The following is a 116614-nucleotide window of genomic DNA, read 5'->3' on the forward strand; positions in this document are numbered from 1 at the left end:
AATGGACTTCAGGAAGCTATTCGGGAAGCTATTTGGCTTCAGAATTTATTATCGGAAATAGGTTATCAAGTTAAACCTATTACTATTAAAACCGATAATAATGGGGCATTATCTCTTGCTTATAATCCTGAATATCACCAAAGGACTAAGCATACTGCCCTATATTATTATTATACTCGACAGGAAGTAGAAAAAGGGAATATTAAAGTAGAATATCTCCCTTCTACTATAATGCCTGCCGATGGGTTAACAAAACCCTTACCTCGGGTTAAACATAAGGAATTCGTTAAGCTAATAGGCTTAAACAATCCTAATAACCCTATTTAACCTATATTATACCCCTAATATAGGTATTTATTTTCCTTATATTTTTATGAATACTTTAAGGAAAATACTCTAGGGTACCAAAAGATTGTTCTAGGGTACCAAAAAACTATTCTAGGGTACTAGAAATCTACTCTAGGGTACTTGGTTAGCTATTTCAACATAGCTAATAAGGCAAAAGAGGGAGTGTTACGAAGGTAACTTTGTTTACCTTATTATTCGCCTTATTATCAATATTACGTAAGCAAACTATATACCATATTAATCTACGATTTCTGTAGATTATTATAGGTATTGATTATGTAAGCAATACTGCTTATATAAGCTTACGTGAGCAGTGGAAAGTACTGGAAGATAACTGAATAATCTGGAATTTACTCGAGGCGGAATTACGTACTACGATTACGCATTCACTTACGTATATGCTTATTAATTATATCATAATTAATAAGCAATGGAATATTCTAGTAGGAGGTTTTTATGCCTATATGTAGGCGTGTATTTGCCTACCTAGACCTTTCGTTAAGCAAGCAACTTCTCATATAGTAATTCAACTATATTACTCTCTTTATTACAAAAACCTCTTTTATATACGCTTATTTCCCCTATATTCATATATTCTTGCTTCTATATGAATATTCACTTTTCATATTCTATATAAGAATATCCCGCATTACCTCGTTAAAGCTATACGTGCTAGATTATACGAGCTTATTTTAGTTACTAAACTAGAAATAATAACTCGTAATATTATTAAAAATCGCGAGAGGGTATATATATTATATATTATTATTATAAAAAGTATTATAAAGGTAACGGAGACTAAACTACGAGGGGGTTTATTATTAAAACTTTGATTAAAAATAGAGACGTTTAATAAGTAATTAGTAAAAAGACCGTAGTTATATAGCGGGGTAGAATACTTTATTAACTTAGTTCTAAGTATTAAATTACTATATAGTCCTATTTATTTATTAAATAAGAAATAACTTAATAAGCTTTATACGTATATTATTAAAAACTTAGTAAACGGTCGTATTATATTTTTAGTTAGTAAAGCTAGGGTACTAATCCTTTTTATATTAAAAAAAGATAGTATATTATGCTTTTATATAAATTACTATAAGCTAAATAACGTAATTATAAAGAATTAATACTTATTATTACTTATTAATAAGCTCTTAAATAGGCTTTATAAAGTAAAATAGATTTTAAAAATAGATATTAAGGATACTTATTATTATATTTAAATTAAAAAAGAAGACTAATAGAAAATAGCGTTCCGGAGCTAATACGGTTATTTTAAGTATATTATTATACCTTTCGGGCTAATAAACGTATTCGTAACTTTCTAGGTATATATTTACTAAGCGCTCGCCGACTTACTAAATACTTATTATATAATATATATAGACGATTTAATAATTTATTTAATAATAAAAGAGTAATATATAGAGGATATTAAAAAGGTCCTCTAACGTTTATAATTATATAGGCTTTTCATTAAACTATTAAAATACTTATTTTATTAAAAAAGGGTTAAGTTCTTAAGTTATATTATTATATTAAAAAGAATCGAGATTAACTTATTATAAATACGAACAATTACTAATTAAAAAGCGCTAAAGTTTATTAAGGATATGTAAGTATTCTTAGGGTTCTATAACTTTTATTAGAAGTTTATTACTAAATACTTAGGTATTATTATACTAATAATAATATTATTAAAAATAAAAAAGGGGTAAATAAGGGACTTTTAGTAAACTAAAGAAATAAACAAGGCATTTAATTAGTTAAAAGTCGCTTTTATTTTAGTAATTATACTTACGTATTAAAACTTATAATATATTATATAAATAGAAACCGATATTTTAGTTAAAATTATTATAATAATTTTATTATAATAAGCTAATAAAAAATAGCAACTTATTACTTATTAATTATAAAAGCTTATGGATACGGAGTAATAATAGGCTACAGGCTAATAAGAACTACTTATTATAATAAAAGGGCTAGAGTACTAAGCTTATTATTTTTAAGGCTTTTTATAAAAGTTTATAGTTCTAACGAATTATTAAATATTTAAAAGAGTAATTAGCGTACTAATATAAAACTTTTAAAAAAAGCTCGTGAGGTAAGTATATAAACTATTAATATTTAATTTTAACTTAAAATACTAACTAAGGAAAACAAACTTAGTAAACGGTTTATTTAAAAAGCTAGATTATATAAAAAGGGAAGTATTTTATAAAAACGTCCTCTTTATACTAGCTTAAAAACTACGTCTTATTAATAAACTACTACTTAACGTTTAATAAAAAATAATTAGTTTAAAAAAATAAAATAATATTATTAAAATATATATTTAAATAGTTAAGGCCTCTTTTTATAATCCTAGCTAAATATTAACTAGTTCTAAAAATAGGGAATCCTCTTCCCTATATTAATAACGTACTATAAAGCATACTAATAAAATAGTAATAGTTATTATTATAATAACTTAAAATAAAAAAATAAGACAGTTATCAATAAACGCTCGTTAACGGTCCGGTAAGAATAAAAAGGAGTTAAATAAAACTAGGATTATTATATTAAAATAGTATATCCTACGCCCTATTATAAAAAAGTTTATAAAGGGTAAAACGGTATTTATTTCTTATTTTTTATTAAAAACTAAGGAGCTCGTTAAAAGATTATAAGCTAAAAACGAGTTTTATATATTATAATTAATAAGAGTTCGCGCTATAGTTAATAAGCCAAGAGTATATTTATTTAACAAATAGGGTATATTATTTTTTAAAAAAAGACTTATTATTCTTTAAATAAAGTCTTTTTAAATAAAGATTTTTTATTAATATTACGATAATTATAAAATAAGTTATATAAGAGCTACGAAAACTCTTAAGCTAATCTAAAAAAAGTTTTATTAAGAAAATATTTAATAAAATATTTAGGAATACGTTAAAAACTATAAGTATTATTTAGGAGTTATAACCCTAAAATATAAGCTATATAAGTAACTATAATTATTATTACTACTCTTATATTTATTTTAAAAAATATTTATAAACTTTATTACGGGGCTATTACTAAGCGCTTATAATAATAATATAAAATATAATAATATCTTAGTTATTATTTATTATATAATAAAGTTTATAAAGTTCTTACTTATTATTAAAATACTTAATATAATATAAATAGTAAATATTTTATACTAGGAGGTTAAATATAAGTTTAGTATACTAAAAAGTATTATTATAAATAAAAATAAGCTCTTTATAAACGTATTTTAAAAAGAGTTTACTAAGGAACGGGTAGTACGTCGCTAATTATTTACTACGTATTATTTATAAATAGACGGCTAAATAGAGCGAACTTATTAAATATTAAAAAAGTATTTAAAGATTTATATTAAGAGCTTACGAAATAAGTAAGTAGCGTAGTTAAAAAAGGCTAAGTTTATATATAATAATAGCTAATACTTTATTATAAAAATATCCCCGTATATAGTATTATATAGCTATTACCCTAAGTATATTAAATATATACCTAATTATAAAGCTATAGTTTAAGGGGTTTAAAAAAGGGTTTAAAAAATTAAAGAAATTAGGGCTTAGGCTACGCGAGTATAAGTATAAGCTTTTAAAAGCTAAGTAACTTATTATAATAAAAAATATACGCTAAAAAAGTTTAATTATAGAGAAGTCGTCGGCTTATTAATAAAAAATATACGATTTAAAAATAATAAACTAACGCTAAAATATATTAAAATAGTAATAGCTGAAAAAGTAGGGAAATAGGCTTATTAAATATATTTACTAAAATAATATTAAAAAGTATATAATATTTTCCTAGTTTCCTAGCTTAAGCTATAAAGAAATTATTAAACAGTTAGTAATTAAATAGTAAATCTCTTAAAGTTAGAAAACGAGTAAGATGTTTAAAAAGTTAAAAAAATCGTTATAATATAAAGCGAGAAAAGAAACTTATAATATCTTATTAAATAAGCTAAGTAGTTTACTAAGTATAATACGTAAGAGCTTAGTAAGTATTTTAAAAAAAAAAATAGTTAATAAATTCGAACGTTATAAAAAAAGGGTATATATAAAATAGGATAATAAACGTTAAGTTTATAGCGAAAAGTCGCTAAAAATAAGTTAATTAATAATATATTATAAAACCCTTTTTATTTAACTTAGTATAATTTTTAAAAAAGAAATATAATATTATAACCATTAGTAATACGTTACTAAGAAATTACTAAAATCTAGTTACGTAGGGGGAGTAACTTATATAATATTAATAATAATAATAGCGGCTTTAGTATATATTTTTAAAACTTAATAATTAGTAATAGTAATCTACTTAGTAAATAAGAAGCGGGGAGGCTTTATATACGTACTTAATTAATTACTTAGAATAAGGCCGTTAACCTTATTAATATTATAATAAATAAAAAAGAGGCGGTCGAAGTTATATAGAATATTATATATATTAATAATAGCGGTTTATAGAGCGTTCGCTATTTAGTTATTATTAAAAACTATAATAAGAAGTATAATAGGAGCTATAATAAGAAGTATAATAGGAAATATAATAAGAGTTATAATAAAAAGTATAATAAGAGCTATAATAAAAAGCGAAATAAAAAGTAAAATAGGGGGTATAATATTATTATTATTATTAATAAGTTAGGGACGGGGAACGTTATTTAAAATAACGCTTTTGTAATCTTAGTTAAGCTAAGGGATTTTAATAATATTAATATTTATAAAGAACTTATTAATATTAAATTATTTATTATAACCCGCGGCTTTAACTTTAATATAAATAATAGCTTTATTAAGCTATTATAAAGCTTTTATTTAAAGCGAGAGGAGCGTAATACTAGCCTTATTAGAATTTAAAATAATATAACTAAGGGCTAAGGTACCCTTATTTATACTAAAGAGAGCGTTATAAGTAGGGGTTAGCGAGTTATTAATATTAAAATAATAGCGTTTATTATAACGTTAAAAAAAAGAATTTTTTAAATCGCTACTAAGCTCTTTAAATTTAATATCCTCGTACTAAGACTTATTAAACTTAAACTTAAAGTCGTCCTATTTATCGTTATTATTAAAAATATAGTTAGTAATAAGAATACGCTTTTTAATAAGAGTCCGAGTTTTAGGATTATAAAACATAGGGGTAGCGCTATATATAATAATAATATAAATAAGTACTTTATTTATTAAGAACTTAGCGACGCGTTTATAAAAAATAAAAAAAGTAAAAAACTTTTAAATACGTATAATAATAATACTTTTAAAAGTCTTTTTATAATACTAAGCTAGAGTATTAAAGTTATTTTATAAAGTAATTATACGGCTATTATTATAAAAATAAGCTAGCTAAAGGTAACAAAAATAAGAGATAATTTTAGTTTTATTATTAATATTAAAAATACTAGCCTAAGAAAAGAAATCTAAATTAATAAAACAAATTTACTAAATAATTACTAATAACTTATTATAATTAAGATTAATAAGTTTAAATACTCGTAGTTAATAGCGAGCTTTTAAAGAGTAGCCTATTTAAAATAGACCTTTTTTATTTTATTACTTACTAATAAGTTAGTAATATAAGTAGTAACCTTTTTTTATATATTAATAATATAGCTAAAAATATAAAAAACGCGGCCGCACTTATAAAAATTAAAACTACCCTATTCTTTAATATTATAAAACTCTATAAAAGTATTCTAAATAAATTAAATAATACTATATAGCTCCTCGGGAACCTAAAAATATCGTTAACTAATATTTTAATAATAGATTAGTAAGGACTCGACGATTTATAATAGAATACTTCTTTTTATTAATTTAATAAATAATATACTTAGTAACGTAAGCGCTAGTAATATTAACGAGCTTATTAATATTACGATATAAGCTAGTTAAGTAGTATATATAAAAAGTACTATTATAAAGATTATAAAAGCCCTTTTTAAAATTATACTTTATATTAAGTATATCCTAAATACGTAAAATAGTAAATATTTTAATAAATACTTAGTAATAGTATAGTAAGAGAGTTATAATTAGGAAACGATACGGAATTAGAATATTATAAAAAGAAAAGTATAGTTATATAAAAAAGAATTTATAAAACGGTTATTAAATAAAATAAAAAAATAAAAAGTAAATACGCAACTAGTAACGAGGGAAATTTTTTATTATATTTAATAGCTTAGTAATAATAATAACCGCGAAGTTAAGTAAGTTCTTATATATTATAATAATTAAAATACTTTATTACGAATATATATTACTAACTTAGTAACTAATCGGCGCGCTATTACTAAATAATAATAATAAAATATCCGTTAAATAAAAAAATAGGAATAATACTTATTCTTAAATAAAAAAGGATATTATTAACGCCTTACGGAATTTATTATAAATAACGACGTTAATAATTTTATTATTAACATTAAAAAAAGATATTATATAATAACTTTAAGAACTAAAGTTACGTAAAGGGGAAGTAATTATAATAAATTCGGGATATAGTTAATAATAAGACGCTAATAACTTAGTAACTAATATACGGATTGTATTATAAAAAAACTTTTTAAAAAATAGAGCCCTTATAAAGGACTTTATAAGCTTTAGTTTTATAATATACTTATATTTATATTATAGCCTCGCTAATTAAATACTTATAGCCTAATCTTTTATAATTCGTTATTAAAAAAGTTACCCTTATATTATTTCTAATTAGTTATAGTAACTATACTATTAACCTATATTATAAACCGTATAAGACTTTATATAGCTAATTAACTAAAACTAAGTTTAATAATTATTAAATACTATTTAAAATAATAATAATCTAGACACATATCTTCCTTAAGCTACTTTATAAATTTATACCTTAATTATTAAAAGCTCCCTAACTATATTAACTAAAAATACGAAGTTTAGCGAGGCTAATTATTTTTATTTTAAAACGTATTAATATCTTCGTATTTATCTAAAGTAATATATACGTAATAAGCTCTAACTAGAAGTTATTTTACTTAATAAATTATAGAGCGGTATTATATAAGTTAAGTAGAGATTAAAAAACTTTAAAATTAATTTTAAAATATTAAATAGCTTTATAATTACGAGTAATACTAAGGATAAAAAGGAATTATAAATATAATTATAATTTACTCTAAACTATTTACTAACGAGAATACTCGTTTTTATTTTTATAATATACTAAGTTATTTATTATTATAAACTTTATTTTTTTATCGAACTACTATAATCTCGTCTTTTTTATTACTTTTATCCTTTTTAACCTTTTTCTTAACTTTTACCTCTTTCTTAACGATCTCCTTTTCTTACTTAACTAATAATTCTTTTTTAATTTTTATCGTTAGTTTAATATTAATACTTATTAAAAGCCGTGTTTTTAAAATATTTTTATACGTCGTTTTGCCTAAAGTTTTAGTTATAATTAGCTTTATATAACCTTTTCTCTTTTTTACTAACTAAAGTTTAATAATTAATAACTTAATTCTAGTTTAAAAAATAATAAAAAATTAGTAATTATCTGTTTTATATAAGATCGTAGCTTTAAAAAGGAATCTCTCTAAATTTATAGCTTCGTACGCTATTTTATAATATTCTAAAATATTATAAAAATTCTCTATATTAATTAGAAATACTATTTACTCTATTAAAAGAATTTACTAATTTATTATAAAATATAAAATAATAAATTATATTATATTTTAATATAAAATAAACGTTAAAAAACAATTAAATTAAACTTTCTTAATAAACTTCTTAATAACTTAGATATTAATATAAGTTATTATTTAAAACCCGTTAAGTTCGTTCTTAAAAAAGGATGCGTTATATAATATAATAAAAATATTAATTATTAATAATTATTTTAGCTCCTTTTTTATTTATTAAATACTTCGTTCCCGCTCTTTTAAGCTTATAAAAAGAGATTTTATTAATATTAAGGTTTATATATTTATACGTTCTTATTATATAAAAAGGGTAGAGCTTATATAAGTATTATTATTAATTAGTTATTTCGGAATAGCTTTATAAAGAGGTATTATAAAGTCGATTAGTTTATTAACGTTTTATATAGAGATTAGAAGTTATTATAAATCTATATTATAATATTTATAAGCGAGCTATTAGTTTAATAACTTAAATAAAAAGTAATTTTTATTTATAAAAGGGTAAAAAATAGTAATTATTTTTATAATAAAGTTATAAAAAAAAACCAACCTTTTATATCGGGGTACGATATTATATAATTTTATATACTATTATACGGTTTAATATATTACGAAATTAAAATATTTCTTAAGCCGTAAATCTTTATAATCCCTATTTATAAGTTATTATATTAGTTTAGACCCTATTTTAAGTAGTAAAGTAACTATAAAATACGATTTCTACTTTGATATATAAAAAAAGTGTTTTAGTAGAGTGCCTCTTGTAGTCTGCCGTAGTTAGTTGACATCTGCGGCAACTTGGAAAGGAAGTCGCTGCCGTAGATTATACTTTGTCCGGATAGCGACGTTTGGCGAATTGTTACAGGCTGCTATCTCCACCCTAGGCGTAGGCTCTTGTCCTTGTTTGACGTCTCTTCGGAGTATTTTGACCTGATTCAGCCTCGTGGTAAAGTTAACAGGCCGTTTGTGCTCTTTTGACCTAACCCGAGAGAGATAATAATAGATCTCAATATCTTATCTAGAGGGTTGTTGCACATCGTCTATCGGTAGGTAGACATATAGACTGCAAACTCATGATGAGTGAAGCGAGCAAAGACAGGACTATTTCACAACATCTACACGAAGAACTCGGGATTGGATCACTCCGACTGTCAAAGCTCACCGACATGGCAGTCGCTGCTTGTCTATGGCGAAAATTTGAGGGAAAGAACTCATCGAACTACTTCAAGATGCGGTTAGGCGAATTCGGGTGCAGATGGCAATCCATGCCCAAGTTTCGATTCATACAAACACGTGCATAGCCAGCCGCGACATCGGTATATTGTTGTCAAGGATAAGAAGCGGTTGCGATATTTAATTAGAGATTCGTACTAGGGACAGGCTCACTGGTTCGACATGGATGATGGGTAAAGCGTAGGAGGTAGCTTATTGGACACTGAGTACAACAAACAAGAAAAAGTCAATCCTTTAATTAACCCGAGAGTTTCTCTCGCACAGTGCTCACCATGGCGAATTCATCGCCTGATCTGAGGAGCTAGAGGCGAAAACTCTGCGGAACCTTGAATTCAATCATGGCAGGACAATCCGACAGCCCAGGTTGGCATTAGATAATTGGGCAATGCATCGAAGTGTACCGGCGCAATCGATGTCTGTAGCCGAAGCCAGCCGGCCCGCGGACTCCTCGCTACTGGACAATTGCGACCAAATCGCTCCTTTGAGAATGAGTCGAGTCTCTTTACGGGAATAAGTCGTCTGACACCAAGGCAAGACACCACGCCTCATGCATGGATCTTTTCTTCGACGGGCCCGAGTCCGCGCACAATTATTCGTCGCCTGCAGCGCGTATCCTACGTCATCGAGCGAGGGAAAAAGCCTTGCTGCGGGTTCACAAAGCTGCAAAAGGACCAGTAACGCGCCAAGACACACAGAAACGGGTCAAGCGGCAGGCATTCGAGTAACGGCAAAGTGGATCCCTTTCGGTCCCGCAGAGGTGGGGCCGTACGGTATTGAGAGGGTCCACTGCGATCCACTCTACGGTTCCGTTCCAATCAAGCCGTCGGTAGCCTCCACGCCGTAGGACTCGGCGTCCTGCGCGTCGTGCCATTCTCCACTCCTCCTCAAGGTAAGACGAGGCCTTGGCAAATGGGAGCCCGTCTCTCATAGTTCTTCACCCTTGCGCCCGCCGTCGTTTGGCTTGGGGGTGCCACGGTGCCTCGCGGCTTTACTTGGGTCTGCTTTCTCAGAATCCCTACAAAACTCAATGAGAACGCCGAGAGCGCACGCGCGCGCCCAGCACCACCTGCCCTATCCTATCGGCCAGACATTGCGGCTCAAACACCACAAGTCCTTATCAGCGCGCTTGATGATCGACCCCTTCGACGTCGACCCTGAAAGATGAGCTTCTTTCAACGACGGCTCATCGACCATTGCGAGTGACATGTGCTCTCTCTCACCGGGGACACGCCGCTTCCGGTAGGCCCCTTGACGAAAAGCCCCCCCTCCGCTAACTTGCCGCTCACCGACTCAGCCTGTGGGGTCGCCTCATTTCCCCCCGTTGGAAGAACGAAAAGAAAAGTGTCCACATCCCTTGGTTGGGCATTGACTGGCGGCTGCATATAAAGTGGATAATGGTCGAGTCTTTTGAGACACGCTCGTTGGCTGGTTTTCTTAGCATCTTGCACCATCTTATTGTGCGAAACTGCGAAACTGCGAAACTGCGACGGGTAGTGATTGGCTGCTTTTTGCGCGTTTAGATGACATAAAGACAAATTTTCGTTATTTCTTTGCTCCCTCACTGGCTCATCGATGCGCTGCGCGAAAAAACTACTGCGACATGGTGTCACGGGATACTCCCAGGATTCATCCCCAGCCTCGCACCATTCTGCCCTGCTGCCTTGGTTTTGAGGGCCAATTTTCCTGCCATGTCATCCCACTGATGATTGCGGCGAGTGGGATTGCAGGAGAAGGAGTCAGGCTTTCTTCCATTGTGTGTCACTGTCGGCATCTCACCGAAACACACAAGAATAAAGGGAGATTGGCCACCTCACTGATAAACACGGCCCAGGCTCTCAACAACAGCGACAAGATGACCTTTGGATGAGTCTGCCTGATGCTCATTGGCTCCCTCCCGGCAATCTTGGTTCAGTGTCCGACACACCAAGTGGTCCCTCGCCAAACTTGCGCCCACTCACAAAGGCACGGACTGCTCCAGCTGGTTCCCATTATTTTCCCCTCAGCAAGTGAACCCTTGTGGCCCTGTGGCCCCTTCAAACAGTGCTGACAAGTGAGATTGGGATGAGCGAACAAGCCGACAACTCTGAGAATCCTGGATGTATCCGTACTCCATGCCTACTGTGTAGTGTCCAGTATAGTATGGGGGATACGTATCTGATAACCCCGCATAGAATTGCCTGAGATGGCAATGTGTCCCTGCAGATAAAGCTGGAGATTGCGCCTCCCCCATCCTCAATCCTGCGAGGCGAACGCTGTATTCCGATATCTCTGCCACTGTGATATCGATAAGACGCAACTAGGGTGGTAGTTATACGTCTTAGTCAAGGCATACTGATTACAATCCCAGAAAACATATCGATGCGGAAGACGGCGACACGGCGACACGGCGACGATTCCCATGTTGGCACGGGCGAGTACTCCGTCGCCGAACCCATAATCTGTAGCCCCCCCCAAAGTCAAGCCAAGCCTCCCCCGTCCAATGGACAGATGCATTCAGAAGCGGACGCTAAGACAAGGAATGACGACATTGCGGAAATATTCTGCCTTAGCACCAGCGCCGCGCCGAAGGATTGGGATGGGGTCGACACAAAATCCATGGATGGCATGGGCATGGGGCGCAAACACAACAACGCCTGCGTGCGAGATCAGGGACGAACCCAGTCAAACTCCACACAGACTTGCAACGTTCCTGGCCCTCTGTATGGATACTTTCCCTCATTGTCCCTGGATTTTCTGATGCAATCTACCTACAGGCTACGCCGAGAGCCCGCGGGTCGGGTTGGCTCAAAGTTCGTACGGGTCTGGTCTGTGGGTTGTTCAGCTGCAGAATGCAGAAAAAGCTTTTGCATTTGGGTGTGTCTACATACCTGGTAGCCCGGCGCGGCGCATTCTTCTTCTCACTCTCTTCGGTACACTGTGTGGCATGTGGCACGTTGCCTTGGGAAGAGAAGAAGTTCGCCCAGGTCGCAAAAGTTTTTCCCTGGTCGATTGACCAAACGAGACGCTGATCGATCTACCTGTCTGTCTGCTGCCACCCTTAAAACTAAGCTCTCCCCCATCGAGATTCTCCTCGCGTGCCTCCATTCGAAACGTTTCGTTGCTCTCTCTCTTCCTTCCTTCTCTCCTCTCTTCGCACGCCCTCCTCTTTGTGCCCACGGTTTCCACTTGGCTTGAGCCGTTTCTTCATTCCTCCACATGCACTCAGTGGTCTCCTCCCTCCGTCTCTCGTCAACATACCTCCACGGGGAAAGAGTCTAGATAGTAAAGCCGTTGCGCTTGAACTAGCTCACTCTTTTCACCATGTCGGGTTCCGAGCAACTCAAGGGCCCGGTTGAGTCCGTCCCCAACGACAGGGTCTCTCTCGACAGCTATGGCTCCTCCGTGCGACACAACTCCGATGGCCTCCAGCGCCGCCTGAACAACCGTCAGATTCAACTGATTGCCATCGGAGGCACAATTGGTACCGGCCTGTTCGTCACCATCGGCGGCGGCCTCGCCAAGGGCGGTCCCGGAAGTCTGCTCATTGCCTACACCCTCTACGCCTGCGTCGTCGCCCTCGTTAACAACTCCATCGCCGAGATGAGCACCTACATGCCCGTGTCTGGTGGCTTTATTCGTCTGGCCGGTGTCTGGGTTGACGATGCTCTCGGCTTTATGGTTGGCTGGAACTACTTCATCTACGAGGCATTGCTTATCCCGTTCGAAATTACCGCGCTTAATCTCGTGTGCTCTTTCTGGAACGAAAAGATTACGGAGCCGGGTCCGACGGCGGGTTTCTGCATCGCCATCATCATCGCGTACGGGTAAGTCACAAACCAATTCGTGGGAACGATTGACTCTTTTTTCTCCTTTCATTTCAGGGACAAGCGACTAGACCGACCGGACTTTCTAGAGCTCGTCGTGGTGCCCGCCCGTGACCCTTCTCGTTCTCCTCTCTCTCTCTCCTCTCGCCTCGGTGGTGCTCGTTGTGTATGCATGCTAAACGTCAATGTGTGATTCTAGTCTACTGAATGTTGTTGCCGTCGGCATCTTTGGTGAAGCTGAATTCTGGCTCTCAGGCGGCAAGGTCCTGCTCATCTTCATCCTCTTCCTCTTCACCTTCATCACGATGGTCGGAGGAAACCCCGCCCACGATGCCTACGGATTCCGATACTGGAAGGAGCCCGGCGCATTCGCGGAATACATGACACAGGGTAATACCGGTCGCATGGAAGGCTTCATGGGTGCTCTGGCCACTGCCACGTTCACCATTGTCGGCCCGGAATACATTTCCATGATCGCCGCCGAGGCGAAGCACCCGAGCTTGTACATCAAGGGCGCCTTCAAGACCGTCTACCTGCGTTTCGGCCTCTTCTTCGTCGGCGCCGCTTTGACCTGCGGTATCGTGCTCCCCTACAACAATCAGACCCTCATCGACATCTACATCACCGGAACCGGCAGCGGTGGCACCGCCGCTGCCTCCCCGTGGGTCATGGCCATGGAGAACCTCAAGATCCAGGGTCTCCCCCACTTGGTCAATGCTCTGCTCTTCACCACCATCTTCTCCGCCGGTAACACCTACGTCTACTGCGCGACCCGGTCCCTGTACAGTTTAGCGCTCGACGGTCGCGCCCCGGCTCTGCTCCGCAAGACCACCAAGAACGGTGTGCCTGTCTACTGCTTCGCCGTCACCATGGTCTTCCCCTTGCTCTCCTTCCTGCAGTGCGGCAGCGGCTCCGCAAAGGTGCTCAACTGGCTGCTGGCCCTCATCACGGGCGGCGGTGTCATCAACTACCTCGTCATGTCCATCACGTACATCAACTTCTACCACGCGTGCAAGGCCCAGGGTCTCGACCGCAAGACGCTGCCCTACTGCGGATACCTCCAGCCCTACGGCGCCTACGTTGCCCTCTTCTTGCAGACCATTGTCATTCTCGTCTACGGATGGTCCGCCTTCCGCCCCAAGTTCGATGTCGGAGGCTTCTTCTCCAACTACACGATGCAGCTTGTCGCGCCTCTCCTGTTCATCTTCTGGAAGGTCCTTAAGCGCACTCACTGGCTCAAGCCCCATGAGGTGGACTTGACGTGGGACCGCCCCATTATCGAGGCCTATGAGCAGCATGCTTTGGTGCACGAGCCTCCTACCACCTTCTGGAGGGAGATGCTCCAGATGATTGGAATTGGTCGCAGTAAGGTGATCAAGGGCGAGAAGGCTTGAACGAGTAATTCTAATGATGATGGTGGATGGCGCGTGATACCCCAGTGTGCTAAAATATACGGTCGTCTACATGTATGCAGCGTAATATAAAAGTTACCATCAGTTCTTGTCCATGTTGTGAACATGTCAATCACCATAAAATTGCGTCGTTGTTTCCAGGCGCTCTCTCGCGATTGCTCAGGGCTGTCAAAGCAGTCTCAACTCCCAGCCACGTTCCGCAACTTCTGCTCATTGCACAGATGGATAGTAAAGAGTGACAGAATGGATATCGGATTGATGTCTACGCGTAAGCACGCGCATGGCCTTGTACCTCACTGCCTTGCAGCAAGTGATCGACGCGGCGGATATCCTAAGTAAGTGAGACCGTCAGCGCTAGCACTGAAAGGCACTGAAACACGGCTCATTTTTCTAGGTACTTGAACACTGCCTCAGCTGCTGCGGTCATCCGAAGAGAAATGCCTTCACACAATAACTCCAAGGTAGGAGGGGAAAATGTAGTTGAAATTGGGGTGGGAAGGCTAATTCACACGTTGTTGTAGTTTGCTGCACTTCTGGTTATTCTTCAATCTAATTACAACCCAACGCTTTCATGCATTTTCAAGCGCGATGAGCTGGTACAAGGCCTTCATGGCATCCTTAGAAGGAGGTGTGGGGCTTCCCGTCCCATCATCGAATATGGCTGGTTTTCAACTCCGATCTCATCCATGCATTCGATTAATCAGCTCAACACAGAGCCACGGACAGCGATCAGAGAGGTAGTCACTTTGGATGAGGATGCCACGCTTCATGCTTCACTCTCAGGTGAACTAAGTATGGCTTTGAGTGAGCTGGAACGTCCTTACATAGGTATTCCAGTATTTGAGCAATTGCACTTCTTGTGTTCAAGATATCAACTGTTCTCAAAAGTCTTCATTCAGGCCGAGGGGGTGTAAAACAGATTCTCACACGCTTGGCGCGCACATATTTCCGCACTTTGGAGGTGCCTTCTGTTCTTACGCATCATGATTATTGCCATTGGGATAGTCGAGAGCCTCGTAATGATATCTGATATTGGGCCCCGGTTTGTCTGTTTCCAGTCTGGGCCACCTGCACTTTTGCATGATTCGCGGATTATCATGTGCTGCCACAACTGCGGTTGCACTGTGGCTTGCAGGAGCTGAGCTTCCTATGCAGCCACCCCAGAAGTCGCTGACCAGTTGGGATTGGGCCATTTCCCAAAAGGCAGTATGTCAGGCAGAGACTTTGACAGGCCGGTAGGCTACAGCAGGCAGTGGCGAACCATTTGGTTAATATTGCGATTTTTAAGGAGACATTTTGCCCATCATCTTTAGGCTACCGTTAGTTTCAAATTGTTCCTCGTACTTGAACGCTTGGATCATTCACCAGACGATGACAGTTCCGCTTACGCAAGCCTAATCACATAGCTAAGCTGAGTTTATCACCCATGGCTGGAGCAAATGAACAGTCTCATAAGGGATCATGCACTGAATGCTTGAAACTACCGAAAAAGTTGTTCGAACCAGGCTCGACAATCTCGCATTCATTCTACAGCGGTGACGGGGCCGCTGCGAGAATCCAGCTTTCGGCTCAACAAGGGTGCCATTTCTGTACCTTGATATTCGATGCCCTTGAGGCAGGGCAGAAAGGCGACTCTGAAGTCACAATTGACAAGAACGGAATTTCACTCAGGACCCTATGGACTACCTCATGGCCCGGGTATTGGCAACCTAAGGTAGCGGATTACTCAGTACTCAGACCTGACGAGGAGCACATTACTACTCCCGCCCGTAACAGTTCTCCGGATCAAAGGCCTGGTCCTCTTTTGAAGCTGACCTGGGGTAATTGTGTCACTCATCTCCGCTTCAATATCCACTCTGATGCTAGTTCCAAGAAACCGGGGAAGCACGTAACGAATTGGGACTTGTATAGCCAAACGAAGGACTTTGAGCCAGCCGAGAAGCACTTTTCCCCCTTGGCGGCACAAGCGGACTCCCCCAAGGTGTTTCAGCTTCTGAACTTCTGGCTGGATGAATGCCAGAAAAGGCACCGCGATAAATGCGCGTACGTGGGAGAACTTGTTTTGGAGCACGAATTTGCTTCGCCTACAAGACTGCTGCGCGTCGGCGAGGAAGGCGAGAACATTGTCCTGGTGCTCTCGGCCGGTCTGAAGCGAGATGAAGGCGGCTTCGGGCCCTCTTACACCGCGTTGAGCCACTGCTGGGGAGATCCCAAAAGCGTGCCACAAACGACAAAGGCGAATCTGGAGCAGATGATGCGTGTTGGTCTTCGCTACGATGAGTTATCTCCCACGTTCCAGCATGCCGTCAAGATCGCTAGAGAGCTTAATATTGGGTGGCTCTGGATCGATTCTTTGTGTATAGTTCAAGACGACAAGGCCGACAAGGACCGCGAGCTGCCACTGATGGAAATTATCTACTCCATGGCTATCTGCACTCTCGTCGCATCGGACTCGAAAGATGGGAGTGGCGGTTGCTTCCTCCCTCGAGGATCCAACCCAAATATGCACGTACGACCCTGTACAAAGACTTTTAACGAAGTGAAGACCAAGGTCTCAGTCACCTTCCAGCCCTACATGGCAGACTGGGCCCAGTCGGTGACCAATGGGCCCCTGTTCTCCCGTGGCTGGTGCTTCCAGGAGAGGCAGCTGTCGAAAAGAATTATCTACTTCACCAAGAGTCAAGTACTCTGGGAATGCCGAGCGTCCATCGCATCCGAGGCATACCCTGAGATCAGCAGCTGGTTTACTCGATCAGAACCCCGATTCATGGCTCCGCCCTTCCGCGTAACTTGGGCTTGAATAACCGACAGAATAATGCTATACAATAGCCTCGAGCGGGTTCAGCCGTGGTTAGATGACTGGCTGCGCGTCGTTGAGGCTTATTCTGGCAAATCTCTCAGCAAACCGGAAGATCGACTTCCCGCGATTGCCGGTGTAGCAGCGCACTTTCAGCAAAACATACGCCGGCCCGACCGTTCTCTCAGCAGCTACGTAGCTGGAATGTGGTTTTGTGATCTTGCGAGAGGGCTTTCATGGAAGCCGTCCTTCGACCTTGGTACACATAGACCAGCGAAAGACAAAGGCTGGCCCCCGCCCCTCAGGAATTCCACGACATTCAATGCTATACCGGAAACACAACCCGAGCCCCTATCCGTGTGGCTTCCGTCCTGGTCATGGATATCAGTTGATGGTCGTGTGCGGTACCCTTACGCCAAAAATTCCTCCGAAAAGCCGACTGTGATCGGAATGGGCGGTATGGAATATCTCAATCCGAATTCTAAGAATTTCGACAACGTGTCGGTTCCTGACACCCCTGTCGAACCATTCTTCGGCCGCATCTCTCTTAAGACTGACTTCGAGTTTGGGGAGCTCGAAGGGGGGATTATTGGCCTCACAAACTACACTGTTGAGACTACGATATCCGAAAAACATCTCATCAAAGATTCGATTACTGTGACTGGAATTCCCAAGTGCTATTCAATGTTCAAGCAAAGCACCAATCCGTTCAAAATCAACAGGCGGTCAGAGCCATCGGCCGGCGGCGTCATCATCATGGATACGAGCCCAACTCAGCTTCCAAAGACAAAATTATATTGCCTGAGACTCGGCAACTCCAAGAGTCTGTTCAACAACGAAAACTTGGTCGAGATTGGTCTAGTTTTATTGGAGACGTCTTACAGGTCCATGGCTGGACTTAGCTCACGATGGCATTCGAGGTCTGGTCCGGTGGTACAAAGAGTTGGCTTTTTCGAGATTGGCATGTGGGACAAGCAATGGGTCGAGAAAGCTCGACAAAGAACCTTCTATATCATATAGGTTCAATGTGGTTTTTCTTGTGTCGTCAATTACGGTGATGTGTACTGTTTCTTACTATCAGAAGGTCACACGCTCGATAAAAATCTCGAAAGTGCTTTCAGTCATGAACGAATTTTAATAGCTTCATATATCGCACATCCAGCTTAGTGCCCAACCATAGCCTGCTGGGTTGGGTTGTATCTGTTTCCATGCGGCTTCGCCGCATCGATAATCTTCCGCATCTCCACCCTCTCCTCGTCGGAGAAAACAACGTCTCTTGATACCCAGTTCTCTTCTAATCTCTTGGCCTTTGTTGTGCCAGGAATAGGAATCATTCCCTGAGCGGCAACCCAGGCAAGGGCAATCTGAGGCAGCGTGACTCCCTTGCGCACAGCAAGCTTCTTGATCTCATCAACAATAGCCTTGTTCTTGTAGAAGTTCTCGCCCTGGAACTTAGGACCTTTGCATCGAGTTGTCAGCGTTTGTTAGACAGAGTTTCTGGTTTCCAGTTGTAACTCACTTCCACGACGGAAATCGTTGGGTGCAAAGTCGTCTGGACTCTTGTACTGGAAGTCATCAACGAGCCATCCGTGACCCAGGGGGCTGTAAGCCACATATGCAACTCCGAGCTCCTTTGCAGCTTCAATCAAGCCGTCAGTCTCGTGGATGGTCTCGAAAGCTGAGTACTCGGCTTGAAGCGCATCGATCTTGGCAACTACGGATTGTTAGTGGGGGGTCTGAATACTTCTAAGAGTGGGACTTACTTGAGTTGGCCTTGAGAAGGGTGGCCGCTGAGCACTCAGAAAGACCGATGTACTTCGTCTTGCCCGCCTTGCGGATCTCATCGAGCGCTGTAATGGACTCCTCGAGGGGCGTGTCTAAGTAAGGTACCTGTCAGTGAACGTTTCCTCTCATCTTCCTCCATGGCTTGGAAGCTTACTGGGATCAATGCGATGAAGGTAGTAGAGGTCAGGAGTGAAACCAAGTCTCTCGATAGTGCCCTCGATGTACTGCTTGATGTGAGAAGCAGAGTTGGTGATACCGCCGGAGCCAAAAACGTCAAATCCACACTTGGAAGCGACTGGAAGAGGAAAGTCAGTTGTAGTCAATGAAGTGAGAATACTTCGAAAGCACTGACTGAACACCTTGTCCCGCACGTTGTGCTTTCTGATGAAGTCGCCGAGAAGCTTCTCGTTAACACCAGCCTGGTAAACAACCTAGTCGCAAAGAAGTTAGTGCCTCGTGGAAAGCATATGTGTATATGGAGATCATGCGTAATGGTGTTGAGGGGCCTGCGTGAGAGCCATTGACTTACTGCTGTATCCCAGAATGTGCATCCGAGCTCAATTGCCTTAAGTAGAACGGGTTCAGCTTCTTCCAAGCTCAGATTGCTTCCCAGGCCGAAACTCAGGCCCATGGCGCCGAAGCCTGGCGAGTTGACTTGGATGTCCTGGAATTGGAAAGTCTTAGCCATTTTGATCGATTTTGGTTGTGGTCGTGTTAGTAGCTTTGCTTTTGACGTGATTTCATAAAGATGAATGATCTGCTACTTCAATAACAGAACAAGATCTTGGCTTCGAGGTCATTTAAGATGCGTTAGTGAGTCCATTCACAGTGACGTAACTGCAGCGAAAACGACATGGCTACGGAGTTACGGCGATAACATGCGACTGGCTGACAACTAGAACGTGGATCCAATGATCTTCGTCCCACAATATGGCGCCACGAAACTTTGCCAAACACTCCAAAACTGTGCCCGAGCCAATGAACAACTTTTACTTACACGGAAATAATTGATTCTTCTCCGAAGTCCTGGATTTAAGGATGGTAGGTAAGCTGAGGTAAACTCTCCAAAGTCTTTGTATAAGTCGCATTCGGTCTGAAAGCTTGGTCAGTGCATGAGTCGCATAACAATATTGCTGACATCCCGTCGCTTCGGAGACGCTAAGTCAGAGAAGACCGCTTTCGCCGGAATATTACCTGCTGAAGCATCGGCAAAGCGGCATCCTAACAACAGAGCAAATATTTTTACTCAAGAACAGCCTGGACTGCCCCATGGTCGATGAATGTCTTTCAGTAGTCCGGCATATTATCTGTCTCGAGGTTCCAACGTAGTTGGACCACGGCTTTATACTAATCTGAAGAGCGATTATATATGCCATCTATTCCTGTCTGCAGCAGCTTTACTAAAAACCGGATTCTAGATATATCCGTCCACTACTATTGCCGAACCCCTCGGCCGAATTATGCCTACAAGGGTGTCGGATTAGAAGTCCAATTCGACCGCGGCGTACGGCCAACTGCGCAGGGGCTAATTAGGGGCCCTATTTACAATTATCGTAGCTAGCCTAACCTACGGTTAGAACCTCCTTTTTATACTTACGTAAATATTTATATAATTTAATTAATCTCTTCGTTAACTATAGTTCGAACTAACTACCCTATAATAGGGATACTAATACTAATTAGTAATTAAATTCTATTATCGTAAATCGGTAAGGTATCTTATTACGTAAAAGAAATAACTTTTTAATACCGCACGGGATAAGAGATTTATATTAATTAACCTTATAAAAGTAAATAAAAAAAGAGGCGATTCTTAAATACTATATAAAATTAAATAATTATAGCCCTTTATTACTTACGAGAGGTTAACGTTTACTATATTAAATTACGTTAATTAATAGAACTACTTAAGTAACTAGCCTTTTACTATCGCCCCGAGTAGCTTTTTTATTAAATAACTTTTTTATAGCTAGTTTATAATTAAAAATTAACTAGTTAAATTAATAAAAAGAAATACTTATATAACGACTACTTACTTAATTAATTAGTATAACGAACGAGCTTAATAATATAATATAAAAGAGCATTGCGCAATTAAAAAAAGGGATCTCTAAATATAAACATTCTTACTTAGTAATAAAAATAACCTTATAAAAGTTATTAAACTAAAAAATTTATAATATATAAAAAAGTCTATTATTATAAGGATCTTATAAGTATAACCTTAAGCCCGCGATTTAAATAACCTCTTTATAGTTCCCTTAATTACCCCCCGGGTATTATTTAAGAATAAAATATAAGGGACGGTTTAACGAGGGAGGAGGGGATTTAGAGGTCTTAATAATATTAAGTTAAAACTATTACGGATCTTAGAAATTAACTTAAAAAAAAAGCGGCTACTTTAAAATAGTCTTACGACCTCTTATTAAAGTTATTATTAACTTAAAAAAAGGTTAAAAAGACGAGGATCTAAGGGGAAAAAAAAAAGAATTTTCTAAAGAGCCGCTAAAGGGCTTCTTTTTATACTAGCTCTTAGTATAAAATTATTAATTTTAAAAAATTAACTAAGTAATAAAAGGGATTATTAATAAGTAATAATTACTGAACTATAATTAAGTTACGAAAAAGACTACTTAAAAAATATAAAATAGGGTACTAAGAGGTTATAAAAAATAAGATTTTTAAAATATTTAACTTTACTACGTACGAGTAATAAGTAAGCATTTTTAATAAGTCCTTAAAATTTACGATTTTATAAAAAAGAGGGCTTAATTTCGTTAACTATACTTAACGGCCTATACGGTTTTTAATAGCTTATATAGCTTTTTTACGAGCTACTTAGCGTTTATTTTTAACTATTCTTACGGAATATTGCCTTAGAAGAGGTAGGTTAGGGAAGGAAGCTATTTAAAGATTATAAAGAGTACGAGGCTTAAGAGGCTAGAAGTATACGGGATAGTAGAAATCGGTAACTAATAAAGATCTTACGACTAATTACTATATCTTCTTATAGTAATATAAATATTTACCGCTATTATTATTAAAAAGAACTACTAAAACCTACCCTTTTATATTAAATAAAAAAAAGATTTTAATAAGTATAATAGCTAGTAATTTAAAAAAGTAATAGTAATTACTAAAAATAATAAAAATAAGAGTAGTAGCGAGATAGTAAAAAGAAGTGGGAATCTCTTAGACCCTAATAAATTCGTTAGGTAGCGAAAGTACGGATTTATTACGACTAGCGCGCAAATTAAATATATCCCTATTAAAATTAAATACGCTAATAACTACTAATACGGGTATAAACTAGAGTACGACCCTTAGCGAGTTAAAGTAAAAAAAAAAAGAACGAAACCTAATCTTAAATAGAATCCTAATCCCTTATAAATAAGTAAATATTAACCCGGACTATTAAGGGACGTAAATATATAGAATCGTAAATTAGCCTAATAATAAATAAATTAACGTAGTATTAATTTATTTAACTAAGGTCTATAAAAAAAGGGGCTATAGGGGCAACCCTTATTCTATAAGATTATAAACGACCTTAGCTACTAACTAAATAAATAGTTCGTAAGTATAAGCCTAGGAATCGTAAAAGTAGTTAATAAATTCCTTTACGGGCGAGGGGTATTACTAACGCAATTATAATTGTAAGAACTATACGAAATATTAGTAATAATAATTATAAAGGAGGAATTCGTATTATAAAACTAAGTATAAGTTAATAAAGTATATAATCGCTTTAATAAATTTAGAAAAAGGGTAAACGACTTAGATTTCCTCCTTATAATTACTAATAAAAATCTATCGTTATAAAAGGATATACCGGGGCAAAATATAATACTAAAAGTACGATAATTAATAATTTTACTTATTTCGATCTATAACTTATTACTACTACTAACGCAAAATTCGGTACTAATTAGTTAATAAAAAAAGAAATAAATAACCCAAAGTTATTAATAATACGTAATAACGCAGGAATCGTATATAAATACTAAAAATCTAGTAATAAATACGAAGTAATTTATAAACCTTAAAAAAATCTTCTTAAAAAAGAAATTATATTCTAGGGGGAAGTATAAAGTCTTATAAAAAACCCTAATAATATTTTATAATTATTATAAAAAAGTTAGAATTAGGGAATACTAGTACTATTCGGTAATTAATATCGTACTTATAAGCAAAGCCTCTAATTATTACTACGAAGTAGTACGTAATCTTAATTAAAACGACTTTTTTAATATAATTAACGTAATCCGAAGCTACTTTAAGACTTATAATAAGAACCTAGAGCTCTTATCTAAGTTACGAGCGATTTCTTTCGCATTTATAACTAGGATAATAAAAAGTAAATTACGAATAAAGATCCTTAAAGAGCTTATTAATTAAATTAATAAGCTAGTAAAAACCTAGCTAAATAAAGGGATAAATAAGTAGAAAGTTAAATATCTCTATACCGCAGTCTAGTATATACTAAAAACAAAAATAACCCTATACTAGGTACCTAAAGACTACGAAACGCTCTACTCAAAGCCAAGATTTAGCTTTAATATTAAAATAAAAATACCGCGCTAAACCTACCTCTAGGTATATAATAGCCCTTATTAATAATATTAAGTCGATCGAATATATAATAAAAAAAGAAAAGAAGTTAAATACGGTAATTGCTAATAAAGAGGCCTAGATTCGTTAAATAAGTAAAGATTTAACTTACGGGCAGGGTAATAAAAAAGGCAATACTATATTTATAAAAAGGATAAATATTAGTTAAGTAACTACTCCGAGGAAAAGCGTACTAAATCGTACGAATAATATAAAAAATTAAAGGTAATAAACAGTAAAACTAGCCCTCGTTAATTTAACTAATTCCTCGTTATATATAAAAAAAGATCCGGGGGTACGGAACCTAATAATAGTAACTAAAGTAGTAGCTTAAAGTATATACCCCCTATAAAAAATTTAGAAAATAAAGAAGATCTTACCCCCTATACTAATAAATTAGATTATAATAAAATCGATAATATTAATTACTCTTTTTTCGCCCCGTTAGCCTCTAGAGGATATACGAGGCTAAACGAATAAAGGGTAGTAGAAGCTCTTAATAAATAGGCTTTTATTTATAAATAGTAAGGGAAGGTCCTTTAAATAATAGATATAAAAGCGGCTAAAAGAGTAAATCTAATAGGGCTAAAGCCTATTCTTTTAATAATTAAAAAGAAAATACTATCTCTCTCGATATTTAAAAAAAAGGAATATAGTACTAAGTATATCTAGGGGTAGCTAGAGGGGTCCTTTTTATACTACCTAAATCCCTTAAATACTAAGCTTATATAAGTATTCTATATAAATAAAAAGTACGGCCTAGACGATTTTTATAAAATTATCTTAAATACTAGGGTATCATAATAGTTAATTAGAAAAAAAGGGCAATTTTAAGTACTATAAAAGATCGCGCTAATAATACTTAATATATTAATAGCGGGTATTACGAAGATTAGTTTCGGCCTAAGTAAAAAAATCGTCGCCCTAAGTATAATAAAAATAAAAACGCACTTCGGAACGATAACTTTCTATATTTTACTTATTAATACCCTATTTCTCTTATATTTAAAAGATATAAATCGACTAAGTATTATATTTAATAACACGAGGAACAAAATCTCTAGTAATAAGCACTTCAAAATAGTCGAACGATAATAAGGGTATACGTTTATAAAGCTTATTAATAATACGAAGTTAATTAATTACTTAACGGAAAGTGAGCTTAGAAAACTATACCGGAGATTTAGGTACCCGTTAGTTATAAGGCTATATAACCTCTTAAAACAATCGAGTAATAATAATATTAAAACAGGGGTACTAAAGTAGTTAATAAAAATATATTATTAATACTAAATAAATACGCAGAGCCTACGTAAATTTAAATTTAAATTATATAATAAGCTTAACTTTAACTAAGAAATCGTCGTTAATATCTTCTACTTAAATAGTTAGCTAGTACTATATATAATTAACGTAGCTATATCTTTTTAGGTAGGGCGATTCCTCTAGGATTTATAAATAAAAATAATATAGGTAGCTTTATGAAAAAGCTAAATCGATATATACTAGGGACCACTAAATAGTATTAGAACCGACGCTAGTATTAGCTTTAAGTTAATAGAATTTAAGGATAATATAACGGCCTACGGTATATAACTAAAAGTTATACTCGTTAAAGCGCACTATAGTATTAGAAAAGTAAAAAGGGCATACTAGTAATTAAAAAGGGCGTTTAGAATTATTAAAAAAGAAAATCCGGATTCTATTAATAACAAATACCTCTAAATAGTACTTAAATATTATAACGATACTATAGGGCCTAATAGACTTATACTAACGCTATTAATATTTAGAGTATATTTAAGAACGACCTTAACCTCGCTACCGTTACTAAGCATAAGCTAATAAGCCTAAGTAGTTAAAAAAGTAATATAAGCACTACGCAAAATAAGTATAAAAAAGTAAGTTAACGAGGTAATTACTACGTATAATAGGCCTAATATAGGGGATAATCTAAATATATTACTAAATTCGGATATATAAGTATAGCGTAAAATTACCTAATAGTAGGCTAGGCTATATAAATTAATTTCCGTTAACGAGCGCTCTTATATAGTTATAAGAGATCGTAACTAGTTACTCAAAGTATTAATTACGGCAATTAAACCGTACTATATAGATCCTAACGAAGTAATTTCTAACCTATAAAAAAAAGAAGAGCTAGGAGAAACTATATAACCCGTAGTAGAGGTATAAAAAATTATCCTTAATAAAATCGTTATAGTAGTACTAATAAACGACGAGGAAAAGGAAATTACTAAAAGGGCACTAATACTACTAGTAAGATGTTATAAAAAACTATAATAGTAAGCCCTAACGCGGCAATTTATTATTAGTAACGAAGTAATTAATACCTTTTATATAATAAAAGAGAAAGCTAATTTCGAGCTAGTAGTTAAACTACGTAAAAAAAGCATAATCATAACTACTAAAAAGCCGTATAAAAGATTAGATCTTATCGAAATAAACACTTTTTATAATCGAGAGGTCTATTAATTTATCCTATATAACTTAAAAAAATATATAAACCTCTATATATCTAAATTATAAATAGTTTATAAAATTAAAAAAAAAAAAATACCCTAGCTATACGAGAAATCTAGATACGTAATTTAGGGGTATAGTAACGTTAAAAAAGTAACGCTATTTATATAATCGCCTACTATATAGCGCTATAGCTAACGATTAATAATAGTATTAATAGTATTACTACGGAAAAAAGGATACGAGATTTAGAGCTATAATATTACCTAGGCCTATACCTAATCGGCTACAGGGCTTATAAAGAAAATCCTAGCCTATTTACTAAAAGAAATAGCTAGTAAGTACCTAAAAAGCACGATTATTAAAGTACTTAAGCTACTATATAGGCTCGCAAAATCGGGCACCTATTAATAAGCTACTTACCACGATTTTTATATTAATTAATTATTAATAATTACCTCTACGTACGACCCGTACTTACTAATCGCGGAGTATAAAAATAACTAATTTAAAATCGTTAGAATATAAACCGACGATATATTAGGCCTATTTAATATTAACTTTATAAAAAAAGAGAATAAAGAGCTTTAAAAAGCGGGCTTTATAATAAAACTAAAAAAGGTCCTTATAATAAATACCCCCCTAATATTTAATAGCGGGATTTTTATAATTAAAAAGGAAACCGTCGTTTTTTAATAAAAGGGGTAGGGTAAGAAAATTAACCTCGTCGATCTAAATATAACTAATATTAAAAAATAATATAAAACTAAGCTCGTGCGAGGGGTATATATTATAAGTATTTATTAGCCCGAGGTAACTTTTAATTATACTAAGGTAGTATAAGCTATAGATCTAACTAAATGAGATATTAAAGTACTTAATAAGCAGCTTAAGTAATAATAAACGAATTTTAATCGAGGTCTTATTTACTACCTAATCGACCTTACGATTAATAAGCTCTACGTTTTTATTAATAAGTTATTTATAAATAATAACGACCTCACTTCGTAATTAGGGTATATTATTATCCTAGCTAACGAGAGTATAAATAAGAGCGAATTTATTATATATAGTAATATAATCTACTACTTATTAACTAAAAATAAGTAAATAATAAAAAATATACTAACGTTAAAAGTCTATAGCATAATTAACAGTATTAACCTCTCTTACGTAATTTTAATAATACTAAAAAAAATTACCGATCGAATTAGCTTTTTACTTATTTTAACGGTTATTTATATTAATTCTTATTCGCTATACGAATACTTCGTTAAATTAAAAACGACGAAAGAAAAGAGGCTTATAATTAATATTATAGCCCTTAGGTAATCGTACGAAAAACGTAAAATACTTAAAATCCGTTAGATTAATAATAAAAATAATTTCGTAAACGTTTTTATAAAAGTAGTATTAAATAAGGGATTAAAGTAATTTATAAGTAATAGAAAAGTTATTATATAAATAAAAGGATAGGTTATATAAAAAGAGTAGAAAAAAGGGGGAAAAAGAGACGACTTAGTAAACGGGCCCGAGGTCGAATTATACCTCTAACTATAGTAATTAAATTAATAAAAAAAAGAGAAAGTTAGTATTAAATTAAAAGTCTAATTCGATTACGGTATATAGCTAATTACGTAGGGGCTAATTAGGAGCCCTATTTACGATTATTATAGCTAGCCTAACCTACGGTTAGAACCTCCTTTTTATACCTACGTAGATATTTATATAGTTTAATTAATCTCTTCGTTAACTACGGTTCGAACTAACTACCTTATAATAGGGATACTAACAAAGGGGAAGGAGCTTGTATTTACGATTTAACGTGATCGATGAACAAGTAGCTAATTGATGTCACTATTCCGCAGTGGGCCTTGGCCATCCACTTTACAAATTAACTACCTCCTTTTCGCGCTGACAGCTTCGGTATTAGTAATACTATCTCCAACTTCATGAAGCTCAGGAATCTTTGAAATATGGTATCTCCGCCACACTGGACATTCTAATCTTTCTTCTAATAATCTCGCTCGTTTCGCTGCCCTACTCTCACCCTATCCTTAATCGACCAACATAATGGCATTGCGACTGGTCGGTTTCCAGTTGTTGGGCCTGGCAGCTCTCATGCTCTCACCAGCCTCATCGGCCCCTACTACTGGTTGCGATTGGCGGAACGCAAGTGAGGTCACGTCATTGCAGTCCGTCCCCGGAGCACGATCACTCGAGAACATTGCGGTTCGGGAGAATGGAAACCTCTTAGTCACCTCCACGGCCTCTCCGACCCTTTTCGACCTGTCACCTGAAGCCAGACATGCGCCGATTCCTGTTGTCACCATCGACGGCGTTAACAGTCTCCTCGGGATCACCGAACTCGGCGAAAAGGATGTTTTCTACGTCCTCGGTTCGAATCTGACCTCAACCGAAAACTCGAACGGCTTGTGGAAAGTCGACCTCCGTAAATTCCGCACCTCGCGCAACGGGACTGTGCTCCAGCCAGCTGTGCTTTCTCTCATCACGCTTGTCCCATCCGCTCTTCAACTCAACGGCATGGCACGTTTGGCCAAGAATGATACTCAGAACCTGCTCATATCCGACTCTGGCCGTGGAACCGTCCTTCGACTCAACGTAAACACCAAGCTCGTTGAGACTGTTCTTGCTGAGCCTGAGATGGCTCCAGTATCTTCGAATTCCAGCATTGGCGTCGCCGTCAACGGGATTCGCATTCGGGGCAACAAACTTTATTTCGTGAGCTTGGACCAAGGCCTATTCGGCAGAGTCCCCATCTCTCTCACAACCGGAACAGCCACTGGCCCCGCGGAGACTCTGGCTACCAACATCACCTTTGGTGACGACTTCGCTTTGTCGAAAGACGGTAAGACTGCCTATGTTGCCACCAACGGTCCTCTGGAGGTTCTCGGAATCGATTTGGTACACGGAGGAAAGACCGTCGTTGCATCCTCGCCCCTTCTCGGAGCTGCATCTTCGGTAGCTCTGGACTTGCACTACCCTCGCAAGGTTTTGTACGTGACGGGCGCTGTGTCATCTGGCAATAGCACTGTTGGGCATGTGTCTCGCGTTACTTTGAGGTGCTAGGCCGAGGAATTAGGAGAATCACAGAGCACTTCCCTCTCGTCTCTTATAACGGGCGCGATGCTATCGTGAATAATTTGTATGCTAGGAGGCCTCTCTAATAGAATCATAGGTTCATGGCACAACCTAATGAAGATGGAATTGAAGTAACAAAACAAATGGGGTATTATTGATCAAAACTCGCTATCTAAATGCTCTTCTTCCGCTCTTCCCACCAACTATGCAACGGCGGAGCTCCCGAACATATGATGTTTATCGGCGTCTTCAACAGAAACCGATCGATGGCTTCTGGTGGACCAACGTCGAGATTGTCGAGTCGAAAGAGAGTCTGACCGTTTTCGCGTAGCATGGAGGAAAAGTTTGGTACTATTTCTGGGACTGCCAACAACTTGTAGCCCCTCTCTAGGAGGCCAGTTCCTGTCATGGCGTCGATCACAGCTTTTGCTGGTTCAACTTTTGAAACGATCAGTCCTCAGTCATAGATAATAGCTGGCTGGAGTATGGTTGGAATGCATGACTTACCCATGCCGTATTTCTGCATCTCTCGTTCAGTCTCGATGATCCGGTATTTGGTGAATAGGGAGTCCGTCGTCTCCAGCTTTCGTGCTTGGATATGCATGTTGAGAAGGTTCACCTCGAACGGTCCACCATGCGTGACCCACGCAGTCCAAAAGTCTTGTTTTTGAACCTTTTCAACATACTGAACCAGATCCTTGATCATGTTCTTCTCGAAAATCCATTCCACACTCTCCAGGTTCCAAAAGGCGGGTCCGAATGAGTCCATCGATCGATCTAGAACGTTTGCTGCGGCGCCGATGAGTCTCCGCATGAAATCGTCATTGGTCATTCTCGACCTCCAAATCGTAGGGTCCTTGACGTAAGCATCAAAAGTTTGGCGCATGCTGAACGGCTGCACGGCGATAGCCTCGGAGTCCAGCCAGAGCGCGTAGTCGTAATCGAGCTCCAGTGCTGCCGACATCTTCTTGATTGTCTGGTATTGGTATTTTCCACGTTCTTTTAGAAGCGCCGACGTATCATTGCCTGTGATTTTCCCCGTCGTCATGGAGTGAAAGACGGGGGGTAGAATGTCGAACATGTTGATGATGTTGATTTTCGGTTTCGGCCCGTTGATGTTCATCGCTGGCGTCGGGAAAATGCTGTAGGTTGGCCCACAGGGCTTCAACTTTTTCATCGCATCTTGGAACATTACGACCTCATTTGAATCTGACACGATGACGTGGAAATCGATTTTTGACTGATCTGTACAAAGGCACATATAAGACTGCAGGAACTCCATCGCAAGAGGCATGTGTCCACTCTACGCTCGATTAGCAATTATTATCTCTTCGCCTCCAATGACCGGAACTCACAAATGTTGGGAGAATGACGGCGTACTTCATCTCCTGTAGCCTATATGATTCTGATGTTTCGTTCTTTTTCGATCCAAGATAATACATCTCATCCTCTTCTTCGTCAATTGCGCCATCTTGGTTATACGGATTTGTATGACTTGTTTGCGTTCCAGTCCTTTCTCCAGATAAGTCATAAGAGTGATTATCGAAATGTGGCCACAGAGTATGGCTGAAGAACACCACCAACACCACAATACCACTCAGACAGCTCAAGTACAACCACCGAGCCTCTCTGGCCGACGGAGGAAAAGGTTTCGTCAGTATCATGGTGTGCCGTCGTCCATTATCCTCCCACAAAAGGATGCATCCCAAGGAAGTTATTCCACCAAAGTCAACTGTTCGCCGGTTGTTGGGACGGCGCTCACTTCCCCTTTATACCATAGCCACCAACATGCCTGTTCTACGCCGACCGGGCCAGTAGGTTTCTGCAGCATGGTCCGCCTATCAACTTACAAATGCTTGTCCGATTTCTAGTTCAGGATAGATAGACTATGTCGGAGGGGCTATGCCTTATCGTCAGTTCATCATAGATGCCGATAGACATTGACTGTTTCGAAAATGTGAGTTGCTGGGGTTCAACTCATGATATTAACTTTACCGCTGAAACGCTCGCCCTCCGTAGAAGCCGTTTGGATGGGTCTATGCTAGCCGTGATTGCGTCTCCCCCACAGGCGAAATATCCGTCCCTATTGCCACTTGTCATGAGCTGGACCATCGGAACTATGTACAACTGAAAATGACAGTCCGTGGTGATGGAACTCAGGGTCCCCCCATGTTGTGTCGCATCCCTTTGCCTTACCGGGTTGATTTTAGTCGATTCTTGCGGGGCTGCTAAGCTTCAGAACGCCCCATCCGCGCGGCTACCCCGTCGCTCAAGCATCCACTTGCCCTCCCGCCGGAAAGCTTGTCTGATACTTGGTCGCCGCAAACAAGCAGAGGCATGCTAGTGACGCTCGGTTTCCCAGACTGGCGGGCTAGTGTGGATGGAACGGAGGATTGATGAAACCCATCATCGGTGAGGTGTCTTCTATCATCTTGTAAGTCATCTGAACAGTTCCATGTTGGCAGCGAGATCACTACGACGCAGCTTTGGTTGTGTGGTCGTATCAGTGGAGATGAGAATTGTTTGGTGACATGATGCAGAAAGGTTTACGCGGAAAATTTGATGACGTGAGAAACGAGAGCGAAGGTTTGCTCATCTTCAATCTGTTACTTATGAAATGCCGACAGCGGCCATTCAATTTCCCTGGATTTGAGTTTCTGCTCGCCGTTCGGTTTGCGCCGGTGACCCTTGACGCCCTGTACCTAGTGGTCCACTCACATTCGACTGACAAGTGGGCATAACAAAGTCTGAAGAAATTAACTCCAGAGTTTGTGTGACACTAAGAATAATACAGCAACTGGAAGAGAGCAGCGTCGTAATCCACTGTAAACTGCGTACAGCTCGTATCGTCAATTGGAGACAGCACACTTAACTACATGATCCGATAGGATTTCATAACTCTTCCCCACCTCCGTCACCGACTCGCTCGGAGTTTCCCTTTACTTGGAGATAGCGCTCCTTTACTGACACGCTCTCGTACGCATCATGGCCCCCAGCCTTCTGATACCAGTAAGCAACCACGGCGTATAGACATTTGTTGCCCGAGCCCCAGTCATTGGGCTTATACTTCTCAATGTAGGCCTCGAAGCTTTTGTGAAAAGGCACGTCATCGCACACGTGAAAGCGACAGACTGATGTATGCCCGTTAGCATCAAGCTCAATGTAAGGTTGGCAGGCATAAGCGCTGTCAAAAGTCGGAAATGGCGGTTCGGCCGCCCACGCGTAGCCCACATAATCTTCTGAACCGGTGCCAAAGGTTGACGGGAACTTTTCGCCGTCGACGAAGAACTTCTCGTCTCCCTCGCCCCACCACCAGTCGATAGACTTGTCGCCGCCGACGCCGTACCACCAGTCCTTTGATGAGACCTTGGGATCTTTCCAGCGGTTCCACACGTGCATCTGCACGCCGCAGAATCTTCCAGGGCCGTTATCTAACATTAATAAAGGCCAGTCGATTTCGCGGCCTTCTGTTTTCGGCTTCTCGAGAAAGGCATCTCGGTGCCACTTGGCGTGGAACCGAAGCATGTGCTTCGCAGACTTTTCCAGTGGGCGGTGGCAGATGGTGAAGAATAGCTTCTGCTCCTTCTTGCCATCATTGACCAGCTTGATCTCAGCGCGATCGGAGAATGGCATGAACCAGTGACTGTAGAAACCACCCCCGTCTGTTGAGCCCTGAGGCAAGGAGCGGTAGGTCTGGATGCCCGGAACGCTACCAAAGAAGTCACCCAGTGGTGCCCAGACACTTGAAGACTTGTCATGATCCCAAGTGATCTGGATAGCGAGCTCCCGGAGAATCTGAGCGACGTGATGAGAGTCCTGGACAAGGTCCAACGGCACCACGCGCATGCCAGTGATTGCTCGGTTGCCCGTCAACTCCCGAACAGTATGGCTCTTACCCGGTTTGATGGTGACAGTTAATGTTTCCATCGTGTCGCCCTTTGACCGAGGCAGTGCGGACCAACCACGTTGACTCAGTTGGCGGTCAGCTGCGGCCAACGCCAGACAAGCCTCCCGATCAAAGTTGCCGTCAAAGTGCGGAAGGGTAGTGTGTTTGGGGAATGAGGTGTAAGTGAAATGATAATACGCTCCCCAGCCAGGTCCGAGGCGGATCTTGGCATACTTGTTGTACGGAATGGGAATGAAGCAGTTACGTCCTCTTGACAGAGTGGGCGTTATCGAGGGGAAGTTGTGTGGCATCCCTTGAAACCGATCGAAAAGATCCCGGAAGGGCATGTCCACAACAGGCTTGTCATCGTGCTCGTCGTCAATGAAGATCTGGATACGGCCGACATCCGGCATCGCGGACCAGGTCCGCCAGATGACTCCTGGACCCTGCTGCTCAAAGGCGACTACCCACTCGCCTTCTTCGCGAATGATGCCTCTCCCATCGTCGTTGGCGTCCCAGTCAATGTACTTGTCTTCCTTTGGGTCATAGCGTGAGGCCCGGTCATAGCTCGACATACACCCGCCGCGCTCTCCGGGCAATGGGGATTCAGCAAGACGTTCAAGGTCGTAGAGCCGTCGCACGAGGTCGGGATATGTCAAATGCATTGTTGGAAGCGAATTTTTTTTTTTGGAGGAGACGATCAAGTCCTGGGATTCGGGGATTTGAAATTTCATTTCCCCGATTCGAGACGCCGCTGCGATTCCTCGACGTCTTATAAATGTTGGGGTAAAACTGCAAGGCCAGCTCTGCATGACTAGCTTAGAGTTTGTAGCAGGTCAGGATCGGCCCCTTCGTTCTGATTAGACTCGTTCTTTGGTGTTTATCATGAAACATGTCGGTGTTTTCCAGCGGCCTCGCTTCTCGTTTCCAAGCGTCATTCGATCGTGTACCACATGTAGTAATCGGCAAGGCAGTTCCTCACGTGTATTTTGCATTCTACGTCCGATGTCTGACGATCAAGTCCAGGCTGGTTGTTCTCAAGGATTTGCATGGAAGCGCTGCTTCTGTTAGACGTTTAAATGCGAGGTTGGCAGCTTTCGTGATAGGGAGAGAAATCGCGGTACTCGTTGCGTCCTTGCTTCTGAAGTGACGCAATGATTGCAAATTTCTCTATTATATTGTTTCTAAATCTTAAGCCTTATTTCTTGCGGTGCCTAATTTCGGGGCTGCTGTCTTATTCGAAAGTCCTCTGCTTCCACTACAACGTCGCCCGTCCATGATGTGCACGAGACATCGTTCGCCCAGACCTTCTGATTGATAACATAGCAGTCGAGAGCCCTTTAGCCTTATGAAATCAATAACTCAATACCAAGTTCCTGCTGAAGGCGCCTTTTGGCACACTCGAGAAGCTGGAGACCATCATAACCTGAGCACTCGCGGCGGTAGGAAAGAGCGAGCATGCTATGCCAATAAGCCGAACCTTCCGCCATTCTTTCTGACAACACTCCCCCATCATATTCATGGTGTACCGAAGCTCTTCCATACTCTTTTGCCAATTCCAATAGTACAGGGCACGTGCATTTGGGGCTCCACCGGTTACACGCGAGGTTTTTCGCGAGGTGAACTCAATGGTCTCGACAGTCGCCGCAAGATTCGGAAAACCGTCGTAACTCGGAAGTTCTTTGTATTTGAGTGGTCCAAAAAGATCATGAATCAGATTCACCTTGAGATATTGCACCCGCCGAAACTGGCGTAGAGGATAATAATAACAATGTGCAGGCCCTTCGACGAGCCAGCCACATGTCTCAACAGTTTCGGCAAGAGGGTTTACATCGCAGACTTGTCGATGACGAGCACTTTGAGCGAAGGCATACGTTCAAAATTTCGTTGTCGGGTAACTCGCAATGGTAAAAGTGCGCCTCGACAAGTGAGGGGTGATAAGGGAAACTGTCTCCCTCGAGTCTGAGACAATTTCTCAGTGCCAAGTGCTTCAATGGAGGCAGATGACGACAGCATTGGGATCCAAACCGGTATAGTGTATGATTCATAGCAGGAGGTATCGAGGCTCTTCAAGCCTTGTAGCTTCAACGAGATTGACTTGGCAAAGTCGCTGCAGGTGACATCTTCATATGCAAATAGGCCCTTTCTCAACATGCGATCCCATTCAAGTCCATCATTGGGGCTGTTAAACATTTTTAGGTGTTGCATTTCGTTTTGGTACCTATGCCAGGGTGATGCACTCCAGAGTATCCCCAAAGCCAAGGAAGCCTCGCCCAGAAATAGGGTTCTTGTAGAGAACCTCGTAACTAGCTCCTAATAGCCGCCGATTCCCAGCTTTCGCTTGACTGACGAGGCCCGCTCCATTGTCCGGTATATATGGCATTTCTTCGTGTTCGATAGGGCAGCGGTTCCCGAACTGGTGCGAAATTCTCCAGTATCGATCTAGTAGTTGGGTCGAAGTCTCGTATATGCACTCGGTCTTGTAACTAGGGAAAAGGTCGTCCTCGACAAGCTTCTCTGCAACGATGAGCAGCAGCTCATATGGCAGAAAATTCAACGTGAACGGAACCATCCCATCTAACAAGGTATTCTGACTCTGCGGATGTGAATGAAAAGGTTGCATTTCGGTGATGTGTCTTGAGATCCGTGTGTTGGTTCTATTGCAAATGGTTGGCTTTTTATGTCGACCTTCAATAGGATATGGGTGCCTCTATTTCAAGCTGCAGGAGGATATGTACGTCCTTATATCGGAAAAGATGAGTACAATAAAGAATCATGCTCTGACTTAACCCTCAAGAGTGCTGAGCTCTTTCCGACACATACATAGTTGTGCAGGTTGCCTACGGCGGCCCTACACCCTGAGGAGGAACTCTGTTGATGTCTACATAACAAGGTTCAGTACTTCGACTACTTATTACTGATACCCTTTGATCGCAGTTGATCCCTATTGCAGATGACTGGGGCATCGCCTTTGCCGAGACTAGATGGCAACCTTGAAGGCTTAGAATGCGTCCCCTTGAGATGCCATCTCCACCGTTGTTCTCAATCGCAAGCAAGCCCACTAATAACCCATGTCTTATGTGCATAGATTTGGTGAATTATGCTCTTCGGATGTTATCATTGATACAGGTATCTATTGTCGAACTAAATACGGTGTCCATGGCAGCCAGTACATATCCTCATCGGGGCGTTCCCTCGAATCCTTCAACCAGACAAACCCTGCAACAAGACGACGTCAAGTTCCTCTTTGAAAATCCCGACATAATCCAGTGCAAGCTTGCGCAAGAAGCCTCTCTCTTCGTCCGTTCTATACGCGTCATCATTATCATCAATGACCCGAATGTCAAGAACTCTGACCTGCCTATACACATCCCGACATTGTCTGAACAGGAACTTGAGCAGCATCTCCATCTCTTCCGAAATCGTCTCCTCCGAGCTTAGGGAAGACGAAGAAGACTCCGGCGAAGCAGATTCATCAAGTCCGTTCCATCTCCCATCCTTCGTCAGCAGCCGAGGCACATGTCTAAGGTCAAAGATGCCATCGAGAAGCTCAATCGTCTCAACAGTCTTTCCAGCCGCGCAGCCGTCCGTTTCGCCGCACATGAGCTCGAGCAGACTCGTCACCTTGAGGTGCTTTACCACCCTGAGCCCCCGCGCCTGTAGAGGGTACGCCAATATTGAGAGATCCCTCGTCGGCCAGGGCGACGAGGCTCCCATATCGTACCAAGTAAACGTCTCCAACGTGTCTGCAAACGGCGCAAAGGCGTGAGCGTCGTTCGGGAGCCCCGTTTTCCATCTCGCTCCGATGGTAAGGGTACGCAGCGCCGGGAAGCATAGAAAGAAGTCCTCTTGTGTACAGAAGCTGCCTGTGGAAAATTCGCAGCCGTAAAGACACAGATCCGTGACCCGCGGCAAGGCGGGTATACCGGCCTCTATGAAGTCGTAGACCACACAGCTCAGGCATCTCAACACTAGACGCTCGAGACCCGGAAGCTTGGGGATGGCACTGAACCAGTGTGCTAAGGGCCGTGGATATCGCCGCCTAAGCCTCCTACGTCGCCGGAGAGCTCTAGAGTCCTCAGTCGAGTCAGTCCGGAGGGATCGGAGAGTACTGGTGGCACACTTAGCCTCATATCGTAGTCGTGATCATAGCCTATACGCAGTTGCATAACCCTTTTCTGGAGCTCGGCTCCTGATGACGTCAGTGTGGTTTGTAGCTTGCGTGAGTTTATAAACCCCTTGCCATCCGTGACGATGATACGTCTGTAGAGAAGCTCGGCACAGATATCGTAAAATCGGCCGTTGACCCGAGCCAGGCTGAGTGTATCCTCTCTACTCCGTGGGCCCTCGGTATTGAGATGCTCTTCGAGGGCTACGGATCTCCGGTAATGTCCCATGTCGCGCGAGGACGCTTGTCTATATTCTAGCACTTTGACATCGTCGCCTGGAAAGGGGGGGAGTTCGTCAACAAGGTGGCCGAAGATAAGAAATAGAGTCTCGGTGGGAAGCCGGTTGATAGACATCGTTGTCAATGACGACTAGTTGCTATTAACCTCTTGTTTCGTGTCTAGCGCCATTCTCGTGAGTGTCGAATCTGCTTCAGCTTGCCGTTGGATAGATTAGCATGTAAACCGATATATATAGAGGCTTGGAGTAAGATATCAGTTGGAATCACTCGCGCGGGAACCGCCCTGACGTACTATCAGCTAAGCGTTTTTCCGATAGCAGCTCGTTGGCTTTAGGGGGGAAGAAGATGCTTTCGAGCTGCCATCCGGGTGAAGACAAGACAGGTAGGTACCCTCAGAGCAAGAGATGCAGAGATTGAACCCTCGCTGGTCGTCGAAAAGCTTATCCTGACCATCGTTCGGAGATACACTTGGGCACAAACAGTGAAAAAAGTCTTGAATAGCGTCTACAGCCCTTCAGGCGAATCAACGCATGGAATTAAGTTATCCAATGAGCCAGACCCTCAATAAACCCCCGGAATAATAGTCCACTTCTTCCCAACCTTTTCCTCCCCAAACTGCCCAACATACCACCGCCTCCCGCTCCTCGCCCTCGGAAACATGACAAAGATCTCATTCAAAAAGAACGCCCTTCCGGGTACGCTCCACCCGCTCGCCATCCAGAACCCAAACCACTCCACCCACTCGCAAAAGTAATGCGGGTACAGCATATACCGAAACAGCATCGTGTCAGGCAGCCGATAATGCTTATCCACGCCCTTTGCCATATCTGTATTACCATCCAGCTTCTGTTGCTTCGCAATCTTGGCCTGGCGCCGCTGCTCCGTCCTGCGGATCTCGCGCAGCTCCTCGTCGTGGAAGTAGTTCAGCGTCAAGCCGACGTGGAAGACGGCAATGCCCGCGGCAAACTGCGCGATGCCGCCGCGGCCGAGGGCAGAGTCCCATGCTGAGGCTGTGGTAGGGCCGTAGGCGGCGAGGTAGCTTCCCAGGCATGTCGCATTCATGAGCTGGAAGAGGACGGCCGAAGAGGCGACGACGACGTGGATCGGGGACATTGAGGGTTGGAGGATCGGAAATAGGACGGCACGGTAGGCGTAGTGGATGGTCTGCGGTGGCGCCCACTTGTCAGTCGACGTAGATCTAGTGATAGGCAATCAGGAAGAGGGGCGGGAGATCGTACAAATAACCCAGCGAGCACCTTATTCTGCCACGGCAGATCGTCAACCCCGACCTGTCGCGGCAGGGTGTTCATGATGTACAACAACGTCGTGACGCCCGGAATCTCCATCAGGAACCACGCCAGGCGGCCGGGGATGTTGAGGCGGCTCGTGACCGAGGTCTTGCCCATGCCGTACCAATTGATGACATACTGCAGAGAGCCGAACTATATAAACATCGAAAAGTCAGCAAAGGTTAGCCACGATTGTTTTGACCAAATGGCTCAAGGGAGTTGTTGTTGCATACCACAGGCCAGGAAAGCTGCCACACAGTAGTGATAGTCTGCCAGTTCTCCCGCGTCGGCGGGAGCCACCCCTCAATCAGGGGCATTTTCGGTTCCTTCTCGACTGGTAAAGAACGATCCAGTTGCAGAGAAATAGAGGAAATAGAGTAGCAGAGAGTAGAATGAGTCAAGGGAATACAGAAGAACAAGGTATTGTGGCGTGGTGCGCTTTCCCTCCTTCCCAAGCTTTCCACCGTTGATTGTAGGTATGTGGAAAGTGCGACACAAAATCAATGACATCAAGCAGCTTGGGTGGAATTGGCGGCGGGAGCTCCGGGTCTTGGGCCTGCGACGCGTTGAAGCCACGGCTTGCCAGACCGCTTTCCCCATTTGCCTTAGCAATTGGTAGGGTTGCAAGAGCTGCTCTGCAAATCGGGGAGGTTCCTGAGCATCCTGTACAGCTACCCCTTGCAGCCTCCACCACAGCTTCAGGAACATGTCAAAAACTACGGAGTAGAAGTCCCTTAATTATTTGTTGACTTATTTCACAAGAATATTTAGAGATCCCAACATAAGCTGTAGGGCCATGATTCTTCTTCCATTCATCAGCTATCGATCCTATAAAGCCACTATTTCCAACGCCGCCCGCTGAGAGGAAATGTTTGTACAGCAAAAAGCTTTGTCAACTCTGCTTGTCAGAGTCGAAGTCTGTCCATGCTCTGCGCAAGAATTCAAATGACACGAAAACGCCGCAATCATAAAAAGCACCGGAGCTTCTTCTGCTCACATTACGATGCAATCCCTTTCCCTCCCACCTTGCGAACTTCCTACAACGCCGCCGGGTCCCAGCACGCGCCCGCGACCGCCGCCCATACCTGGCCGCGAGGGCGACAGCGGGAATGACGGTCCAGCACCCCCATTGCCTTGTCTATTGACAGGACTGCTCGCATGATGGTGAGGGTGCCCAGGAGGTGGTTCATACTTGGCAGCCGCCTGCGCCTGCTCATACGTCGGCGGGGCATCATCCATGCCTTCGTCAGCCGGCCGATTCACGCCTTGTCGACGAGCAGGAACCGTCGGCGGAACCAGTGGTCGCACCAGCTGCGGCGGTTGCCCAGGCTGCCGACCCGACGTGGGCGGTACTGCAGCACTGCTCACATTAGTGCTAGAGTTCCGACGGCTACCGCGAGAAGCAGTCGAGTTGCCATTGCTGTTGCTGCGTGCACCGGTGCCGGTTCGGGCAGCCTGCCTGTCGGCTGCACGTCTAGTCGTGGGCCCTTGTTGCAATCTGGCCTGCTGCTCGATATACTGCTCGCTAAGCTGACTCTCGCGCCGGCGAGCCGACTGCTCTGCCCGATGGCGTTGTTCTTCCTCTTCCTGTAACTGAAGCGCGAGGGCAAGATCTCGATCCTCCTGCTCATGATTGGGCGACAGGGGCATCTCGTCACCTTGCGCCGGAGCCTCGAGATGCTTGTTGCGGCCGCGGCCGGGCACAGTAGTCCAGCCCCCTTCATTGGCACTACTAGTGTCGATTCTCGGTCGGTTATGGGCATTGTTCCTCGAAGTAGGTTGTCCCCTGGAGTTCCCTTGCGGTTGCTCCCCGCCCACGATCCTGAAATCGCCAGAATAGTATTCCGTGCGTTCGCCATTCACGTCGGCTAGGGATTCCCAAACAATTTCGTCGTGTGTGGCGTAGCCTGCGTCGGTGACGAGGACCAGGAGTTGCTGTGTAGCAGGGTGCCTGTACAGCGTTGAAAAGTGATCGTTTCTAAACAGAATGGCAAAAGAGCCGGGCTTCATGGCCTTTGTGATGACCTCGAGTCCAGATGGCGTTAACTGTGTGGCTGAAGTCTCCAGAAACGCCTTGATCGACTGTATGTCTGAGTATACCAGCTCCTCCTCTTCCGTCAGTTCCCCCAACCTTTCCTGCAGCTCCTCGTCTCGGAACAGGAGCGTCTGCACGTCTTCAAAAGAGGCGGCCTGGCGCTCAAAAGCAGGGTAAGCCGGATCATTCTTAGTGGGCAGCCACCCGTGGATAAGCGGAATAGCAAAAGCAGCATAGAGCGCCATCTCTCTAGTGTCTTCGAAGGTTCCAGGAATCAAGTCGTCGCGTTCGGTCGGGTGCAAATGAGTCAAGGAAGTGCGCTTAAAGGCCTTGATGATTTCAGGCGTGGGAACGAAACGTGGATTCACGTTCATTCCTGTGTGAAGACCCTTCAAAAAGGCATACAACTGAGATACATCAGGCAAAGCTTCTTGTGTTCGCCTCATCAGCTCATCGACGACCGCGTCCAGTAAGTACCCGAGACTGATTTGCTCTCGAGAGCGCAGGACTTCTATCAAGGCCGTTTCTGATAGAGACGATGGAGTTGTAAGTGTAAGCGCGTTGACCAAGGCAAGAAGAGGGCAAGGGCCATTAGCATTCTGTACGAGGATGGGCGAAACTCGCGGGTTCTGATCCGCGCTGTGATCGTGCCAACGGACGTTCTTGATCTGGTATGTTTCGGCCTTGCCGTCTACAGGGCGTGGGGGTTGGCGCGGAGGTTGCTCTTCGTCGTCGTTCCGCGGAGGCAATGCTGGCGCTACCTTGTCGTCGGAGACCTGATCGGGCCTGTCGTGCGTTTGATTCGGCATTTGCGATCTGCCCGGCGGAGGGCCAGCGGGCGGCTCGACGTCGATGAGATTCCAATCATCCATAGGCCCGTCTTCGACTGTAGGAGGAGGGATAACGGAAGCGGGGGCGGGGGCCTTTCCCTTGCCCTTGTTCTGTCCGCCTTCGTCGTCCCAGGCATTCTGGTCTGCAACTGCATCGTTGGGAATGGAGGCTACAGGTAATTCCAGTGGTTTCTTGCTCTGATTCTCCGGCAAGTCGTCCCATGCCGGTGAGGTAGGTTCTGAGGGGAGCGATAGCAGTGCTGGAGAGGTCGAAATAGCGGGCAATTTTGGCTCCTGCGTTGCAGCCCATGCATCGCGCTCAGACTCTCCGCTATTTTGAGTACGCAAAGACTGCTGGGCGCTGGCGGCGGCAGCTCTCTGAGCATGCTGGTCGAGGGCAGGTTGCCATGGATTATTACTGATCTCGCCGGTGCTCATCTGCGAGAGCGGCTGCGCCGGAGGCATCGTCGGGGTCCCGTTGGTGGGCGGTGATGTTGGATTTGAGTCGTCGCGGACTTCCTTGCGCTTGAACGGGTTTGTGTCGGACCGTGAAGGTGGCGCTCCTGGCCGTAATACCAATGGGATCTCGTTGGACTCGCTTCTTGTCTCGCTGGCGATTTGAGGTTGGTGGCCGTCAACGTCATTCCATACTCCGTTGGTCATCTCGGGGGCCTGTGCCGTGACCCCGCCGGGCTTCAGAGATTCGGGAACGTCTTGGGGTATTGATTGTTGGTTCAGAGCTGCAGCGCCCCTTTGCTGAGGAGCATCGTCCCAAACACTGTCTACGTCGGAAGGAGAATCGGTTGCGCTCCAAAGCTCTTTCCGCATGTCTTCAACCCGCGGGACAGCAGCGTTGGTGTCGAGGGAGGTCTCGTTGGGGACGGGCTTGCGGGTAACCATGTCGACGAGGGTCCCGAGGTCTCGGACTTGGGTGGTTGTAACGGAATGAATTCGTGAGAGCGGCTGTCGTTCGTCGCAAGCAAATAGAAGCAACGCGAAATCAGAATATCTTCGATTTAGGCGAAATTCTGCGGCTGGGAGAGCTGCAGATGTGGTCGAGGGTGTTCGGCGAGCGGCTAGGCGTGAACGAGGGCGTAGGTGAAGGTGAGATTGAAGGTCCAGTGGGTGTCGTCATTCGTAGTGGGCTGTGAATAGAAACCTCTCAATTATTGCACTGGAAGCGATCAGCGGCCAACAAGAGACAATCGACCAACGGCAATACCGGAACCGTTTGGCAGAATGGGTAATCAAACGGCAGGCTCTTGAAGCCCGGTGTATCCCGAACGCTGTGAAATACAGGCTGCCGAAAAGGATGAAGCCAAATGTCTGGAGGTTGCAGGAAAGAGAGTCTGAGGAACCTTGGAACGGAACTTGCTGGGAAGCCAAAAGAGCACCTCAATGGGAGCCAAGACCAGCCTGCAGCAGCTGCGGCGGCAACGAGCAAGCAGTGGCCCTGACAAGGTACCTGTGCTAGTGCAGACACTGGACGAATACACCAGGAGCATCACTGCACTGTATTCGTACACCTCAGCAGCCGTCGTAACGGAGAAAGCCCACGCAACCCGTCGGGACGCAAGCACACGGCGCAACGCTCGCGGATTGCGGGCGGGCACGCACATGGAAGTGGCGGTGCGCCTTACACTTTCAGGTTTCGCTCCTTCCAAAATCCCCCACCACCACCTCCTCCCAAGTTTGAGGTACCTTAACTGGAGAGGTACAGGTACTCCGTAAGGTAGGTACTTCTACTCGTATTTGGGAACGTACTGCTGACTTGACGTCTTTTTTCGTCCCGGATCCCCCATCTCTTCTAGAGACTCTTCCCGCCAACCTCTTCCCCAGCACTGCACCTCGACGTTTAGAACTAGGACCCGACAATTTCATCTCGCACATCACTTGACTGGATGGAAGGGATGCCAAAGGAACTGCGCAAGAGTTGGGACAAACGCTTCTCAGCACCTACCACTGCTGCCTCGAATCCCTGATACTGGGTTTTCAGCAAGGCATGGACCTCAACAACACCATCCGCCTTGCTTCACCACCAACTCCGTACCATCGCCTCTCCGCTGCGGCACGACCAAGTGGGCCCCTGGACGCAGACCCGGCGCGGCACAAGCACCTCGACTTACGCGGACAGGGTACCGCAGCTGCCACCAGAAGCTCTCCCGCAGTCTGTAGAGCGCTGAAGGCATGGTGAGAAGACATACACCTGCGGCAAAGAGCCAGCGGCAATTCCACCATGCTCGTTGACTGGCCCTGGCAAGACTTCGCCCCGTGGGAATATCCTTAGATACCTCCTCGAGTCGCTTACCGACTACACAAAGCGGAATCGCCAGGCAACAGCATACATGCAGGAATCATATGAGACCTACCTACTACAACATAGCAAAGCATTGCAGCTCGCATAGGGCCAAAATGTCACGGGCCAATGGCCACCATCATTGGAAGATAAGACAAGGGCGATGATATTCTGCCAGCACCTGCCGATATCCCGCCACCAAGTGTAGCTGCGGCCGCTCCTGCCTCCGACCACGGAGCCTAGCTACCTATACCCACCTACTTACCTACCTACTTACCTACCTACTTACCTACCTACCTATTTATTTATTTATAACTACTACTTCGTCGACCTTACCGTCGCTACTACTACCGCTACTACTAATTAAAACTATTCCTAACGTTAATATACTATAAGAAGAGAATAATTACGAAGTTAACGATCCTTTTATTTATTAATATACCGTTAATTATAATAATTATAGTTATATAGAGTACGACTATTTACTTTATAATTAGCGCTTCTCTAACCTACTTAAGGCTAGAATAGTACTTAACGAGGCTATTTATAAAGCTAGCTTTGCGGTCCGAATTATTTAATATAAACCCTTTACTAAGGTACTAACTACCGTTACTTATTACTATACTTATAGCCCGCGTTATAATTAAAAATAGTAACGCCTCGTAGAGTTAACCTACTTAAATAAGCGTCGCAAATCCTTAACCTCGTTTATAAACTACTATTAGTAAATCGTTACTAGCCTTTTAAGCGGCAACTAGCTCTTCTGTCCCGTTATTAGTACCTTCCGTAACTACTATAACTACTTATTTAATAATACTAACGCTTTTACGTATTACCGCTACGCGCTACTATATAATAAAAAGGACTAAATTGTTAATTAATAGAATAAGGGCATTCGACCTATTTAAATCCTTTCGAGCCTCCGATCGGAAAGTAGTAATTATAATAGTATCGTCAACCGCGATATACTTAATATACTAGCTACTTACTACTATAATAAATTAGGTAGCAGATCCCTTATTAAGTAATTATTTAACTAATTACGCAATTCTATAAAATACTAATACCGCTTTTAACGTAATAACGCGGGCTATATTATAAGCTTATTTATCGTACTTACTACCGCGATTTCCCTATTTTAATAACATCCGGATATTCTATTAATAAATTCTATATATAAAACTAATCGATTTAATATACCGCTATTTAATATCTATAGAGCTACGAACGATAGTTATACTTTTTAAGTCGCGAGCTGTTTTTTATTTAGTAAAAAGGAAGCTAACTATTATTAAGCTATTAACTAGCTATTAGTATTACTCCGGGCCTACGAAATTCCCTTTTTATAAGTTACGTATATAGATCGCGAGATTGCTCTACTTAACGCCCTTAATAATAATACCTAATTTAAAGTAATACTATATATACTCTACCGCTAGTACGTTAACCTTAATATACTAATTAAGACCCGGTACTACTTCGGCCCAGCTACGAGGGACGAGACTAGTATTATTATACATAACCCTTACTTTTAGTAATTCCTTACGGATTAGAGTAATCTCCTCTATAGCGAATTAATAGCTATATACCGCGACTAATTATTTAAATTTAAAACTACTAAGTACCCTGCGGTAGTAATTAATTATGTTATTAATACTTAGCTCAAGCCGTAGTATAAAAAAATCGTACTTACTTAGGTTAACTAAATTAAGTACTTCGGTTATATAACTACGTTAATTATCGAATCCTTATACGCGAGTATTAAAGTACGAATTTATTATTATACGGGCGACCTTAAAGCCGTATTTAATGAATTAGTTATTTTTTAAGTAAGTTAAGCGGCTATAATTAGCGCTTACTAAACCCGTCGCTAGGCTAAGGTATTAAGCACTACTACGGGATTATTTTAAAAAAAAGTCCATACGTATATATATTATAATACCCTTAGGCACCTCTTATAAGAACTCCGTACGCTAAGTAAATAACTAAATTTAGGTTTATATAAAAAGCCGTTAAGAGAGTACGTACCCTACTTAATTCGAACTACTTATAAGCTACTTTACCGCTACGTCCTTTAGTAATATACTAAGGACGGTACTTTAATATTACTAAAAGAGATCTACTTATACTAGTTCTAGTAACGCTTAGAGCCTATTATTAATAATAGTACTTTTACCCCCCTACTCGATCCCCTATAAGTCCGAGGTAAGGGTCGCCTATAGGGCTTTATAGCGGGTATTATAGTAATTATAGCGGGTACTAAGGCGTTTAAATTAAAAAAGCTAGCGGTCGATCTAAGTACCTCCTCTAGATAAGAGCCCTTTGCGTTTAAATATAAAAAAGCTACTAAATGCGCAAAAGTAGTACTTATACTAATACTATTACTATTAACGGCATCTTTAGTACTAAGTAAGGCTACCTTTACTTAACGAGGCCTCGAGATTATATATAATTTTAATACGTACGAGCCTAGTATAAAGATATAGCAGGGGTATTAACGAGCTATTACTAACGAAGTAATTAACGTAGTTAACGGTAATATAATTAATCTTATAGGGGCTCCTCGGCCGCTAATACTTATAAAGTCGCGATCTTAATTAACTAGTAATCTTACGTAATTAGACGTATTATAGGATCTAGCTAACGAGGATTATACTTACGATATTAATCTTATAATAAAAAGCGAGATAGATAGACTTATTAATAAGTATAAGGCTAAAGTAAAGGACGAGGCTAAAATAAAAGAAGTCGCTAAATTACGGGCTATAGGCTATACGAAGTAATTAATAATTAATTAGGTAGTTAATTAGGTAGTTAATTAGGCAGTTAATTAGGCAGTCAATTAGGTAGTTAATTAAATAGTTAATTAAGTAGTTAATTAGGCTAATTCGTTAATTACCGTACTTTTTACTAAAATAATTTAATTAATTATAAGTTAATTAACGGCCTCTAATTAGCTTAACTTATTCGAATGCTAACTACGCAGAGCCTAGCTTATATATATACCCGAGACCGGCGGTCGTATAGCGGCCGTAGCCACACTTAGTAGCAGAATAGCGGCAGCTGGTGGCAGAATATCATCGCCCTAAGACAAACCACAACTCGTACACATGGGGATTCTTTAGCGGACATGGCAAATTTCGGTACACGCATGGTGACGACGACAATGGCCATGAACCATTCGCAGCTGTCTTCGATAATTTCACGTTAATAAGTACAAAACTATCGGGTAAGATGGCACAGCCTGTCGCCGAAAGCTTGCGCGTCCACTCGATCAGCACGCGCGCAGTACACCGCCAGCCACCCGCCTGCTGTCTGATGCTCAGTGAACGGCATTGCGATACCGAGATACGACTGGGCAGCAAATGAAAGAGCCGTCCTCGTCGATCCATGCCTACATCTACAGCTTGACGCAGACGGCCGAGACCAGATTGAATCAATCATCATGGAACATCCAGAGACAACAGGTGGAAAATAGAAAAAAGCAAGAAACGGTACCCTTGAAAAGAAGTGCCCGCGCCGTTACCCAGTGGGGTAGACTTGTGGCGTCTACAGCTTCAGCCACACACTAGACGGTACGTACTCCCGACTCCCATGGGTGCTCCCCGCGCAATGACGCAGCCCGCCGTCCGGTGCTCCGTGCCCGTGACTCTAACGGACAGGGACAGACCCCGCCTCTCCGTCCAACACCAACGCCTCCGCCGTCTAGCTGCGTGAAGTGCCCACGATGCCTTAACAGCCAGCTGTTAGTTGGTGACGCCTCACCAGTTAGTGTCAAAGCTATGTTCGCTCGGAGGCTTGTATACGCGCATACAGCCCACCCACAGTTCACACAACCCTCAGCCCTTTTTGCAACTCGTCAAGGCCCGAGCCTCCGTTTCAAGACGGGGTCAAAGACGGGGGACACGCCGGCTGCTACCACAAGGCCTTATGGCCCATGGGAGTCGCCGACGCTGTACGTCCAGCTTTGGGAACCTCCTTACCGAGGTTTCCTACCATTGACGAGGCAGGCCACGGCAGGCGTACATGAGAGGAGACCCCCCCCCTTCGAAGCATGAATCTCGTTCGGAGCATTATGGGTGGCTTTACTAACATTAAGGCCATCGTTTAAGCCTGTGAACCTTGTTCCGGGAATCAATGTCGCTCGATTTTATCTCGATTTCCGATCTCACCTCCACCCTAAGTCCACTCTTTCCCTCGGCACTGCATCTCTCTCGAACATGCCCCATAGAGCCCGTTCGTGGCCGCATGGGACGGTTTGACGCTAGATGAGGAGAGTTTTAACGCATCTGCCTCCTTTTGCTTACTCGGACACGCCAAATTGCAAAGTTCTTACATTGACACCTTTCCATCCTTCCATTATGCTTGGCATCAATTCATCTCTTACTCTTACTCATATACATCAAGATGAGCCTCACGGTATCAACTAGAAATGCTCTCTCTTGAGTAGTGTCCCGACTTGGGGTTGCAAAGAGTTTTTAGTCAACAGAGGCCTCGATATAACAGTGTGAACTTTAAACAAACCTTTTCCCACTTTGAGTCCTGTACAAAGTAATGGTCTTCCTCTCATTTCAACCCTTGATAACCGGGCATATCCCGACAATTGCCCTCCTCTCCAGCGCCTGGAGCCCAGCATGCTCCCCATGGCTGTCAGGACTAGAGACTTGCGAGGCCCAGGAGTCACGAGACCAACTTTGCCCTGCTCCGAGTCCGGGGTCGAAAGATTGTGACCAATTAGCTAGCCCTACCTACTTTTTCGGGTATTTTCCTCTCGGGAAGCAAGGCACAAGTCTGAGGTGTCGCTCTCGGAGCAGTCGATGACCCGGCGGCCGGAAGGATAGGGACAGGTTGGAAGACGGCGGGCGGCATCAATCACGACGGCAGTCGATCCATTCCCAAAGTATTCACGTGGCATCCACAGACCTTTGGCGTTCTAGGGGTAAATATCTATAGTAAGATCTTGGATTTGAGATGTGAGATAATTCGGCACACTTGTCGCTCACGTTTCTTCGCCGATGGCGTCGTTATATGAGTAAAGCTAAGCAACCACATAGATCATTCTGTCAATGTAGGCATTATCAGAGGTGGCGCCTTCTATATCTCGTGAAGATACGCTCTGCCCTTCTTGTGGGTACATCGCAGATGCCCATAGGTAACGTCCCGGCGGTCCGGTTCCGGGAGATATTTACCTTTGAGGCGTGCAGAACTTACTACCGACGCCGCTTTGTGCCGAGATCTCTTCTCCGGGATCAACGGCAGCACGGTCAGCTGTCAAAGTATCACTAAAAAGAGATCGCTAACGGGAGCTCTGGTGGCGGATTTGTAGAAGGGGTTTTAAGAGAATCAAACCATCCAACTCAATTCATGCCGCTTGCTATACTGAAACCTCGTGAGAAAAGCTTTGTCGCGATAGTCCTGACATGCGATGATCCAAGAGACCAACTAACGCTTACACAGCTACACAGCACGATATTTGATTATATCATCGAGAGAGTGTTATCAAAGAAAAACGGAGGGGGGGGGGGGGGCGGGAAACAAGCTCGATAATTGTCCTTGATCTCTGACGAAGGCCGAGATATGAGATATTTCGGGCGCAGTAGTGACTCTCGGGAATTGATCAATCAATCACCTCAACTCGCTCGGGACATCTTGCTCTCCCAAGAGGGTCTAGCAGCAAAAGAAATCGCGTTTCCCTTCGCTTCCGTCGTCGCCGTGAAAGATGCATGAAACGGCTGTAGCTTCTTCTTACTATGCGGTCCCCAAGTGACACTGCTATAGCACTGGCGCACGACTAAGTTCTGGGGAAAGCATCCAAATTTCATTAGCCCGCTATCTTTCCTCGAGACTCTGGATCTGCGCCCTGGATTTGATGAGACAGGCATAGAGAGAAGACGCGCACGTCTGGGCTCCGACTCGCAGCTCAAATTGTACATTATGTCGCCCACTGTAATGTCGGAATGAAACAACTCTGGATTGCCCTTCCGAAGAGGCGTCTCTTCATCTCACAGTATATTTCTGGCAGTATTTTGCTAAACATTAGGTAGGTTAGGTATCTGAGAACTCGACACAAGTTACTCATTCATAGTACCCAGTACATCATCAACATAACCACCCCAAAAAGATGCAAGTCCCACAGCAAAACAAGCCGGTGGCTTCAAACCAACCGAATTTCTCACTTCAAGCAAAATTTGACATGGCCTCTCAGCCAGAATCACCAGAACACGAAATCAGTGCAAAACAAAACAGAACAGATGCAAAAGAACAGCTCTCAACCGAACGTATGGACTCTAACCACTGAAGAACTCCCCGAGGTGGGCTCGAACCACCAACCTCCAGATTAACAGTCTGACGCGCTAGCCAATTGTGCTATCGGGGATAGTTGAGGAGGGAAGCTTGCTGGAGCTCCTGGTTGAGGGTCCGACGATGTTGTGGGGGTTAAGAGACAAGTCGAGCACATCGTGTGAATCTGTGGGCAGCAAAGGGCCGACGCCGACCGACTTAGGCGAAGTTTGGGGTTGTGGATCACTGCGAGAAAGGGACCTCCACTTCAGCAAGGTGCGGGACAGGTCAGACATGGGTTGAAGAAAAGAGAGGCAGTAATCATGATAGTCCGGGTAATATGTCGATTCTTGATCTGCGATGGGAGGGTGAGAGGGTGAGAGACAAAAAGGCATCTCAGGGCGTGAAGAGGGGAAGGAATATATGAAAAGAACACTGCATCTGCATCGCAAAGGACGACAGATGAACGAAGAAGGGGACCAAAGGCAGAAAGAAAATGCCCGACGCGGAGTTTCCCAACAATGCTATGAATCTCAAAGAGTTCTCCCCAGAAAACGCCAAACGGAGAAAAAGTGAAGCGGGCGCGTCTCTCAGCTTCTCCGAGCTCCCTTTCCATTTCATACAAAGCCTTTGCCTCCTCCCCCACCTCCCTCATCCGCTCTATTCCTCTTAAAGATGTAATCACCAGACAGACAGATCCCCCTAAACGCATTAATTACCTGCCCACACGGAACGTCTCCAGCCTCTTGCACGAAGGCATCTCGAACTCGTCCGCCCTGCGCATCTTATCCGGGTCCTGGAAGAACCACCCGCTCGCCGCATCGTACATCCTCTGCCTCGCCATCATCTCATTCTCGCACTCGAACCGCAGCGTCCTGACCAGGTTGTTCTCCGCCGTCTGGTCCAGCTGGCTGAGCTTCCCCTTGGAAAACGACTCAACCTCCTTGGGGTTAACAAAATACTTGACGTTAAGCTTGGGCGTCGTCCGCCCCAGCGTGTAGGCGCCCTTGGGGTTGTCGTAGACGATGCTCGGCGTCGCGGGGCCGCCACCGCTAAAGAGGCTGGAGATGAGCGGGAAGACAAAGAGAAGCAGGATCGGGAGCAGGCCCATGAGCGTCGAGAGCCCGCCTCCTTCTTGCTCCGTCGCCTCGCGCGGTCTCCTCCGCGGCCGCGCTCCGCCGAACTGGTGTACCCTGAAACCCGGACCGCCGCCAAAGTTGAACACGAACTGAGGTCCCGTATCGAAACCTGCGCGCCATCATTAGCTTCATCGCCCAGTCTCTCGAAATGGTTTCATTCTTACCTCCGCCTCCGAAAGGTCCACCACCAAACCCACCACCGCCAAAGAAGCGCTGGAACATCTCCTCAGGCGTCATCTCCTCCATCCCACCACCACCGCCGCCACCACCACCTCCTCCCCCTCCGCCGCCTTGCCGCCTACCAAATCCACTAAACGGGTTCTGCGCCTGTGCCTGCCCAAATCTCGAATCGGGGTCCGTACCGAACCGGTCAAACTTTTCGCGCTTCTCCTTGTCACCCAGCACGCTAAACGCGCGGCTGACCATCTTGAAGGCCTCGTCAGCGTGCTCGTGGCCGTTCTTGTCCGGGTGGGTCAGGAGCGACTGCTTGCGGTACGCCTTCTTGATCTCGCTCTCCGTCACCGTCGTCTTCACCTCCTCAAGGCCGAGGATGTCGTAAAAGGCCGTCGGCGAGCATTTCCGGATCCGCAGGACGGCGGCTTTTTGGTCGACCGTGTAGGCGCGGGCCTGGTTACCCTGGTTGTGCTCGCGGTTGCGGGCGCCGCCGCCTGAGTCGGCGCCCGAGGCTGTTGCGCTCGGCATGGTTTGGTGTGTATGTGTGTTTGTGTTTTCTTTTTTTTGGTGTGGTGATGTGGTTGCCGGGGCAAGATCGAGGAATCGTCTATCGGATGGTCGGAATCAAGTTAATGATTGCGATTGACGGTATTGCGTATAAAAGCACACAGAGTGTGTGCGGCTTGGATCGAGACTCCTTGCGGCCGTGGGTGCGCGCAGTCGTTGGAGGATGCGATGCTGCGTTGGTGGGTTTTGCCAATCTGGCAAGATAGGCGATGCAAGGCTAAGAGCCCACGTTACTGATGCGATGCTCCCCCGCACCAGGTGCAGCAAATAGCTCGCTGACTCGGGGCTCTGTCGTCAATGAGCCCGGAAAGTGGCGAACAATCCTGTGTGTTCGTCGGAGGGAATCGCGTGACTATCTTGCGAAAGCGAAAGAAATGTAGACAAAGTCGCGAGAATTCCAGCCAACATGGGGGGAACAAGACACTGTACCAAGTTCCAATCCACTCGATGGAGGTCGAAATTGAGAGACTCGCCCGACGCCCCGGAACCACGGACCAGCTGATTGGGTATGCGGCTCGGCTGACTCATCCGAGCAGGGTCTCTTCTTATCGATAACATATGTCACTAATACGGGAATGAGCTAAGGTACCTACCTCGAGGTAAGGTCCCTGCTGCGACTCCAAAAAATCAGTGACGATATCCTTTCCTCGCTCCAAGAGCGAAATCAGCCCAGTCTTGCGGTCGCCAAAATCCCAAATTCTCCAGCGACAATGGCAGCCGACAACGGCCTCTCAGACACGGAAGACGTCAAGTCATCAATCTTCAGCAAAATCCACGACTATGGCAGTACGCACCACCTCCCCTCTACTCCAACTGCCCCAAAACCAATTCCATTCATCTTGCCCCCCACTAACACTCTCCAGCAAACCCCCTCCCGCCCGCAATACACGCGATCTTAATCGGCGCCCTCCACGGCCGGCCCCTCAAGATCCTTCCGGCCTCCTTCGCGCCCGCCCTCCTCTTCAGCAGCTACGTCAATCTCGCCGGCTTCCCCACAGACAGCGCGGGCTTCACCTGCGCCCTCTCGGGCCTCTACGCCCTCCTCGCCCTGCGCCGCCGCCAACCTCTGCGAAGCAAGTTCACCGCCCGCGGCCTCGTCCGCGGCACCGCCATCGGTATGGGCTTTGCCAACTCTGCTGCCGGCGCGTGGGTGTACGCCAATGGCGATCGGAAGAAGGATGAGGTGGAGAGGAAAGAGAGGAATCGCTGGGGCGGGGAGTCATGAGATAGGGAGAGAAGGGCGGAGAAGACAAAAGTTTTGAGAGATGCCAGGCGGAGAGAAAAGACTCGAGGGGGGCCATGTTTTAATAGTATCGACTGTAAGGAATATTGTACGATTATAGGGGAAGTCTGTTAGGATAATGACATACGTCGAGTCATGAGACGAAACGTCGTTACGCGAAACAGTAGCGTCTGGGGATGGATCGACATACACACATACCATGATCTCGATAAGCGCTTGGGGGAATCAATGCTTGCACACGAAAATAGCAAGCGTGGAGACGGAGAAACGGGCACTTTAAGGGTAGACCAAATTTTTGGAATAGTATGTACACGAATCTCGACAATGTAGAAATCAGCTACGTTGACTTGAGTCGATTGCGTTTGCAGAAAGGTCATAACCTCCCCAAATAGTCATCTGTCCAAACTACCCTAACAAGATAGTAATACACTACAACAAAAAAGCAAAGGAAAAAGCCTGTACTTGATGAAATGCCATTGTCGATGACTTCCCAAGTCTCGAGTTAACGCCAAAAGGAGACATCTCAGCTCTTGATGAGTCCCCAGTATTCTGTCTATCCATACAAAGAAAAATTGAAGGAAGCCGGTCCAACCCAGGCAGTCTATGCTGCATCTTTGAGGGCGGTAGTCCCAATGTACCAAACTTCTTGTGTGTCCTTATTCTTCTGCTCCCTCTCCTGTACTTCGACTCATCTCGTCGATCTTCCTCTCACCGGTGCTGTGACAGCCTTCTCCCCTGTCTTTCATCATCGCTGTGTAGTCTTCTTCTGTCTTTGTGTATGGTATCGTCGCTGGGTAACAGTCTCCAGTCTACTTCTAGAGTGCTGTACCATGTTGCGCTGCGCTCCACCAAGTTCAGACTTCGGCCAAGATCCGCCCAATGCCAAGCATCATGCAGAAATGCCAGAGTCTGTAACACCCGCGACAGGGACGATTACTTCACTTCTTTGACGCGTCTGGCTGTCGTCTGCATTCTATGCCCCGAGATGAACCAGACGAAGACGACAAAGACAGTGAATAGGGTCACTCTCATAAAGTGTCGAATGCGAAACCGCATGTTCGCTTCGTGGACAAACAGGTTGGAAAGATCCGAGAGATCAAAGTCGGTGAGATACTTAACGTCGCAGTCTCTGATCTTGGGCTCAGCGTATGCCCGGTACTCATCAACAATGGTGTTGAGCTCCCAGCCCGTCACCTTGCGAACCACGCCAACGACACAGCCAGTGCGATGCTATAGTCATGTTAGTGGGCGAACGATACCAAGACTGTCTGGTGTTGTAGACATACCTTGCCATGGTTGCAGTGAATGAGGAGGGGGTGGTGCTCTCGGTTCAGAACAAGCCGCAAGATTGACTTCATTGTGCGAATGGGAATGGCCTCCTTCTTGGTACCCTTCATGTTAAAGACATGGTGACGAATACCGTTGCTTGACATGAAAGCAGTGTAAGGCTCATCGACGTCGTCTTTTTGGACAAGGGTACTAAGAGCTATGTTAGAAACGGCCGCTGGCGAGAATCGGAACCTGTAGTGACTTACACAATTGATTTGAGACCAAGATTGCGGATGAAGCCAAAGTCTTCAGGCTTGGGATAGCTGCTTCGATAGACTCCGGGGACAACAACGCCAAAGTTAATTGGTCGTCCATCAATTGGCAAGACTCGCTCAATATCAGGCGACATAGTAGGGCCCAGAGGCGATTTCGCCTGGTCGTTGACTTTGAGGAGTCCATCCTCACGCCTGGCCAATGTCTTCTCTCCAATAATGGCGGCCGTTTGGGAATCGTCTTCAATCGCTTTCATGATCTGCTTCTGTAAAGAACCTTCTAGTGTAGAGTCGGAGCCAGCTACGGACTCGCGCGATCCTTGCCGCGAAGGGCCCTTGATTTGGTACTTGTCGGCCATCTCAACAGGGACGGGATCGTCTTGCTTGGAGTTGCGTCTCGCGGGGTGGTAGGTAGGATGCTCTGCGGGATGACCGCCTTCGTCTTCGAGGAACTGTCTCGCACTTCGTTTGGAGACCACGGCACCAGCCATGGTATGGGGTAATGGTGTAAGTCGTGGGTGGAGTGATCGTGGAGTGAGCTTGATCGCGTGACTGTTCACGGGTGTTGCAGTACTTATGTCTTCTGGGGTTCGTGGGTAGTAAAGTTCAGGGTTTCGGAGAAAGGTTAGGAAAGGGTAAGTGGTCGTGTGAGCGAAGCGGTACGTGTTGTCTGTTGGTATTTATTTTTTGAGGAGTGTTGAAAAGCGTGCAATGATGTTTTTCCTCCCGTGGGACAAGAGGCAGTGTTGAAAAATGTCCCTTTGCGTGTCTCTAAAGAGCACAGGCAGAAACCTGACGGGCGGCAAGTTGGAAATTGAGGTCCATCTTGTCGTGAATCGCGGGTAAGGTGGTCTTGTTGATGTTGTCGCAGGCGTAGGCGACGGTTCGTTCTCGCAAGATCTCGGTGACGAATTTGGAAATCCCGGTTGTGCAGGCGAGAGAGACAAATGAAGAGTGTTTGGGGGGTTGTTTAGATAGTTGATTGGTATTGGTTGTAGAAGTACGGAGTAAGGCAGAGGTAGAAAGAGGAAAAGGACCCTGGGTGCGCGCGGGAGGAGCGGGTTAGTAAATGAGCATCGTAATGTGTGGGATGGGTTGAATGAATGGTCCGCGGTGTGGTGCGTGAGGTGGGTGGGACGTGGGTGCGGTGGAGGAGGCTGAAGTACACCCATGCCTTGGCTTTGGTGATGAGGTACCTCTGAGCCTGCCTGCCCTGACTGACCGCGCAAGGAACCCAAAGGTGAATGACGGGGAAGGCCTGCTGCTACGTACCTTTTTCTTCTCTGCTGGCGTACGAATAGCTTGGCTTTTGGTCGAAATGCTTGGCCAAGACGAGACGAAGTGAAGTGGGTAGAAAGATCTGCCTTGGGGGTTGTCTCAGGTTCAAGGCCCAAGTATTGGTTTAAATTTTAGGAAGGGGGAGAGGGGAAGGCAGAGGCAGAGGCAGACGGAGAGAGGAAGAAAAAGATTGATTTTGATGGGTGACGGCCAGAGACCTGAACGGACTTAGAAGGCGGAGGTCGGAGACAGTCTCGATAATGGAGAACCAGGAAGGCACGAAGGGGAGACGAAAAAAAAAGGAGGAGGGGTGGGGTGGTGGCATCACGAAATTTGGGGAAGGGACGTATGTACTCCGTACCTGTCGTACCTTACTTCCACCGGCACAGAGGTACATGAATACTTCTGGAGGTTCACTCTCAGACTGGGCTCTCTGAAGTTTTTGCTGGAGACAGTGAGGGACAAGAAAATTCAAAGGGAAAATGCAATGCTTCCAAGGTGACGAGTGTGTACTCCGTAGTGGGCTGGACCCGGCCAATGCAGACCTCAGGCCAGCGAGAGGCTAGGAAGGGCGAGGACGCGGCTGACCATGTATCTCTCCCCCAAAGTCCACGCTGGAGATACAAGAGATGGGACTGTGGGGGACGCAGCAAGGGTACGCTCACTAAACCACAAACAAACAAGGTGCGACTCTGGGCCACTCTGCCACTGAAGTTTGAGCCGAGCTGACTTTGTAAGCTTTGGAGCCGCAGACCCGTAAGAGCCAAGCTGGAGAGAAGCAGAGAGACCGTTGTTTGGGGGACTGGGTACGTATTCTGACACGATGGAAGGTGCGAATGGACGGAGAAGGGGAGGTACGGATACTTGTGGCGATACGTACCTTCACTCCTCTTTCCCGTGGAACCTAGGTACCTAAGATCAACCCTCAGGCATGATATTCTTAGCACCTTTTTGATGCGAAATGCGGGATACGTACCTCAATACTCCGTAGGTATTCAACCCAGCAACCTAACTCCCATTAATCTGCACGACCGTCTCTTCCTTGGAGTTTGGTATAACAATCACAAATCCACAACATCATCATAACTCGCATCAACCTGGCAAGATGGACACTCGCTGGCCGCGCAACGAAACAACAACATCCTCCAGCCCCATAGCAAGCCTGTAAAGGTATGCCACGATGGCTGGGTGGGCTGTCTCGGGCTTTCAACAGCAAAGTCCCAAAAGGGGCGACAACAAACTTGTGACAACTGTGGCAGACCGCCAAGCGATCAGGGACCAGCCAACAGAAAGGGAAAGGAAAGCGCAGAGACCAGCAAAACAGCAAAACAGCGAGCGGTCCGTACGGAGCACGCATAGCGAGAAGAAAGAAAACCCTCCGATGATCTGAGCGCTGACGCAGCAGCCACAGATGATCGGCAACTCTCAGCCACGGGGCGCACCAGGACAACGAGGCAAAAGGGAAGGCGGCGGGCACCGGTCGATGCGTCTGCTTGTGGCAGCACCAGTGCACCACTTTGACAGACAGACTCGACAGACACCGATCAGTTACAGAGATTCAGCGCCAACCCGCGGTTGGACCTCTCTACCAATTTCAACCCAAAACTTGATATGATCGGTGATCTCCTCTTCCCGTCTTCCGCGAGTGGCGGATTGCCTTCAAACCCGACCGATAAAGCGATGCGCGTCCGTCCATGCTATTAACGGTTGTACCTCGCACTGGCACGACTGGTACGGAGTACAGTTGCTATTGCTCGCAACGCGAATGCTGGGATCAACAGGACACCAACCATCAACTTTTCCCCAGACTTTGCCAGTCTCGATTAGAGTCGCATCTTGGGGGAACATTTGCTCGAAACCTTACTGGTCCCCTTCATGACAGTCCGCCGGTCGAGCTGCATTTAAACCGTGTGTTATTATGGACTACAACCACTGGACCAGTGAGAGGGGAGACTCAAGCAGGGATTCTCCAAATAACTTTCTCTCGCAATACGCCTATCCATGGACGATCAGCGATCAACAAAAGTAGGTATTAGTGCTCGACTTATGCTGAATGGGTGGTGTCCAGCAGTGGTTGGCCTTCCGAGACAGGCGCCCTGCATCGTCTGCATCGCCCCGGCTCGAGGCCACTGTTCCTCTTGCGTCCTGTCGTGCCATGTCATGGCCAGTAGGGGAACTCACGCGGACGGCGGACGCGGGGGTCTTCGGACGGCGTCACCCAGCCACATACGAACAGCCTCGTCTTGCGTCGATCGAGCGCCCACGACATACGGAAGCTCGATGACTGATCTTCGCAACTGTCAACGTGACTCTATTCTGTTGGAGTCATCCCGCAACCGCCGGAAAGAAGCGCCAAAGTTCGCTACACAGACGGCTACGGAGACTCTAACTGAACTCCTGGACAAACCAGCATTCCAGTCCCACCCCCGCCTCGAATCTCGCTGACCTCACTTCATTCCACACAACTTATTGTATTCGACAGTACGGTGAACCAACTTACCAAAGACGCATACCTATTATCTCACAGGGAATAGCTGATGAAGACATGGGGTTCTTCTGGTTGCTTCATCACCATTCCAGACTGTCGCATTCTGTCACTCGCCTCGCAGTGACAATCCATTCAGTACGTCATATGCCCCTTTGGTACGGACACCGCCCAAAACAGACGACTCCCGCACAGGTTCGACCGAGCGTGGCATGCGACTTACATTGGTGCAAACATCTGTGGCTTCAGCAGAGGCTGGCAGGCTGTGTAAGCCGTACGGAATCCCACGCAAGGGTTCTATACTGTGTGTACCGACTTCCTGGTAACTATAGCGAGGTAAGCGACGTAAGGTACCTCGGTGTACCTATTTACTTGCTGACATGACGCAAAAGAGAGAAGGGGAAAAGCAAACACTACCTGTCTCCAACCCTCGAACCAGCCAATTCCGTCTCAGCCAGGCTGCCAAAGTGACGGCATTACCTCACTCTTCATCACAACTCGAAGCATTGGGGCCTTGAGTCGCCTTTATCACGGTACTGGTGACGCTAGCTGGTGCCATACCCAGCCCAAAATCAAGGAAAGCCTTACCTTGCGGCCCACGATGATTATCTGATTATCCCCATTACCCGGTAGCCACCCGGAAATACCGGCACGTCTGGAGTTGCCCTACGAGCATCGCACAAAAAAGTACCCATTAGCGATCACAAAGCTTACTGCAAATGCGTACTACTTAGTGCTTCTGGTAACCTTCTGACGGACCACGGTTGTGAGAGGGCGAGTATCCGTACTCATACTGGAGTACAACTTTATTACGCAGCACGGAGAGAGATAGCACTGCTCGAATCCTGCTGAGTGGAGACTAAGCTGTTATTACTCACCGAACAATGATTTTGGCTAGGGTCCTGGTACCCATATCTCGTAGGCCGGCCACATTCGCCTTTTTCGGCACCGAGCGGCAGATGCCTGTCAGATTTTCTCGATGAGGCTGACCGGGATGATTCCCCGTTACCATCTCGGTGTTAAGTTTGGTAACCTCGCGAACGAGCGGGTTACTTACGTCCGTCCCACCGGCGGGCGGAGACTCGCCTGGATTTATCATCACTTGTTATCTTCCAAGACTCTTTCGCATCAACTTCAGGTACTTTGAATTTGCTCCTGTCATCAGGGATCCGGGCCTCACAATTTCGGGTCACTATCCCAAAGACCCAAAAAGAGTGAGATGCCGAACAAGATCCTGGGCATCTTGTCGTGCTTGTTTCCCACGACCGACCGTAAACTAGTGGAACCAATTCTCTACGATGAAAACTTGACAGATGATGCTATGAGGGTAAACCCCGCGATCCACGAATACAAAGCAGCGTTATGAAATCACAGCATCGAAGGCATGCAGACGAGCCCAGGCCATGCGATGAACGACGCCATGGCGGCGCCTCTGGCGTGTGCTAGCACTCCCCCATCTGGCCATCAAGCACCACGATCTAGCTCGGAACAGCATCGTAGCATACGCGTAGCAAGGTTAGCAATAACTCTCTATACTTCTAGCGTACACCGGGCCCGTAGCGTCGGTCTACCTCGGAGGATTCCATGGCAGGCCCAGCCATACAACGGGCAGTTGATTCGATATTTCGTCCGGCTCACTCAGCCGCGACCTTCTACGGAGTACTTGTACTTCCTAACGGTGCCCCGGCTCGACCGAAAGCAAACAGAGCCCGTCGCACCACTAATACGCAGACTAGCGGGTGCCAAACGCACAGCTGGACCACACCATTAAGTAGGTACTCGCACACTCGCATCGAGGCTAACAAATTTGATTTCTCAGAGAGGAGACGATGGATCAGAGGACCCGAGAGCGAGGGCGAGCCGGGGAAAAGAGAGAGGAAAATCGCGTGGAACGGCGGTAGTATGCATGATCGGTAATTCTCATTTTTTCCCAAAGCCCTCCACTCCGCCCCCGGTCCCGCCAGACTTCGCTGGACTTGGACCACTGGGGCCGCCGTAACACCGTTCGACATCGTCGATATACCATTGTCTAACTATTCAACGACACAGCTGCCTACCCGTAAACTCCAAAAACCAAAGGGCGCAAAGACGTCAAGTCCATGAACCTCTCTCTACTCTCTTCTCCGTTGGTGTATCCAAGTGGTCACCCAGGCAATGAATCTCCTGTGTGCCCCTTATGCAGCCTTATACCCAAATTCCGATAAACGCCGCTGAACAATGCCAATCAAAGCTTCGTGTTACTCATCTCATGTGTTTCTTTTGGTGTCTTGTTGTCTCTTTCTCCACAACACCCGACGGAGGCCAACGGGATCTGAGGATGAGCTCTAGCAAGCAGCATTCCACATCTCATGCGCGAGTATCGCTCCAATGACCGACGCGCCGTGCAATCCGGACGTCGGCGTCCGATCACCCCATATTTGGAGCGCAAAGTGACATGCCACCGCCAGCTCTCCTATCCCGAGCGACGTGTTGATAATGGACGCCAAGCTGGGCGTATTCTCGTTGCGCATGTCCCTGATTGCGTCGCTGGTGAGGTGAATGGCAATAGCCATACTCAGGAGCATGGCGCCAAACATTACGTCCCGGCTATACGGGTATGACGCAGATGTCGCATGGAGCCACGCGCCGAGGAGGATCGCCAAGGTGAAAACGTCCAGTAAGCGATTGTTACGCAGACCAGCCGTTCGTGCCGAAGGTCCGGGGTTCGCAAGCTCGGCGTACCTATTTCCTGTTTCCGTCTTCGTTGCCGCCGACGTCTCTCCCTCTTCTTCATCGTCGTCTAGGCTCAGCGTGAAACTCGAATTGAGCAGATCGGCCAAGGAGCTGCGTGGATCACTGGGGTTCGACATTGCCGAGGGCGCGAAGAACGTGGGTTGCGCAAATGCCACCTTGCCCGTGTCGCTGCTCGCGTCCTCGCCCCGCGATTTGGACGCATCCGTCCTGCCGGTTGTGAAGATTGACTTTTTCTCCACCGGTTTCGTCAACACCTTGGGACCGTTGCGAAGCTTTTGCGCCGGTGTTATCGGCGCGGGAGGAACCTTGTACCAGAACGGGCTCGAGTTGGGGCCTGAATCAGGTTGCCCAAACACCTGGTTCGGTGCCTTTGGGGGTCCAAAGTCGTTGAAGGCCCGGTGTTTGGATTGTGTCGGAGACCAATCCATTTCCTCCGAATACTGGGGCTGAGGCAGCTTTTGCGGAGTGTTGATGCCAATATTCCGGTTGCTCGATCTGTGCTGCAATTCCCGCTGGAAGAGTGCTGGTGATGCTGAGCCAACGCTCGTTGGACTTGGAGGAATCCCTGGCCTCGGGCTGGACTCGGCTAGAATGTCGTCCAGAAGATTCGCCATGTTCTTGTTGTCGTCCTCTCGAGCTTGCGCCGTTTGCGGTCTTGGTGGTGACGCAGCTGGTGTTCCGGTGTTCTGGAATAGCGGTGTCATGTCGACACGTACGGATCGTTGGGCAAGTATGTATATCTGCAGCATCGAGTCAGCAGCGCCTTCGGGAGATCGTAATTCGTGTCACTCACAGCTAGCATCAACACAGCCATCAGTCCATGGAGGCTCATCTGGGCACTTCCTTCGGCTGATCGCCCGCCTTTCATTTCGGTCATTCTCATGGCAAGAAATCGAGTGAAGATGATGAGCCCCTGAAAGGTGTACCAGTGTGACAAGCCCAGGATATGACGAGAGAAGCCACGGAAGACCTGAACGAATTTGGGGTTCCACCAGATGCTCACAGCATTGGTCCATAGACTCCAGTGTATCAGTCTCTCAGGCCGAGGAAGAAGCAGTGTAAGAGCAAGTGAAAGTCTCTGTACCATTGTGCTTTCGGCATCCGCGTCTGGGTCTCGCATTGGCCCTTCATCATATTGCGTCGCAAAGACAGCAGCCAAGGATGCGACATGCCACAGGTATTGGCAAGAAATACCACCAAACCAGAGCCACTTTCCCATCTTAGCCGCAATATCTAGCGAGGTTAATTGTTTTGGAGCGACCCTGACTTTCCTGCTCCTATCCATCATGCGTCGTAGATGGTCGGTCCGCGCCGTGTAGCCGGCCTGATCCAGCTGAGCTTGAACTTTGGGCTCGCACTGGGCGCATATCTGAGGGTATCGCTGTTCGAGTCGTCGACGGAACTTGTACATATTTCTCTCGAGCTCGGCATAGTCGGGGTGGTCTGGGTCTTCAGGCAGGTATTGTGCCAGGGAGCTGGTGAACAGATGCTGGTTCTTGAGACATGTCGGGCAGAAAATGCTCTGTGATGGAGTACTGAAGTCGGGGGACTGAGATCGCGGTATCGCGTACGTCGTCGCAGCAGGCGCTGAGGTGGTCTTGGCTACTGGAGGATCGGTGATGTCTCCGCGCTAGGTTACTGTCAGATGGTATCGCGACTTGCTTTGTGCCGTGGGTTAGTTTACTCACCTCGTCCAGATAGTTTGTCGCGTCGCATTTTAGGCAGAGAAATTCCGAAATCAGGCCATCGTATCTTGTTGATGACCGTTTGCCGCAGTAAAAGCAGGTCAGAAGCCTGCCGCTTCTCAAGTTTGCCATTGCGCTTTGAGGTTCGAGGCTCCTCGGGCCATACAAAGCATTTATGCAGGTTGACGGTATGTCTTTCGTCAATATTGTTGTAGCCCGGAACTTTCGAGATTCTGCCGGGCGGTCTGCACGTATTCCTGGGAGAAAGCAGGGGAAGTCGCAGGGGTCTTCAAGTCCCAGCAGGAACATGAGGTCATCCGCTTTTTCTGTCAGGAGCCCCCTAGCGGATTACCTACACTGAGGTACGGAGTACCTTCTGAAGCCCGGCACAAGGCGGAAGCTTGGAGCACCGCTGCTCCAATTGGATCTATCACACAGGGTCCCCACAAGTCTCCAGTGACAGCTTCAGTCACTGCCAGCGGTGCACTTATATCCACTTGAAAGCCACTCGCCTCAAGACTGAAGGGCTTTTGATATCTCGTCGATGAAGCGAGATTTGGTCTTTCAATAGGGAAATCACTTACTTGGTTCTTATTGCAGCCGATTAGCCGTCGAAGATCGACATTCTAAACGTTCTCTCATAAGACGCAAAGCTGTGAGTAATATTTGTTCATTTTATCAGAACACACTACTGATACATCAATTTCAACAGGTTGAATAATCGCAACAACACCACGCACTGATGGGAAATGGCAATTAAACAAGAGTAAAGGTCTCATTATAACATGACAATATGGCGGCTGCATCTACTCTGATCGGTATTGCGTCTGCTTTCTGTGTCCTTGGCCTAGGCCTCATTCTCAAGTCCTCATGGAGTGCCCTACTCTTAACCCTAGTTCTGGGTGTCATCTCCAGCAGTGTCTTTATCACGGTAATTGATCAACTTGTCTTTGGAAACCCACTCAATATTGACAGTATGTAGGCCCGCCACCTTCAAATCCAGCAGTCTCGTTTAAAGCGACCAATTCATCTGTCTGATGTCGCTGCGAAGAAGTCCACCAGTCCCAGCTTGCTCAAAGGAGCTTACTTCCTCGTCGTCTTGGGCTCAGGTGGCCACACCAAGGAAATGCTAGCCATGATGGAGATCAGCTTTCCCGACGTCCCCGACATGCACCGACGCTATCTCATCTCTAGTGGCGACTCAATGTCACTCACACACCTGAATGCCTTTGAAGACGAGCTCAGGACTACCCACGGCGAGGGACAAGTGGGAACATTTGACAAACACATCGTTGCGAGAGCTAGAAAGATTCACCAGAGCCTACTTACAACGCCCTTTACCGCCCTGATGTCGGTGGCTGAGATATTCCCCTTGCTGCTGTCCTCTCCTTTCAAGGGCCCCAGAAGTCGCCAGCAGTTTCCCGACATCATTCTCACCAATGGCCCTGCCACTGGCTTCATCGTCGGTCTAGCGGCATACCTCCTCAAGATGCTCTACGTTGTTCCAGAAGACACCATGCAGGTCGTCTACGTTGAGTCGTGGGCCAGAATTCAGACCCTCAGTCTGACAGGGAAGCTGTTTCATTACACTGGCATTGCCGACATCTTGTTGGTTCAGCATGAGCAAGTAGCCAAGGCCTACGGCGTGACCAATGCAGGTTGTATGGTTGTGAGAAAGAAGATATGATAATTTGTCATATCTCAACCATTTCTGACCTAGGTAGAAAAGGAGGTCGGTGAATGCTTGGCATCGGAGAAATTATATAGCTATAGGCCCATGCCTTTTTTCAACAATACAGGACCATACGCTCAATTCACTCGATGGAAGCAAAAATTCGGCTGATTCTGATAACCTACGACCCAGCTAGCTTGTAGCCACTGATCTTGAAGCGTGAAGATCAATCCACAACGGCCACGGCACTCTTCCCAATAATTTGTTCACAGGGCCAGGCACAGAAATGGGCACATCGAATAACTATTCGCAGTCGAAGGAACCTGGAATTTTGGTATTATACAGATCTTTGTAGTACATATACTTACAAGGCCCGGGGCCTCTCTGCTCAAGCCGCCGCCTCCGCCTCCGCCCCGACAGCAACCTCATCCGTCGCCTCTTCGCCAAAGTTGGCGTAACTGGCAGTGCGCGCCTGCTCGATCATGACAGCTCTGTTGCTCGCCCAGCCCTTCCAGACCTCAAATTCCTTGTCCTCCAGGTCCTGTGCGATTTGCAACCTGTTCTTGCCAAAGTACGCCCCGACGTGTCTCGCCTCCTCCCTGGCAACGCGCTTCTCAATCTCCTCCTCCTGGCGCAGCGCGTAGAACTCCTTTCTTGCAATGTCGTATGCCTTTGCTCTCGGGTAATTTTTGTTGTGCATGAGCCAAAGCTGGCGCTGGACGACGCTGTCTGTTTGTTAGTTGTGGCTCCGAGGGGAGGGAGGAGCTGAACAGCCGGGGTTAGCTTACCATTCACCGGTCAGAGGCGTTCTGTATTGGCGGACACCCTTGGACCAGTCGCATCTCTGATAATCCTTTCCATCTGTTTCCAAAATCATTCTTGGGCGCGCCAATTCCCAAGGGTGGTCTCTGAAGAACGTCTTCCGTAAGGAGTCCTCCTCGTGCACGATCTGTTGAGGTTTGTAGATGCCTTGAGGCTTGCGATTTTTGCGATTGGAGTTCTGGGTGTTGACGATAGCCGGCCTCGTAATGATTTCGGAAGGGGGGATATCCCTCATGACTTGGAACCATGGTGGTTCATAGACGGGATACGTTGGGAGGATTTTCGAGTTGAGCTCCTGGCTCACGGTCTGGTAGATCCGCGCAGGCCTGATCTGTCGCCCCATCTTGACCTGCCAAGTTTGTCAGATGTCTGGTAAGCTGCATCTTTTGGGCAATTGAGACTCACTATTGAGATCGAGGCGGATGTGGCACGACTGTTCGATCCTGTCTGGGGTGCCTTTGCAGGTGATGAGCTCCGTCCGTCGCGAACTGCAACTCAGAAATTTGGAGCGTCGGCCAATCCTAACGCCGGCACCGGCTATCGCGGTCGGGCCCACTCTACCCATGCACTTCACCAGCGAAATAATATTCCCATCCCAATCATCCCGGAGCTTTAAGTAACGCAGCTGGCAGCTCACCAACGATTTCCAAACGCCAATTTTATTAAGCTATTCGCCAGTGAGCGCGTGCTCTTCGATGGAACGGTGATGCCCTGGCCGCAATGCTCGACAACCCATGAAAGTACTTAGCCGGATAGACGGGTCCGTATGCGGTGCCATTCTCTCGACTCGACCCTGCGCAGCTCGAGCTGCAGTTTCTTCCCGGCCAGAGCTCCGAACCGAAAGACCTTCGAGGGCGCCGGCGTCTCAGCACCAGAGGGACCGCACACGATGCTCTCGCCCACCGGGCACTCAGTGTCCTCGGACAGCTTCATGGCTGCTGTCGACCTTTCTGCCGGCGCCCTCTTCTGTTCGCCCTCGTGCCCCGACAAGCTCAAACTCGGCCATCCGCGGACGATCTCGATCATATAGCCACGTTGCCGCCTCCGCCGTTACCTCAGCTAGTCGATCACATCATGTAGTCATGCGGAAGGACAAGAACGTCCTACTCGGCTTCGTGGAGCATGAGGATGTTGGAACAGTGGACGAACACCTGGAACTTGCCCGGGATCCCTACCTGAACAGATACGCTCGACCAGAGCCTAGTCCGCTCACGATATCGGAGAGGAAAGAGGACCAGCAGTACCCTTCATATCATGAAGCACTACGCGGCGATGAAGACATAGGACAGTTGGTCACCAAGCTTGGCACTGCTGTAAGCACCAAGATGAGATATCCAGCGAGGGTTGATTTGGGCACCATACACAGCCTATACGCGGCGCTACCGGAACCTCGGATGATTCATATGCCAGCAAAGCTGCGCCATCGCTTACTCAAGATATTTGGCACCCCGATCAAGAAGGAGACGCAGACGATGCTTCGGTACTTCTCCCTCATCGGTGACGCGAAGGATTGCGGGATTGCTCTGCGACAAAGCGAATGGAACCATGCCCTGGCCCTAGCAAGCAGATATGTCGGCAGAGTCACGGACACCGAAGCCGAGGCTGCTCTCCAGCTGTGGAAGGAGATGGAAAAGCTGTCTGGCGTGAAGGGGAACGCCGTCACTTTCAACATCCTATTTGACGCGGCGTCCAAGGCTGGAAACTTTGCACTAGCTGAGATGCTCTACGAGGAGATGAAGAAGCGCGGATATAGCTTCAACCGCTTCCACCACGTCAGCCTGATTCACTTCTTTGGGCTCCGCGAAGACCCCGACGGCGTCCGGGCTGCATACAAGGAATTGGTGGAGGCCGGGGAGATGGTCGACACCGTGGTCCTCAACTGCGTCATCTCCAGTTTCCTGAGATGTGGGGATGAGGACGCGGCGCTGAAGGTTTACGGGTATATGAAGGACAGCTACTCGGCGGCTGCTAAGATACCCCAGATGGACCCGTCAATGGATAAGGCCGTCATCCATATTCACTCCATGTTTGCACGCGTCGGCAAAAAGATACCAGAGCTCCGCCCACAGCTACAGGAGCTCGCACATGAGACTCCTGACATGCGAACGTACCGCATCCTGATTAAGCATTTCGCTATAACGAAGGGAAACCTGAGCAAGACTGCCCAGTTTCTGGACGAGATGCCACAATTCGACGTGCCAGTTCACGGGAGCATCTTCCTAGCCATCTTCGAAGGGTTCAGCAAGTATGGCGCATCTCCGTTTTCTCCTTGGACAGGTGACCGGCTTGAAAATGTCTTGGCCGCGCTATTTGAGGCGATTGACAACAAAGTCCAGGGTCTAAGACTTGATACCTGGCTCATGATTTGGGCGCTTCGGGCCTTCATGAAATGTACAAATAACGAAAAGGTATTGGAGGTGTACGAAGATTTCAAGAAGAGGTGGGAACTTGAGCCGGATAGGGCGGACTTTATGGATCACTATATTGCCAGACTCATGGACGGCAAGGATGCGTTCATCTTCCGGCATGGGCCCGGGCAGCAGAAGAAGAAGCACAAGGCGGTCAGGAAACGGCCAATGTAAAACAACCTATACTATAGACAAAGATACCAGTAATTTCAATTACCTGTCCATACCTCACCGTCAAAAGCTTATTCCATTGTCCTGTTGTCAATGATTGACACCTTATCTAGCCCTTCTCCCCTCCTCTCCACCTCGCCGGCCGTATCCAGCAGACCTTCATCCAATAGCCTTTCTATTATCTGAATATACACAAGAAGTCCTTATTACCCCCCCTCAACTCCACTCCAGCCACCAGCAACAGCAGGCATCTCTCTATATCGGGAGTTGAGGACAAAGTGATTGGGTGGTGGAATAATGTACCAGCGAGCAACAACCAATTACCCCTCCAGCCAAATCGGCAAGCTCCGAGTTTCAATTCGCATAAGATCCCAGTATGAGCACCAGGATAATCGACAAGGGATGTAGCCTACTGAGGTGAACTCTGTTTTTGACCCTCAAGTCCTTGAGACTGTCCAGTTGCCGACACAATGTAGCACACTGCCACTTGAGTAGAGAACTGTGACCTCTATCCCCATTCACCTATGATGAGTATCCCAGCACGGGCACGGGCTGTAGTCTGGTATGGCTCCCAGGTCTGCGATTCACATTCATCACATAGAATGCCGCGACGGACAGATCGTAATTCGGTTTCCCTGCTGATCCATTGAGGACGAAAAGTCTCTATTTCGGCTTGTGTACACAGTCGTCCTCCGTCTCAACCCAATCCATGCTCTACAATGGCGATCGACTCAAGAAAAAATGTGCAAAGAGGTTCCTTAAACCTTGGGCTTCTTGGTTTGCCAAACTATGAATCTCGTCAGTACTCGATATCGGCGGAAATCGGGGCCGCGGTAAAAAGCACGCACCAGCAATGCCGAAGGGGGCGAAGAAGCCGACGAAGGAGTAGGTCCAGAAGCCAAGGCCGAAGAACTTGCTCTTGGGGTTGAAGGGGATGTTGGTGTAGGGACCCTCGGGGTAGTGGTAGGGCGAGGACATCTGGGCGCGGGTGGTCTGGAAGCCGCGGCGGGCGACCGTGGAAGGGGTCTTGGGGACCGCGCGGGCGGCAGCACGGGCGAACATCTACGGAGCACTGGTCAGCATCAATTGGACTTTGGGGGGTATTCGCGGGGTCTTAATTACTTTGGCGGTGTGTTATGAGGCGATCGCGAAGCGTAATGGGTGTATTGAGAGGTGCGATTGTGGTGTTGAAGTCATCCAAAAGAGTGGTCTGAGACTGTGCAGCCGGCTAAGCTCCAAAGATCTCCAAGTCTGTTCCCGGTTATGTAATTCCACGTGACTGAGCCTAAGTCATAGGTAGCGGCGAACGGTCCAGTCCCGCAGCTGGGATTTCGAAGCTACGATGAGCGGCCACCGCCTTCCGTGTCTGGACGATTTTCAACCACCGTCATGCATGCATTTTGGAATTTTTTTTCTGCCTCTTCCTTGTTGCTCGCCTTGGCCGACCCGCCAACTTTTTCGCCCGAGCACCTGCGAATTGCGACCGAACGTACATTGCCGGGACTAGACAAAATTGAGGAGTTGCCTCTTGTCAACACCCTCAAAAACCAACAGACACACCGCTGCACCCCAAGTGTCTCGCGTCTTTGCATTTCGAGAGCTTGCAAAGGCTTGGCTTTGTTTGCTTGCCATTGGTCCATCAACAAACCTTGAGTCCCTGACGCCATACATAAGACCAACGAAGCGCCAACCCCAACTTTGCTGTTCCCGCTTGGCAACAAGCAATCGCCCACCATGGACGAGCTTTTCGATGTTTTCGACGCTCAACCTGACGCGCAAAACGAGTCACACAGCGAGCCCGAGCCTGAGACTGAGGTAGCCGAGCCCCCTCAGAAGTCGCGCAAGAAGGACAAGAAGAGCAAGAAGCGCAAGGCCGATGGTGGAATGAAGAATGGCGTCGCCGAAAAGCCAGAGGACGACGACATGCCCGACGCCGATGATACCTCCAAGGATGGCCAGGACGCTGACGAAACTGAAGATCCCGCCGCTGCTTCTGACGAACAGCAGGAGCCCCATAAGGACAAGCGGAGGAAGAAGGAAGATGAGGCCCAGCCTGTCTTGACCGACACCTTCCAGACTGCCCAGTCCCGAGAGGTTGCTGGCGCCGCGGTCTTCACCCCAGCACAGGACGAATCGCTCGTCCTGTCCCACAACATCCAGCACCAAGTCGCCTTGCCGCCGGACCTGGACTACGAATACATCCCCCTCTCCGAGCATAAGCCGCCCGCGGAGCCAGCACGCCAGTACAGCTTTAAGTTAGATCCTTTCCAGGCACTGTCTGTCGCTTCGATCGAGAGGGAGGAGAGCGTGTTGGTTTCTGCCCACACCTCTGCCGGAAAGACCGTCGTCGCCGAATACGCCATTGCGCAATGTCTGAAGCGTAACCAGAGAGTCATTTACACAAGTCCCATCAAGGCCCTCAGCAACCAGAAATACCGAGACTTCGAAGCACTATTTGGCGATGTCGGTCTGATGACTGGTGATGTCACGATCAATCCCACCGCCAGCTGTTTGGTCATGACCACCGAGATTTTGCGCTCCATGTTGTACCGTGGTTCCGAGATCATGCGAGAGGTTGCCTGGGTCGTCTTTGACGAAATCCACTACATGAGAGACAAGACCAGAGGTGTTGTCTGGGAAGAGACCATCATTCTTCTTCCCGATAAGGTCCGCTACGTCTTTTTGTCCGCCACCATTCCCAACGCCTTCCAGTTTGCGGAGTGGATTGCCAAGATCCATCACCAGGCGTGCCACGTCGTCTACACTGATTTCCGTCCCACGCCCCTTCAAAACTACTTCTTCCCTGCCGGTGGTAATGGCATCTTCCTGGTTGTCGACGAGAAGGGCGTGTTCAGAGAAGGCAACTTTCAGAAGACCATGTCCCTCATCGAGGCGGGCAAGGGTCAAGACCCCAACAACGCGAATGCAAGCTGGAAGGGCAAGGGAGCCAAGAAGCAGACACAAAAGGGTGGTCAGGCGTCCGATATGAAGTCTGATATCTCCAAGATCATTCGCATGATCATGCAGAAGAGCTTCCACCCTGTCATCGTTTTCAACTTCAGCAAAAAGGAGGTTGAGAACCTGGCTCTGCAGATCTCTCATTTCCAGTTCAACAATGACTCGGAGCAGGCCATGGTCAAGACCGTGTTCAACAATGCCATCCAGAGCTTATCTGAGGCTGATCGCGAGCTTCCTCAGATCCAGAACCTGCTTCCTCTGTTGCAAAAGGGTATCGGTGTGCATCACTCTGGTCTTCTTCCCATTTTGAAGGAGACCATCGAGATTCTGTTCCAAGAGTCTCTGATCAAGGTGCTTGTCGCAACCGAAACCTTCTCCATTGGTCTCAACATGCCTGCCAAGACTGTCGTCTTCACCCAGACTAACAAGTGGGATGGAGTTCAACGGAGACCTCTTACCCCGTCCGAGTACATTCAGATGTCTGGTCGTGCTGGTCGTAGAGGTCTGGATACGCGTGGTATTGTCATCATGATGATTGACGACAAGATGGAGCCTGACACTGCCCGCGGCATGGTCGTGGGTGAGCAGGATCGTCTTAACTCCGCCTTCTACCTCGGCTACAACATGACCCTTAACCTCTTGAGAATCGAGGCTATTTCCCCCGAGTTCATGCTTGAGCGTTGCTTCCACCAGTTCCAGACAGGTGCTAGTGTCCCGGCTTTGGAACGTGACTTGGTTGCTCTCCAGCAAGAGAGGGACAGCATGTCCATCGCTGATGAGGCTACGGTCAAGGACTACTACAACCTCCGCAACCAGCTGGAGCAGTACACAAGCGACATGCGCGCTGTCATTCAGCACCCTGAGCACTGTACCGACTTCATGCAGCCCGGCCGTCTGGTTCGCATTCACGACCCCAAGAAGACCAATAACACCATTGGCGGAACCGACTTCGGCTGGGGTGTCGTGGCGAATCTGATCCGCCGCGACCGCAACCGCAAGCAAGGCGAGCCCGAATACCCGCCTCAGGAGTCCTGCCTCATCGACGTCATGATGGTTGTCGACCAGAAGAGCGCACCTGTTGCCGAAGGTTCCAGGCATTTGACCTCTGATCTGCCAAAGGGCCTGGTTCCCTACCCGAACCCCGAACAGCCGGACAACGGAGCTCGCTTCGAGATTATCCCCTGTCTTCTGACTTGCGTCAAGTCCATCAGCCAGATCAGAGTCTTCATGCCCAAGGACTGCAAATCTCAGTCCGCGCTTAACGAGGTTGGCAACTCTCTTCGGGAGGTTCACAGACGCTTCCCCGACGGACTGCCCATTTTGGATCCTGTTGAGAACATGGGCATCAATGACGAGTCTTTCAAAGCCCTGATGAGGAAGATTGAGATGTTGGAGGCGCGCCTCCTCACCAACCCCCTTCACGGATCACCACTGCTGCCCGAGCTCTACCTTCAGTATCGCTCCAAGGAGAAACTTGGCGAGCAGATCAAGTCCAAGAAGAAGGAGATTGCGACACTCCACAGCATTGCGCAGATGGATGAGCTCAAGGCGCGCAAGCGTGTCCTGCGCCGTCTCGGATTCCTTAACGAGTCTGAGGTTGTCGAGCTTAAGGCTCGTGTCGCCTGTGAGATCTCATCCACCGAAGGTCATGAACTTGTTCTTGCCGAGCTTCTGTTTGATCGCTTCTTTAATGAGCTCTCTCCCGAGCTCATTGCTGCTACACTCAGCTGTTTCGTCTTGGACGAGAAGCTTGAGACAGCAGCCCTGCGCGAGGAATTGGCCAAGCCCTACCGGGAGGTTCAGGCCAAGGCTAAGCAGGTCGCTAAGGTCAGCCGGGAGAGCAAGCTTGAGCTCAACGAGGAGGAGTACTTGGCTGGCTTCAAGTGGCAATTAATGGAGACTGTCTACTCGTGGGCACAAGGCAAGCCGTTTGCAGACATCTGGTACGTTACCTCCAATTTCCCCGTTCTATCTTACGTCCACTGACACGTTACAGTAAAATGACCAATGCCTACGAGGGTTCCCTGATCCGCCTTTTCCGCCGTCTGGAAGAGCTTCTGCGCCAGATGGGCCAGGGCGCCAAGGTCATGGGCAGTGACGAGCTTACACAAAAGTTCGAGGACAGTCTCGCCAAGATCCGCCGTGACATCGTCGCGGCCCAGAGTTTGTACCTGTAAAACTCTAAAAAAGGGTTGTCTTCAGATGCTGGCAGGAATACTGTCATGCTAGCAATTGTCAGATAGCCCTTTTGCTCCCTCTTTTCTAGCCCGTTGTACTTTTTTGCTTTTATTAGGTAGCCCCAGGGGACATCATGGCGTTTGATGGTTATTCGAGGTTTTATACCACGCATGTAGAATCTTTGTGTGTGCGGATTCGGAGTTTCGGCCCTTAAAAAGTCGCTTTCTCCATGGCCACCAATGAAGCAGATAATGGCCCCCTTCTGTTCGCTGTCTCTATCTATGTGATTCATACTATGCTCCCTAGCCATCCTTGCCTGATGCGTGGTATAATTACGAATAAAACGCCGTTACCTATGTGTAATCAATAAGCATCCACGTTATCCCAACGCCAAAACCCCGTAACAGAAAAAACCGCAATTGCTCTACTAATCGCCCGAGAAAGCCATCGTGTCAACACCAAACAGTGCAACACCATGCCACACCGAACGTAACGTAATCGTACCAATCACCCGGAAGCATATCCCCTCCCCAAAATGAGTCCACGAGGACTTGGAAGCCAACAGCGGCCTCGCCCTATCGATCGCCCGAGAAGGCCCTGATGACGCCAATGATGATACTCAATGTCACACCGAACCCGATAAAGTCATGCCACCGGCCAGAGAGCATATTTTCCTCCCGCGAGAGCCACCCCAGACACCCCAATGGCCAGAAGAAGCCTACAATAAGACCCTCGATGAGGACGTCGAGTATACCGCTCATGACCCCAAACGCATCATCACCGCCGCCGCCACCCGCTCCTCCGTCGGCTCCGTCCCCTCCTGCGCCTGTCCCGCTGCCGGGCAACGCGCCGCCGGCGTTGGTATCTATCCAAGTGTCCTCGAGCGAGCGCATCGTGTCCGGGCTGGGCATGGTGTCGGGGGTATACTGCGTCGCGCGTATGTCGCGAAACTGGAGGCGCAGCTGGTTTACTTCGGCCGCCGTAAAGCCTGCGTTGAGGAGCCTGTCGAAGCCCCTTGGCGTCGGGCGCTGCTGCTGATGGTGGGCGGCTTGGGAGCCGTATGCGACACCGTCGTGACCGTGACCGTGACCGCCATGCTGCCCGTCTCCTGCCCCGGAAGGCGTCGTCGCACCCCGCTCCGATGGCGCGCGTAGAGCTGCCTCGGCTTCGGCGGCGAGTTCTTCGTCGGTGAGACTGTCGCCGATGCTGCAGTTCACGTAGACCCTCTGCGGCAGCGCCGTCTCGTTGGCCTTGGCCTTGCCTTTGCCCTTGGGATCATCGAAGCCGCTGCTTGCGCCGGGTGTGGACGGCGTCGACGTCGGGTTCGAGGATGACGGGGGAGGAGGAGGGGGCAGCGGGCGCAAGACGGAGCTGAGGGCCGAGGCGTCGGGGAGGATCTTGCCCTGGTGGATGAAGCGGAGGCGGCGCTGGGAGTCGGGTTGTGCGAGGCGGCCGCGGATGAGGTGCTTGAGGGCGGCGACTGTTGTTTGGGAAGGGGAGGGGATGTCGAGGTCGAGGTCTGGGAGGGAGGTTGTGAAGCGGATGCGGAGGAGGAGGGGAGGTGTCCAAGGGCGCGGGGTTGTCATCTCGGCGGCATTGTTTTGTGTCGAGGGGAATTGGGCGAGATCTAGGGAGACGTGTATGACAAGATAAATATCAGTTGAGGCTTAGCGTTTTTGAAGCTTGGGGGAGCTTTAGAGAGACCCTGACTTCTAATTGAAGCTGGGGTGACATGCTGCATGACGCTTATCTTTATCGCACTCCGATTTAGGCATATTAGAAGGAGCCTCGATTAATCGGCATAAGCATTATATGTATCTGAACACGAGAAAGGGCTCAGGCCATCTAATTCCACGTCAACGCGTGAATCTTCACCCAACTAGGGAAAAAAAGAGCTTTCTCGTCACATTTAAATAGACAGCTGCAACTCTAGGTCAAAACTGCAAAAGAAGTGATCAGTGGGAGGCTTGAACTCCCGGCCTTGGCATTACACAACATTTCAAGTGAAATATTAGTACCACGCTCTAACCAACTGAGCTAACCGACCAGTTGTAATTGTTGAATGATTGGACGTGCTCAGTACTCTTGAAGGGCGCGCGTGGATCCCTGAGTCATGGCCGTCCCCGCGATGGCCCCTCAAGGACTCTCACAACCCCTCCTTGTACGAATAGAGGCCCAGAAAAGAGCTTCAGAAGTCCCTGGCTCGCCCAAGCCGCCCTACATGGAGAAGCTCCCTTTGATTCAATATCAGAGGGTGATCGCCATCTTCTTTGATACGGCCCACGCCGTCCTATTTTCAGTTGTCCGATATCATCCCGCTTTGAGAAGCTTTGTCGCGAAGTGCTCTAAACTCAAAGCTGCCCACATGAGCCGGCATTACCCCTCAGAATGTTTTATATCGGACGACGCTGCCAACGTCAAGACTGCGCAGAGAAGAGAACTTGGTCGAATGTTCATTCAGATCACAGGCTGAATATGACAAGTTAGGCTTCACACGTTCGGTAAACTCGACGTTTGATGTGCACTCCTCTTTGCTCATGGTAACCTACATCATCAACGCCTTTTTGACCGCTCTGATCTCTAGTGCCTTGCACCAGCTCTCATAGTCCGAGGACGCGTATCTCTTACAACGAGTCAGATAGCTAGTAGCAATCTAGTGCCACTCCGCATTGAGTTGCGTAATTCTTGAGAACAAGGTAGAGCAATAGCTCAACTCTAATCTTTTGGCTTTTGTCTGAGGTGAATGGTCAAACATCAAGTCAACCCAAGATTGGCAGTTCCCAGAATGAGCATCCAACACTTGGGGATCGGGGCGCTTCCCCCCTGGCCCAAACCTTCAACTAGCGAACCAGCCATCCCAGTGAACTCTATCTAGGAGACCCAAATGTTGGCGATGATCAAAAAGTCGGAGTCAGGCTCCAAGAACGGGGTTTAGTCAGCCGACGATTTGCTCCATCACTCGACAACTAGGCCCCTCACATCCCCGGCCTCCCCATCCGTCCCCCGGAATCCTCTCCTGCAGTTCCATGTCACGCCCCATCTCCCAAATCCACTATTCAATACTGCTAGCACCGGCATCTTGCTGTATTCTTTTTTAGCTCATATTAGACTTGTCGAGACATCTTCACAGTCTCCTACAGTCTCTGGCAAAAATGCCGCGCAGACGAGATCCCTCCAAGCAGGTATCTAGACGAAGCCACCGCGGCTGTCACCGCTGCCGTCTACACAAGATCCGGTGCGACGAGGCGAAACCTCACTGTGGGCCCTGTACTTCCCGTGGCTACGCCGACTGCGTCTACGCCCAGGTCCTGAAATGGGAAACGGACTACGTTGGTCGCGCCTTTGGGAGGGCTGGCGTGTGGTCGAAATCTGGAACGGGCGGCAATAACAAGAAGAAATCCGCGACGCCGCCTTCCACCCTGGACAACTACTGGTGTCTCCCTACCCACGTTCACTCATTTGGTTTACCGTTTCTTGAACTCCTTCATCACCGACTTTGAGAGGGAAGAGTCTTCGTCGTCCTCCAGTGATGACAGCTCTACGGATGAGCGCAAATCAGCAGCTCTTACACTGAGAAAGAACTTGGGCTGTATCAACCGGCCGGTGAGATACGTCCAACTCGACAGCCAGGCCGAATCACATTTGTTATCGTACTACCTGGATCGAATCTGTCCCATGACAGTCCCATGTGCTTCAGGCGAATCTCCTTTTTCCGCACTCATCTTCCCCTTCGCCGTCTCATCCGCCTCGCCAGCCCTCATGCACGCCCTCCTGGGCCTCGCCGCTTCACACAGAGCAAGATCAGACTGCACATATCAGCCGGTAGCTCTAAGCTACTCAGCCAAAGTCATCCGATCGCTGCGCTTAACCCTCGAAAATAAGTCGTCCATCGACATCGCAGCCAACTCGGAGATCCTCGTCCTGATGATGCTGCTCTGCCAGCTCGAAATCATTGCAGAGTGCGACAAGCGCTGGGTCACGCATCTGCGCGGGGCCCGAGACCTCATCAGGTTCAGACGCCAAGGCATGACTTCGGACGCCGCCAAGATGGCGGCGCGGCAGCAGAGTCCGTGGGAGCGAATCATCAAGTTCACCGAGCGGTATTTTGCCTTTTACGACGTCATGGGACGAACTGCGTGCGGCGAGGAGCCCATTTTCGGTAACGACTTTTGGTCCGCGCAGGAGGACGAGGGGCTTGATCTCTGGATGGGCTGCTCGCCGCAGCTGGTCAGTATCATTGGCGAGATTACGGAGCTCAGCTTCAAGTACCATCGCATGTCATCTTCGACGGCGGAGGACTGCTGGCAGGATCTTGAGCGCCAGCGGATCAGGTTGACTTGTCTGCTCCAGCAGTCGCATCTGAAGAGCGATAGCGCAGACGAAATCATTAGGAATACTGTCGAGTTGAAGCGGTTGACGGTAGAGCTCTACCTTCACTCTGCTCTCAACGACTCAACTCCCGCGACGCTTGTGATTCGGCAGAACGTGAAGAAGATTTTGCGTCTCGTCGCGGTGTTGCTCGAGGCGGATGTCAAAGCTGGGCTCACATGGCCGCTCTTCATGGCAGCCTGCCAACTCGATCCCACAGAGGAGCTTGAATGGGCCGAGGGAGATGTCGAGGACAGAACCTCACCCCGCTACGCACGTCCATTTGTACTCTATGTTCTCGACAAGTTGGCAGATTCGCTCTGCAATGTCACTCGGACCCGTTCCGTGATTGAAAAGGTCTGGAAACAACGCGAGGCGGCATCGTTCTTGTCGTCGGATCGGCAGCTATCCCCCAGCCCCAAGGCTTTTAACGACTGGGCTCGATTCGTGGCACCATTCTGCCATAATATTAGTCTGGCTTGAGCTGTGTAGCTCGGGCGGTATTGCCTTCGAACCTGCAAAGCAGTCCTCACGGTCTTTCATGCGGAGGTACACCCCAGTTTCTGTGATGTATTATGCTTACGAGTAACGGCGACATGCGAGCGTTTTGGATTTGGCGCAATGCGTTCATTAGTAGTAGTATTTGTACCTGGTTTGGTTTTGCTATTGGGAATCATGGCTTATCAGTGCCAGAAAGTTACAGGGAATCATTCAGACGGATGATGGATATCAGAAAATTACCTGGCTAAGACCAGGTTGCTGGGCCAAATGTGCCATTTGACGGCACAGCCTTCAAGGGAACGCCTTGGCCGTCGATGGTCGAACGCTGAACATTATTACCCCACCAGCTTAGCTGGACACCGGGGAAAACGAGAGCAAAGAAGATGACGATGGCGGATATGGCTAGGCCAGAGTCGAGAGCGGCAGATAGGACGTAGTTGTACTGTCGTTACCGAGTCAGTATGAGAACTAGTCACCTAAATTCGGGATGCAAGTCGTTGCATTTGAACTCACCTTTGCCCACCATTGAGGAAATTTGCCCTTGAGCCACTTATTAAAGATGAAGGAGACGACAAAAGCCGAGGTGTAGTTGATCCCTGTGGCGGGAGGAACGTTGCCCGTTCCTGCAAAGAAGAGAGGCCAGTGAAGGTATCTCAGGAACTTATTTTCTGGGAATCTCTTCTTGAGGAAGAACGTCACCACGGGTAACAGTGCCCCAATCCAGAAGAGATGCAACAGACCAGAATATATCTTGCCAACGCTGTATAGCCGTGCTGGGCCGATGGCACCCCAAACGATGCTCGAAGAGAAGTTAACCCGTCCTTGCGGGCAGGTGTAGCCATTGGGCTGAGTTTCGTGGCAAATGTCCTTGACATGGTTCAGCATCCACAAGAGAACGGCATTCTGCGTGAGAGAGCCCGTGATACAAGCCGCCAATTGGGCTACAAACAGCGTTCTCCGGGGAATCTTCATGTACAGGCCGAGCTTCATGTCCGAGGAGAAGATCATGGCCTGGCTTAGACCCGTGTAGGCGTAGAACTTGAAAATAAGCATGACGATAGGCTTTCCCGGTATGGCGTATCCCGAGATGATTTCGCCCAGGACCGTGAGTACGTTACTGTTGAGGTTTGCGACGGCGTAGACGCTGCCGGTCGGGATCAGGTAGATCAGAGCTAATCCAAAGGCCACGAAAACGCCCCAGACAGGCATTTGGGTTTTGTAGACCTCTTGCACGATGATTGTCAACACCAGCACGGCGGCCGTCATGATGCCGTACCACCACCATGGTGTGTCTGGGTATCTCTCGATCAGGCGGGTGTGGATATCCTTCTTCCTGCTCGGTTTAAATGCGCCGATGATGTCTTTGTAGTAATTAATGAAGATGTACGTCGGCACGCAGGTCATTGTCGCAAACGATATGCCATAGCTGAGTGCGAAGGTGACGGGCATGAAGAGGGGGCTGTATTTCTCGTACTCCTCCACGATAAAATTGCCATCTTTGCCTACTACGCGGGTAGCATTGTAGATCTTGCCAGTATTGTCGTAGGTATCTGCGCCTGAGAAGGGGAGGAATGCGGTATACCACGTATTGGTGTAGTATAGAATCGGTGTTACGAGAGCAAAGAGGATGACCCATCCAGCAAAGACATTAGCTTGCGCCCAGAACGGAACGACCAAAGGCGATCCGTTATAGGCGATCTGAGACCAGTCAAAGGTAATGGGTAGATAGGCTAGGCCCGTCGACATGCCGAATAGATTGTTGACTACAACGTTGTCTGTGCCTTGTCAGTGGAACTGAATAAACATCATACAGGTATTCGACTTACTCGGAGCAGCCCAGCAGACAAATGCAAAGGTGCTCAGACCAGTAAACAGATACCCCGGAAGCCAGTACCAGAAGAACCCCCCGACAAAGACATAAAGAAAGAACCGATATCTTGTGATCCTCCAACCGTCTGCTAAAGGGTTCGCCCGGCCATGAAGTGTCTGAAACAGCGCAGCGTTGGCCAGTGTCGATGGCCAGATCATGTGAGGAGGCTCTACGATGAAGCGATACGCCAGTCCAGCCATACCAAGACCGAACAGCTGCATCGAGAGGCCTAGCAGGAATTGGTACGCGACCGGTGTGTCGAGCCCGTAGAACGCCGACGCCTTCTGCGCTTGAATGATGTCAGTAGCCCACGAAGGTCCGAAAGATAGGTTGGACATGATGGTGATGACCGCGTGCTCCTTGATGTTGAAGTAGTGGTCCGGATTGATCACCAGGTCCCAGCGGCCGAAGACTCGCACCTTCTTCACTGGCAGGATACGGGCCGCGGCGCATCCGACGGGGTAGGCGATGAGTTGTGCCACCAAAGATGAGATGGTGACGCCTGGGTACCTCATAGAGAAGAACTGGTTGATGCCGGAGCCGACCATGGTGAAGAGGACGCCGAGAACCCACATGCGGAGCGTGTTGACGGGCATGGACGGGTCATCCGTGTTAGGCACGTTAGCGCGGACTTCGGGGTACGGCGAGTTGTCGGACTCGATGTCAAAGTGCTCCTCAATCTCGTCAATGGCGTAGGCCATCGCCTTGTCTAGGTTTTCGGCATCGCGAGCCTCCTTGTCGGGATGCAACTGCGGCCCTGGAGAGGCCATGGCCGTCTTTTCGCCGTGCTGGTCTGTTGTGCCAGACATGGTGGCCGAATCTTGGGCCGGAGTATGTTGATATAAACGAGTGGATCGTTGAACTGGTCTGATCGATGCTACTGATGTGGAACGAAAACTTTACATAAGTCGTTATATACTATTTGCCGTCGAGCCGAGTATAAACCTCATCCGGAACGAACTACTCGATATCGACCTTCCTTGGAACTGGTGGACCCATTCGTTGCACTCAGTCCATCTTGACCCGATCTTCAGACCCCGCAGTCAAGATAGGCTTTACGCTGGTGTTTCCCCATGGTACACTACCTACAGCGGAGCAGGGGAGACAATACTGTGGAAGGTCCAAGCTATCTGGCCTGTGCTGCTGCAACGGGATCAGTGGCTCGTTTCTAGACACTGTTGTCGTTGAGAGATGGTAAAATGCACGAGTAATGCGGAGTCGTAAAAGCTTGTTGACATTTTCAGGGTTCCGATGTTACATCTCCGAGGTTGATGAGGCGGGGGAGGATGTCCAAGATGGACATGGTGAGGCGGAAGGGAAGGTCCAAGCCGGCAGAGACCCCTGAGATCACCTGTTTGGACGTGCGCTCTAGCGGACTGGCGCCCCAATAATGGCCTAGTTAGTAACTGTGCAGGACGAGGGGTAAAACAATGGGCCAATTAGATGCCCATGTTTTGACCAAGTCGATCCTCTTTCATAGAGTTCATGTAGTCTCGGCGTGTTTGTACCGACTTGAGGACTACATATCTCACCGAGATACGGAAACTCTCTCAGACATATTTCATCTTTGAAGGAGTGATAGTTTGTATTCAAAGTCTGCTCCCTTGCACAAAGATAATGGTAATCATTCGTCAGCCATGACCGTCAATACCCCGCCTCTTTCAAAGACCTCGAGCATTGTCATTCTGGGCGCGTGAGTCTAACATAACCATACCAAATCTGGGCATTACTGATCAGACCTTATCAGTGGCACCTTTGGCATCAGCACCGCATATCATCTTGCCAAGCGTGGCTACAACAATATCAGGTGTCTCGATCGTCATCCCATACCAAGTCTCGATTCTGCAGGGTATGACCTGAACAAGATCATCAGAACGGAATATGATGAGCCGCTGTACACTGAACTAGCGCTTGAGGCACTCAATGCTTGGAGAGGTTTAGAATGGGAAGGAATCTTTCATGAGACGGTTGGTCGACGTTTCCCACAATCATTATCGCATATTTCAGCCCCTGATAACCTCATAGGGACGCATCGTGACAACTCTAGGGGACCCACTAGCAGAGAAACACCTCAAAGAGTCGTATGAGAATCTCAAGAAGGCTGGACAGGCTGACAGTCTCGAGCTGGTGGCGGGCAAAGAGCAAATTGCCACACACGTTCCGCAGCTCCGTGATGCAGACGGTATCGAAAACTGGAAGGGCCTTTGGAACAGCCAAGGTGGCTGGGCCCATGCCAAGAAGTCTTTAGAGAAATGGGGTAAAGCAGCACAGGATATGGGTGTTGAATTCATATCAGGACCTAATGGCACGATGACTGGGCTGAGCCTCGATACTTCGGGCAAGCTTGACGGGATCAAGGTTGCGTCCGGCGATGTTGTGCGTGGGGACAGGTATATCCTCTGTACAGGGGCTGCATCACCTGAAGTTCTACCTGAGTTGTCACAGGAGATGTGGACAAAGTGCTGGTCTTTGGCTCATATCGAGCTGAATGATGAGGAGGTTGCCCAGTGGAAGGGGATTCCCGTCGTGGACAACTTTGAGCTGGGCTTCACATTCGAACCAGACACAGAAACCAGTAGGTTTATACGACAATAAGAGACAAGGATCTGTTTACTGACATTGCTTGGAGAGTGGATGAAGATCTGTGACGGATCCCCAGGTTACCAGTACCGAATCGGCACGTACACCGATCCCTCGGGTAAGGTAGAGCACTACTCAGTTCCTCGATACGCGAGTGCACACCCCAAAGACGGAATACCCGATGAAGCAGCTACAGCAATCAGGAAGTTTATTGATACAGTCATGCCACAGTTCTCTGGTCGACCGCTGTTAGGTGCGCGAGTCTGCTGGTGCACCGACTCTCCGGACTCTCACTGGCTCATCGACAATCACCCGAAACATCCATCGCTACTTCTGGCGACTGGAGACTCTGGTCATGCTTTCAAGATGTTTCCCATCATCGGCGACTACATTGCAGATGCCTTGGAGGGCAAAGAAAGGGGACTAAAAGAGGAATGGAAGTATGGCAATAGAAAGTCGAAGCCTGTCGCTACTAGACCTGGCACGGAGGTGAAAGACCTCAGAGATATGATGCACCTGGAGGCTGCATGATGAGCGAGGAAACCTTCTACCTTGAAGTTGGGAGACTTGGGGCACGAAGACAGCTTGCAGTCTGTATTCCTAATATAAAATCCGCACGTGTCCAAAGTACGCTCAACAAACAATAGAACAGCGTGAAAATATCATCCCCTGGGACTGCGATGATCCGGCCATGGTACCTCATACTCGACCCGTGTCTCTGTCGTGACTCTGATACCGCTCATGCTCGCCACTCTCTGCGGAGGGTCTTCTTTTGAGTCATGTTCTCCCACCGGCTGTATCTGGTCGACAAGGATTGAGGCACTATCATCTGGGTCCCTTGGGTTCGACTCGATGGTATTCTCGCAGCGACTTCTGCTTTGTTTGCGAAAAGCATTTCCGGACCAAAGCCTCGCAACATCTTCTCTTGACCCATTTTTCGGCATGTCATTCGATGATAGCGACAAATCATCACGCCAACGCAGCTCGTATGCCTCTGACTGAACGTTGCGCCTCTTCTTGTTGGCTTCAATTGTGGTAGAGTAGGGATTTGAGCGTTGGTACTTTTGATAATCTGGCATTGTCTTCTTCGTCTTGGAGCCGCGTGCGGCGACGTGGGAAGTCACAAACATTGGCAGATAGCGCACGAAGAAAGGCTTGAGTGCCGGGACGGAGGCACACACAATTCCAGCGTTGACTTCGATGGATGCCCAGTTCAACTGCCTGTCAATGTCAAAAGTGTAATCCTTACTTTTGAAGAGCGGCGGTAGGAGGATTGTACGTCTGATGGCACATAGACAGACACTGCAGAGACGTCAGCATGCGATTGTGCACCTTCGCGTGAGAAGTCGCTTACAAGCCCCCTGTTGCAAATAGCAGAATCAACGACAGCTTTTGTCGGGCTGCCATCTGCAGGGGGATGATGATCTTCAGAGGAAGAATAAGGCACACGACATCCATGATGATGTTGGTAGCACTGAGCACCAAATAGACGGTGTTTTTGTCGATGCATATCGCTCCCTCTCTAGCCGAGAGATCCCATGAAGCCTGGATTGGCCTGCAGCTGAGGACGATGAGAAAGAGGTATGCCAGTGCGTACGAAGAGGCGAAGCCAATCAGGGTCATTGTAACAATTCTGAACCACCTTTCGGGTGATAGACGCAAGTACAGAACGAGGAGTGACAACTTCGCAGTAGTTACACTTAATGAGTAGACGGCTATCGCAATGATGCTGTGCTAGATCGTTTTGTCAGTCGGGTGCGTCCGTGGAAAGAACAAATGCTGAAGTTCATCTGACAACCTCAAGAGAGGGTTGTAACTTACAAGCAGGAATGAAGGTGAATATTCAGCTCGCTCGACTTGCCAAAGATGAGTGCCCACGCCGAGCTCGCACACTTCTGGAATTAGGGGCGCCCTCCATAGGAAGTGGTCGGAATAGTCTCACATTTGACGGATAGTCCATAGAAGATTATGGCCAAAACTAGCGAGACGGCGATGAGATCTGGATAAGGGCTCATTAGAATAGAGTTCACAAATATATGTTAGGAGAATACTCACAGTCATCGGGACCAAGGCCTCTTTTCACCAGGGATAACCTTGTGAAGGCTCGCAGACCGACAAATATGATGGATAGCGAAGTCAGCGTTCCACCCAATATCAACGCCCCGGCTGTAATAGTGCCCGCATCGAATCGTCCTTGACCATCCGGCGGCTCGGCCATGTACCTGGGCTCGGAAGAGGCCATCGACACACCCAATGACGACCACGCCTTCAAGGCCGATCACAAAGAGTTTACTGGTGGAAAAGGGAGGTCAAGAATAGTAGAGAAGCACAAGCCACGGCAGGACCAAAACTCAGTATCCGGGAATTTGGGCTGTTTTATTCCTGTGGAATGGTATGCTGGGGTCTTGGCCATCCCTTGGAAACTTGTGTCACTCCACCGGGCGGCGTGGTGCAGGCCACGGGGGAGGCTCCGTGCTGACATCAAATTGACAAGCAAACCTGAATGCTCTCGCAGAGTGTGCACTCCCAGCAGAAGTCCTTCTTTTTTTCACAGGGCATCTTTCGCGAGCTTTGAGTGGACAACCTGCCAAGCGGAATCCATGTAGTCTCGAGCGTACCCGCCCAACCGGCTGTTTGTGATGCATTGGGGAAGAAAATAAGCAATATGTTGTCTGAGATTCGAGGTTTAACCTAGTTATACCCCTCCTGAAAACTTGACAGGAGAAGTGACATTTGACAGGTGTGTGCTTTGCCATTGCTCAAGACCCTCTTTTCGGGTTTGAGGACTTGGAATCGAGGACCGTGACACCACAATTTTCGTCCGGATGCAATTCACATTCTGACTTGGTTTCTCACCTTCTCTGAGTGGTCCGCAGTTCACTTCGCAACACCTGGGGATTTCCTCGCCCCCTTACTGCCCTGATACTGTCCGGGGGCAGTCATTCTCCCCCTTTTGACATTGAGCTCGTCTCCCTTGTTCAGCATCCACCGTTCTACGGACAACCAAAGAGACTAGGGGGTGTCAGGGTTGGATATTCGAAAAAGAAATATTGCTCACTATTTGGAGGTTCTGCCAGTGGTCGGCTCAAGTTATATGGGGCTCAAGGCTCTACAGCCAACCCTGTAAGAGTCTGGAAATGCACTGATCGACAGGTATTGTTCGGATGCCCATAGCAGGAGACCTTTTCCTGAAATACATCCAGAAAGATAGAGCCATAGATTCTTATGCTTCTATTCGGATTATGAGGCGTCATTGAGTTAGATTGTATGCGATCTTTTGAAGCTCAGTATGTGGTTCAGAGGATACTACCATTGATGCTAATGTGGTTGACTCCCTCGTACTGATTTCCTAGTTATCTCAAGTAACTCAGACAACGTGGTCTTGGTATTGAGATCCAGCAATCATCTCCCTACTACGATTTCTAAATCCTAGATCTACTATTTCTCATCGAAAGATATCATGATTTGAGAGGCAATTGTGTATTCACTGCCAAAAGTCCTAGCCATCAGCCTTCGGAGTACACGTACGACAAGCGCAACTTAGCATTGCCTCCATTCTCGGATGTAGGCCAATAGCGCACCTAACACCTGGTGATCGGTTGCTATATTTTCCTAATCTCCCATTGAAGCCCCGTAACATGTCTGTGCCGCTGCTAGGGGTTGAAGTTTGTTTCCTTAACTCACTTCAAGTCATTGGTTGGGGGTTCCGACTTATCAGGTGAACCACGAAACGTTAGCACCTGGTTTCCTTGACTCGCAAGGTGGGAGACAAGAATCATATCCGCTCTAAGGGGTTGCCAGGATTCCCTACACGGCACGCTCAAGTGGGTGCTGCCATTCTCGTGTGTTTTCCACGGCCAAATGTTCAAAGACCAACAAGATAATCTGAGTGGCTTTCATTCCGGAGGCTTTTGGCGTGTCCCCCCCCCCCCCCCCTCCCCTCGGGAGTATCTTCATTTGACAGTTTGTTGCCTCTCGTTATCGTAATGTGAACATAAACCCATGTGCTGATGCCTTTTTATGAACTTAGACGCCGCAATCAATCAAGGAGTTCTAACTGCTGTAAAGGTGAAGAAACTTCAATTCCTCATGGAAATTGTGCCGTTTTGGTGGGAGATGATGGGTGCATGGACAGTGGGTTCAATGTATTGATGCTACCCCTGGCCTGTTGGCTTGAAGTGTATCCTTCCAAATCTCCATCTATACTCCCTGTAATAGTCGATTTGTATGTCATTTGCGTTACGGATTGACTTGTCGTGCTGGTGGGCGATTGAGGAGGCGCACTCGGTGTCTGACGTCTTTGTCCGGTCGATTCGTTGGTTGCTCCTGAGAGAGGTCTTCGCGATCCTTGGCTGCCATACCTGGAAGTTCCCGAGCATGCTAACAAGGGCCGCATAATCGGCACACATGCGCAAATGACTGCAGACGTTGGCTCGGCCATACTTAGGAGAACGAGCGGCACGGCTTGGTAGAACCCATCGATCCCGCTGGTAGCAAGAGGCAGGCTGTCGGATTAGAAGTCCAATTCGACCGCGGCATACAGCCGACTGCGCAGGGGCCAATTGGGGGCCCTATTTACGATTATCGTAGCTAGCCTAACCTACGGTTAGAACCTCCTTTTTATACCTACGTAAATATCTAGATAGTTTAATTAATCTTTTTATTAACTACGGTTCGAGCTAACTACCCTATAATAGGGATACTAATACTAATTAGTAATTAAATTCTATTATTATAGATCGGTAAGGTATCTCGCTATATAAAAAAAACGACCTCTTAATACCGCACGGGATAGGAGATTCGTACTAATTAACCTTATAGAAGTAGACAAAAAAGGGGGTAATTCTTAAATACCGTACGGAATTGAGTAATCGTAGCCCTTTATTACTTATAAGAGGTTAATATTTACTACGTTAAACTACGTTAATTAACGGAACCGCTTAAGTAACTAGTTTTTTACCGTCGCCTTAAGTAGCCTTTTTACTAAATAACTTTTCTACAGCCGGCCCGTAATTAGAAATTAACTAGCTAAATCGGTAAAAGGAATTCCCTATACGATAACTACTTACCTAATTAACTAGCGCGACGAATAGGCTTAATAATACGGTATAAAAGAGCACTATACGATCGAAAAAGGGGATTTCTAAACGTAAATATTCTTACTTAGCAATAAAGGTAACCTTATAGGAGTTATTAAGCTAAGAGATTTACGGTATATAGAAAAGTTTATTATTATGGGGATTTTATAAGTACGCCCTTAAGCCCGCGATTTAAACGACCTCCTCGTAGCTCCCTTAACTACCCCCCGGGTATTACTTAGGAATATAATATAGGGGACGGTTTAACGAGGGAGGAGGGAATTTAGAGGTCCTAATAGTATCGAGTTAAGAGTATTATAGATTTCGGAGATTAACTTAAAAAGAAGGCGGCTACCTTAAAGTAGTCTTACGACCTCTTACTAGAGTTATTATTAGCCTAAAAAAAGGTTAAAAAAACGAGGATCTAAAGAAAAAGAAAAGAATCCTTTAGAGGGCCGCTAAAGGGCTTTTTTTTATATTAGCTTATAGTATAAGATTACTAATTTCGAGAAATCGGTAACTAGTAAAGATCCCGAGACTAATTACTATATCTTATTATAGTAATATAAACGTCTGCCGCTACTATTATTAAAAGGAATTGCTAGAACCTACCTTTTTATATTAGATAAAAAGGAGGATCTTAGTAAGTACGATAGCTAGCGATCTAGAAAGATAGTAGTAATCGTTAGAAATAGTAAAAACGAGAGTAGTAGCGAGATAGTAAGAGGAAGCGGGAATTTTTTAAACCCTAATAAATTCGTTAGGTAGCGAAAGTACGGATTTATTACGACTAGCGCGCGGATTAGATATATCCCTATTAAAGTTAAATATGCTAATAACCGCTAATATAGGTATAAGCTAGGGCACGACCCTTAGCGAGTTAGGGTAAGGAAAGAGAGGGCAAAACCCGATCCTAGATAGAATCCCTATCCCTTATAAGTAAGTAAATATTAACTCGGATTATTAGGAGACGTGGATATATAGAATCGCGGATTAGCTTAACGGCGAGTAAATTAACGTAGTATTAATCTATTTAACTAAGGTCTATAAGAAAAAGGGGCTATAAGGGTAACCCCTATTTTACGAAATTATAGACGACCTTAGCTATTAGCTAGACGAATAGTTCGTAAGCGTAAGCTTAAGAATCGTAAAAGCGGTTAATAGATTCCTCTATAGGCGAGGGGTATTACTAGCGTAATTATAATCGCGAGAACCTTACGAAATCCTAGTAGCGACGATTATAAAAGAGGAATTCGTAATATAGACCTAGGTATAAGTCAATAGGGCGTATAATCGCTTTAATAAATTTAAAAAAAGGGTAAACGACCTAGATTTCCTTCCTATAATTACTAACGGCAATCTATCGTCGCAAAAGGATATATAGAGGTAAAATATAGTACTAAAAGTACGATAATTAATAATTCTGCCTATTTCGATCTATAGCTCGTTGCCGCTACTAATACGAAATTCGGTACTAATCGGCTAGTAAGAAAGGAGGTAGACTACCCGAAGTTACTAATAGTACGTAGCGACGCAGGGATCGTATATAAATACTAAAAATCTAATAGCGAATACGAAGTAGTTTATAGACTTTAAAAAGATCTTTTTAAAAGAGAAATTATACTCTGGGGGGAAGTATAAGGTCTTATAAGAAACCCTAACGATATTTTACGATTATTACGAAAAAGTCGGAATTAGGGAATACTAGTACTATTCGGTAGTTAATATTATACTCATAAGCAAAGCCTTTAATTATTACTACGAAGCGGTGCGTAATCTCGATCGAAACGACTTTCTTAGTATAATTAATATAATCCGAAGCCGCTTCGAGACTTATAATAAGAACCTAGAGCTCCTATCTAAGCTATGAGCGATTTTTTTTATATCTATAACTAGGATAATAGAGGGTAAATCGCGAGTAGAAATCCTTAAAGAGCTTATTAATTAAATTAATAAGTTAGCGAAAACCTAGCTAAATAAGGGGACTAACGAGCGGAAAGTCGGATATTTCTATATTATAGTCTAGCGCGTTCTAGAGGCAAAAATAACTCTATACTAAGTACCCGAAGACTACGAGACGCTCTATTCGAGGCTAAGATTTAGTTTTAATATTAAAGTAAAAATACTACGCTAAACCTACCTCTAGGCGTACGACGGCCCTTATTAATAATATTAGGTCGACCGAACGTATAATAAGAAAGGAAAGGAAGCTAGGTACGGTAATCGCTAGTAGGGAATCCTAGATTCGTTAAATAGGTAAAGATTTAACTCGCGAGCAGGGTAATAGAAAAAGCAGTGTTTTATTTATAAAAAGGATAGATATTAGTTAAGTAACTACTCCGAGGAAGAGCGTGCTAAATCGTACGAATAATATAGAAAATCGAGGGTAGTAAATAATAAAACCAGCCCTTATTAATTTAACTAATTCCTCGTTATATATAAGGGTAGATCCGGGGGCACGGAACCTAGCGAAAGTAACTAATTTAGCGGCCTAAAGCACTCGTACCCTATAAAAGATTTGGAAAATAAGGAAGATCTTACCCCCTATACTAACGAATTAAATTACGATAAAGTCGACGATATTAACTACTCTTTCTTCGCCCCGTTAGCCTCGGGAGGATATACGAGGCTAAACGAATAAAAGGTAGTAGAAGCCTTTAATAAGTAGGCTTTTATTTACGGATAGTAAGGGAAGGTCCCTTAGATAACGGATACGGAGATAGGCGAAAGAACGAATCTAATAGCGCAGAATTCTACTCTTTTAATATCTAAAGAAAAGAGATAGGGTGCTAAGTAATTCTAGGGGTAGCTAGAGGGGTCCTTTTTATACTACTTAGATTACTTAAATACTAAGCTCGTATAAGCATTCTATGCGAACAAAAGGTACGGCCTAGATAATTTCTATAAGATTATCCTAGACACTAGGGTATTATAATAGTTAATAAGAGGAAAAGGGTAATTCTAAGCGCTATAGAAAATCGTACTAGTAATGCTTAATACGTCGATAGTAGGTATTACGAGGATTAGCTTCGGCCTAGGTAAGGAAATCGTCGCCCTAAGTACGGTAGAAATAGAGACGTACTTCGGAACGATAACTTTCTATATCCTACCTATTAATACCCTATTTCTCTTATATTTAAAAGATATAGATCGACTAGGTATTATATTCGATAATACGAGGAACAGAATCTCTAGCCGCAAGTACTTCGAAATAGTCGAACGATAATAGGGGTACGCGTTTATAAGGCTTATTAACAATACGAAGTCGATTAATTACTTAACGGAAAGTAAGCTTAGACAATTATACTAAAGATTTAACTACCTATCGGTCGCGAGGCTATATAACCTCTTAAAGTATTTAGGTAATAATAATATCGAAATAGGGGCGCTAGAGTAGTTAACGAAAGTATATTACTAATACTAAATAAATGCGCAGAGCCTACGTAGATTTAAATTTAAATTGCGTAATAAGCTTAACTTTAATTAGGAAATCGTCGTCGATATTTTCTACTTAAATAGTCGACCGGTCCTATATATAATCGACGAGGCTATATTATTCTAAGCAGGGTAATTCCTACGGGATCTATAAGTAAAAATAGTATAGGTAGCTCTATAAAAAAGCTAGATCGATATATACTAAGGACCGCTAGACGGTATTAGAACCGACGCTAGTACTAGTTTTAAGTTAGTAGAATTTAAGGAAAATATAACGGCCTACGGTATATAGTTAAAAGTCGTGCCCGTCGAAGCGTACTATAGTATTAAAAAGGTAAAAAGGGCGTACTAGTAGTTAAAAAGAGCGTTTAAAATTATTAAAGAGGAAAATCCCGATTCTAACGACGACGAATGCTTCTAAATAGTATTTAAATACTATAACGATACTATAGGGCCTAACGGGCTTATACCGACGTTTTTAGTATTTAGAGTATATTTAAGAACGACCTTAGCCTTGCTACCGTCGCTAGACGTAAGCTAGCGAGCTTAAGTAGTTAAAAAAGTAATACGGGTACTGCGCGAGGTAAGTATAAAAAAGTAAGTTAATAAGGTAATTACTATACGTAATAGGCCCGATATAGGGGTTAATTTAAATATGCCCCTAAATTCGGATATACGAGTATAGCGCGAAATTACTTAATAATGGGCTGGGCTATATAAATTAATTTCCGTCGACGAGCGTTCTTATATAGTCGCGAGAGATCGTAACTAGCTACTCGAAGTATTAATTACGGTAGTTAGACTATATTATATAAATCTTATTAAGGTGATTTTTAGCCTATAAGAAGAAGAAGAGCTAGGGGAAGCTATATAACCCGCGGTAGAGGCATAGGAAATTATCTTTAATAAAATCGTCGTAATAGTACTAATAAACGACGAGGAAAAGGAAATTACTAAAAGGGCACTAATACGTTATAAGAGACTACGACGGTAAGTACTAACGCGGCAATTTATTATTAGTAACGAGGTAATTAATACTTTTTATATAGTAAAAGAGAAAGCCGATTTCGAGCTAGTAATTAAACTACGTAAAGAAGGCGTAATTATAATTACTAAAAAGCCGTATAAGGGATTAGATCTTATTAAAATAGATACTCTGCGCGATCGAGGGGTCTATCGATTTATCCTCTATAATTTAGAAAAGTATATAAGCCTCTATATATTTAAATCGCGAATAGTTCGTAAAATTAAAAGAAAAGGAATACCCTAACCGTATGAGAAGTCTAGATACGTAATTTAGGGGTACGGTAACGTTAAAAAGGCGACGCTACTTATATAATCGCTTACTATATAGCGCTATAGCTAACGATTAATAATAGTACTAATAGTATTATTATAAAAGAAGGAATATGAGATTTAGAGCCGTAATATTACTTAGGTATATACCTAATCGGCCACAGGGCTTATAAAGAAAATCCTAGCCTATCTACTAAAGGAAATAGCTAGTAAGTACCTAGAAAGCACGATTATTAAAATACTTAAGCTACTATATAGGCTTATAGAATCGGGCACCCATTAGTAAGCTACTTATTACGATTTTTATATTAATTAACTATTAATAGTTACCTTTACGTATAACCCGTACTTACTAATCGCGGAGTACGAAGGCGACTAATTTAGGATCGTTAGAATATAGACCGACGATATATTAGGCTTATCTAATATTAATTTTATAAAAAAGGAGGATAAGGAGCTTTAAAAAGCGGGCTTCGTAGCAAAGCTAAAAGAGGTCCTTATAATAAATACCCCCCTAGTATTTAACGGCGGGATTCTTATAATTAAAGGGGAAACCGTTATTTTTTAATAAAAGGGGTAGGGCGAGAAGATTAACCTCGTCGACCTAAACGTAACTAATATTAAAAAGCGGTATAAGGCTAAGCTTGCGCGAGGGGTATATATTATAAGTATTTATTAGCCCGAGGTAATTTTTAATTATATTAAGGTAGTATAAGTTATAAATCTAACCGAACGAAACGTCGAGGTACTTAATAAGCAGCTTAAGTAATAATAAACGAATCTCGATCGAGGTCTCGTCTATTACCTAATCGACCTTATAACTAATAAGCTTTATATCTTCGTTAATAGGTTATTTATAAATAATAATAACCTTACTTCGTAATTAGGGTATATTATTATCCTAGCTAACGAGAGTATAGGCGAGAGCGAATTTACTATATACGGTAATATAATCTATTACTCGTTAACTAAAAATAAGTAGGTAATAAGAAGTATATTAGCGTCGGAGGTTTACGGTATAGTTAACGGCGTTAACCTCTCTTACGCGATTTAATAACGCTAAGGAAGATTACTAATCGAATTAGCCTTCTACCCATTCTAACGGTTATTTATACTAATTCTTACTCGCTATACGAATACCTCGTTAAATTAAGAACGACGAAGGAAAAGAGGCTTATAATCGATATTATAGCCCTTAGGTAATCGTACGAAAGGCGCGAGATACTTAAGATCCGTTAGATTAATAATAAAAATAACCTCGTAGACGCTTTTATAAAAGTAGTACTAAATAAGGGATTAGAGTAATTTATAAGTAGCGGAAAAGTTACTATATAAATAGAGGGATAGGTTATACGAAAAGAATAGAGAAAAAGGAGAAAAGGAGACGACCTAATAAACGGGCCCGAGGTCGAATTATACCTCTAACTATAGCGGTTAAATTAATAAAAAAAAGAGAAAGTTAGTATCGGATTAGAAGTCTAATTTAACCGCGGCATATAGCTAACTACGTAGGGGCTAATTAGGGGCCCTATTTACGATTATCGTAGCTAGCTTAACCTACGGTTAGAACCTCCTTTTTATACCTACGCAGATATTTAAATAGTTTAATTAATCTCTTTGTTAACTACGGTTCGAACTAACTACCCTATAATAGGGATACTAACATAGGCTGACTATTCTCAGCACGGAGATCGCGCTAGTGCTGCAATTTGTTTAGGAAGACGACCTTTGAAGAGGCAGGTTATATTACTTATAAGATTCCCACCCTAAAACTAGAGATTAGGCCAGCTTTTTGCATCGCTGCAAGGCGCATCTGTCCCACAAGTGCCAGCGGCAGTATGAAAATGACGATATCCGTCGAGAGATGTACGGCGGTGTTGACGTAGCTAAATATCAGGTATGCCTTTTCCCTAGGCGTAGGGACATACCCCGGCTTCAGAAAATCTCGCATAACGATTCCGCCGAAGATGAGCAATCCTATGAGTGCTAGGAACATGATACCCAGGAAGATGTCGCAGAACAATATTATGTGAGGCAGAGCGAATGCTCGGCGGAACTGAAGTAAAAACGTTGCTTTAATGAAACCAAAAGATAATTGGTACATAAGAACTGTTGTAACCAAGTACTAAGACCGACGTCAGCCAAAGTCTCGCAGGCTTGGTGCCGACTGTAGATCATGTGTCCTGTTGACTTACACGAGGATTTTGCTGTATCTGATCAAATGTTGATCTCCAAAGGTGCAGCCTAAGACTACCATACACTACATCTGATGAAGAAATTCAGGATCAGTCTATTTGCTGACTGAAATATAGTGAAAATCCAGCAGAGTTTGACTTACTGCATAGTACCATGGCTCCTTGGACAATCGCGAGCATCTTGTATGATAGTGTTAGTTGTCATTTGGGGGACTTCATAGCGGGGCAACCTTGAACTCACCGAAGACCACATGAACACAGAGTCGTCGAGTTGCCATCCTCTCAAGAGGTAACCCCTGATATAAACCCGAATGGCCATAAAAATGGCAATCAATACGATGAACATTGATGTAATACCGATGACTAAAGGCTGCCTCGTATCACTTGGCAAGAATGCTCCTGGCCCAACCACCCCTGACGGTATAGTTGTGTTGCTCATACTGAAGCCCGTGGTCGAGACCAAACGAAGCGAAGTAAAGGACCTGCCAATATCTGTTGGTTTTGTTTGCTCGATATAGGCCGTGTAAAGAGAGTCGTACACATATGTTTTCATGAATCCGATAGCATTCCAGAAAGACCCCTGCGTCGTGAAGTTTCCAGGCTCACACGCGCGCCCGAGTGCTTGCGTATTTGTCAAAATAAGTCGACCCACCCCCTTTTGGCCACCCCCCCCTTTTGGCCACCCCATCAAAACATAGTATCAAAACATCGCCACTAACTATACTTAATTAATTAACTATCTTCTACTACTATAATAATATAGTTATTATTCTCCCTAGGTAATTCGACCCCTGCGAGTCGACTAGGACTAACTAGACGGTTACTAAAGTCCTCCTAAGCTCTCTATATATCCCAGATATTTACGAACCTAGTATTTAGGTTTATTAATATACTCTTCTTTTTCCGCGGCCTTAATCGGTTAACTTTAGCTTTTAAAACTCGAATATAGTACTAAGATATTACTAAATAGTAGGCCTACTCGCTAAATACTTTTTTTACCTTTTTAAATAGTAGTTATTAAGTATTATAGTCTAGACTAAGCTCTATAAATAACTTTAACTAATCGCAAAGCTCGCTAGCCTTCTTAAGTATTAACTAGTTAATAATAGACGCTACTAATACTTAATTAATAGCTTTTTTAGTATTACTAGTTACTTGCCTAGCATTTACGGTCTTTTTAGTTAGTATAATTAGGTTAAGTAGGACTATTAGATTAGTAAGTAGTCTAGCTATATTAGGGGGATATAGTTTAGTTACTTTCTACTTACTTCGTATATTTAATAACGTTAGACTAGCTAAACGAGCTTTTTAATAATAGCTTAAGAAGTACCGCTTTCTAATAATAATAGAATTGTCTACTATATCCTCCTTACTAAGCTCCTTCTTATACTTAGACTTAATAAGTCTAAAGATAGCTATATCTAACGGCTAGAGGATATAGGAAGTATATAGTAATAAAAATAGTAAGTAAACGTTGTTTTTATAGCATTCCTATATAAATTCTATTATTATATAACTCCTATAGCTATCTAGAACTAATAGTTAAGGCTTATTAAGTATACTAAGCCCCCTAAGGGGGGGGGTCTTAGTCTATAATAAGAATACTATTTTTAACTACTTAAGGGTAGTCTTATCGGTCGTCTAGCTATTATTTATTATTATAAACTCCTAACTAGTATAAGGGTTAAGTTTAAGTAGAAACTACTGCTATTATACTAACTTTCCCTTATATATAACTAGTAGTTTAATAGCTTAACTATTAGTAAAGATATACTTAATAATAAATACCTAAGTACGCGAACTAGGCTCTTTTTTTCGTATTATTATAGTCTCTGCTTTGCTTAAAACCAGGCTATTAAATCCCTTGTCCTCTAGGATACTAATCTTATTTATATTATACTTATTAGCCTATTTAATATCGCTAATCTCTAGTATATTAAGTAATTTAAACTATAACTTAATTATATTAGTAATAACCCTATTTAAATACCTCGAATCAATAGTACGACTTCTTTAGACCTTAATTAATAGGTTCCTCCTTAAGAAAGCGTCTATCTATCTCTTCTTAAGAGGATTTATATCCCCCTAAGATCTTAGAACTCGCTTAGCGAATTTTATAAGCTATTTATAAGTTAGTATAACGCCTAGATTATACTAAATACGAACCTATTAGACTAGTTAGTCTTCCTACTATAAAAGAAGCCTCTAGAGGTCTACGAATACTATTACCCTCGTTTAGTAGCCTCTCTTATAGTTACGAAGAGTTAACTTTAGAACTCCGAACTTAATCGAGGCCCGATTAACTAAGAGACCTCTTTTAATAGCCTTAAGAGCCCGAATAACTTTATTTTTAGTATATAAGACTATTATATATCGATAAATAAGTATGTAAAAAAGAATTGCATTTGGACGATTTTTGTAATTGTTGTGGTGGTTTGAAAATCGTGGGTAGGGTTTTAATGCGGTGGCTGGGATGGAGAAATGGGGTGGCCAAAAGGGGGGGGTGGCCAAAAGGGGGTGGGTCGACTTATAGGAAACCGTGAATCAGAAATCAAGAAGAAAGAGGAGATGGGCGTCACTTTTCCTGAACCGAACCCCCCAACTTGAGGACCGGTGCGGTTGAGTCGCTGCTATGTATCGGGCTGGCCGCATTTGGTGGCGGATGTGTCTTGGACTGATGTGGCCGCCGCAAACTGCCGCGTATCTGCAATCCTAACCCGCATGCGGCTTCGGGGACGCCATCTGTACGCCGTCGATCGAGGCAAGCACCAACTATTTGGATTCTCTTCGGTCTATTCCTCGTCAATACCCGAAGACTGTGAAATGGCATGCGCTACTTCTTTGTTACTGATCGTAGCTCTTGCGTAGCGCACCACGTTTCATTCGGCTCTCTATGCGGACCAGGATCTTGACCTTGAGGGCCAATTTTGACGGTGCGCGCTTGTTCTTTTGATGAGTACAATCGCTTACACATGGACTGTGAGACTACTAGCACCACCACCGCCAAGCTATATCATCTTTTCCGTGGCTCCTAGTCAGTCCGGGTAAAGCGGCCACGACCACCTAAGTTGTGAGCTTGGTAGCACAAATATTTACGGGGCAGTCGATTTTATGTACCCAGTTGCCAAAAAAAGTCTCTCAGTATATTACGTGTCTCAACCATATAAGATATGCGTCTAATGCTTTATGATCATCACCCCATGTCGGATGGCACCTTTTAGTATGCCATAGAATGCTAAACCCTTACGCCATGCTTCAAAAGTAACAAATAATCTTCCCGAATAATTCCAGAAATTTTACAGACTAGGCTTAAATCTGCCTCTGATCCGCTCGCCGAACATGTAAAAGACGAGAGGAATGGGGATGAGGGCGACCGAGATGAACGCTAGCAAACTGTTACCCCATCCGATCCCGAGGGCGTTATACATTTCTAAGTATCGGATTAGAAGTCCAATTCGACCGCGGCATATAGCCGACTGCGCAGGGGCTAATTAGGGGCCCTATTTACGATTATCGTAGCTAGCCTAACCTACGGTTAGAACCTCCTTTTTACACCCACGCAGATATTTATATAGTTTAATTAATCTTTTCGTTAACTACGGTTCGAACTAACTACCCTATAATAGGGATACTAATACTAATTAGTAATTAAATTCTACTATCGTAGATCGGTAAGGTATCTTATTACGTAGAAGAGACGACCTCTTAATACCGCACGGGATAGGAGATTCGTACTAATTAACCTTACGAAAGTAAATAAAAAAGGGGGCGATTCTTAAATACCGCACGGAATCGAGTAATCGTAGCCCTTTATTATTTACGAGAGGTCGACGTCTATTACGTTAAACTACGTTAATTAACGGAACCGCTTAAGTAATTAGTTTTTTACTATTGCCTTAAGCAGCCTTTTTACTAAATAACTTTTCTATAGCCGGCCCGTAATTAGAAATTAACTAGCTAAATCGGTAGAAAGAATTCCCTATACGACGACTACTTACTTAATTAACTAGCGCGACGAACGGGCTTAATAATACGGTATAAAAGAGTACTATATAATTAAAAAAGGGGATCTCTAAATATAGACATTTTTACTTAGCGACGAAGGTAACCCTATGGGAGTTATTAAGCTAAGAGATCTATAGTATATAGAAAAGTCTATTACTATAGGGATTTTATAAGTACGCCCTTAAGCCCGCGATCTAAACGACCTCCTCGTAGCTCCCTTAACTACCCCCCGGGTGTTACTTAGGAATATAGTATAGGGGACGGTTTAACGAGGGAGGAGGGGATTTAGAGGTCCTAATAGTATCGAGTTAAGAGTATTACGGATCTCGGAGATTAACCTAAGAAGAAGGTAGCTACCCTAAAGTAGTCCTACGACCTCCCGCTAGAATTATTATTAGCCTAAAAAAAGGCTAAAAAGACGAGGATCTAAGGGAAAAGAAAAGAATCCTCTAAAGGGCTACTAAAGGGCTTCTTTTTATATTAGCTCACGGCGTAAGATTACTAATTTCGAGAAATTAGTAACTAATAAAGATCCCGAGACTAATTACTATATTTTATTACGGTAATATAAACGTCTACTATTACTATTATTAAAAAGAACTATTAGAACCTACCCTTTTATATTAAACGAAAAGGAGGATCTTAGTAAGTACGATAGTTAGTAATCTAGAAGGGTAGTAGTAATCGCTAAAAATAATAAAAACGAGAGTAGTAGCGAGATAGCGAGAGGAAGCGGGAATCTCTTAGACCCTAATAAATTCGTCGGGTAGCGAAAGTACGGATTTATTATAACTAGCGCGCGGATTAGATATATCTTTATTAAAATTAAACACGCTAGCGACCGCTAATATAGGTATAAGCTAGAGCACGACCCTTAGTAAGTTAGGGTAAAAAAAAAAAGGACGAAACCCGATCCTAAATAGAATCCTAATCCCTTATAAATAGGTAAATATTAACCCGGACTATTAGGGGACGTGGATATATAGAATTGCGGATTAGCCTAACGGCGAGCAAATTAACGTAGTATTAATCTATTTAACTAAGGTCTATAAGAAAAAGGGGCTATAGGGGCAACCCCTATTCTACGAGATCGCAAACGACCTTAGTTATTAGCTAGACAAATAGTTCGTAAGCACAAGCCTAGGAATTACGAAAGCGGTTAATAAATTTCTTTATAGGCGAGGGGTACTACTAGCGCAATTATAATCGTAAGAACCTTATAAAATCCTAGTAGCGACGATTATAGAGGAGGAATTCGTAACATAGACCTAAGCACAAGTTAATAGGGCGTATAATTACTTTAACGAATTTAGAAAAAGGGTAAACGACCCAGATTTCTTTTTTATAATTACTAACGGCAATCTATCGTTGTAAAAGGATATATAGAGGCAAAATATAGTACTAGAAGTATAATAATTAACAATTCTACCTATTTCGATCTATAGCTCGTCGCCGCTACTAATACGAAATTCGGTACTAATCGGCTAGTAAAAAAGGAAGTAGACTACCCGAAGTTACTAATAGTACGTAGCGACGCAGGGATCGTATATAAATACCGAAAATCTAGCGGTAAATACGAGGTAGTTCATAGACCTTAAAAAGATCTTCTCAAAAGAGAAATTATACTCTAGGGGGAAGTATAAGGTCTTATAAAAAACCCTAACGATATTTTACGATTATTACAAAAAAGTCGGAATTAGAGAATACTAGTACTATTTAGTAATTAATATCGTACTCGTAAACAAAGCCTCTAATTACTATTATAAAGTAGTGCGTAATCTCGATCAAAACGACTTTCTTAGCATAATTAACGCAATCCGAAGCCGCTTCGAGACCTATAATAAGAACCTAGAGCTCCTATCTAAGCTACGAGCGATTTCTTTCGTATCTATAGCTAAGATAATAGAGGGTAAATCGCGAGTAGAAATCCTTAAAGAGCTTATCGATCGAATTAATAAGCTAGCGAAAACCTAGCTAAATAAGGGGACTAATGAGCAAAAAGTCGGATATTTCTATACCGCAGTCTAGCGCGTTCTAAAAGTAAAAATAACTCTATACTAAGTACCTAAAAATTACGAGACGCTCTACTCGAGGCTAAGATCTAGTTTTAATATTAAAGCGAGAATACTACGCTAAACCTATTTCTAAGTATACGACGGCCCTTACTAGGAGCATTAGGTTAACCGAACGTATAATAAAAAAAGAAAAGAAGCTAAGTACGGTAATCGCTAATAAGGAATCCTAGATTCGTTAAATAAGTAAAGATTTAACTTACGAGCAGGGTAATAGAAGAAGCAGTATTTTATTTATAAAAAGGATAGATATTAGTTAAGCAACTACTCTAAAGAAGAGCGTACTAAATCGTACGAATAATATAGAAAATCGAGGGCAGTAGATAGCAAAACTAGCCCTTATCGATTTAACTAATTCCTCGTTATATATAAGGGTAGATCCGGGGGTACGGAACCTAGCGAAAGTAGCTAATTTGGCGGCCTAAAGCACCCGTACCCCATAGGAGATTTAGAAAATAAAAAAGATCTTACCCCCTATACTAACAAATTAGATTACGACGAAGTTAACGATATTAACTACTCTTTCTTCGCCCCGTTAGCCTCGGGAGGATATACGAGGCTAAATAAATAAAAAGTAGTAAAAGCCCTTAATAAGTAGGCTTTTATTTACGGATAGTAAGAGAAGGTCCCTTAGATAACGGATATAGAGGTAGGTAAAAGGACGAATCTAATAGCGCAGAATTCTACTCTTTTAATATCTAAAGAAAAGAGATAGGGTGCTAAGCAATTCTAGGGGTAGCTAGAGGGGTCCTTTTTATACTACCTAAATTACTTAAATACTAAGCTCGTATAAGCATTCTACGCGAACGAAAAGTACGGCCTAAATAATTTCTATAGGATTATCCTAGACACTAGGGCATCGTAATAGTTAATAAGAGGAAAAGGGTAATTCTAAGTACTATAGAAAATCGCGCTAGTAACGCTTAATACGTCGATAACGGGCATTACGAGGATTAGCTTCGGCCTAAGTAAAGAAATCGTCGCCCTAAGTACGGTAGAAATAGAAACGCACTTCGGAACGATAACTTTCTATATCCTACCCGTTAATACCCCATTTCTCCTATATCTAAAAGATATAGATCGACTAAGTATTATATTTAATAATACGAGGAACAGAATCTCTAGCTATAAGTACTTCGAAATAGTCGAACGACGATAGGGGTACGCGTTTATAAGGCTTATTAACGATACGAAGTCGATTAATTACTTAACGGAAAGTGAGCTTAGACGATTATATTAGAGATTTAGCTACCCGTCGGTCGCGAGGCTATATAACTTCCTAAAGTATTTTAGTAATAATAATATCGAAATAGGGGCGCTAGAGTAGTTAACGAAAGTATGCTACTAATGCTAAATAAATGCGCAGAGCCTACGCAGATTTAAATTCAAATTACGTAATAAGCTTAACTTTAATTAGGAGATCGTCGTTAATATTTTTTACTTAAATAGTCAACCGGTCCTATATATAATCGACGAGGCTATATTATTCTAAGTAGGGCAATTCCTACGGGATTTATAAATAAAAACAGTATAGGTAGCTCTACGAAAAAGCTAGATCGATATATACTAGGGACCGCTAAACGGTATTAGAACCGACGCTAGTACTAGTTTTAAGTTAATAGAATTTAAGGAAAATGCGACGGCCTACGGTATATAGTTAAAAGTCGTGCCCGTTAAAGCGTACTATAGTATTAAAAAGGTAAAAAGGGCGTACTAATAGTTAAAAAGAGCGTTTAAAATTATTAAAAAGGAAAATCCCGATTCTAACGACGACGAATGCCTCTAGATAGTATTTAAATACTATAACGATACTATGGGGCCTAACGGGCTTATACCGACGCTTTTAGTATTTAGAGTATATTTAAGAACGACCTTAGCCTCGCTACCGTCGCTAGACGTAAGCTAGCGAGCTTAAGTAATTAAAAAAGTAATGCGGGTACTACGCAAGGTAAGTATAAGAAGGTAAGTTAATAAAGTAATTACTATACACAATAGGCCCGACATAGGGGTTAATTTAGATATGCCCTTAAATTCGGATTTACGAGTATAGCGCGAAATTACTTAATAATAAGCTAGGCTATATAAATTAATTTCCGTCGACGAGCGTTCTTATATAGTCGCGAGAGATCGTAACTAGCTACTCGAAGTATTAATTACGGTAGTTAGACTATATTATATAGATCCTATCGAGGTAATTTCTAGCTTATAAAAAGAAGAAGAGCTAGGGGAAGCTATATAACCCGCGGTAGAGGTATAGGAAATTATCCTCGACGAAATCGTCGTAATAATACTAATAGACGACGAGGAAGAGGAAATTGCTAAAAGGGCACTAATACGTTATAAGAGACTACGACGGTAAGTACTAACGCGGCAATTTATTATTAGTAACGAGGTAATTAATACCTTTTATATAGTAAAAAAGAAAGCCGATTTCGAGCTAGTAGTTAAACTACGTAAGGAAGGCGTAATTATAATTACTAAAAAGCCGTATAAGGGATTAGATCTTATCGAAGTAAATACTTTGCGCGATCGAGGGGTCTATCGATTTATCCTCTACAATCTAGAAAAGTATATAAACCTCCGTATATTTAAATTACGAATAGTTCGTAAAATTAAAAAAAAAGGAATACCCTAACCGTACGAGAAGTCTAGATACGTAATTTAGGGGTACGGCGACGTTAAAAAGGCGACGCTACTTATATAATCGCCTACTATATAGCGCTATAGCTAACGATTAATAATAGTACTAATAGCATTGCTATAGAAGAAGGGATACGAGATTTAGAGCCGTGATATTACCTAGGCATATACCTAATCGGCCACAGGGCTTATAAGGAAAATCCTAGCCTATTTACTAAAGGAAATAGCTAGTAAGTACCCAGAAGGCACGATTATTAAAATACTTAAGCTACTATATAGGCTCGCAGAATCGGGCACTTATTAGTAGGCTACTTACTACGATTTTTATATTAATTAACTATTAATAGTTACCTCTACGTACGACCCGTGCCTACTAGTCGCGGAGTACGAAAGCGACTAATTTAGGATCGTCGGAATACAGACCGACGATATATTAGGCCTATTTAATATTAACTTTATAAAGAAAGAGGATAAGGAGCTTTAAAAAGCGGGCTTCGTAGCGAAGCTAAAAAAGGTCCTTATAATAAACACCCCCCTAGTATTTAACGGCGGGATTTTTATAATTAAAAGGGAAACCGTCGTTTTTTAATAAAAGGGGTAGGGCGAGAAGATTAACCTCGTCGACCCGAACGTAATTAATATTAAAAAGCGGTATAAGGCTAAGCTTACGTAAGGAGTATATATTACGAGTATTTATTAGCCCGAGGTAACTTTTAACTACGCTAGGGTAGCGTAGGCTATAGATCTAACCGAACGAGACGTCGAGGTACTTAATAAGCGGCTTAAGTAGTAATAAACGAATCTCGATCGAGGTCTCGTCTATTACCTAATCGACCTTATAATTAGTAAGCTCTATGTCTTCGTTAATAGGTTATTTATAAATAATAATAACCTTACTTCGTAATTAGGGTATATTATTATCCTAGCTAACGAGAGTATGGGTAAGAGCGAATTTACTATATACGGTAATATAATTTACTACTTATTAACTAAAAGTAAGCGGGTAATAAGAAGTATACTAGTATTAGAGGTCTATAGTATAATTAACGGCGTTAACCTCTCTTATACGATTTTAACGACGCTAAGGAAGATTACCGATCGAATTAGCCTTTTACCTATTCTAACGGTTATTTATACCGATTCCTACTCGCTATACGAATGCCTCGTTAAATTAGGAACGACGAAGGAAAAGAGGCTTATAATCGATATTATAGCCCTTAGGTAATCGTACGAAAGGCGCGAGATACTCGAGATCTGTTAGATTAATAATAAAAACAACCTCGTAGACGCTTTTATAAAAGTAGTACTAAATAAGGGATTAGAGCAATTCGTAAGTAATAAAAAAGTTACCGTACGAATAAAGGGATAGGTTATACGAAAAGAATAGAGAAAAGGGGGAAAAGGAGACGACTTAGTAAACGGGCCCGAGGTCGAATTATACCTCTAACCGCAGCGGTTAAATCGATAAAAAAAAGAGAAAGTTAGTATCGGATTAGAAGTCTAATTCGACTACGGTATATAGCCGACTACGTAGGGGCTAATTAGGGGCCCTATTTATAATTATCGTAGCTAGCCTAACTTACGGTTAGAACCTCCTTTTTATACCTACGCAGATATTTATATAGTTTAATTAATCTCTTCGTTAACTACGGTTCGAACTAACTACCCTGTAATAGGGATACTAACACTAAGCCTCTAAGAGGAAGGAGCGCACCGGCTAAAGATCGAAGAACAGCTAGCGCGGCAGTGACAGAAGCTGCATATCGGGGGTATGTGTCGAGGAGGTAGTTCTGAATGCACATCTGTTCCTCATGTCAGCCAACACCCTTCCATTCGATACGCATTGGGGACTTACCATTACACCCATAAGTCCAATGGCGAAAATGACAACTCCAAGCATGGGAACGATGAAGTGAACACCCTTATCAGTTGTCCATTCATAGATGAAGAGACCGATTGGGAGAACCACACCGCAAGGCATGGTCAAAACCGGAGTAAGACGGGCCTCGGGTCTGTGAACGAGCCCCTTCTTCTTATTCCTGATGACGATGAAATCGGTGAGCGCACCGAAGGTGCCGACACCAATCATCATACCGATACCGGCAGGAAGGAAAGTGAGACCGATGGTTCCCTCATCGAAGCCGTATTGATCTCTGTAGACGAAGGAGAAGGTTGTGATGAGGAGGTAGAGGATACCGTATGTGATGGCGACGTAGAGAGCCATGAGAGTGACGATCGGTGTGACGAAGAGGAGCTTTATAGGTCGGACGATGGCGTGCTGGAACTTGTGCTTCGTGGTTTGGCCATCATCGAGCTTGCTTCTGAGGTTCGTGTTGCCAGTTTCCTTGCGGAGCCTGGCTACCTTGCGTTCGAGAATGAGAGGGGCGAAGGTCTCCTTCATCATGAACCAAGAAAGAGGAATGAAGATACCACCCTACAGCTTGGTCAGATTTCGTGCACTGCTTAGCTTTCAAATCTCTCGGAGGAATACATACCACAATAGTCACAAGCCAGTACACCCATCTCCATCCAGCAGCCTTGATCAAGTAGCCTCCGGCAACGGGACCAATACAAGGGCCGAGAAGGGGTCCTAAGGCCCAAGCGGACATGGCCCGACCTCTCTGCTCAATTGGCATGATATCTGCAATACTGCCACTTCCGATGGTGACTGGCACCGCACCAGCCAAACCCATAAGGAAACGGAATGCCATCATCATGGCCATGTTTTGTGAGAGGGCCGTGCCGACGGTGAAGATGGTGAAGAGAATGTTGCCGTAGATGTAAAGCCGTGCGCGACCAAAGACCTCACTCATCGGAGCGATAATGAGGGGGCCAAAGGCAAAGCCGAGGATATAAACTGAGACGACGAACGTTGCTACCGTGGCCGAGGTCTCGTGAAATTCAACCATGATTTTGGGAATACCGGGGGCGAACATGGAGGATCCCTGCGAAAAATGTCAGCTTTCAGTCAGCTTAGAAACGCGTTTCCAAGAGAGCTTACAAGTGGTCTGTTGAGGTTAGCTGATGGGCTTCGTCTTTGGGTTCTGGGGTACCTGAGAGGTAGAACTTACGTGACAAAGGTTAACATCGAAATGGTAGCGATATTCAACCACTTTTGCTTCATGGGCCAGTTTTGAGGGTTTTCAGGATCGTCAGGTCCGTCCCAATCGACGACGTTCGGGTCGTGGTGTGCTTCCTTGTCAGCATCTTGTGTGCTTTCTTCTGGCTCCTGGCGAGACTCGGGTCTGATGGTTGCGCCTTCGAGATCCGAGGCGTTGGGGCTGATTCCTTTCTCAACATCCACTTCTCTTTGGGCAGAGTCCGAGGACTTGAGATCCGCCATGGTGTGCTTTGAAATTCCGGTGCTACGCCTGTGTGTTGATAGCACGTCTGAATCGATCGTGTAAGTCGTTTGCTGTGTGTAGGTTTCCGGGAGAATGGTTCGGCGTGGTCGTTATTTGTATGTAGAAACACGAACTTCTTGGCTTGAGCCTCAAGAATAAAGCTGAAAAAATTCAACGGGAAGAAGGTTAATTATATTCGTTGCGGGAGACCTAGAAGCGCATAGTGTCACGTAACAGGGATAGTAATCGCACCTCACAAAGTGCCCGTCACGTGCTGAATCACGTGTCTATCTCAGATATCGTATATATAGACCTTCTCCTTTTGTCTATTTCCACTTTAATAATTAAGCTACTTTTACTATACTCCGTATGCCCATTACTACGTGCCATAACTCGTAACAATTATGAGCCTAGCTCTTAGTTAAGACCCTATACTACGATAACGTACTTATTAATACGATTCCTACGATCTTTTTAAAATAACCAACTTACTCACACCCACTTTAGCCCAAGCTAAACTAACTAGCTACGATAGTTAGATTAAATAGTTTAACGTACTTCGCGCTATAAATAAGGGCATCGGGGTTTAGAAGTACGTCGACCTAGACGCTCTAAATTCCGACGCATTCCTTAACCCCTCTATAGCGCTCACTTCGCCCTTAGAATTCGGACAATTAGTCGCGACCCGTAATAAAAAAGAACTACAAGCTTACTAAGCCCGTTATAAGGCGTTCGAGAACGACTAAAGAAACTAGGAAATCCTTTACTAATAGCTTCTAGATATAATTCCTAGTACGAACCTTTCGACTTCCTCGAGCACGAGCAACTTATAAAACTAAGCCGGGTTTCTTTTTACAAAGCTAGCTATGCTACCTACTTTACGTAGATAAATCTATCCCTATACCGTACCCATAAAGAGGATCTATACGCTCGAGAGTATTTAGAAATAATAGGAGCTCGATGCTAAATACGAGTAACTTATAGCTTACGAACGTAATACTATTAATACGTATATTAAAGTCCTCGCCTAGTAGTTAGTAAAATTAGTTAACGCTATACTATACGAATACGCATTCTAAAAAGCTACTAAGAACGGCGCTAAGTTTAGTATATAGCAAATCGTTAGATATTTAAAGTAGGAATTTGCGCCCCCCGAACTAGTGGTAAGGAATGCGGTTCGAGAGGAATATTAATAAGCCCTTAATAAAGCGAGGACCGGAATTAATCCCTAACGCTAATATAAGGAGTAGTAGTCCGCTTACCTCTAAGCTAAAACGTATAATATTTTAAAAATTAGCAGAGAGATTACCGTACTCAACTTCTTAGTTACAGTTAAGTCTAGACTTAACCCTATATAGGGCTAACGCATATATAAGACCTTTAGCGAATTAATAGCCTTCGGAACGCATACGAGGACCCTTAAGGAGATTGCGTATATATTTAGCTTAGTAACCTAGGACGTATATATTAAACGACTTTTAGGTTAAGGAGGGGCTTACTCTACTTTTACTAGACGCTCTAACTTAGTTAACGACGTAAATAACAAGGGTAACGTTATATGCTCTTATAATTACGTATACCCGTGGCGCCCTACGGCGTGCTAAAAATTAGAATGGGTATTTATAGGCCGAAACGCTAGTAGGTTACTAATGCGAATGCTAAGGAGCTATATAGAGGAAGTCCTCGCTGCTATTAAATTAAGTAAATAGAAATCACTCTACGGTGAGCTTAAGAAAGCTAGTTAGCTAAGGAACGATAGAACCCCTAAGAAACCTAGGTTTCCAAAAGGATCCTCTAATTAACCTATAGCGAGCTTATTAATAAACTAGGACGAGGGCTACGTAGTCGCTATACTTATAAAGAGTTAGGACTTAGAGGTAAACGTAATTTTTAGTACCCCTATAGGTAGCGCTCACCCCCTTTCTTAGAGCACGGTAATAGATAGTTATAGAGTAATATATTTAGTTAACGATAAGAGCCTATTTAAACCCGAGAGTTGCGTATTATTGGGTAATAAAGACTACGTTAAATTAAGAACTATTATACTACCTATTACCGTACGCAGTACTCGTATTATAAAGGGCGTTTTAAACGGACCTAAGGGAAAAGGAACCTGCGATCTAAAGCTCTAGAACGTCGCTTATATCGAGGGATTCTATATTAATATAGTCTTAGAGACTTTGCTAAATAGAAGCGCACTCTAGTACTGCGGTCTAAATTACACTTTACGATAGGGAACGCTTTATAAGAGCACTATTAAAAAGTAGCTTATCTAAAAGAACAATCTAGTCTTCCTCAAATATAAGCTCCTCTAATCCTATCCTTCTTCCGCAAACCTTAAGCGTGTCCTGCAGAGCCTAGTTAGTATTATACTACTAGTTAGCTATAGAAAATTCCGTTACTTATATTAACGTACCCGTGAGAGGTTTAATAGCGCGCTCCTTTAGTACCTTAAAATAGGTTATCTCGGACCTAATACTCTTTATCGATTATTATATAAGACTCGAGGTGTGCGTATTAAACCTCTATTATAAGTTAAGTATGAAGTATATATATTATCCGAAGCTAAGATAGTAGTCTTAAGAGGACTACCCTCGAGAAGAGCCTTATAGCTATAGTACCGTGTATACTAAGATCTCTTCTACTTCGAACTATTTCTTAGTAGACGATAATATATGCTTATAGTTTCTAACGAATATAGTAAGTAGCTCAGGGGGTTCCCTTTGAGGATAAAAATAGAGGAGGAAGTGCTTTTCGTATTATAGAGCCTCGAGGTAGTGATTCGTTATTAAAAAGGGACTTTAATCTACTTCTTTAGAAGTGATAATAAGACCGCTCTCTTAACTATAAACGTTAGACGTGTATATAAGACGTAGTATAGCGAGCTAAGAATCGGAATAGAACTTCTATTTCTATATACGAAGGAACCCGTAGGTAATACTAAAAAAGTAGGTTAACTCGTAATTATTAAAGCTCGTAAGATGCGCCTTTTTGCGTACTTCTCTACGAATCTATAGGACAAAACAGTACTAGCGGCAATTTTTATTTATAATATTACCCCACGGGAGGCTAATAAAGGAGATTCGCTTATTATAATAGAAATTAACTAGTAGAAGCGGTATTAACGCTGGTAGTAGACGGGTTACTAAGTGCGGGATTCTGAACCGGTTACTTTATATCTCGGTGGCCTCTACGCATATAGCTACTAAGCATACCCTCTTTATAGGGATCGTAAGAGGGGTATACGTCAAAAGGAGTTTAAAGTGCTTCCCCGCGGGTATATAGGATACCTAGTTAGATATATACTAAAAACGTATAACTTATATAGGGTCTAGGTACCCGCGCTCGAGTAAGTGTTTATTATAAAGAATATTAAGTTTAACGAAGAAGTCTTTTATAATCCCGCACACGAGGAACAAGCTATCGTGGGCGAGTAAGCAAATCTAGTAATCTAAGAGATATAAGAACTCTTTAATACTAACGATAAGTTAATTCGAGTACTCGGGGAAGTGGATCTAGACTTCGGAAATGCTAGTACTTAAGATAACTCTATAGTCGAGGATAGTATTACTATTAGATTTTTAACTATTTAGGACGCTAAGTAACCGATAGACGTACTCTAGGGTACGGTAAATAAAGCTAAAAAGGCTAATATAGTCTTACTATTATTACTAACCCCTAAGATAACCCCCTTGCGCGAGCTCGGGGGTGGGGGTAAAGAAGGGGATATAGTAACTAGGTTATAAACGGCTCTATATAGTCTATAGTCCTCCCTACGAGCGCTTATATATATTATAGAGGTTCTCGAGCCTTTAATTCTTAATAGCTCTTAGTAAAACGCTAGAGCACGCGGTAGACGAGGTACTAATTGCGAGAAAGTAATTCTTAATACTAAAGTCGACGTTAATAGGGAACCCTTATAACAAACCTCTACTATTATATAAGAATAGAGCTTATAAAAACCGCCTTATTAAGTACTAAGTGAAGCTCCGTTAAGTCCTAGACGTTTAAACCGGGCCCGTAGACCTCTATAACGCTTTAATAATAATATCTTCGCGACGCTCTTATATTTAAATATAGGAGACGGCGATTATTATAACCGTCTCTAGGACTACTTTTTCTCTACCTTTATACCTAATTAATAGAAAGCTATAGAGGAAAGTAGTATAGGATATATAATACTCTATTAAGTAGTAAAAGGAGTAGTTTATAAGACCTACCTAGAGCGCTCCGGAGGAGTTTAGAAACTACGACTTACTAAAGTTAACTTTTAGAGCCTACTAAAGAAGTTTAGCGATATTAAATATCTCCTACCGTAACTATAAAAGTTGCTTAGGGATACTATGGACGTAGAAATAAAAAAGCTAAGGGATATTAGTATATAGGAAGAGGTCGACCGTAATCCTAAATAAGGGATCCTACTTTTATTAAAGTGGGTATATACTTATAAATACGACGTTAATAACGAGGTTAGCGAGGTAAAAGTACGTATATATATAAGGGGGGATATATAACTACTTAACCCCTTATAAAATACGTACGCTTCGACGCTCGCCGCAAAGGCCTTTAGGCTTATAATAGTAATAGCTACCTAATTCGACCTTAAGGTAGACTAGTATAATATTATTAACGCATTCCTTAACGCGCCTCTTAAGAGCGAGAAGCTAGTAATTATTAAACTCCTAGAGGGATATAAGGTCACTAGTAAAGTAGGTAAACTCTAACGCGCTCTATATAGCCTCCGAGACTTACTAATTCTTTAGTTCTAAACTTTTACTTTTATACTCCGTAGTATGAATATGATATATAGCTACGAGGAGATTTGTATTTATTAAACCGCAGATAGGAAGGTGATGCTAGTATTTTACGTCGATAACTTTATTATTCTATACTATCGAGACGACTAAAAGGCGGCTTAGGGGATCGTCGATAGTATAAAAGAATATATTAACCTTAAGGAGAATAGACCGATTAATTACTTTCTCAGAGTGCGGATTTTACGAGACCGTATTACTCGTAAGGTTTACTTTATTTATAACGTATATATTAAGCGAGTTACTAAGCGCTTTAACCTTATAGATTTACTATATCTAGCTACCCCTCTTCTTTAAGAAGAGTTTAAACTAAACGAGGGGTAGGTAATAAAAGAGGAAATAAAGAGCTATTAAGAGAAGGTCGGGAGTGTGCTTTATATAGCTATTATAATTAGACTAGACGTCGCCTTTGCTTACTCGCAATTATTATAGTTCCTAACTAACCTAAGCGCAACCTATATTAAAGTAATTAACTACTATATCCGATATCTCTATATAACGAGATATCTTGCGCTTTACTACGGTAGTATACTAAGTACGTAATTATTACTTCTAGCTAGAGATACTAGCTTCGCAGATAACGAGGTAATACGACGATTATTTTAGGGATATATAATATTCCTTTTTAGCAGCCTAATTTAATAGAAATTAGTACGCTAGGCGACGGTTACGACGTTAACTACCGAAGCTAAGCTTCTTTACTTTAAAAAAACCGTAAAAAAGACTATAGCTCTAAAACGCCTTTTTAAAAATATTACCCTTAACCTAGGAGAAGTATAGTTAGTTAACTACGATAATTAGTAAACAATTCGACTCGTCGTAGGGGAAGGAGAAAGAATAGCTACTTAACTTCGCTATATCGATATATAGAATATATAGCTAAGATAAGAGCACGCTAGAGGTAGCTTTAAGGTTATTTATATATTAATAGAAGATATGCTAGTAGATGGACTTATTAAAAACTTTTTACGAGCTAAGTTTAAATATTTCCGTATATTTCTTAACTTTTACGATGCGCGAGAAGCTATTATAAATAGCTAAAATAGTTAAAAATGATTAATTTAGGCCACGCTTAGAAAAACTTAATGCCCGAAGGTAGACGATAGACGGAACTTAGAGTGCGGCCCGGAGGCCTAAAATAAATAAAATAACCTTGCCCCGTAGGGTATACGTATATAGAAATAAGACCCGGGTTTGTACTTATTATTTAAACTCTTAGTTTATAAAGTACGCGATCGCTAAGAGTATAGCGTCGTTAAAAAGGAGGGTTAATATACGCGTTAAGAAACGTATTTTATACGTTTTAAAATTTACGAAGCTAAGAGTAGCGGGGGTAGCGGGGGGCGCGGGAGCCAGAACGACCGTTAAGTTAACGACTTAGGGTATAAAAGCGAGCGGCGCAATAAGAAGTTAATTATAAACGATTACGATAGGCATAAGAGAGGACCGGGGGCGCGCGTTAAAAAAGTCCTCTATATAAAAGCTAATATAATTCTTATATATCCTCCGGTTATTATATATCTAGCGGACGATATTATAGAGCTTAGTAATATCCTATTAAAACTATAGTTAGAAATGCGCTTCTTAATAATAGAAAAGGATAATATACTTATAAGAGAGGGAGCGCTACTTATAATAGCCTCGGTAAGGGCCTAGGCTATTAGCCGTAAAACGACCGGTATATCGATATACCCTTTAGCCAAACGGCCGTTAAAATAGTGCGCATACCGGCTACTACTTTTTATAAAATAACGACTACTATTCTTAGTATCGGTATACCGGAGGGCTATTTTAAAATAGGGTAAGTACTAGATCTCCCGTTCCTCGGGAGCCTCTCTTTTGAGCTTTTTAGGGACTAAGTATACGTTAAATAGGCCTAGAATAGTAAAGAGAACTATACTTACCGCGGGGGGTACCTTAGCCTCTCGGCGTTCTTTTCTACTTCTTACTACCCTTTTTAGAAGAGCTAGCCTTACGTTTTTTAAACCCTAGAATAATATTAAATATAAACTCCTAAGATAATAAGTATACGATATACCCTTCTTAGAGGGCTTATTATCCGAACTAGTCTTATCCTTATTCTTAGACTCCGAGGGGGGGATAGGTAAAAGCCCGTTAGAGCTCTTATTATTACTATTTATTTTATTATTACCCTTATTACGGCCGCTAAGGAGAGCCTCGAACTTAATAGAGTCCTCGGCGTCTCGATTAGTAGCCTCGATATCCTCTTAGCTAGGGAGGGAAAGCTCAGTAGCCGGGCCTTAGTAAGTGGGTAGGAGGTTGCGGGGGGGGGTAACGACCTAGAGGGGCTCGTTAGTATTATCGCCTATTTAAACTCTTAGTAAACTATATAATACGTATATAAGAGGTATTATAAAAATTGCGCAAAACTTATTATTACTTCTAGATATATTAGATATTTATATTTAGAATAAAATTAATAAACGATTCGACGGCGTAGGCGCGCGCGCGTAGTAAACGGGGGTACTTATAGTAACTACGAGAGGTTAAAAAGAGGAAGAAAAATAATAGCTAAGTAACGCCACGAGAATTTAGATATACGCAAGGCGGCTAAGTAGCCTTGCCCTTAGTAATTTATATATTAGAAGTAGTAAAATACGTACTATTCCGGGTTAGGATTCTATTTACTTTAGATAAAGGGATATATTTATAATAAACGCGGTTCAAAAGACGCGTATCCCTTGCGCTTAATTTTCCTTTATTTATATTCGACTAAATTAGGCCTTTATGAGGGTATTTAGAGATTCTATCTTAGGTATAATAGCTCCCTAGCGGTAGTAATTAGGGGGTGTGTTACGTAATAGGGATAGTAATCGTACTTTATAAAGTGCCCGTTACGTGCTAAATTACGTGTCTATCTTAGATATCGTGTATATAAACCTTCTCCTTTTGTCTATTTCCACTTTGATAGTTAAGCCACTTTTACTACACTCCGTATGCCCATTGCTGCGTGCCATAACTCGTGACACATAGCAACCCCGGGTCTTCGAGAAGGGGTTCAGGTCCGATTGCACAAAGTTGTGCCATGGTTGGACCATGCGCCGCACTAGTTCGTTGGTTTCTCCATCAGCACACCACGAATTAAGAATCCGAAAGCGAGATTCCCTGATAATGCGATCGCGAGCCTCTCAGCGATTGGACGACACTGATGGGCGCAGGGATCATACCCCCTTCAACATTAGACGGCCTGGAACCATTTGATGAACAGAGGCGGCACTGACATGTCAGGACACGGGGCATTGCGTACTGATGGCTTGTTCTGGCGCAGAATTTTCCTCGCTTTCTCGTTCCAACTGTGGCTTACCAACGTGTCGGTGTCATTCCAGCCTGATTGCTGTCAGGAGGCCGAGCGCTTCTGTCAAAATATTAGACGACCAAGCTTGGGTTACTGGGAACTGCCTAGACCACCGGTGATTATTTCACTCCCTAAATCCGGGGGGATGGTAGCCTCGACATCTGAGTCCCTATGTCCGTATCGTCAAGGAGCACAGAGATAGACATCAATAACTTGAATCGTCGTGCTGAGCTAGTAGAGCCACGTGTATGGCGGATTACGACTTGAGCGTGGAACACAAGCTAACAAGTGCTTAAATGCCCATGATGCCTCAAAATGGGACAGTCGCACGACCGCGTCGGGCTCTCTCCTTATTAGTATGTTGTGGCACATGGAAAGCGCCATCAGTCTTTGACCGTATTCGAAATAGTATGCATGTTTTCCCCAAAGAATTCACGCTGTTTGTCCCCTTAGTCTTCGGGATAGGTCATTCGGGCCCGGAGTTGCATAAGTCAACCGGAGCATGCATAAATCTCGCCGGAAGGTGGCGCTCCCGCCGGCCAGGCCCCTGCGGGGAAATCAACACTTTAAGATTGGCATTCCCATTCTCATCCCCGAAGTAAGACGCGGATCCTGCCGCAGCGCGGGCTCTTACAAGAGCCCGCTCTTTTGAATCCCGTTCTCTGTCCAAGGCAGAAGATGCAAAACGACAGCGAATGGAATTGAAGGGTTTGTACCTTATTTGTCTGTTATATGACCCCAGCCGTCGGAATTAGGGTTACAATCCGGCGAAGCTTCGATCCTGTGCCAGCTTGCCAGGAGGCACCTCACTGAGTAGGACTACAGAGGCCAAACCTGAATACGCGGACTGCCAGTGTTATACGAGGAAGCTGCTCTGAAACCAGTCAACCACACATTTGAACCCACGTCCCCGACAAATATCTGAGTCGGCGGCCTTTCACAGCGCTCCGTCTGGCGTATTTCCGTCTCAATTTCTCTCTTAAATCCGTACATCTTACTTGAGAAATCTATCGAAATGCAGCAAACCACTAATGTGCTTCTTGCAAGTGTTCTGCTTTCAAGGTGATGTAAGATAGTCGACTGCTGCGTATTGATTGGGGTTGAAAGGTGAGCAGCACTATCGTTCTCATTTCGGTTGTACGCGCGCATGTTGTTTTACACATAGACGATTTCATTTCCAGTGACAGAATCTACAGTTCGTCGCGCATCATTAAGTTACTAATTCAAGTTCAGATTCGGGGCCAAGTTCCGAGTCTGCTGTGCCCAAGTCGAACGCGATAGCCGTAGCCTTCGGTACGGAGCTGGAAGGAGACCGCTTCCTCCGCTTGCTCCTCTTAGCGGCGTCAAAGAAGTTTTTAAGGCGGGCCCTAATACCGGGCTGTCCACGGAGAATGTCGATCCTCGATTGAGCGTAGATCCTCCCAGTATCAAGCATAAATAAGCAAACTTTGTGGATATCCCAGCATCGCTTTCGTATACCTGAGCTGGCCACAGATTGCTTGGTGTGACTTCGTAGTTCGCATTCGCCCATTACTGAGAGTGGCCCCTAGTCGTTAAACACGGTCAAAAACTTCATATTCATCCCATGTAATCATTTCTTTCCCAATCTCCATCACCCATCCCCTGCTTATCTGTACAACGGGCTACTCCTTGGGACGCCCATTCCCGCGCGCTTACCTAAGACGGACTACTCCTTTCCACACCCAGCTGTCCTCGAATTCGATCTTCAAGAGT

At 44.5% G+C, this 116614-nt stretch overlaps 34 protein-coding genes and 2 non-coding genes across 36 annotated transcripts; 17 read left to right on the plus strand and 19 right to left on the minus strand.

The window, feature by feature from the left end:
• Positions 1–9138: 9138 nt before the first annotated feature.
• Positions 9139–10453, plus strand: CLUP02_01750 (uncharacterized protein; the record flags this gene model as incomplete). Its single annotated transcript, XM_049280787.1, has 9 exons — positions 9139–9311; positions 9364–9405; positions 9475–9520; positions 9601–9658; positions 9718–9786; positions 9831–9969; positions 10003–10052; positions 10116–10159; positions 10226–10453. The coding sequence occupies 9 exons, from the start codon at positions 9139–9141 to the stop codon at positions 10451–10453; spliced, it is 849 nt and encodes a 282-aa protein (XP_049136744.1).
• Positions 10454–10467: 14 nt separating this feature from the next.
• CLUP02_01751 (uncharacterized protein) lies at positions 10468–10944 on the minus strand (the record flags this gene model as incomplete). The annotated part of the gene is made up of 1 exon (XM_049280788.1): positions 10468–10944. A coding segment is annotated over one exon (477 nt), but the record flags the coding sequence as incomplete, so codon positions are not given.
• An 838-nt stretch (positions 10945–11782) lies between these two features.
• Positions 11783–12553, plus strand: CLUP02_01752 (uncharacterized protein; the record flags this gene model as incomplete). Its single annotated transcript, XM_049280789.1, has 3 exons — positions 11783–12103; positions 12170–12443; positions 12501–12553. 3 exons carry the CDS (start codon positions 11783–11785, stop codon positions 12551–12553), a joined length of 648 nt encoding a protein of 215 aa, XP_049136746.1.
• A 42-nt stretch (positions 12554–12595) lies between these two features.
• CLUP02_01753 (amino acid permease) lies at positions 12596–14492 on the plus strand (the record flags this gene model as incomplete). The annotated part of the gene is made up of 2 exons (XM_049280790.1): positions 12596–13098; positions 13298–14492. 2 exons carry the CDS (start codon positions 12596–12598, stop codon positions 14490–14492), a joined length of 1698 nt encoding a protein of 565 aa, XP_049136747.1.
• A 1695-nt stretch (positions 14493–16187) lies between these two features.
• CLUP02_01754 (uncharacterized protein) lies at positions 16188–18327 on the plus strand (the record flags this gene model as incomplete). The annotated part of the gene is made up of 4 exons (XM_049280791.1): positions 16188–16208; positions 16287–16330; positions 16422–17295; positions 17356–18327. The coding sequence occupies 4 exons, from the start codon at positions 16188–16190 to the stop codon at positions 18325–18327; spliced, it is 1911 nt and encodes a 636-aa protein (XP_049136748.1).
• Positions 18328–18470: 143 nt separating this feature from the next.
• CLUP02_01755 (alcohol dehydrogenase) lies at positions 18471–19780 on the minus strand (the record flags this gene model as incomplete). The annotated part of the gene is made up of 6 exons (XM_049280792.1): positions 18471–18766; positions 18827–19021; positions 19071–19184; positions 19247–19387; positions 19445–19523; positions 19622–19780. The coding sequence occupies 6 exons, from the start codon at positions 19778–19780 to the stop codon at positions 18471–18473; spliced, it is 984 nt and encodes a 327-aa protein (XP_049136749.1).
• Positions 19781–28260: 8480 nt separating this feature from the next.
• Positions 28261–29277, plus strand: CLUP02_01756 (uncharacterized protein; the record flags this gene model as incomplete). Its single annotated transcript, XM_049280793.1, has 1 exon — positions 28261–29277. One exon carries the CDS (start codon positions 28261–28263, stop codon positions 29275–29277), a length of 1017 nt encoding a protein of 338 aa, XP_049136750.1.
• Positions 29278–29461: 184 nt separating this feature from the next.
• Positions 29462–33840, minus strand: CLUP02_01757 (uncharacterized protein; the record flags this gene model as incomplete). The annotated part of the gene is made up of 11 exons (XM_049280794.1): positions 29462–29718; positions 29797–30592; positions 30645–31021; positions 31078–31111; positions 31177–31233; positions 31294–31416; positions 31486–31514; positions 31571–31762; positions 31840–31991; positions 32088–32112; positions 32199–33840. The coding sequence occupies 11 exons, from the start codon at positions 33838–33840 to the stop codon at positions 29462–29464; spliced, it is 3684 nt and encodes a 1227-aa protein (XP_049136751.1).
• Positions 33841–34067: 227 nt separating this feature from the next.
• On the plus strand, positions 34068–35374 carry CLUP02_01758 (uncharacterized protein; the record flags this gene model as incomplete). Its single annotated transcript, XM_049280795.1, has 7 exons — positions 34068–34321; positions 34421–34456; positions 34505–34927; positions 34988–35088; positions 35155–35212; positions 35258–35291; positions 35345–35374. 7 exons carry the CDS (start codon positions 34068–34070, stop codon positions 35372–35374), a joined length of 936 nt encoding a protein of 311 aa, XP_049136752.1.
• A 1005-nt stretch (positions 35375–36379) lies between these two features.
• CLUP02_01759 (uncharacterized protein) lies at positions 36380–37572 on the minus strand (the record flags this gene model as incomplete). The annotated part of the gene is made up of 2 exons (XM_049280796.1): positions 36380–37242; positions 37299–37572. 2 exons carry the CDS (start codon positions 37570–37572, stop codon positions 36380–36382), a joined length of 1137 nt encoding a protein of 378 aa, XP_049136753.1.
• Positions 37573–39865: 2293 nt separating this feature from the next.
• CLUP02_01760 (uncharacterized protein) lies at positions 39866–42637 on the minus strand (the record flags this gene model as incomplete). Its single annotated transcript, XM_049280797.1, has 1 exon — positions 39866–42637. One exon carries the CDS (start codon positions 42635–42637, stop codon positions 39866–39868), a length of 2772 nt encoding a protein of 923 aa, XP_049136754.1.
• Positions 42638–43135: 498 nt separating this feature from the next.
• On the plus strand, positions 43136–43931 carry CLUP02_01761 (uncharacterized protein; the record flags this gene model as incomplete). The annotated part of the gene is made up of 2 exons (XM_049280798.1): positions 43136–43366; positions 43734–43931. The coding sequence occupies 2 exons, from the start codon at positions 43136–43138 to the stop codon at positions 43929–43931; spliced, it is 429 nt and encodes a 142-aa protein (XP_049136755.1).
• Positions 43932–47163: 3232 nt separating this feature from the next.
• CLUP02_01762 (uncharacterized protein) lies at positions 47164–48444 on the plus strand (the record flags this gene model as incomplete). Its single annotated transcript, XM_049280799.1, has 5 exons — positions 47164–47222; positions 47291–47358; positions 47406–47500; positions 47606–48055; positions 48265–48444. 5 exons carry the CDS (start codon positions 47164–47166, stop codon positions 48442–48444), a joined length of 852 nt encoding a protein of 283 aa, XP_049136756.1.
• A 143-nt stretch (positions 48445–48587) lies between these two features.
• CLUP02_01763 (uncharacterized protein) lies at positions 48588–50374 on the plus strand (the record flags this gene model as incomplete). Its single annotated transcript, XM_049280800.1, has 7 exons — positions 48588–48759; positions 48830–48941; positions 49106–49296; positions 49603–49745; positions 49812–49979; positions 50042–50073; positions 50119–50374. 7 exons carry the CDS (start codon positions 48588–48590, stop codon positions 50372–50374), a joined length of 1074 nt encoding a protein of 357 aa, XP_049136757.1.
• CLUP02_tRNA024 lies at positions 50336–50409 on the minus strand. The gene has a single exon. It is a non-coding gene; the product is annotated as a tRNA-Asn (tRNA).
• Positions 50410–51027: 618 nt separating this feature from the next.
• On the minus strand, positions 51028–52153 carry CLUP02_01764 (DnaJ domain-containing protein; the record flags this gene model as incomplete). The annotated part of the gene is made up of 2 exons (XM_049280801.1): positions 51028–51560; positions 51616–52153. 2 exons carry the CDS (start codon positions 52151–52153, stop codon positions 51028–51030), a joined length of 1071 nt encoding a protein of 356 aa, XP_049136758.1.
• A 749-nt stretch (positions 52154–52902) lies between these two features.
• Positions 52903–53417, plus strand: CLUP02_01765 (uncharacterized protein; the record flags this gene model as incomplete). Its single annotated transcript, XM_049280802.1, has 2 exons — positions 52903–52978; positions 53056–53417. 2 exons carry the CDS (start codon positions 52903–52905, stop codon positions 53415–53417), a joined length of 438 nt encoding a protein of 145 aa, XP_049136759.1.
• A 951-nt stretch (positions 53418–54368) lies between these two features.
• Positions 54369–56351, minus strand: CLUP02_01766 (tyrosine phosphatase; the record flags this gene model as incomplete). The annotated part of the gene is made up of 4 exons (XM_049280803.1): positions 54369–54665; positions 54722–54914; positions 54971–55646; positions 56249–56351. Coding segments are annotated over 4 exons (1269 nt in total), but the record flags the coding sequence as incomplete, so codon positions are not given.
• A 1083-nt stretch (positions 56352–57434) lies between these two features.
• CLUP02_01767 (uncharacterized protein) lies at positions 57435–59352 on the plus strand (the record flags this gene model as incomplete). Its single annotated transcript, XM_049280804.1, has 11 exons — positions 57435–57592; positions 57684–57741; positions 57779–57940; positions 57999–58120; positions 58196–58279; positions 58342–58611; positions 58665–58740; positions 58789–58862; positions 58935–59006; positions 59132–59206; positions 59244–59352. 11 exons carry the CDS (start codon positions 57435–57437, stop codon positions 59350–59352), a joined length of 1260 nt encoding a protein of 419 aa, XP_049136761.1.
• Positions 59353–61063: 1711 nt separating this feature from the next.
• On the minus strand, positions 61064–63466 carry CLUP02_01768 (uncharacterized protein; the record flags this gene model as incomplete). The annotated part of the gene is made up of 3 exons (XM_049280805.1): positions 61064–62212; positions 62266–63102; positions 63161–63466. 3 exons carry the CDS (start codon positions 63464–63466, stop codon positions 61064–61066), a joined length of 2292 nt encoding a protein of 763 aa, XP_049136762.1.
• An 817-nt stretch (positions 63467–64283) lies between these two features.
• CLUP02_01769 (uncharacterized protein) lies at positions 64284–64844 on the plus strand (the record flags this gene model as incomplete). The annotated part of the gene is made up of 1 exon (XM_049280806.1): positions 64284–64844. One exon carries the CDS (start codon positions 64284–64286, stop codon positions 64842–64844), a length of 561 nt encoding a protein of 186 aa, XP_049136763.1.
• A 373-nt stretch (positions 64845–65217) lies between these two features.
• On the minus strand, positions 65218–65994 carry CLUP02_01770 (37S ribosomal protein Rsm25; the record flags this gene model as incomplete). Its single annotated transcript, XM_049280807.1, has 2 exons — positions 65218–65554; positions 65618–65994. 2 exons carry the CDS (start codon positions 65992–65994, stop codon positions 65218–65220), a joined length of 714 nt encoding a protein of 237 aa, XP_049136764.1.
• Positions 65995–66395: 401 nt separating this feature from the next.
• Positions 66396–66677, minus strand: CLUP02_01771 (uncharacterized protein; the record flags this gene model as incomplete). Its single annotated transcript, XM_049280808.1, has 1 exon — positions 66396–66677. The coding sequence occupies one exon, from the start codon at positions 66675–66677 to the stop codon at positions 66396–66398; it is 282 nt and encodes a 93-aa protein (XP_049136765.1).
• Positions 66678–66733: 56 nt separating this feature from the next.
• Positions 66734–68233, plus strand: CLUP02_01772 (pentatricopeptide repeat protein; the record flags this gene model as incomplete). The annotated part of the gene is made up of 1 exon (XM_049280809.1): positions 66734–68233. The coding sequence occupies one exon, from the start codon at positions 66734–66736 to the stop codon at positions 68231–68233; it is 1500 nt and encodes a 499-aa protein (XP_049136766.1).
• Positions 68234–68752: 519 nt separating this feature from the next.
• On the minus strand, positions 68753–69292 carry CLUP02_01773 (cytochrome-c oxidase chain VIIc; the record flags this gene model as incomplete). Its single annotated transcript, XM_049280810.1, has 3 exons — positions 68753–68893; positions 68995–69017; positions 69079–69292. 3 exons carry the CDS (start codon positions 69290–69292, stop codon positions 68753–68755), a joined length of 378 nt encoding a protein of 125 aa, XP_049136767.1.
• Positions 69293–69964: 672 nt separating this feature from the next.
• On the plus strand, positions 69965–73365 carry CLUP02_01774 (DSHCT domain-containing protein; the record flags this gene model as incomplete). The annotated part of the gene is made up of 2 exons (XM_049280811.1): positions 69965–73131; positions 73185–73365. The coding sequence occupies 2 exons, from the start codon at positions 69965–69967 to the stop codon at positions 73363–73365; spliced, it is 3348 nt and encodes a 1115-aa protein (XP_049136768.1).
• A 576-nt stretch (positions 73366–73941) lies between these two features.
• CLUP02_01775 (uncharacterized protein) lies at positions 73942–74952 on the minus strand (the record flags this gene model as incomplete). Its single annotated transcript, XM_049280812.1, has 1 exon — positions 73942–74952. One exon carries the CDS (start codon positions 74950–74952, stop codon positions 73942–73944), a length of 1011 nt encoding a protein of 336 aa, XP_049136769.1.
• Positions 74953–75318: 366 nt separating this feature from the next.
• Positions 75319–75413, minus strand: CLUP02_tRNA023. Its single transcript has one exon. It is a non-coding gene; the product is annotated as a tRNA-Ile (tRNA).
• Positions 75414–75479: 66 nt separating this feature from the next.
• On the plus strand, positions 75480–75839 carry CLUP02_01776 (uncharacterized protein; the record flags this gene model as incomplete). The annotated part of the gene is made up of 1 exon (XM_049280813.1): positions 75480–75839. One exon carries the CDS (start codon positions 75480–75482, stop codon positions 75837–75839), a length of 360 nt encoding a protein of 119 aa, XP_049136770.1.
• A 679-nt stretch (positions 75840–76518) lies between these two features.
• Positions 76519–78217, plus strand: CLUP02_01777 (uncharacterized protein; the record flags this gene model as incomplete). The annotated part of the gene is made up of 2 exons (XM_049280814.1): positions 76519–76799; positions 76894–78217. The coding sequence occupies 2 exons, from the start codon at positions 76519–76521 to the stop codon at positions 78215–78217; spliced, it is 1605 nt and encodes a 534-aa protein (XP_049136771.1).
• A 262-nt stretch (positions 78218–78479) lies between these two features.
• On the minus strand, positions 78480–80914 carry CLUP02_01778 (OPT family small oligopeptide transporter; the record flags this gene model as incomplete). Its single annotated transcript, XM_049280815.1, has 3 exons — positions 78480–78677; positions 78749–80010; positions 80062–80914. 3 exons carry the CDS (start codon positions 80912–80914, stop codon positions 78480–78482), a joined length of 2313 nt encoding a protein of 770 aa, XP_049136772.1.
• An 828-nt stretch (positions 80915–81742) lies between these two features.
• On the plus strand, positions 81743–83216 carry CLUP02_01779 (FAD dependent oxidoreductase; the record flags this gene model as incomplete). Its single annotated transcript, XM_049280816.1, has 4 exons — positions 81743–81798; positions 81853–82072; positions 82131–82680; positions 82735–83216. The coding sequence occupies 4 exons, from the start codon at positions 81743–81745 to the stop codon at positions 83214–83216; spliced, it is 1308 nt and encodes a 435-aa protein (XP_049136773.1).
• Positions 83217–83347: 131 nt separating this feature from the next.
• Positions 83348–84903, minus strand: CLUP02_01780 (uncharacterized protein; the record flags this gene model as incomplete). The annotated part of the gene is made up of 4 exons (XM_049280817.1): positions 83348–83987; positions 84040–84419; positions 84507–84622; positions 84885–84903. The coding sequence occupies 4 exons, from the start codon at positions 84901–84903 to the stop codon at positions 83348–83350; spliced, it is 1155 nt and encodes a 384-aa protein (XP_049136774.1).
• A 1869-nt stretch (positions 84904–86772) lies between these two features.
• CLUP02_01781 (uncharacterized protein) lies at positions 86773–87126 on the minus strand (the record flags this gene model as incomplete). Its single annotated transcript, XM_049280818.1, has 1 exon — positions 86773–87126. The coding sequence occupies one exon, from the start codon at positions 87124–87126 to the stop codon at positions 86773–86775; it is 354 nt and encodes a 117-aa protein (XP_049136775.1).
• Positions 87127–94273: 7147 nt separating this feature from the next.
• On the minus strand, positions 94274–95128 carry CLUP02_01782 (uncharacterized protein; the record flags this gene model as incomplete). Its single annotated transcript, XM_049280819.1, has 4 exons — positions 94274–94307; positions 94423–94567; positions 94833–94869; positions 94931–95128. 4 exons carry the CDS (start codon positions 95126–95128, stop codon positions 94274–94276), a joined length of 414 nt encoding a protein of 137 aa, XP_049136776.1.
• A 9936-nt stretch (positions 95129–105064) lies between these two features.
• CLUP02_01783 (major facilitator superfamily transporter) lies at positions 105065–106749 on the minus strand (the record flags this gene model as incomplete). Its single annotated transcript, XM_049280820.1, has 5 exons — positions 105065–105208; positions 105262–105840; positions 105902–106351; positions 106408–106414; positions 106478–106749. The coding sequence occupies 5 exons, from the start codon at positions 106747–106749 to the stop codon at positions 105065–105067; spliced, it is 1452 nt and encodes a 483-aa protein (XP_049136777.1).
• Positions 106750–116614: the final 9865 nt, after the last annotated feature.

This window comes from Colletotrichum lupini, chromosome 1 (assembly GCF_023278565.1).
Source record: "Colletotrichum lupini chromosome 1, complete sequence".
In the NCBI taxonomy this organism is placed as follows: Eukaryota; Fungi; Ascomycota; class Sordariomycetes; order Glomerellales; family Glomerellaceae; genus Colletotrichum; species Colletotrichum lupini.